The sequence below is a fragment of the Netta rufina genome (assembly GCF_964035555.1).
Source record: "Netta rufina genome assembly, chromosome: Z".
Classification (NCBI taxonomy): domain Eukaryota; kingdom Metazoa; phylum Chordata; class Aves; order Anseriformes; family Anatidae; genus Netta; species Netta rufina.
Window position 1 is genome coordinate 50,129,694 of NC_140126.1, and position 144,179 is coordinate 50,273,872.

General features: G+C 43.7%; 1 protein-coding gene across 1 annotated transcript; it reads left to right on the forward strand.

The window, feature by feature from the left end:
• Window positions 1-37,514: 37,514 nt before the first annotated feature.
• On the forward strand, window positions 37,515-116,388 carry TRABD2A (TraB domain containing 2A; the record flags this gene model as incomplete). The annotated part of the gene is made up of 7 exons (XM_084304843.1): window positions 37,515-37,742; window positions 44,915-45,472; window positions 89,990-90,136; window positions 92,281-92,455; window positions 107,859-107,949; window positions 112,475-112,732; window positions 116,208-116,388. The coding sequence occupies exons 1-7, from the start codon at window positions 37,647-37,649 to the stop codon at window positions 116,386-116,388; spliced, it is 1,506 nt and encodes a 501-aa protein (XP_084160969.1). The 5' UTR covers window positions 37,515-37,646.
• Between the last annotated feature and the right edge of the window lie 27,791 nt (window positions 116,389-144,179).

A 144,179-nucleotide genomic window follows, 5' to 3' on the forward strand; every position in this document is an offset into this window, starting at 1 on the left:
GCCTGGTGTCAGCCCACCTGATATAAAATCTTCCAGTATAAAACCCCACAGGAGGCAGGACTGAGTAGACAAAAACATGGCACTGGAGACCTTACTGACTCTCCCACTTTTTCTGTCACTTCTCTCAACAGTTTCTGCTGCAATTTTTGTCCAACAAGGGAGTAATTTCCCATCAGCCTGGAGGAGCGCCGAATTCATCGTGCAAGAGACTGGTGAAGCATCCTCCAGGAGGCTGTGTAAAACTGCCAGTGTTTGGGAAAGCTGAGTCCTTCTTGCACAAGTGTTGATGGAAGCTGTAGGAACAAGGAGCATCTCATCCAAGAGGAGTGCTTATCTTGTTTTACCTAGCAAAATGAAGGCTCAGAGAAATCATATTTAGCAGTAAATACATGAGGAAATATGCAGAGAAGAAAGAGCTGTTCAAGTCAAAGCGCAACAACACCACCTGTAAAAATGGCCTAGTCTGTCCCAGGATACAAAAAATGCAACAGTGTAAATTTTATTGGTCACAGAGGAAAGAACATAGGGGGAAAAGAAAGGACAAGAAGTTTGCATATTGTTATCTGTACCACTCAATCCATTCCTCTATAACTTCATAAAACTGCAGAGTTCTTCAGATCCAGAACACCTCCTTGGACGTTTGCTTCCCTACAGTTTGAATTCTTGACAGCAATATTGACTGGGGCTACCTACTGCTCTTTCACTTTAGATGTCAGAACTACACATGAATGGTTTTGAACAGGCCTGGCTACTCCAGCTGAAAATATCAATTTATCAAGACTAAGCAATTCTAATGAATGTCAGTGGGGGAAGCAGGGAACGTACAAATGATGAAAGAAGCTGAAAATCTGATCTGGTGGAATGTTTCAATGGAAACTCTAGGTCCTGTAAAATGTCTTTTCATGTACCAAGACAAATTAAAGATGTCGGTATAAGATTGACTGTTACAGAAACTAAAAATGATCTTATTTCTCAGAGCTCAACTGGGAAATACAGCCATAATTAAGTTGTTACTTCCACTCTTCAAGTAAATGAACAGTCTGAGCCCCCTCTTATAGAACATGGGGAAGACTTAAATGTTAGTAAAACTCCAGTGTGAATTGCTGCCCGCCTTTTTTCATTTGTTGCAAGTTTTTGCACTTGCTGAGAGTAGTTACAGGTTCTTTTGGCACAAGACTGGAAGAGCAACATGAATTTCATTGAGAAAGACTGCCTCTGGAGTTCAAGGACACTTTTCTTCTTCCTCTGGTCTACTATCTATCTATTTATTTTTTGGTGACCCTTAACAAATCTTGTTTTACTTATTATTATTATTATTATTATTATTATTATTATTATTATTATTATTATTATTATTATTATTATTATTATTATATATTTTTACAAATTTGTGCTACCTTATGCAGTTTTCACATCCCAATCCTCCCTATGCAGAAAATATTTTTTCTAGAGCATCCATCAGCTTTTGACCTTGTTGATGGGTCCAATGCTATACAGAGTGTGGTTCATTTGGGTGCAACACAAAGAAAATGAGTTGCCCCACCTGTTTGAATCCCTAATCTTTCCTGCTTCAATGTCATACTTTCATACCTGTTCTTTGTGACCAGTGTCCCTTATAGTCAACCCCCCTTTGTTCCCGGAGTCAGGTATTGCTGTCTTGCCACATGCTTCCATAATGCCTAACCTCAGAGTCATCACATATCCTCTCTTCCTTCTCCTGCATGATCCAGGTCCTCTGAGTGCATGGTACTACTTTCAGAGATACAGACACAAAACCTGTCTTCAGCACTTTCTTGTACCACACAAAAGTTTGCCATATTCTCCCTTCCAGCTCTCCTTTTTTGACTGTTTCTCCTTGAGGAGCCCTCCATTTCCAAAGCAGTTCCCCCCAATTGTTAGTGACACACTTTAACAGGTGAAAGAAGGGAGAGTGTGTCCTACATGTCCTGAGAGTGAAGTGGGGAGTGTGGGTTGCTTGTACAAGGACATGAGGGAGAGGCAACCAGCATGCTGCAGGTAGAACATTGCTCTGAGTTTGACTTGCACATTTTTGCATCAATATGCTGTTTGTGGCCTCACAGCTGCCCTGGAAAGCCATGGTTTCCATGTTCAGCACGGTGCAGTAGCAGTCCCTTAAAGAGAGAAGGACCTAGGAGCCTAAGTGTTAGTCCCTGCAGGTGAATGATCAGTAATGTTAAACAGCTCTGACCTCTTCCTAGAACATGGTATTCCCTTTTCTGCTATGTAGCCACTACTTTTCCCTTTGGCATTAAGCTAGCTCAGGGTACCATTTGTGGTCTGAGGTGCATTACATTTGCCGTCTCCTGGGAAAGACTATCATGTAGACCATGACAGCAGGGATCATAGTGGGGGTGCTAACTCTTGGGGAGAAGGTAGATGAGGAGCAAGTGGGTCTCTGAAGGGGGCTCCTTGAATGAAGTACACCTGGAGAGGGGATCTGTATCCTTACTCAAAGCTTTTGTCCGGTCTCAGGATTGAAAGTTGCTTGTGCAGAATCTAAAGCATTCCTGCCAGACTCAGAGATCTGTCAACCTTATATTCTTGTAAGCATCTACATAGAATAAGTAGCTCCAAGTCTTGCAAGAACCATTGGAAAGCAGTGTTCTTTTACCTGGAAAGGCTCCAGACAGGCTGGACAGTCAGCTGAGGTGTCTAGGTGCATGGTGCAGCTCACCAGTGGATTCAAAAGCCCTGGTGAGATGTTAACTAATATGCATGAGCATGCTGCTCTGCAGAAAGGCCATGAGCCTTTATTTCTATGTTGAGACACGATGGTTTCCATGACCTGGTGGAATTAGGAGGTCATGCCACAGCCTGGCAGCTGCTGTTATGTCTATTATGAAATACCTTCTTGGCAGCTGAGTTTGCAGTATTCCTTAAATATAGAGGTTGCTGTTGTATGTGCCTGTCTTGCTTACATGAGGAAGAGTAACCACATGCACAGTATTTGTTAGAGGGCAAGCACCTGGCAAACAGCTTTGCAGAAGAGGACCTGGGGAGGTCCTGGTGGACACCAAGCTGAACATGAGCCAGCAATGTGCCCTTGCTGCAAAGAAGGCAAATACCATCCTGGGCTGCATTAGGCAAAAAGTTGCCTGCAAGTCAAGAGAGGTGATCCTTCCCCTCTTCTCAGCACTGGCAAGGCCATGCCTGTGTCCAGGTTTGGGCTCTCCAGTACAAGAGAGACATAGGCACACTGGAGAGAGTTTAACATAGGACCATCAAGATGGTCACAGGACAGGAACACCTCTCCTCTGAGGAGAGGCTGAGAGAGCCAGGACTGTTCAGCCTGGAGAAGAAAAAGTTCAAGAGGATCTTATCAATGAATATAAATACCTAAAGGGAGGTTGTAAAGAAGATGAAGCCAGGCTCTTTTCAGTGGAACAAGAGGCAATAGACACAAGCTGAAACACAGGAGGTTCCCTTTTGAACATCAAGAAGCACTTCTGTGCTGTGCAGGTGGCTGAGCACTGGCACAGGTTGCCCAGAGAGGTTGTGCAGTTTCCCTCCTTGGAGATCTTCAAATGCCACCTGGAGACAGTCCTGGGCAGCCTGCTGCAGGTATCCCTGCTTGGGCAGGAGGGTTGGACCAGGTGACTTCCAAATGTCCCTTCCAACCTCAACATTCTGTGATTCTGTGAGGTATAGTGTGGCTGAAATCAGTGTTTTTATTTTTGAAATGTTTACTTTTTGACGACTGGTATAATTGTGTTATGGAAATGTTCTGCCTGAAAGGTTCAGGCTGCTCTGATATGAGCACATCACATGTGTAGCATGTGTGCACTGGTCTGACATTCATGCTGCATGTCATCCTATGGAAAGAACAGGACAAAAGACATTCCTGACATTTGATGCAATAAATACATTATTGAAGCTAATCTACTGTCCTTAAAATAAAAGAGGGAAAATAAAGTCATAGGCAATGTCTTTCTAAAGATATCTTCTGCAAAAAGTTAACAATTTTCTAGCATTAAATATTTATAGGCATATGGGAACACTAGTATTGCTCTTCTTCAAGATGGCTTTGAAAGAAGTTATTTGAGGTGACAAATCTGAAAGTTGGTGTGTGCGATATGACAGGACCCAGGAAAATGACATAACCAAATGAGGCGAAGCACATTTAAAATTATTGAAAGGATTTACTACAGCATGTAATAGAGCTGTCAGGCAGCCTAGATCTCTCACTTGGTTGTTACTGCTGCCTCACTGCGTTTTCATGTGATGGGGCTCTTTGCTTTCTCAGAGGTGACTGGCTGCTGTATCCTGGCTGCATTGGATTCCATGATAAACATCCATCCTGCGAGGAAAGAAACAGCGGGATGGTGGCAGAGAAAATCTGAGTCTCACTTAACTTGAAAGACTTGCCTTACAGAGATGTGACAATTTGAATGACCCTTGCAACTTAAGTAAATCTACAGCAACAAGGTGATGGAGAAAGGCCTTGGTACAAATACAAAGATGGGCCCTTACTTTCCAAAACAGCTTCTTTAATGGTTTGGTGAGGTGCTGAGCTTGTTCAGCCAATGAAGGCTGTAGGAAACTCAGGCCAGAGAGCTGCAACAGGTAAGCTATTCATAGCACAGCACATACTTCATTGGTCCTGCAGGGCCCGAGGACTGCTCTGCTCTTTCTGGAGCTCCATCCTTCAGGACTATTTAACAGGACAGAAGCAATGAGGGCTCCTATAACATTGACATTTTTCACTGGTGACAGATTTAGCCACAGTGTGGACTTACATTGTAAAGCAGTTGGATGCCATGGGGATAAGCACAGTGTTAACAACACCAAGACAGACTACAGCAAAACAGATGGTTTGGAAAGGGCTGGACCATGGCCAGGCAATACATAGCCATGCCAGGGGGCGGCTGGCTCCCTCCACACCAGCCAGTGCCCGGTTGGAATTGCTGCACTTTGCCTTTGTCCTCACCAGGGCAGAGCATCTCCACCGCACAGCACTGGGCTGAGGCTCGTCCCCGTGATCCAGCAGGCCTCAGAGCACCCGCCTTGCCTCTGCTCTCCAGAAACCACCTGACGGACGATGCTGGGAGCCGGGCAGCTGCTGAATTTTTCGTTCCATTAAGTATTCACGCTTTTTCCCCCTGTCTTGCTGTTGTTGTTTCTAAACATGACAGACAATAATCAGAAAACAAAAGCATTTAAGTTCTCTCTAAGCAGCACATTCACAACCGACATCAAAGGTGGGGTTTAGCAATCATTAGTGCAATGCCACACTTCAACATGATCAAAGCAATCAGTGCCCAGGCACAATAAAGAAGATGGAGCTCTGATTCAACAGCTCCATAAAAGGCAACAATAAAGAGATCTGGGGAGAGGGTGAGAGCACAGTAAGTGTATGAGGGCATGCGGCTGTGATATCCTTTTACCTCAAAACCAATTCTCATTTCATATCCAATTATACCTCTGAGCTGTGCAGCCCAACATTGCTGTCACCTCTAGCTTTCAATTGACATTGCAAATTGTGGAATAGAAACAGCTACCAAAAAGCATGTCTCAGTTGAAATTTTTCCTGAAGTTTGTGACTGCAGATGGATAAACAGCTACCACAGAGCATGTCTCAGCTGAAATTCCTCCTGATGTTTGTGTCTGCAGATGGGTAGCTCTTTGACAGCTGGGATACTTGCTCTGGTCTTACTGATGCTGCCTACCAGCACTGATTCACATTTGGGTGAGCGACGCAATATGGGGGACTCCCAGATTAAACAACTTTTTTGTTTATTGTCTGCTGGAGAGTAGAAAGCTCTGAATGTATGGGTGCTGCATTTTGTGTAGTTGGATATCAATTGCCAAACAAATGAATATGGTAGAAGGCAAGCATAAAGGTGTCATTTACCAGGCCACCATAAGGGACTGATCCTTTTTTTTTTCCCCCTCTAACATCTATAGCTCAGGTTTCAAAAATGCACTTGGAAAATCCTGTAGGAATCCCTCACATTCTGTCTGAAAGGAGGCAGCTCTGAAATACCAGCTGTGTCTTAAAATCCTTGAGACATATATATTCTGTGTGCCAGAGACATCACCACAGTGATAGATCACAGCAGTCACATTTGTGCTCTGTTCTCTGCATTTGGGTTCAAGCGTATTGATTTTGGGTGAGAGGAAAGCTAGGAGAGCTTGCAGTTCAGAACTTGGAGAGGTGGGAGTTTGGGGGAGTTTCTTTGGGTTAACAAGATCTCAAACTCTGACAGTCTGCTCCCCAAGTATATATAGCCCAGAAGTGCAACTGAGTAGCTCTGTCTTCTCTTGTGTAAGCTAAAGCGCCTGAGCTTCTTAAGTCTTTCTCTGGAAGACAGATTTTCCACACTGAATGACTTGTAAAGAAAATGTTATAGAAAGCACCTCAGGAGGAGAATACAAACAAAGGATCAGACCTAGTAAAAAGGAAGACATTGAGTGATACTTAGCAGGGCACAGAACATGTATAGAAGCAGCAAAGCATCAAGGAATATCGGCATGTGGTGTAGACAGGGATTTAAAAATTAGTTTGTCAACTGCTCGGGAAGCTAAGGAATTGAAGTTACTATTTAAATTGTGTGGTAGGGAGCCATGGCAAGCCACAGAAGATGAAGAGCAGTTCAGTAACAGGTTGGGCATATTGGGTAGGGGAAGAAAGCTGTTTTGCTTAAAAGGGTAGGATGGGTAATTACACTTGAGGCGGGGAGCTTCTTGTGTGCGTTGGCAGTTGCTGTTGCTTCATTCATTCCCACAAAGCTTCATCACTGTACGCAGCTGAGCAATGCAGCTCTTCATCCATATCATGAAATGGCTTCAACTGTATCGCTTTCATATTTAGTTTTATAAATACCCACTCTATCTTATGGATAACAGTAGCATAAGCTGTTCTACCTATGGGGACCTCTCCAACTTCATCTACCTCCAATTTCAGAAATAAAGTGCATTTCTTTCCCAAAAGCTCTGAAGTCACACAGTGTTGGAGTACAATTGCCTGTGCTTCTTCAACAAGGAGTCAAGAACCTCTGTAATTCCTGGAGACAGCTGGTATACAGGTGCAGGACCTGCAGGTACTGGCACATGGAGCGGAGGGTATAGTCAGCAAGAGGGAAAGGCTGGGCAGAATCACGGTCTTAACCAAAAGACACCCGGGCACTTTTTGCTGCTCTGGTTTTCAGCTGTGAGCCCCCTCGTCTGTCCCAATAGTTTTGGTACTTTCATTTCTAAATGTAAAATTTCAAACATCTGCTTGTAACCTCCCACCTAACAGGTAGGGCATCCACTTGGGTGACCCTGACTTCCACGGAACAGGAGATGACCATGCTGGGCAAGGAACTGTCATGAGTTTTGACCTCAAGTTCAGGTTTCAAATAATAGGGTGTTGAGTCTGAAAACTGATCTCCATCCCACCCCAGGGCAACTAGCAGGTGTGCACAGCAGCACCTGGCCAAGCTGTGTGATGCTGAGCAGGTTGGTTCTGATCCTGCCTGTTGCTGTTGCTGAGGACAGTGGGACTTGGCACCAAAGGCTGTAGGAAGGCGTGAATTGCCAGTCTGTGTAGCTTCATGGGGAGTCAGCTTCAAGGACTTGGGAAGCAGGCTGCAGGCCAGGTGTAGTGTCCCTCCCAGTGTCCCTCCACTCTGTCCCTTCTACTCTGCTCTCCTTTGCAGGAAATATACAGTTAATGGTTTTTTATCATCATCTCAGATGACCCTTTGACATTTGCAGCAAGGCAGGGTTGTGCCTAGGACTTGATTTCTGTGCAGAACAGTAACATGTCCCCACCTGGATCCGTCCCTCTGCCTTTTCTGCTTAGATCCTGTGTCCAGGCAAAGGGAATTAATGGAAGATTCCCGTCTCCTTGCTGCAAGATAAGGAGAAATGGGAGGAGTACTGGTGCTGATAATGACTCCTCTTCCCCTTCCTTCACAGCCATGGTAGCTGAGCCTGAGTGGACTGGACTTTTTTGGGTAACAGTGAATTAACACAACTTAAAAGAAAGGACAAGCAGTTTCCCTTTTTCCAAGAGGTGACAGTTCGGTGACTACTTGCTTAGTACTGTACCTAAAGCCACCTTCAAATTCAGAGTTTGCACGTGGTCTGGTCCATGCCCAGAGGCAACGCAGGATGTTTCCTTACCTGCTGACCATTTCTGTGAACCTCAGCACCATCTGAGAAGAGATGCAGCAGCTCTGGGACAGCTCACACTGGCAAAGAAAGTGCTTACAGACAAACCATTTCAAATGGTCCTGTAACAACATTAAAGGAGCATCTTCCTCAAGGAAGGTTCACACATGAGTACATGTGTCTTACACCACAGTGAACAGGAACTGGTTGTCACTCACCAGCAGGTGAATTTGAGTGGTGTAGGTAGATTTATCCAGCAAGGGTGTGCAGAGCTCGACTCCAGCTTGTGCACACCTAGTGCCTGAGGTGGTGTGAGTACTTCTGTCAGTGCCCTGGGACAGCAGGAAGCCTTGAGGGAAAGTATTCCAGCCTACACATATCCCCAGGCAGATTTTTGAGTTCTCTCTGAGTGCCAGAATATCTAAATAAACTCATGTTTATTTACATGGTTAGCCAGAGGTGTAAAGCACCTGTCAGTGCCTCCTCTGCCCCACAGGAGCTGAACCCCTGTCCCGAGGTTGCTTTCATGTGCAGAGCTGGCTCTGTGACCCTGCTCTAAGCGCAGGACTGTATGCAGTGTGGAGAAAGGCAAGTCCCACCACTCCTGCTCTTTCATGTGCCTTTCTTTTCTCTGGCAGATACAGGGATCCCAGTGCCCAACGGAAGGATAAGGTGTTTGCCTGGAACAGTAACATGTGCTGTTCAAGGAGCCTTTTTCCAACAACCCAAGGAGGAGCCTTGCAGTCCTGCAGGGAACAGAGGCAACATGAGAGGAGCCACTGAGAGCAGTAGTGGTGGAAGGTTTGCAGAATAAACCTCAGACTGTGGTGTTCTCCTCTCCTCTTATGAAGAAATGGAGGGACTTACCCAGTTGTTGTGCGCTGCTTACATTATGATTTTCCTCTCATCAACTGGATAACACTCCTTAGTAGTCTCACTGGTGTCCACTGTCTTTCTTGAATGGCTGAGCTCTTCCTTGAGCACTGACAGTTTCTTGCTTGATTTATGGAGTAACTCAGAAATCCACCACAAAATTTGGTGAATGCAGGTAAGGACTGCATGGGCTATCATCTCTCTCAGCCTGCTATGGGACCACCATAAGTACAGCTCCCCAGCTCTGAGGGGGCAAGGAGAACACAGCAGAGGCAGACCATTGCATGATCACTGTGCATGTCCTCAAATGCAGGCCAAAAGGCTAGGTCCTGCTGTGGCAGGAGGGAGGGTGGAGAGACCACAGGAAAGTGCATGTGAGTGTGGTGCACAGTGGGCCGGCGAGCCAATCAGTCATTCAAGGGAGAGATGTGAGCCAGCAGCAGTGGTCCTGCTGGAGGACAAGAAGGCTTTGCAGACAGAAGAAGCCAGCGCCAGCTGGGAATTCCTGGGCGGCAGATGCACCGCGATGGGAGGATGACATCACCAACCACAGCCGTGCATTATCTTTCAGAGCAGTGGTTTATTTGAAACCTGTTTCCAACTGACCTGACAAATTCACTTCCAAGGCAACAACAGATGGCAGCAGACAGATGGCTCAGTAATTTCAAAGCCTCTCCAGAGAAAGGAAGTGTCACTATAAGCCTGCACTGTCTTGGCATTAAGAAAGAATGAGATCTTAACATCTGCATTAGCTGAAAACAGTTTTTGGAAGACACGGAGTAGGCTGGACCTTTGTAGCTGTTTTCATGGTCTCCACTGGTATAGCTCCATGATTCTCAGACTTTCACTTTATCCCCAAATGGTATTTTGAGGCAACATTAAATGACTTGCGTTATGACCATGGATATTTTTTGTGCATCATTTTGCTCAAATCATGTTGTTGCTTGGTGCTTCAGTTTCTTGTCTTCAAAATGTACATAAAAATCCTTCATTGGTCCTGAAATGTAGATAAAAATCCTTCATTGGTCCTGTGCTTTTAGACAGTAGATTCCTTGACAGAGAATTTTTCTCTATATGTATTTGCATGGTGGTAAACTCTACTTTCACTGGAACCTCACACAGTTGTAAGAAACAATGGTAGGAGAGCTGGATTCCTTTGCTAGTCACTTATGAGTAGAGGGACTTTAGTTTAGACTGCCTTTTTGTTACCTTTGCTTTGCTTTGCTTCACTCTCTCATTTATTTATTTATATATTTATGCTAGTAAAGATTTAGTTCTCCCTGCTGAATTTTTACTTCTACTGTCCCCTCTAAAGGTTGAATTGGCTATTGTAATGGTTTCTTCGTTTTGACTCTCTCTTATATATTTTGTTGTTGTAGTTTTTGAAATAAAAATCATTCTCAATGCATAGTGTAAGTCCCATCAAGTGTTCAATCAATAAATCAATAAAAATCAATAAGAGTCAATAAAACAGAAAGAGAGAAAGAGAGAAAGAGAGAAAGAGAGAGAAAGAGAGAAAGAGAGAAAGAGAGAGAGAGAGAGGGAAAGAAGAAGAAAGAAAGAAAGAAAGAAAGAAAGAAAGAAAGAAAGAAAGAAAGAAAGAAAGAAAGAAAGAAAGAAAGAAAGAAAGAAAGAAAGGAAAGGAAGGAAGGAAGGAAGGAAGGAAGGAAGGAAGGAAGGAAGGAAGGAAGGAAGGAAGGAAGGAAGGAAGGAAGGAAGGAAGGAAGGAAGGAAGGAAGGAAGGAAGGAAGGAAGGAAGGAAGGAAGGAGGGAAGGAAGGAAGGAGGGAAGGAAGGAAGGAAGGAAGAAAGGAAGGAAGGAAGGAAGGAAGGAAGGAAGGAAGGAAGGGAGGAAGGAAGGAAGGAAGGAAGGAAGGAAGGAAGGAAGGAAGGAAGGAAGGAAGGAAGGAAACCAGTCATTTTGTTTACCAGAAGAAATCTCTTCTTACAGAAGCCAGGTTGCCTTCTCAGCTCTGACCTGCCCTCCAGAGCACATGTAAGTTTATTCTCTTCTGCAAAGACAATTGAACGTGACCAAAAAGAATCGAAGGACTGGATCTGAGCTTACATCTACTGCAAAGCCAAAAAGCAGACTTGGTAGATGAGGGGCTTGTCCCATGGAGTAAATTTAGTTTGGGGTGAAATGGAGAAATGGAGAAATGAAGTCATGGGCATGGATAAACATCTCAATTTCTCACCTGAGTTGAATTACACTTCAGGGGAGATATATCATCATAAATTTTGTGTAATTGCAAGGAGCATCAAGGTCCATTCTCCTTTTTCCAGGAAGGCCACTCCCCCATAGCACTGTGGTTGTAGTTCAGGAGTTAAAAGGCAGCTGGTTTTCCTGAACTTTCAGATCTCCCTTGCAAGAGCAAGCTTGGCCATTCAGAGCTGCTGGAGTTACAGAGAGGGTAGAGATTTATCTGGTGGTGATGGGGCTGGGCTGAGCTCAGGGCAGGAACTTCATCAAAGTTTCAAGGGTGGAAAGGTTGTGGAGTGGGAGCTTCTGGGTACTCTGTAGTCAGAGGGAAAGGTGTGGTATGAAAAGATAGACAAAATGGAGGTGAGAAGATACTTATGGAGATAAAGCAAGAAGAGTAGAAAATTATAAAAGACAGAAAAACAAACAAACAATCAAACAAATGAAAACTAATGAGATTTGTTGTCTTGTCTGAAGATACAGATAGGGCAAGGAAAGAACAGGATGAAGTCTGTCAGTAGTCATAAACAGTGAACAAAGGAATGGGAGTGCCCATTGAAACTAGCATGAAGAAAACGACCCACGTTGAACATTGTCAGTTATCACAGGGCTGTTCGCTGATCAGAAGATATTTGGGTAACACAGGCCTCCAGACACAAAAGGGCAGAGTACCCTGAAAGGAGGCACGACTTGTGTAAGTATGCAAAGACGTGTTTGGCATGGCTGTGACACAAAGCAGCTGTTATGCTAGGATGGAAACAACAGGCCGCTGCAGGCCTCCCATGCTGTGGAAGGGGATTATATCTGCCTTTTGAGATACAGAGTTCTGGGAAAACCTGCTCTGCTTGCCGTTTCAGAGTGTATACACAGACTTAGAAGGCAAGAGATGCTGGGAGCATCTGGCTTTTATCAAAGTACTCTTACTCGCCCCAGCAAGCACCTGCCCAGCTCAACAACTTATCCCATCAGAGCTCAACAGCAAGAGGTACCCTGCTGAGTGACATACCCAGGGAACCCAGCACAGACTGTGTCCTAAGAACATGCAGTGTGTGGGGGCTGATGGGTGTCATAATGTCCCTCTAGCATTGGGCTGGACTCAGGCCTTCCAGCATATATACTTACAGCTAAGTGATAGTTTGAGTCCTGGGATAAGGTGGGTGGATAAGGCAAGTGGGCTTTCCCTGAGAGCAATCGTGCCTCCTACACAACTCCTGCTGCCTTGCCAGGTGAAGGAAGGACCTGTAGGAAGAGTTATTAGTGTCTGTGGGACACTGTTGCCAAGGGCTACTGCAGATGGAAAATGCACCAGGATTTAAGTGGAGTCAAACCCAAATGGAGAAGGAAAAGGACTGAAGAGCACTGTGTGTGGACTGGGTGGCAGAGGAAAAAGCGGTGTGGCGTGACCTTCTGGGAAACCAGCACTGCGTAAGTTGCAGCCTCAGCTCTGGCAAATGTTCATCTGCCTTCATGCAAGCTGTGAAATCAGACAATTAACTGCTGGACAAATTGGAGTGATTTGGAGTAAAATGGAGACATCCTGCAAATATTCAATAAAGCCAAATGTGGGGTGTCAATGCAAATAGGGCTTCCATCATAAGTAACAATGCAGGGGAGCCCAGTAACTGCTCCAAGACGTTGGCAAAAATGATGCAGCTGAAGCCAGGCTATTTTTCTAAAGTAAGCTATTGACTTGTTGTCCCCTGGAAATGAGATTTTCTGCCAGCAGTCTACCTCCAGCCAGGAGCCTTCGCTCAGCACTCGGGGAGCAGGCAGCAGGCTCAGCAGGCACCTGGCTGTGAGGGTAATTGAACAGTGCAGCAGAGCAGGTTTGGGACTCACCGGTGGTCAAGGGCTTTAAAATGAGATTAGATCGTTCTTTAAAAATAAGCTGTAATCCATCCTCTAAGGAAAAAGCTATTACCGGATGATTTTTATTTATTTTATTTTTTTTTCTAGGTGTTTCACAGGCAAGGAAGGTGCAGCAAATACATTGTCTCTGCCACCTAATGTGGTATTGGCAAGTGTTGACCATGTGTTTGGGGGCCTGGTGACTGTCACGGCTGAGAAAAGGGATGATTTCACATTACATGCCGCTCATGACCTCCCATTAAAGCTTTCCTAGACGAGTCTTTAAAGTTTCCAGGTGCCAGAGTGAAAATCAGACAAGATCTGGACTTGATAAAACATTCATCTATATTTACAGAGATACCAGTGGTCCTGCGTGCTGTCATGAGATCCGAGCTCTTCCCATTTGGGAAAAGGCAATTAGCTCTCTCTCTTCCTTACTGGCTGGTGAAAGTGAGTGGCTGGTAGTATGTTTTATGCATACATCCTGAGCTTGACCTCAGCCTCGTGAGTTTGCCTTTTAATTCTGATTAGTCGGGATCAGATAGTGCACTGGAAGGAGAATTATCATGGTAGATCAAACTATCTGAGGAAGTTAGGCTTGCTAAATTCTTAGAAATAGTCCTGAGGGGCATTCTAAATGTGGGTACAGAGACTCTGAACTGGGTTTTGTGTCAAGAAAAAGCCAATGCATGCTTGTTTCAACCAGTGATCTCAAAGGGATGGGCTGCAGCCATCAGTAATTTTAGGCCCACTTTGGAAGAGGGGAGCTAAGGCCAGGCTACTGCAATTGTCTGGGGACACAGGACACAGCATGTACAAACCAGTACGTGCACAGTTGGACTGTAATGTGTCACGCAAACCCACCTCTGACCCCTGCGGTGTAAAATGTCACTGAAGTGAGACTCAGAGAGACTGTGTGCAATGCCCACAGTCACACAGAAGTTGGTTGGAAATGGTGCCCAATTCACCCCCGGGGCACCACATCTCCACAATACCATCTGCCCTGCTGCCTTTAGCCTGGCTTTTCTCTTCTTAAACACTAGCACTTCTTCCTATTTCCCCTGTAATTAATTAGCACAAAAGTATTTATTCTCTTTGAGAAAAACCATCTTTCTCATCCTGCTGTGTGTTTAGACAACTGTAGGTCTCCTGAATAAATTGTTACTATGTCTGTGCTGAATTTTTAAATCCTTATGGAAAATAACTATTACAGCTCTTATGTATGTGTGCCTCTGTGGGTCTATTTACTCAACACCTCCCCAGGAAAGCTGGGAAATGCAAGCCTGGAGCAGGCACTGGAGTGCCAGGCAGTGAGATACTGAGGCACTGGTGCCTTACTGGCATTGTGCATTTCTCTACCACCTTGCAGGTGAAGAACCTTTTACCTGGAGCATTCTGCCTTGCACTACCCAGGCCATACTCTCATCCTCATCCCACGGGTAGCAGCAACACCATCCAGGAGGGAGAGCTGGAGCCTTTGGGCAGGTGACTGAGCTGCAAGGAGTGGGTTTGGGTAGCGTGGGGCATAATCCTGCCGTGCAGCCATCCCCTTGGTGTACAGAGGAAGCCTGCCCTTACATGTTTTTATATCATCTATGGCTATGCTGCTCTAAAAGCTGGTGCATCTTTGCTCTTTTGAAGGCATGCTATTTATGTGTTGATCCTGCTCTGTGAAGCCATTGTAAGGCCAGAGCTGGTGGCCTAGACCATTAAGCTCTTGCTGTGAAAGCTCAGTTGCTTGTGAGCTGCTGTTGTCCTAACCACAAAAAATAAAATAAAAAAATAATAATAATAAAAAAAAAAAATCCGTGAAACAGGTAGTGCCATCTACTGGGAAATGGGATTTTTGCTTTTGTTTGATTCCATGCAGGGCCATGGAGCAGGAAAGCAGTCAGATTGCATTAGAGCTGTGTCAGAAATGAAGATTTATTGAGACTCCCTTCTGGCCTTTTTGGCATATTTGCAGCAAGGTGCCCACTGGTAGGAAGCAAAAGCCATTCCCAGTGGCACTGGTACAAGTTAGGAAGAGCTGCATTGAGTTTGTCTTAGAAATCTCTATGGGACTCTGGTGTGGTGTCTCCCCACCACCAGTAACTGCTGCGAGGCCACACGGAAGGGACAGAAATAATTGCTTCAGGCTTTTGAGCCTGGGGTAAATGTTTTGGACCTGAAAGTAAATATCCATCCTGCTGTGGCAAAATAGAAATTAAATGCCCTGCAGCTGTGACAGACAGATTGCAGGGTGATCTGGAGGACTGGTAGCAGGGGAAAGCACTGAGCTCACAAAGCAGCTTTTGGAGAGATTCTCTGCTGTGTTTTACTCCAGCTATTTTCCAAAAACTTGATAGAATGCTCATAAAACACGGTGTAATTTTGCCACTAAAATCTGCCTCAGACCCTAAAGCATCTGAAAAGCAGGGAGCTCTGGAGCCTGAGGAGAGACCTTTTGGAGTCCCCCACAGCCAAACACCTGGGATATTGGATGTGGCCATAGTTTTGGATATGAATCAGCTCAGTCCAGAGTGCTCAGCAGCCTCTCTGTCCTGTTGAGCAGCAATTTCTCTTCTCTGTTCAATGTCACATACATTTTCTGGTCCACAATATATGTACACGTAGCCAAACACCAAGACAGGCTTTGCTGCAGCATGCTGCCGTTTTGTCAGATCACTGAGTTTATAGAAGCTTTAACAAACCATTTGCTGCTGGACTAACTCTGCCCCCATTTAATTCAATGGGAGTTTCATCACTGAAGTCTGTGGGAGAATTATGGTAAATGCATTAGAAACATCCCTTCACCCCTTCATTACCTTCTTTGCAATGTTTGGAGCCTCTCTCTATGCCTCCATATATCACTTGCAGCTTTTGCCTAACAAGCAGGAAAGCAACCAGTTCCTAAGATTTTAAATGCTGTCTCCAGAAATGGTTTTAGATGAGCCCTCTGTTTTGCACTTTATAAAATGTCAGTACCAATCAGGCTGGCTTAGACACCTGACTTCATAAGGGCAATATAAATGCTTAAATGCCCTGAAGAAAAGACCTTGGACACGTTGAGAAACACAGAATAATATGTAAGTTGGATCCTGGCTGAATGTGCAAGGCCAATATGTCATGGAGGTGCCCTCCAAACACCAAGTGTAGTGAACTTCTGCTTAAATGAAATGTAGTCCAATTAATTGGAAGGGTTTGAAAGCAGCTCTTCCCAAGTTACTCTGTTGTGAGCTGGTATGGGTGGGCTTCTCAAGATGCTCAGTGTCACATTGCTAGATAAATCTGAAGCTGGATTTGCTCATCAGTGAGCCTTTGGATGAAGACAGACCTTTCATCCTTCTCATCCTCCTCTCTGTTTTCATCAGATTTATTTATTTATTTATTTATTTTAATCCAGAGGTCTGTCCTTGAGGCTCTTAGATGTGTCTGCAATAGGTCTTCCATGTCAAGAGGCTGCTTTGTGTTTGAAAAAAACAAAAACAAAAACTACATTGAATTCCTCTGACTCCCAGTGTTGTCATTTTTTTAATCCTCTTGGAGACAAACATCACATATTCAACAGTCATAATGAAAACTGAGTAATCTCCTGGTCTGTAAATCTTTTGGCCTTGTGACTTTTTTATGTATAGGTGGGAGAAGTACCCTTTTGAAATTTCTTACCTCAAATTCCCAGCCTGGAAAATTACTGTTCCTGGAAGGAGCCAAAAGCTTCTGATGGAAAATTGCCTTTGGATCTCCTTTGCAAGTTGTTTGATGTGAACAGCCGGTTAACAGGAAGAAGACAATATTGTCCTGATTCCTGTGCCTCCAGGTCTTTCTGAGAGCTTTAGGGATTTCAATACCTAAGACTGGTTTTCCTCAAAAATACTATGACTTGTAGCCCCCTCTTACGGAATGCCCCAGTGCACACTCCAGTATGCATAAAGCTCCTTAACGTTCTTCCTGCTCTTAATTCTTGACTTTGAGAGAGTTTAAATGCCCCCTTGAAAGGCAGAGCTGGAAAAAAAAAATAAAATCTTGATTTGGAGAAGAAATGTAGCATTCCCAATATTAGGAAGTGCAAATATACTGCTTTTCTGAAAACCATGTGTAAAGGGAGTAAGGACAAGGGTGTGGGGAAGCCAACGGGGTGAGAGGGCTGAAGAAGGCAAGTGGGGACACGATACATAAAATGAGTTCCTGCTGAACCATGATGTCAGTCTGTGTGTCATGAGGCCCCTTTGAACTGAATTTTAAGTGACAACATGTCTGAATAATTCGTGTTCTTTCTTTCAAGAGGATAAGGAGACTCAGAAAAAAACAGCTGTTTCTGCCAGAAGTGGTTTATTTTCAGATTGTGAGGCCTGATGCCATTCTTGTTTATGTTGCTTTCGCATTCATGAAAAATACTTATGCTGGCTGATGTTTTGCTGATGATTTGCACCAGTGTCAAGCATCCTACCCAAAAGAGATGGAGAAGACTTAGGGGGGAGGAGCGGGTGGGAGCCCAGCGCCAAACGTGAATGTCCCCACAGACATTCAGATTTGAAGCTTAAAGCAATGTAAAGCATATGTCATATCCCTAGTTCTGTGAGCCACTGACCTCAGAAACTGCAGTTTATACACCTTCACCCTTCGTTTGCTAAAAGGAAAAGGAAAAGATTGTCATGGTACATTAACATGAAGGCTGTGTGTGCAAGTGGCTCCAGGGAGATTTATAACCATGGAGTTTTCTTTACAAATAGCCCTTGAAATAGTGCTTTGGGAGGGGAGAAGTCAAACGTTCCTCTCGCACCAGATGGAAAACAAGCAGCTGAGATTTTTTTCCCTTCTTTTTGTGTTCCAAGAAGAGTGGGGTTGGACTCCTCTGAGCTGGCTCACAGAGGCAGTGGTAATACTTACCACTGATAGTGGTTTATTTCTGTGCATTCCTGGAGGATCTGCTGGGGGCAAAGAGGGTATCGCCTCCTCCTCCTCTGCAAGGAACAACTTTTATTAAATGTTTCTGAGGGGGTGGCAGATCAGCTCAGAAAAATGTGGTAAAGGGCATAAGTAGCAATGGAGAAACCTGTGCTGCTTTCAAGTGCCTTGCAGCAAAGGACCTCATTCAGCCCAGCAGAGGCTGAGTTTTACACGTATGCTGAAGCCCTGCCGGTGTGGCAGGCAGCACAGCTTTACAGCAGCTGCCTGGATATAAACGTGCTAACAGAGCCCTTGTGCCCTAACTCCAGGGAGTGACTAACTCTGCCTCTTTCTGGACACGTGGACCTATGTCTTTGCCAGCTGGTGCTGCCAGCTCTGGGGAGACAGGAGCACAGGTATTGATCTCCTCCATGTAGCGTCTTTTGGTGGAGCCCAGAACCACCCTCCCTTTCCCCAGTAGGCCATGCTCCAGAGCACCCATGGGGCTTTGAGATTTGGTTTCTGGTAGGACTGGGTGAGTTGGGTGTTTTGGAAATTGAAATTCAGGCTGGCAGCATCACAGGATCAATCTGTAAGTGTGACATTCACGTGGCAAATAAGCCAAGTCTCAAATTCAGTGGCTTATTGTCTCATTTGGCTGTGAAGATCCCTGAACATGGATCTCCAGCTTCATGTGAAGCCTTTCTTCCTCCAACAACTGCTTGGTCCTGTCTCCTTGGTGGTCCCTCTGTGTAGCAGGATCTCTTCTGCTTACCCCATCTTCAGGTTAGCTGCTGGACCTCCATGCCTGCCTGTGTCACTGGGGACAAAGGGGAGCTAGACACACTTGTAAGGATGCCATAACTCCCTCTTGTAAGTGCAAAATGACTTTGATGATATCCTTCTTTGGTGGTGAGGGCCGTCCTGTCTTTCACTGCGCACCTGACTCATCCACATGGGGCCATAGCTGGTCGGCTGATGGCAAAGCAAAGGGCTCAGCTTCCTGACATGTCCCACACTTCCTCCCTGCACACCTCCAGCTTCTGCGACAAATGTCCCTTGTGCACAGCCTGTACCTCAGACAGGGCTGAACTGCTGCTTGCCTTTGTTCTTTTGCCCTCCTCGTGTGGGGTGTAACAGCCTAGGTTGGTTGTACAGCTCTGGACCTACTGCAGGAGTCCTGAGGAAGTGGTCAGTGAGACTGCAGCACCATAGCATCACGTTCCTGACTGCCTCAGCACCTTTATCCAGCTTTTCAGCACGTGAAAACCCCTGTTTGCTACCCCTGTTGGCTACCCTGTGTATCTAAGGAATATGGAGAGCAAAGGCCAAAACAACGTAAAGCAAGGGGATTTTCTGTACTTTTCAGGTCTGAGAATTAAAGAGCCTGTTTCCCTTTTGGGATGACAGCTCCATGGTTGCACACTGATTCATATCATCAGTTCTGTGTGCTACCAGGTCCAACAGTTTGGAAATAGTTTTGAAATAACAATAGTTTTGGAAATGTTAACTCTTACAGTAGAGGCAAAACTTCTGCCATCAAACTCTATGAGGTGATTTTTGCAGAGGTTGGGAGGACCTTGTACCCTGGTGGGTATGCTTCTATAGGGACTGATTGTCTTGAGGTTTGTCAGTCTGAGAGTACCATGCAGCACATATATGCTCTGGGTGTTTTCATGTCCCGCTCTGAGATCATAGGGGGATATCTAATCAGGGGCCTAAGACATCGCCTCTTATTCTAAATCCCTTTCTATTACACTCTGATCTCATGTACGTGCACTCCCTTAAGTATTTTTTGTGTCTTCTTTATCAAATGAAACATTTTCATCCAAAAAGGCTATAATTGTGCAGCTCCAGAAGTAACAACAGAAGAAAGGGGAAATTTCGGTTAAACAGGTCAACCATTGCATCAGTAATACATCATTTGCCTGCTCTGAGAATGTGTGGTATTTACTTAAATAGTAGACCCCCTTAAATACGTGGTACTGGTATCTGAAGCCTGTGCCTTGGGGAGACTCTCTGTACCCCTGCTTTCCTGTACCCATGACTGGTGTTTCAGTATCCATGGCTCCTGTCCCAAGCATTGAATTACATGAGATTATTGCTTAAGTGATACAGCCACAGAACTGCTTATCATCTGCGTATGACCACAGTGAGTAAGACGAAATGTCAAAAAAACAAGAAGCACTGAGCACTTCAGGACTCCGTGTAAAAGATAAAGTGGTGTAGTTGTGGCTGCTCATTGCCCTCACTGGATATGTTCCACATTAAAGGACTATTGACACTTTAGAAGATCCTGTGGGACATCTCTGCAGTGAACTGGCCAGGTCTGATGGTGAACAAGCAATCAAATGCTATCAAGTAAGAAAAAACAATGACTTGCTCTCTCTATACACTGTCAAAAGGAAATTATCCAACAGTTCTTTGAAAATGTTTAATATCTACATGGTAATGTGAATCAAGGTGTGAGGGGCTGAAGATTAGCTTCACTTCCATGAACTAATGGTGGCCTTTGGCTGCACCTGGTCATGTCAGGAAAGGCAGGTTTGGCTTTGGGAGGTGGCTGTCTGAGATAGATACACTGCATATTTGAAAGAGAAACACGAGATGAATCACTTCTCTCAATGTCACTTTGACGGTTTCAGTGGGGTCCTGTTTTTGACACTTGCTGCCTGTTTTTGACCCTTGCAAGCAGGGAAGGGCAAGAGTTGAATTTGTTGTTTTCTGAGTTTGGTTAAGTGAGTGTGACATGTTAGGAAGGCCAACAGTCTGCCAGTCATAGGATCATAGCATGGTTTGGGTTGGAAGGGATCTTGAAGATCACCCAGTTCCAATCCCCTTCCATGGGCAGGGACACCTCCCACCAGACCAGGTTGCCCAAAGCCCCATCCAGCCTGGCCTTGAGCACCTCCAGGGATGGGGCATCCACAACTTCTCTGGGCAACCTGCTCCACGGCCTCATCACCCTCAGTGTAAAGAATTTCTTATAAATATCTAATCTAAATGTACCTTCTTTTGGGTTCAAGCCATTACCCCTTGTCCTACCACTACACCCCCTGACAAAGAGTCCCTCCCCAGCTTTCCTGTAGGCCCCCTTTAGGCAGTAGAAGGCTGCTGTAAGGTCTCCCTGGAGCCTTCTCTTCTCCAGGGTGAACAACCCCAACTCCCTCAGCCAGTTTTCATAGGAGAGCTGCTCCAGTACCTTTATTATCCTCATGGCCCTCCTCTGGACTTGCTCTAATACATCCATATCCTTCTTGTCCTGGGAGCCCCAGAGCTGAACGCAGCGCTCCAGGTGGGGTCTCAGGAGAGCAGAGCAGAGGGGGACAATCACCTCCCCAGCCCTGCTGGCCACGCTGCTTTTGGTGCAGCCAGGATACGGTTGGCTTTCGGGGCTGCAAGCACAAAGTGCTGGCTCATGGTGAGCTCCTCATCGACCACCACCCCCAGGTTCTTCTCCTCAGGGCTGCTCTCAATCCATTCTCTGCTCAACATTTGTGCTTGGGATTGCCCTGGCCCAGATGCAGGACCTTGCACTTGGCTTTGTTGAACTTCATAAAGTTCACACAGTCAGGGAGTGGAAGCAGTGTAGGAAGCACACTGCTTGAGGCTTCTGAAACCATCACTGCCCCTGCTGCTAGTGGGGATTGCTGTTCCCTCAAACAGGCAAATAGTTTTGACAGCTGTGATCATGAGTAAGAATGTGAAAACTAGACTCATCCAGCCTTCATGCCCAAAAACACATAAAATGAATTACACTTCTATTCTTCTATCTGATATTTTGGGCCCATCCTGTGATTTTCCATGAATCAGAACTAATGGTGCAGATATCAATGCTAAACTAGTGAGTTTAGTGCTTGTAGTACTACTGCCTGGCTGGTGGTGTGTGTCACCCCAGCTGCAGCCCTGAGTGCTGCTGCCTCTTGAGCTCACAGCCCCTTGGACGTGCTCTCCAGTGGGCTGGCTGATTCTCCCTGCTGCACGAAGAAGCCAGTTTAGCAGCTGTGACTTCGATTTCAAACACAGCCTTCAGTGCTGGCAATAGTCAAAGGTGCCTTTTGAAAAGCTAAAACAAAGCTTCCCATGCTTCAGAAATGGCTTCGGGGATTTTCATTTCAAAGGAGCAACTTCCACAATGCATCCAACTGCAAAACCCAGCCATCCTCACTGAGCTCCACTTTGCTTTCCACAGGAGAATGCTGCTGCGGCTGACCAAGAGTAAGAGGAATACATTTGTTTGCAGTGGATGGGGCGAGTTCTTTCTTTTTGCAACATCTGTGAATGATCAGCATCAGGATTTTGTCTGATTGCTGGATAGCTAAAAAACTCCAAGCTGAAACATCTGTGCATCAGATACGCATCGCTGCTGACCCATCTGCAAAACACATCAGATGGCAGTTGATTGACTTGCATCTGATTGGGCTGGGTGACCGACCAGCAGGAGAAGAAAAACTACATAGCAGAGTCAGAGCTGTTCCCCCTCACTCCTCCTTCTTTTTGGCTCTACATTTTTGTTCCTCCATTCACGTTTTTGCAGTTGTTTTTCTTCCACAGCGCAGTTGTGGTGCTGAATATGGATAGGAGAGTGCAAGCCCACATTTCAGAAAGGCGGGAACACAGCTGTTCCTAGCAAAAATAACTGCATCTGCATTACCATCACTAGGAGCATGAATTAAAAATGTTACAAAATCTTCCCCAAACTGATGTGGGATCTTAGTAGGAATACTGGGGAAGTTTTTGGCGCATTTCTGTGCTATAGATTTTAAAAATTTGGGGTTTCTCCTCTTACCTTTCCTTTGGCATTTAAATCACATCGAATCAAACATAGATTCAGTGCGGGAATTAGTTGTCTGAGGCTGAATTCATGTCTTCTGTCTTGATAATCCCTGTTTGTGTTTATGCAGATCGTGCCTGCTCCCTGTACTTCCTACTGCTCAATCCCTGGGTATATGTCATTTGTTGTAGTAATACTCTTGTCCTTCTGACTGCTCGCTTAGTGACCTCTGAAAGTGCAGGCACTCGTGATGATGATGATGAAGTAGATTCTTTCTATGATGTGCAAAGTGGTAAGGGCTGTCTCATGACTTTTATAAACCTGTCATAGTAACCACTGTATTCCCTAGTATTGCAAAGTCAGCCTGGACCTGGGGCATACCTCTGCCCTTCTTTGGAGAAGGATTAATCCATTTTCAATTTTGTAGGTTTCCTAACAGCACCTGAGAGCACAAAATAAAAACCCGTCTCTCTTGCTTAGCTCTGTGCTGCTTCTGCATCACCATGGGAATTGATACCTATGAGTTTCTGTGAGATCTTCAGGCCATGGTACGGACAACAGGCAGAAAGTTAGAAGGTGACACATTTATACAGGCATCTTTCTGCCTGTAGCAGCTCTTGTCTGACATATATGGAGAGCTAGTAACCAAATCCTCTGCTGAGATCATGTCATGCTCTTGCTCCTTGTGCTGCTCTGAGAGCAATGGGAATGGAGTGTTTCTGCACAGGCAGTATTGGTAAGGCCCCAGCATTTCTGAGACAAAGGGAGATGAAGGCTTTCTTTAACAGCCTGCTGGGACTCCATGGCTATTATAGGTGAGAGCGGGGATCTGCCACACAGTTTAAAGTCAGAGCCATCACCCCTTTAATGATCTTTCTGCAACTCAAGGGTAGCTTGTTAGCACAGTATTTCAAACTTCCCAGGATGACTGTGATGTCTAGGTAAGCGCTTTGCAGACTGTCTTTGATTCTTGGTAGGAGCAGAGCAGTCATTCAGCAGCTGGCTGTCCTAGCAAATGATGTCTACTCCTTTTCTGTAGGCATCCCCTGTGTGAGCTTACAAATGTCTTCAGGAGAGGAAATCTTCCCATCTAAGGCAGTGGTTCAGGTTAATGTGCATGATCTGTTTAGTACAGTCGTGTTAGTTGAAGTAAGAAGCAGCCTTTGGAGGAAAGATCTTCCTGCTTTAGAAACCATCAGCAAAGCACAAATGAGGAGAATAGCATGGCTCTCACCAAAGTGTACAAATTACATTAAAGGAAGGTGTAAAGTGGCTGCAGCCAGCCTGTTTTAAGCCATGCCCAGTGCCAGGACAAGAGGCAGCGGGCACACGTTGGAGGACAGGAGGTTCCCTCTGAACACAGAAAGCACTTCTGTGCTGTGTGCGTGACTGAGCACTGGCACAGGTTGCCCAGGGAGGTGGTGCCATCTCCCTCCTTGGAGGTATTCCAAAGGTGCCTGGACATGGTCCTGGTCAACCTGTTCTGGGTGTCCCTGCTTGGGCAAGGGGTTGGACCAGATGGCTTTCAAATGTCCCTTCCAACATCTACTTTCTGTGATTCTCTAATGGTGAGTGAGGGGATTGCTTCAGACCTGTGTGGTGTGGAGCATGATCCCCATCCAGGTCCTGGTATCAGAGTCTGTCAGCACAATGGCACGTGGCAATGAAAAGCCTTAGACAGGATACTGTGTTAGTAGTGATGCTCACTCTTCTGCAGCTCCTTGCTGTTAGAAACATGGAAGCACATTAACCACATTTAACAGACATGGAAAACTGAGGCACTGTAAAGGTGAAACTGCTGGCTTGGAGTCACCTAGATCTCAGACAGCTTCACAGGCCAATGCAGTAGGCAATGCCGCTTTGTGCATGAGGTAGTTTTACAATGCTCTCCTTGGGAATAAAGAGGAAATGTGTTCCAGCATTTTCTCCCAGAAAACAAAACAAACAAACAAAAACACTCTGAGATATCTTCCTTTTGCTTCTACCATTTATGCTTGGAGACCGTTTGTCTAGTGCCTGACAAACTGTCGATTGCTATAAGCAAGAGCAGTTCAGATCCAATATATCACCTAGAGGTAGAAGAGGAACACAACTGGAAATATTCCCAAGCAATCAGCAGTAGTAACAACCTGTTGCAATCTATTACACTCGAAACACAAGCAGAGATTTGTCTGTTTTCTTTCAGAACTAGGTAATTCTGTGGCACAGAAACAAAACAAAACAAAACAAAAATCACAAAGCCAGCAAGAACATCTTCCTTGTACAATGTGAGGGAAATGTGCTCCAAATGCTTGCACAGTCTGTTGGTAGCAAACAGTAGTGAAGTGGACTGGCTAGATTTTTAAATGATGCCTATAACTGATTGAAAGAATAAGTAATGACAAAGTGTCCAGCAACTGCCTGGCTGGAAATAAAAAATGGAAGATAACAACAAGGCCTCATAGATGGCCCTTACTGTGCTTCATTTGGGGGTAATTTTTGGAAGCTAAGCCCCAAACACAGTCCCTAATATTGAATGATTCATTCTCTAGGTGTGCTGATAGGGGCAGTTTTCCTATGTCTCCCTGGGTTAAATCCTACTCTCATTTCTGAATATGCAGCAGAGGAAATGAAGAAGAGCAGTGTAACCACCAAGACAGTTTGCTGCTGGTGGAAGCCAGCCTTGGTTCTGTTAGAGTTTTGGGGATCTTCTCCACCACTAACAAGGTACTCTTGAGGAAGAACACAGGCACTGAGAAGAATAGTGAAAAGCATCTAAAGACATGCTAAATGAAATGGGTATTAACCTGCTCCAGTGAAAGCTTTGTGAGCTCCAGTGAGCCTGCTATATCCTCCACCTGCCTAGGTTGGTTTGAAGTACTGCTTCAATTAGGGAAGAGTCTTCTCTTGTAGATGGGAGTTTCAGGCAGTCTCTGGGGGTAAAATAAATGGGCTGACTTTGATGAGGGTGTATGTCCTCTGAATTGACACAAGGGTTTTAAAAGACTCTTTGCTCAGTGGTGAACTCCAGTTTTAGTGAATGTGACCATACAAGTTGAGAGCAGCTCTGCAACATGTCTCAGCTGAATGAAGGATCATTCAAGGCATTCAGAAATGCATAACCCTTATTTTGGAGAAGTCATTGCAGAGCAGGAGGTGGTAGGCAGAGAAGATCAGTCTTCTGTCTTCAAGAAGTTTGAAAGCAGCACTTTTCTTCAGTTCCTTTGTGAAGAAAAATCTCAGTAAAACTGGGCACAAGCAAGGAGCCACCTGCACTGCACTACTTCAGTGAGCAATGTGCTACTAACAGGGGAGTAAGTGCAGTTGCCATTAGCTTTCCAATAGCACTGGCCCTTCTTCTTGTCAGGCAGAAGAGTGATGTGTCTTTAGGGGCAGGAACTAATTAGCTGACAAATGAGGCATAATGCAGAGAGAATATTGAATGTAGCGGTGGGAATTTCTGTATGAAGGAACTGAAGGGTGTTCAAGTCAGACTAAATGGATATACTTTTCTGGATTTATTCCTGTTTTATTTAAGCCACACATAAATAGCTTTCTAAGAATTGAGTTGCCCTTGTGTCTTTGTGTAATCACTTTAAAAGGATATCTTACTGTAAGCTGAAGCTAGTCTGTTTGGGGGAAAGCCTTCAATATAGAATGGGATCAGGCAGTAATTCAGCAATGTTGATTTCAGGTTCAATATTTGCAGGGAGAAGTGATCTCTTCTGTCGCAACTGGTGACAACAGCTAGGGCAAAAGACAAATGCTTGGGTGTAGTGGGATTGTGTGGCAAGGTTTGGGTAGCAGGGGGCCATTGAGATGGCTTCTGTGTGAAGAATCCAGAAGCTGCCCCATGTTAGATAAGGGGCCTACTGCTGCCAGAGCTGAGCCAATAAGCTATGTTGTTTGTGCCTCTTGGAGAGCAGATTTAAGAAAGGGAAAAAAATGCAGTGGAACAGCAGCTAGGAGAGCAAGTAGTAAGAGACATCCTTGCAGACCCCAAGGCAGGTGCAGAAGGAGGGAGGGCAGGAGGTGCTGCAGGCAGGCAGCAGCAGTTCCCCTGCGGGCTGTGCAGGGAGAGGCCCCTGGTGGAGCAGGCTGTCCCCCTGCAGCCCATGGGTCCCACATGGAGCAGATCTCCACGCTGCAGCCCCCCCATGGGTGGAGGAGCCCCTGGTGGAGCAGGTGGATGTGGCCTGGAGGAGGCTGCGGCCCATGGAGAGCCCCTGCAGGAGCAGGCCCCGGGCCGGAGCTGCAGCCCGTGGAGAGCAGCCCACGTGGAGCAGGGGCAGAGAGGGACCGAGAAGGAGTGGTGGAGATGAAGTGCTACAGACTGACCACAGCCCCCATTGCCCCGTTCTCCTGCACTGCATGGGGGGAGGAGGCAGAAGAGGGTGGAAGGCGTTTTTGGTTTCTTTTCTTTGGTTCTCACTTCTCTAGCTTGTTCCTAATAGGTAATAGGTTTTACTGTCTCCCTTCCCTGAGTCTGTTCTGCCCATCATGTTAATTGTTGAGTGATCTCTTAATTCCTATCTCAACCTTTGAGCCCGTTGCATTGTATTTTCTCCCCCTTCCCTTTTGAGGAGGCGGAATGAGAGAGTGGCTGTGGTAGAGCTTGGCTGCCCACCCAAGTAAAACAATCACATTCAGCACACAGACTTTTGAGCTAGTTATCTCAGTAAGGTGGCTTGTTTACTAGAACATAGTAAGAAATTATTACAGATAGTGTCTGTATATTCCTTACTATTGGCTGTAACTAGAACATTCTGTCCCTTGCTGATATTTCAGTGAGTTTACTGAAGAAGCAGCTACTTATGGTATAAACAGAGACAGGTCTTGGATTCAATCATAAACCTCCAAGGAAACACTCCCATTCTCTCTCTCAGGCTGCCCAATTTTGAAGGCAGGTTGTCTCCATTAGATCTGTAAGGCACCTACCATAGGCAAGTCTTAGTCCTTAAGTCCTGTTCTGCTTTCTCCACTAATTAATAATATCATTTGTGACAGTGGTGGCTGTTATAGATATATTAGCATTCTTGATCGCATTACTTTACCCTGGGGACCCTTTGTCCTCAATTGTCTTGACACCATGACCCTGACCACCAAAGCAGAGTGCAGATAACGAAAGTGGATCCAGTAGCAGCATAGGTCCTTCAGCACAATGCCATATGGTCACGGCTATGCAACCTGATCCCTGAATATGATGCAGAGTTGAGGCTTGCAGCCCTACCATCCTTTGAACTGACTTGGTTATCTCAGCATGACATTACACTTAATAGTCTATTTATCCCTCTGTGCATCAGGGACCCTGAACCCCTGTGGCTTTCAAGGAAAATTGAACATTAGTGTGTCAAGCTGCATCCCTGAACTTTCCTGGAAACCCAGACTGAAAAGATATTATCAGATTTCTTTCATAGGGTGTGATCTGATGATTAAAGCAAGGTGACAAATCCCAAACGCTGTCTAGACTGTTGTCACACATAAAACAAGGTGCTTCAGCTTTTCACTACCTGCAAACAAGACTTGCTTCCAGGATTCAGAAAAGGTGTCTGAGGAAACATGGGTGAAAACATGTCAGCCCTTCTGGAGGAGAGCTGAGCCCACTCTGGGTGTGGAGGCACTGCCTTATGATTAGAAAACAAGGTGTAAACCCACATGAACTCTCCATTCCTACATTGCAAAGCTCCTCAAAGATGGCCAGAGGGAGCAGGCCCTTCAAGTCCTCTGAAGTCCAACGAGAAACTGGCCCCTGGTTAGGGACTGAGTAGAGAGAAGGGCTTATTAAAGCCAGGAGAACTTGACCCATACATAGGGCAGGAAGTAACAAGTTATAATTGTGTCCTCTGGATCTGTGGGGAGAATCCCAGGAAGCACAGTATAAATCCTCTCGTTTCCTCCTCTGGGGTTTCGCCAAGGAATAATATCCCTGTTTGCTTAGGAAAGGTCTTGTGGTGCCATTCATACCAGCGAGGGCCCATGTGCTGCCACAAGCTCATGCAGATGGAGGAAACTTCTAAGCAAGTGTCATGAATCAGCACTGGCCCAGGCTCTGCAGGAAACACAAATAGTCAGCCCTCTATCCTCCATTGAGGGTCTCTCTGTAATTTATGGGGACCCAGGGGCATGCTTCATGTGGAAGTGCAATCTCCTCCCTGCGTTTCGGGTTACAGCCTTCAGGCCAGTTTTAGACCAGTAGGGGAACTTGCTGTGCCAGCACAGGAAGAACAAGCCGAGGTGAAACGGAGCCCTGTGGTGGCTGCCACTGCAGACCTGCTAGCTGTGCCTCGTGTGCCAGCTGGGGGAGCTTCCTTGCAGGCTGTTTTTTAGCACTGGCTGGGAACCACTACCACTGAAGTAGCCCTTGTGTTTCCAACACCCCCTCGGAGATGGAGATGGAACTTCAGAGGGTTTCAACATTCCTCGGAGAGGAAGTCATCATAGACACAGTCACCTTTTGCTGTCCTGAGACACCTAGGAGACACCATCAAAAACAGAGTGGTGGTATCTCCCTGCTCCATCCCAAGGCACTGCACTCACCCTCATTCCCCACCAGATGCCTGCCCTTTAAATGATGGTGCTTTTTGAAAGCAACTCTCTTAGACGGAGATGTTGACTAATTTGTGAAAAAATGATGGATGCAACACACACTAAGGAAAGTCCTTTCAGTACAAAGCTGATGCTCCAATATCCGCTGTGGCTTAGTCGGTTTGCAGCTAAACCCTGCCAGTAAGCAGTCACTTCAGGGGGTCCCGCATGACCAGCATGGGACCAGAAGTGATTTTGCTGGGTTTGCAAGCCCTGCCAGGCCAGAGCTGGTATGCTGGCAGAATTGCCAGGCAGGATGAAGGAGCAAGAGGCTGGAAGAAAAACATCCTTATTAGCAGAGTAACCTGGGAGCATGCTAAGTGCAAAGAGACAGAAAGCTTCTCCCTCGGCAGTTCAGTCCAGGAGAGAAGTTGTGCAGGTGTTGCAAAGGCAGAGAAGCAATGCAAAGACTAAAGGCAGAGCAGAAGCAGCAAGGCTGCCGTGTGTGCAGCAATTAGGGGAATAAAGAGGGGAAGAACAAAGCCATGTTCTGGCACCACAAGTTTTGTGACTTATAGGAAAACTTTTGTGCCCTGGTCCCAGAGTGCAATACAGGTATGTTGGTCTCATTCTCCTGTCCTTAGCAGGAACTGCAATTCTGCTACAGTGCATTCGCCTGGATTCTTATTTATATAGATGGCTTCCTACTGCAGCCTGCATATGGCTTTAAGAGAACCAACTTTGTGGAAATGGTAATGAAATTTTGATACAGACAATAGCCATGTCTTCCCAAAATCTTGCTGTCTTTGGAACACAATATCTGTTTGTTGATATTAAAACATTATCTGTCCATCTGGGTGCTTAAGTTGCATGAATGTCACGCCATCTCATTGCTGTACCTGTCCAGAGACAGCCTGACACATCTAGATACTGATCATTCTTGCTTTGCCTCTATATTGTTTTGGCAATGAAAAGAGATACAATCAGGAAGAGAACAGAGGAATTAAACATTCTCTTACAGGTTTCAAAATGCTATCTGCAACCTTTCTACATGCTCTGTACTGAAGTCTGGCATTTATTAATGGGAGTATATAGGACCAGAATAAAAACCTAGTATATTTCTTATTCCTTCTAATCAATTATGGCAAGATTGCTTCCCATGCTGCACTGGATTGGTTTCACTTGAGCATATGGCCCTCCTTCCTTTCTTTGCAGAGCTGTGAGAGCCAGCTCTCTGTGGCACTGAATGCTTGCTTCCCCTCTGCATGGTTTGTGCAGACTCTATGCCTTGCCCTGCTGTCGGCCTGTGATGTTGGCAGCTACTGAGCAGGAGGACCCAGGGGTAGGTGGTTCATAATGTCTTCAAGATACTGGGCCACTCAGTCTGCAGCCTGCTGAAATGGCCTGATTCTCACGATGATGGATAGGGGTGAAAATACCAGCCTGGGAAAAGTATGATCTGTCCTTTAGAAAGCACCCACAGAAATCACAATGCCATGTTCTGCTCAGGCTGTCCATGTGTATCAGAAGAGGAGCAGGGGCAAAGAACAACATATCCCAAATCTCCTTTTCTGCAAATGACTATTGGGCTCAGAGAAGGGAGACTGGAGTCAATGTGGAGTGCTCTTTTAAAGTCCCCCTCATTATCTTGTGCAGATCTGGCTTTCACGTGGCTGTGTACTTAGGATGCAATCCTGTGCAGTCTGAATCAGGAAAGTGACTCTGACCCTTTGTGTGCTGTTTCACGAAACCACATGAGATAAGCCTCTGGGTTGGCTCCTGTCACTGATAAAAGCCAACACTCAGTGGCACAGGGAGAACAAGGACTGTGTATGACAGGAGCAGCAGCTAGCTTAACTACTCACTGAGAAGATGAGGACGCCTGGGAAATTCAGGGAAGTCTTTCATTAAAACTTCTTGCATTATTTAACTATGGGCATGTGTTCCTGCCTGGCTGAAAGAAGAGTTATATCAGACCCACAGCTCCTCCTGCTTCTGTTTCCTATGTCAAAATTGGGCTTTTCACAGTAGGAAGTGTGTAAGCCCGTGGCTCATCCTAGCAAATGCCTCTGACGTTTAAAAGAGGTTTTCATTTGAAATAGTTGCAGATAGCCAATAGTTGAAATAGTAACAGTGAAATAGTTGAAATAAGAGTCCTGTCCAGTGCTGCAAGATGAAGAACCAGGGTGAAGTAGCTTTAGGGGAAGGGCCTGGGGGCCAGAATGGGCTTGCTTGCTTGCTAATGTTTTGGTACAGATGGCTTGGAACCATTGCCTTCACATGATGAGGAGAGATCCCTGGGGAAGAAGTGTCTACCCACAAACTTCCCTCCTAAATGGTTTTACATTTATATTCAGAGTTAGCCACATGGAGGTATGGTGGTTCCAGCTTCCTTTGATTGCTGTGTGTTTGTTTTCTGCACAACAACCTGTTTGGCTAGATCTCAGCCTTGAAGAGGAGATGTGGTGTGGATGTGGTACTGCCCATCTCCTTCAAGCTGAGCATGCATTCAATAACCCTCCTGTACATGTTCCTGCTACTTTCATGACCCTGGAAACTCATTCTCTAAAAAGACTTGACTTTAACGTAGACACAACATTTACACAGGATTTAGGAGTCACTGTAGTACTAGACAGAGCTCTAAGTGGAGAGTGCAAATCAGGTCTGGATTAGTTAGGAAAGTTACACAGCATACTCAGTAGAAAGAAATTGTTACCCTACCTCTTCTAGCTTCTCAAGATTACCTGATCTTTTTTTTTTTTTTTTTTTTTCCCTGTGGTGAGAAACTGAAGTAATTTTCCTCAATATTTAGTGGGGAGAAAGAAAATTCCCACTTGGCTGAAAGTAAAGCAAGTACTGACTTAAAATTACCAATGAAAATAAAGCTGGAATAGAAACTTAATTTCAGCTCTGCTGCACTGATGGGCTGTCATGAAAGAAGTATCTTTACAGTCGCACAGAGGATAATCACTGACAGGCTCATATCCAGCTATGTGGTCTCCTGAGAGAGCTCAAGGCTAAACCCAAATTGCTTGAAACATTTTCACCATGTTGTTTCCTTATTTTTCCTGGGACAATTTGCAGTACGTGAAGCAAGCTGACTATGTAAATCTTTGCGCCATCTGAGCTCTAAGTGTCCTGAAGCAGGGACAGTCATCTTCTGGGCAGGTGTGTATAGCAAATAAGCTGGGAGGATCATCAGTGGCTTACTGCCGTGCAAATCAATGGCCACGAGGAGGACACATTCAGGTACTTCTCAGAAGTCAGGTGTGAGTGTTTTTGCACATACAGGGGAACTCTCTGATGCTACAAATTGCCTGAGCTGACAGCTGACCACCACTGCAAGAAAAATCCCAGCCTCACTGAAGCTGGTATCCTGAAGCTTCACTTCCATCATGCCCCCTGTGAGTCTGTTTCTGCCTTAGTAACTGCAGGGAGATGTTCACCACATATTTATCTGTTTGTACAATAAATAAATAAATAAATCCACCTTACGCAATGCTAAGATTACATTTTATAACAAGTTACAGCATTGCCTACATGGTGTCTTCAACCTGACAGCTTTGCTAATGTTTTTCAGAGCCAATTAGAAAACTAGGACAAAATAAGTGTTTTCGCTCAGAAAATTCCTTCCCTCTTTGCAGAAGTCTTTAATTACAGCTGCAAAAAAATTACAGCTGAAAAAAAAAAAAATCAGCACAGCTTTTTTTTTTTTTTCCACTTCTAGCCCCCTCCCCCTCCCTTCCCAAAGATGTCCTGGAAGAAATCACACTACTGTAGTGGATAAGCTGAATTCAACACATTTCTACCCATTTCAGATTTTCTTCAGTTATACCACAGGCAAATTCTCCCAATATTCCCTGGAAGACATCAGACATCTACCTCTGTAAACAGAAGGTTTTACACATTGTGCATCCCTCCTGGGGGGATCAGACTTCCCAGCTGCTTCCTGGACCGATGCCTATGTACACAGCACCAGGATCCACCTGGTGTTTCCAAGACTGACTGTTCCTGCATCTTTCCTTCTAGCCCAGAGAAGGGCTTGAGAAAGAAGTGGGATGAGAAGAGGGACTGCTGCACCCCCCCCTTTCCATTGCCTCAGCAGCTGTTTTTCAGCCAGCAGGGCTGAGGGCTGTGCATGGGCTAGTGGTGGTGCTGTGGTTCTCAGAGGAAGAGCCAAATTACCCTTTGGAAACCTGCGTTTCCCCTCCAACACTGCAGAGCGATTTGGCACCTCACTCACTGTCCAGGGTGTGATGTAATAATACAGCCATGCTGAATGCAGAGGAGTGGGTGAGAGGCTAAGCCATGGACTGACCAGGATGGGACAGGCATGCCTTCTGTTGTAGAAAATCAGTTAAATTCACTCAGACCACTTGAGCTTTACCACGGAGCTGTACTCTGTTTCTGCTTCCTCAGCTGCAGTATTATGACTACGTGAACTGCTCACTCATTTAAGATGCTCCATATACATAATACTTTCTATCTGCATAAGATGTGGGGTCCTTATTTACTGCATTTCATAAAATAATGCATCAATATTTATTTAGACAGTCACCTGTATTTTTTCCTCCTAAAATCATGAGTTAATATCTGAATAATTCAGTCCGTGTATGCTATTTTGTTAACACCTTCTGAACAGTTCACTTTATTCCCTCATTTTATGAGAGAAATGGGTTTGTAAGCTGCCCTTTAACTCTTTCCAGACTGGCTTCAAATGATCCTCTGCTTTATTTCTGAAGTGCTGGGGCCTAGTGCAATTCAGAGCCCCCTGTTCTGGTCATGTAGTTTCTCTTTGCCTCCTTTCAGTGCCCTAGAGATTTATTTTTGTTTAGCTTTCTCTCTCCATTCAAATTGAGATTGCTATTATTAAGATGTGTTTAGAGAACAGAATTCCACTCTTTACTCTTTATTTTTGGCTTCTGGCTGACTATGCTTGATAATTACATGTAACCACTTCACTTTGTAATATATTCCCCATATTTCCCTTCCAGCTGACCTAACACTTTCATACAGTAACATACTACAAAGTTCACTAACCCTTTTTATCTTGAGGCATAATTGGGGCTCTGTGTTTCTGAATCTCTGAAGTCCACATCAATCCTTCTAAGCAAACTTCCTTTCAAATGCAGATAAAGTAGAGTACTTTTTCTCAACTCAATGAAGAAAGCTCCTTTGCCTTCTTTCTTATCTGCTTTATGATATCTGTTTCATAATTTTAAGTGGTGAGAAATCCTCGTGTTATCTCTCATGATATTTAAAATGTGTGTTGAATTGAAAAGTAGTCTAATTGTGTTTGATAGTGGGTGAATCAGCTGAACTGCCTGTTAACAGAATTGAATATATTCTGCCCCCCAAAAAATCTGTGCAAATTTCCTTTGTACTAGCTTCTTTCACTAACGAAAGAAGCTAGTACAAAGCTGTAACTGTGTTTGGCTGTACGAGGTGGCTTTGTTTCACATTGCTAGTTAATACTGGGTAGCAAAGGCACATGAACAAGCTCTAGAGGTCTCTCAGAAGTGTTCATACTGTACGCAGGCTGTGCTGCATGCACAGATGGATGTGAGAGCTCTGGGCTGTACTCTGAAGATGTGCTGGCAGGAACACCCACTCCAGAAGTCTCCTTCCTCTGACATCCTGTTGGCCATCTCCATGTAACTGTTCCTATGGCTTGCGAAACTGATTCAGATTAAACATCAGCTGTCTCCCCAAAAAGACAAAAAGTAGCTAATTTTGTGTACAGCCCAGTCCACTGCTCGGCCTCAGGTGTGCTGCAGCCAAGGGCTGCAATGACAGTATGAGCAACTGCCTGTGCACGGCGGCTGCTTGAACCAGCACACCATTGTAAGAGAGGTGGTCACAGAGCCTGTCCCCACGGTTACCTTGATGGTACTGCCAACCAGACAGCTCAGGTTGTGAGCCCTCCGTGACCTGAAGGCCCTGATCCAGGAAAGCATGAAGGATATGCTTCAGTTTGCCTTTTCTGTGCAAAGTACAGAAGCATGATCTTAACATGAATCACATGCTGAACTTCTGTTGAAATCATTTTGCAAGGGATGGGAACAAACCCAGCAACTCTACAAACAGAACTTCATTAAATAAAAATGCAGTTTTTATCTCTTAGGTCTCTGTTAATAGGTCTAGGATGTGGTTTTCTACTGAAATATTTCAGTGAAAGTATAAATTACTTCAAAAGTCTTTATGAAACATTCCCTTTGTCCTTCCTCTTTTGCTATTTTCCATCAGCAATTCACCACAAAGAATGCATTTCCCACCAATTTGAAAATACAGCCAAGCAGCATCTTAATCTGCATTGTCTGTATGCCTGCGAGCCGTGTGTTTCAGAAAGTGTTGCTACTATTTTCCACTTTAGATCTGAAAGAAACTAAAAATAGCCAGACAGAAGGTACCTAATCAGCTTGGCAGCACATCTCTGTGCCATGGAAGATTTATTCTTATTCTTTGCAACTTGATCTGGGCACTTTAAGAATAAATGCTATCTAGCTTCCATGCCCAGAAATACATACAACTAAACATGGGTCTGGTTTATTGCATTCCAGGGCAGAAACATTTTGTTGCTGTGTTTTACACCTGTCTGCTGAGAGCTGGAGTTGTTTGGAAAGGCTACCTGTCTGCTGGGCAAACTCATTGTTTGAACCCCCATTGATCAAATCTGAGAAGATGATGAAAAAAGATGTCACAAACTCAATTCTTGCTCTGATAGGTACAGATTTTTCTGCAGGGCTGGCAAATAGCACACAGTATTCTCCATCCCTGTCAAAAAATAAATAAATAAATAAAATAAAAAATAAAATAGGTATGGATTTATGGATTACAACCATCATATATTGCATAAATGCAATATTCTTTGCCAGATAATGTTTTTTGTTCTAAATGGCTAGCATGACCTAATGAAAGAAGATGCATTTAATATATTATCAGTATCATTCTCCTCATCAAAGGCAGAAATACAGTAATGCACATAAAAGGCAAAACAATGAGGGATTTTGGCTCTTGCTACCTTCTTCGGGAGGAATTTGCTTTGTACTGCAAAACCGGGCTGTCAAGCAAAAGTAAAAACGGGCATCTTCACTCTCTTTGAGCTGGTGGGAAGTTTGCCATTGATTCTGAACCAGGATTTAACCCTAGGGACACAGATTCAGATCTCTGGGATTGAAAAGGATGAGCTTGAAAGTAGGAATAGGATAAAGCTAAAGAAACAATGACTTCCTGAGTCTGCAAATAGCATGAAACAATTAGTCAGCAGTTTGCTCACTGCTTTGTGCATGGCATTTAATTAAAACAACTGGGGGTGGTGCAGGAGGGAAGCACTGTGCTCTATACAATACCTCCATACACCTTGGTGGGCAGTTTTCTAACTTTACAGGTCTACTTGCGATAAGCCCTGGAAGTGGTAACAGTTTCCCTAAATGTGAATTATAGGTGCTATATTAAAATTGCCAGGAAGATCCTACCATAAATATTTTGAGAGGTGTGAAAGCTCACTATTATCATTCACACCTGACACGTACACACACACAAAGCTGGCAGATTCCAGATTCAGTCATTATTTTTAAGGCTCTGATTAATAGCAATATGGGCTTTTCAGTGTTTTAAACACCAGTCTCAGATATTATGGGGGAACTTTACAAATAGCGATGGCGATATGCCCATCAGTGTGGGCAGACTTTGCAGGTAGTGCATTTCGGTGCATTTTTTATCGCTAATAGACCACACCGTTTGTGCAAAGCACACCGGGCACAGTTTTGCTGGGTAACCCGAATCAGACGATGGCACAGGCACCCCGAGGCGAGAAAACGAGTCGGAAGCAATGCCAGGGTCAACCTGAATCCGGGCGGACAGTGAAGGGGGGCTTTGGGGGAAGAACCCCAACACCCAGTAGTGTCTTCTCTTTGGGGGAAATGCAGGCAGGAGCAGGGCAGGGCAGAGGCCGGGGCGGGACGGGACGGGCCGGGGGGCGCAGCCACCGCAGCCCCCCGGGGCCGGTCCGGGGCCGGAGCGGGGTCTCTCCGCGATGCGGGCGGCGGGGAGCGAGGGTAAGGGAGCCCCCCCCGGCACCGCAGCCCCATCGCCCGCCCCCGGTGCGGCGGGCCCCGCGCCCTCCCCTTCCTCCCCCCCCGCCCGCCCGGAACGGGACCCTTTAAGAGGAGGGGGCAGCGGCTGGAGGGTTTGGCCAGGGGACGGGGCCGCTCCTGCGAGGGCTCCGGGATTGGGTCGCCCGGGCAAAAGGAAGAAAAAAAAAAAAAAAAGAAAGAAAAAAAAAGAAAATAAAAAGAGAAAATAAAATAAAATAACATAAAAAAAAAAAAGAAACAGAAAGGGAATTTAAAAAAAAATAAAGTGGAAGCAGGCGAAGAGGGGAAAAAAAAAAAAAAAAAAAAAAAGGAAAGGAAAGGAAAGCTGTCCCCAAAACTGTGCCAACTCCGAGCGAGCAAGGATGGTGCACCCCGGCTGGGTCTGCTTGCTGCACAGCTCCCTCCTCCTGCTGGCCAGAGCGCGGCAGAGCCGCGGCGCCTGCCCGCTCGGCGGAAAGGTAACCGGGGGGGGACCGGCCCCGAGGAGCCCCGGGTGGGCCCGGGAGGGCGCGGAGCCGCCGGGGCTGCGGGCATGGGGGCGCCGGGGGTCGGGGTGCCGCGGGGCTGCGGGGAGCGGAGTGATGGAGAGGGGCACGGCGCTGCCTTTGCACCTGAATCTGCGCCCCCCTGCTTCGCTTTCCGCCCGTGGGGAGCCTCCCCGGCTCGGTGGGAGAGAGGGAGATCCCGGGAGGAGCCCGAGAGCCCGAGCTGGCCTTTTTTTTTTTTTTTTTTTTGCGTGATTTGCTGCCAGCTTCCTTCTCAGGGTAGCCTGTTGGCTGACTGCTTTACTCTGAGCACGGTGGAGCAGGTTCAGAGCAGCGAGTGACAGTGGCCTTTAAACAGAAATGCAATTAGAAGCTGTGTTGGGTTTTGTTTGTGCTCACATTTGATGAACCTGACTGCTGTAACCAGCCCAGGTGGACAGAAAGCAGAGCCAAGGGCTCTGTGCTGCAAGTTAGCAGTGATGCTCTGGCCAGTGTGAGTCCTGTGCGTAGGGTGTCATTTCCACTGAAAGTCAGGAAGAGAGGGCAAAAAAAAAAAAACACCAAAAAACAGTTTTCATAGATTTATAACTTTTCACTGAAGTTTCTGAACTGACAGCATATGAAATTGTGTAGGAAAAGTCTTCCTGGACTCATTTTGCCTTAATGCATCTGTTAAGAGTTGACACAACATCCGTGCTCTCTGGTGGCATCTGCTTGGACCTGGAAGCAGCCTGACCAGCGGTGAGGGATGTATTATCTCATCACTTCTGTTCTCCTCCCCGGGCAGGGTGACCTGCACCGGCACAGGGAACAAGAAGTAACTCTGGTGACCCAAGAGTCAGGGCACAGTGACTCAACTGTTTATCAATCTGCGTGTGCCTCACCAGCAGCATCTGCCTGAACTTGGGTTGGGTAGAGCCTGACTCCTGCCTTGGGGAGGATGCCTTGGCACCTTGTTTGTGCCTGGAACCACTCTGTCAACTGGTTTTGTAGGTGGCCAGCTGTGACAGTCGTGGCCCAGATCAAACCTCTGGAGCAGGTGCCCCCTTCCTCTTCAGGGCATGAAGTTTAACAGCTTGGGCTAGTGTGACTCTGCCTGAGGGAACAGGAAAAGAAAGGGAGAAACTGTGCAGAAAAAGTTGTTCTTACAGACATGGCTAATTCATTAATTTGGTAGGACAATGCAGGGGGTTTTCCTTAGGAGCCAGTGGTGGAACCTGTGTTGGTTACTGGCAAAACTGGAGGTGAAATATGTTAATGGCACCTCATTACCTGCTGGTTATTCTGCCATTAAAATGCGAGGCCACCTGTAGTTCTGGTATTGGCAGGCTGTTTCCTGGGGTCATTAGGAGAGCGGTGGTAACCATGTCACCTAGGAATGACAGCATCTGCCTTATCTGCAAAGGTGTTGAACACGTCCTTAGAAGTGTTTATACCACCCCTGAAAACAAAATGTTCTTCTTTGCCTCTGCATTATGAAGGAAGGCTTTTTTTTTTTTTTTTCCTTCTTGTTTTTATCCAAATTCATGATAGGAACTTCTGTGCATTTTCTTACCTCTCTAGATTACAGGGATGCCTTCTTGTTGTCAGTCACCTAAAGCTCCTATTGTGAAAGAAATATGTGCATCAGTGTCTGAAAGAGACAAATTGCTGTTTTAAAGAGTGAGCATACAATTCTTTAGAGGCCTTTTCATCATCATTCCATATTATAATTAAAGCTGCAATCTATAATGAGCCCCATCATTCTTTCTTTCAAAGAAAAAAAAAAAAAAAGACTTTGAAAACAACCTAAAATAAAGTATGTTGGAATTGCTTGGAGTATATTCCAGTTACGAAGTAATGCAGTCTGGTGGTACTTTCGTTTAGCTTAATGTTGGAGTGTATTGGTAAGTTTAGAGCCAGAATCCAGAGATTTACAGCAGAATGCTTGTGGTTGTAGCTGGTTAATATTTTATGATGCGTTGTTTCTGATAAGGGGCCAGTTAATTTAAATGGCTGCTTCTCCCCCATATATTTACTTTAGTAGAGTAAGTGATGTCTGCTGTCAGTCCTCAACTTATTAGTTAAAAACTTGTGTTTTATTATTCGTTTCTGGCAAGTGGAGACTGAATTTGTGTTCTCTGAATAGCTGTAGTCAGCGCAGTGTTTATCCATGGGTGAGTTCTGCTTACAGTCTCAGCTGAGTTTTAGAGTGTCAGTAATGTGAATGGGCAAAAGCTCAAGAGAACAACTGTTAAAAGCGAGCCTAGCATTTCTGCATGCATTGCTGTAGCTGCATGGGGCACTTTATGTGACACGGTCTTTGCCTCAGTTAGGTATAAATGAACATGACAAGATACGACACCAGGACAGATAAGAAGAAGGGAGAGAGCCATATAGGGAGGGCTATAGGGCTCTCTGCCTGGCTGAAATACTGCACGCCACATGCTCTGGCTTCTGTAGCAAGAAAAAAAATAAAAATTAAGAGCATATTGTGGATTGAGAAACAGGGCAATCTTGGGCTGATGTGTGGAGGACTTGGCAGTGGAGCTGAGTATGAGTGTTCAGGGTCCTGAAAGACGCTGAAGCAGAAGAAGGCACCTATCTACACAGCGTGTGATGTACTTTGAGCTGAAAAAATTACAGGCAACATAAATGCGAGACAGAAGATAGAAGCCAGCAGAAGTGATGTGCCTTGCTCAGTCATGTGGGCAGACCTTGGCCAGGTTTCCTGTGCCTGCAGTTCATATCCACTTCCTAACTCTTTGGACAGCAGCTGTCCTTCCCGTCAGAGCCTTCACTCCTGGTATCCCCACACCCTTTTCCTCTTGCAACTTTTCATTAATATTATTATTAATTCTCATCACTCTGTTGCTCCTTTTCTAGATGTTCAGGGTATTGTCACTAGATGCATTTTTTGTTTCTCCTGTTTTTCATAGAATTATTTTCTGGATGTTTACCACTATTTTATGGTCAGTACATCATTTGGCCCACTTTGAGCTAGTTTCTCATAATAAAGAAGACAGATCCTGTTTGGCACTACTCTTCCAGCAGAATTACTGCTGTGTTACCTGAAATGATTTGTGCTGTCTGACAAATGCAGTAGAATTTGTGTACCTGAAGTCCACAGGTTACTTTCCCCAGTGGTCCTAGAAATGCTGCTGGAAAAGCAAGCTACTGGGAGTAATTATAGTGAACTGAATCTGAGTCTTAGTGCTTTTTTTCTGAAATCTCTAAAAAAGAAACATTCTGGAAAGATAAAGAAAATACCTCTCAGTCACAGCCTTTGCTCTGCTGAAACAGATAAAAGGAAAGCAAGGCATCACAGGAGTTTCCAAGGCCACCTATGGACAATCAGTTTCCTGATTTGGGAGAGATGTTGGGATAGGAACTACCATGCTGTGGGCTGAGCTACCACTCTACAGTATGTCACTGTACTCTCCCATCCTTGAAGCTTTCTTGTTCTTTCATTGATCCTCCTTCAGCTGCAGGGGAACAATCTTGTGATGGGCACCACATTTTTCTAGGGTTTCTGCAAAGCCTGATGCTGTTGTCCTCTCATTGTGAGAAAGCGTTATCTATCCGTACATGCCCCCATCCATTCTTGGAGGGAGTGACAGTGCAGCTCTGGGGAAGTAAGAAAGGGAGCTCGCTGCCATCTCATGGCAGGGGGTGGGTCCCATAGGTCCATATGTCCCTTTGACAGTATTATCTGAAGCAGCTTCTTTTCCTTCTCCCTTATTCCACTGCCACTTCAGAGTGCTTCATGTGCTGTCAATCTTAAGAAACTGAACTGGCTGAAGAAAAGCCTTTTTCTTCCTCATTTGTTTTTTGTTTTGTTTTGTTTTTGTTCCAAGCAATTTGTGGCTCTGCTGGTTCCCTAACCAGTTGACAGTAAACTCTTGTTTTCCTGGGGAGATGAGGTAGGAGAAGGCACTATGCGATCATACTGAGCAGCCAGAAATAACTTGATGTAGGATTCCTTAGCAGTCAGTTAAGGTTAGGTGCAGAGGAGATACACTGTGGCAGAGGATGTGTGCTGTGTGTTGTGCGGTGTGACTTCAAATCTTGTTGCAATAGCAAAATGAGAGACCTCATTCAAGACTGCCACTCTCTTCCTTAAGCTGTCCCTCCAGTTCTTCCCTTGATCCATATTGTTGCTAGAATGTGTCGTGCAATGTGTACCACCTGTAAATTGGGGAGCAGAGACAGATATATGCATGGCATATATGTGAACCTGCCTTTTTTGTTAGTACACTACTGAAAGTGAAATTCCTGGAGCCGCCCAAGCCAACTCTCCCTTCAGCCTCCAGGACACCACTTTCACAGCAGTTTATGCTGGTTTTAAAGCACCCCTTTGCTGAGGTAAGAGCTATGTAGAAGGATCCTGCTACAAAGGGAAATAGGGTTGTAGCACCTTTATCTGCTGCACGTTCCTAGGGAAATGAGGTGAGAGAGAGGGGCTGCCAGTCATGGCACATGCTGCGGTGCTGAGCAAGCCTTGGCACTGCTCCTGTGCTATCTCACAGTCACCTAGCACATTGTTTAACAGCTCCCCTTTTACGGTCTTGGGGAGAGATTATGCCCATGCCTTTCCCTCTCTGAAGCTGGACTGAAACATGTGTGAGCTCCAGGAGGTGCACTGGGACAGGGGAGGTTTCCCAGGTTGGAAACAGACCTGTCCTCTGGCCCTCGCACCAGCTCTGGGCAATGTGTGAGACCCTGGGCAGTCTGAGAAGAGAGATTTCCATTGCTTTTGGGACAGGCTGCAGCTGTTGTTGTGGAAGTTCCTGCAAAGTGCCAAGACACTGTTGTGCAAGCTCACAGTCACTACAAGATGAGTGAGAAGTTCTGCTGGGTCTCAGCCTGCTTTCTTTCACTACCTATGCTGTAGGCTCTGAAGTGTGACTGGTTTGCTCTGTGCATGGTGGTCTGTGTGGTCTGACAGTGGTACCACTAATAGCTAGCAGTATTACTCTGCTTTTGGTATCAGATTGCAAAAGGTGTGGGAATTTACAGAGCAAAAAAAGCATGAGGGTGCAGTGCCAAACACCTTTCTAGCTGGGCTGTGTACAGTGGTCTGGAGCAGTGCTGTCACTACCTGGTACCATCCACTTGGGCTTGAGTCTGCTGGGTAGCTTTATTCAGGAGCTGAACTGAGAATGTAAGAGGGCCGGTGACCACTTGTTCCTTACAATTCCTGTGGTTATGCCTGCTCCTGCATGTGCATGATCAGACCTGCGTGAAGTGAAGGAGTGTTGACCTCCTAACCTCATACTGGTCCCAGGTGCCTCTTCTGTCTTTTTGCTTGCTGTCTGCTGTCTGCATCCAGTTTGTTTCTCACAACAAAGGTGTGTCTTTACATTTTCCCTGCTGGCTAAGGGCAAGAGGGAGCCTAGTCTGGTTTTCCTTCTCGCTTTCCTGTCTATATTTGTTTTCTCATGTTCTTTCTCAGCCTATGTCAGATTCATACTAGTCTTTTGTCCTGTATCTTCCTTCCCTCTCACTGCTGCATTATATTCATTCTCTTCCTCCCATGGTCTTCAGGAATGTTTTTATGGCCTGCAATTTAGAAGAGTGTTTCAGGACCATCTGATAGGATGCAAAGATGTAGCACAGTGTTACCAAAACTTGGGTCTCTGAGATATCCTTCAGACCTTTGAAGTGCCACAGAAGTGTCTGAAGACCTCTGGTATTTACTTGGTTTGTCAGTCTGTGCTGGTGATCTACACTGCTCACTTCGCTCAATTTCTGCCTGATCTGTGGCTTGTGCTTGGTGTAGAGAGCTCTGGGAGAGGATTGTCCAGGATGAACCATTGCAGACCGATCTTTAAGATTAACCTTTCTGACCCTGGTTCTTCAGCAGAAATTTATAAGCAATGTGTTTCTAATAAATTCCTCCAAACAGCCTGTTCTGCTTTTGGCAGTCAGGCAGGTATCTTAGATCAGCACACATGCACAGTTAGCCTTGGAGCTGAGGTTAGAGTTATCTGCTGGCTAAAGACTGACCAGATGTTTGAGTGCATCTGGAAGCCTGTCCTCTTCCTTAAATGAGCTTAGGCTCTCGTCTGCGCAGAGAGATAGAAACTGTGTCCATCACTCTAGCAGGGACTCTTGCACCAGTGATGGGTGTCGTGCCTGCTGCTGGTGTAATGCGACTTGCAGGATCTGTTTTGTCCCATCTGCTCTCCTTTCCTGGGGGACTGCTTAGGGCCTAAGCCCACACCACACTGGTGTTCTTGAGGGTGGTGTGAGGCATATTTTGCAACAGAACAAACAGCATCTGATTTTGACTTCATGAGGGTTTTGAGACACTTTTTTGAAAAAAAAAAAAAAAAAAAAAAAAGACAAATATAAATAAATAAGCCTTTTTGTCCCCTGTTTTTAAAGCGTATGCCCTGGAACCACAGGCTAGATTTGGCCTGTGGAGTTCCTTCCATTATTTTCCAAGCTATTACATATGCTTCTCTCCTCCTTAACAAGAAGGAGAATTGGGCCAACGGGTCTTATCTTTGTGTTTATCTGCCATGTGCCACATGCTTGTAAAACTGTATTGCTACCTGCTCCAGCAAGACTGTCTGCCAAATTATGTCTTGTGTTACTGATTTGTTTAGAGCCTTGTTCAGAGTGGAAAGCTCTCCCGAGATGCTGCGGCACCCTCTGAGCGGGTGTCACAGCAGCTTCTTTGAGGGAAGCCTTGCTGTGCTGAAGTGAGAGGTGCCTAGGTGAAGGTGACTGAAACCTTGATGTCCTGCTCTGCTTCAGCAAAGTGATGGCAGCTTTTGACTTGATAAAAGGTGCAAGCTGGATAAGCGTCTTGCCAAGAGCATGGCCTGCTTGGGCTGTTCCCTGTTGCTAGTTTTGGCATACACTGGGGTGGTGAGTTGGGATGCTGTTTCTGTTGAGCAACCGTGACGCTGCTTTTCAGAAGGAAAAAGCTGAGGCCATGCTTTTTATGCTTTTAATTAATGAAAATTGATTTTAGGTCTCAAGGCCTGAGAAGGGTAGTCAAAAGGACTCTGTTTGTATGAGCAAAGCCTCTTCAGGGAAAGTACATGCTGACAAGCTGTAGAGCCAGGTTTGGCACTATGTCTCCCTTGAGCCTTGTACGCAAGGGGCCTGGTATGAATGTCTGTACTCAGCTGTGTCTCCCTCTACCCCGGCAGAGTGAGCTGAACTCCTTCCTGTGGACCATCAAGAGAGATCCCCCATCTTACTTCTTTGGCACCATCCACGTCCCGTACACCCGTGTCTGGGACTTCATCCCAGAGAACTCCAAGAAGGCCTTCCAGCAGAGCCACATCGTGTACTTCGAGCTAGACCTCACCGACCCCTACACCATCTCTGCCCTCACCAGCTGCCAGCTCCTGCCGCAGGGGGAGAACCTGCAGGACGTGCTGCCCCGGGACATCTACCGCCGGCTCAAGCGGCACCTGGAGTATGTCAAGCTCATGATGCCGTCCTGGATGACCCCAGACCAGCGGGGCAAAGGGCTGTACGCTGACTACCTCTTCAATGCCATCGCTGGCAACTGGGAGCGGAAGAGGCCGGTGTGGGTGATGCTGATGGTGAACTCTCTGACGGAGGTAGACATCAAGTCGCGAGGCGTTCCCGTCCTGGATCTGTACCTGGCCCAGGAAGCGGAGCGACTGAGGAAGCAAACGGGTGCTGTGGAGAAAGTGGAGGAGCAGTGCCACCCGCTGAATGGGCTGAACTTCTCCCAGGTGAGACACCTGCAGGGTGGCACGGGGCACCAGGCTGGCTGCTGTGGAGGACATCCCTGCAGCAAGGGCACAGGGCTGGGTCGAGGGGAAAGTGCTCTCCACACATGGAACCTGGAGACTTGCACTTGCTCCCTGCAGCCCACGCCTCTCCCTCTGCCCTTGGGAGAGTTTGCTAACCGTAGGAGTACAGGCCACATCCTAAATTCATTCAGAGCTGGCCTGGGGAAATCCCTCTCCTCTCCCCTGGGAAGCCTCGGGCAAGCTCCACCCGGAGTGACACTGGACCTTTGGCTGTCTGCTCTCTGACCCTGCCAGGCGCATTCACAGCAGCAGCCTGGGGCAGGCTGGGACTCGGTGTCCAAACTTGCTTTTGTAATAGCTAGTTAAGGAGAAAGGTGTAATCGCCTGGGGGGAGAGGGGGCACCCTGAGTAAATCTGGGGCGAACTGCTGGTTGCAAAAGTAGCTCAGTGGACCTCTCAGTGCCCTGAGGAATAGGGGCCCACCCTCTTTATTGGAAAAAGTGTTTTTTTTCTTCTTTCTTTTTTTTTTTCTTTCTCCTTTGAAGCCAGGTGAGGGTCAGCATTTCCCTCCTGTGGGGGGGCTCCATGGGTTAGTGCAGGCTTTTGTGAAGGTGTGTGCAGACCAGCTGCATTTTAACACAGGTGTTCATGCAGTGTCATGCCAGGCAAGCTGAACAACCCCAAGCCAGTCATGGGGTCTCCAGTCTGCACTAACTATACCAGGGAGCAGTGTGTGCTGCAGCCCCAGCCTGTTTGGTGGGATCAGAAGCATCCAGAAGGTCATTTTCTGGCCTGGGATATCTTTGCTACAGGAAGGTGCCATTTGAGGGAGAGAAGCAGCAATGTGCTTAGGGACAGATGGGGCCTGGTATTGTAGCATACTCTGTTAGCCCGGGCTGGAAGGACCTTTTGTCTGGCAGCTGGGGAGCACTGACTGATGCCTGACCCTTCTCCCGGCATCCTGAAGCCTGTCCTGTCACTGCTGCAGTCCCCCACGCTGGAATGGAAGGAGCAGAAGGGGAAGTGCAGCCCAACAAGGGCAGGGACAAGCATCAGGGGTGCTGCCACCCTGGCCAGTCTTCCCTGGGCCCAACAGTTCAGGGAGCGGTGGGTGCATCACTTTTACAGTCCTTAGTCGTGGGTGAATCACTTTCATCTCCATCATTTGGAGCTGGGCAGCCCCTCTGCAAGTCTTCAGCCTTGCTTATCTCTGCTCCAAGTCCCTGTGCTCTCACTGTCCACTCTCAGCTGCTGCTGTTGTCCCAGGAGCAGGCCGGGCATTCCCATTTACTCCACCTCCTATCAGACTGAGGCTTTATTAACACCATTCCTTGTGTTTTTCTTTGGCTGGCAGTGCCCCTGTGGTTCAGCACATTAGAAAGGGGGGGCTGTGTGCTTTCTCCACTGCCTTACAAGGCGGTGGCAGGGAGGCTGGAAAACGTAGGTTGCAAATCACGGCCTGGTTAAGCCTACGCAACTGTTGACATTTACTTCGGGCCTTCACACAGCCTTTTTCAAAGAGCGTCTGTTGGCGTGGCGTTTTCCAGGCAGGAAAAATATCAGCCGGGAAGCCACGTGGGGTGGGAACACAGACCTGCAGCACACAGAGAGTTGCCCAACCTTGTGATGTTTACTGAAAGCCTTGTGAGACGTCAGAGCCCAGCTGAGGGGGTCAGGGTAACCAGCACTGCAGAGGAAACATAGCTATTGTGAAAACCACAGCCTGTGATTACCCCGCTAAGTGGGGGTGTGCATGTGAGATGCCGCTCCTCCCATGCCTGCTGTTTGGGCAAAGCAGCTGACCCGCAGGGAGAAGGAGCATGCTATCCTGTGTGGGAGCAGGTCTGGAGCAACTAATGCACCGTAAATTCACTCCCTTCCTTCTGCCCACTACTAACTTTCCCGTGCAGGCAAGCTTGAGGAAAAAGAACCACAGGCTTTTTTTTTTTTTTAAATGTTTCTAAGCCAATTTCATGGTTGTTTCACATCCTGACTTGTGAACTGCTATGGTTGGCAATTCTGTAAATCCTTGATTTAAGAGCTTTCTTCTCAGTTTGTTCAAGCAGTTGAGTTAATTATGTGTTTAATATAAATCAAACAAAGACTTTGAAATAGGCTCTTTGAAATTGATTTCCTTTGTTTTTATGCCACTATTTGGGAACCCCCTGTATCAGACCACTTCTGTGTCTGCCTGTCAAGTGAACAACAAATACACAGGGATGACTTACAAAACTCATAGGAGAATGAGGATGCAAAACCACATAGAGTGGTCTAATCCTTTGAAAGCAATGCTTTTTGTTGCAGCAGAGTCACAGAGAGATGATTTAGTTGGCAGAGTCACAAGTTTAGTGCTCTCAATTTACATTTTTGCACAAGGCTTGCTCGTTCTTTGACTTGCGATGTGCTCTGACAGCTGGTTGTGCTACCTGGTGATGAGGACTTGCAAGCAGTATGTTGCTATTAGCTAGGTCCCTTTTTGTACCTGTATGATCTGAGAAGGCCTTGTTGGTCTGGTTTCATAAGTGCAGATGAAAGTCTGAAGCAGTTTAGCATTAATTACCTCCCTGGGGTTGCACGACTCCCAGTAACTGTAGGGTCCAGACAAACCCAAGCTAGCAACTTCCCTCTTCTCCCAGTGTGGAAGAGGGAGTTAGCACTCCCTGTCATGGAGCTCTTTCTCTTTGGCTGTACTTATTCCAATTTCCTCTTTATCTTTTGTTTTACGACTCTCTTATTTTACCTGCCAAGTCTGTCTGTTATTGCGCAATTTGGGCTGGCTGCCCACATAGCTAGGATGTAAAAGTATCATTTCTATGTGGTACATCATGTTGTGTGCACAACCCATGCAATATTTTACTGCCTCCTCAATCCCTCTCTCTTGTTCCAAGATCTAGGCACTTTTGGAAATACCGAAGGATGAGTATGTCTCCATGGTAGGGTCATGTTTTTTATTGTTCTATTCCATGCTGATGTTAGGGTGGTTTGTATCAGACTTTCTTCTCCCACCCCACCTTCCTTCTGTGGCAGTGCCTCTCTTGTTGCAATACCCTCCAAGGATGCAGGTTTCTTTCCTAGTTCCATCAGGGATCCTAGCAGTTTTTTGTGCCTAAAAGTAACCTGCTACATAGTGGCTCTCAGCCCTGGAATGAGTCCCTCAGACCTCCCAACTGCTCCTTTAAAGTTACGAATATGCTATGTGTTTGCTGGGTTGGAGGTGTTACTGCTCCAGCGTAAAGGCTCTGGAGCTTTGCTTTTGTTTTCAGCTGTAGTGTTGTGAGCATCAGTTTGTGGTACTGGCTCAGAAAATGAGCTGGCCTTGGCCTGTGCTGTGCCATGAGCTTGGAGTTGTGCTTTGGCATGCTTGGGTGGTGCCCAGGCTTTTTCTCTTCAGGTTTGAGCTGGAACACTGAAGGTTTGGACTTCTTGTGTCTGTCATCTGCATGGGACCAAGGCATAAGCATGTAGACACTGCCCAGCCACCACACCTTCTCAGCCAAGGTCTGGCCAGTCTGGCTTCTGTAGGATTGAGACACTATTCATGGAAGACCTGACCTCCTAACAGTTCTTGATTTGGTAAGTGTTTTCTCAATGTTGCTGTCTATGTCTGGACCTTGCCACAGTTTTCTGATCCTACCTGAGCATCAGGGTGCGTGGTTTCATCTTCAAAGGTGCTTGGCTTTTGCTAGTTGGCAGCAGAACTCATGGAGCCCCTAAGGACTGAATGTTCCTGAAATGCTGGCTCCAGCTCTGGGACTGAGCACTTGAAAGTCATCTTACATCTTTCAAACTCTTCCCTGTATAGTTGGTTGTAGAAAGAAAAAGAAGCAGAAACCAGAAAGGTTGATCATCTTGCATTAATTAGGACATTAATTGCTCATATCTCTACTCAAAGTAACCTCTGCAAGCAAAAACAAGCCAAAACAAACAAACAAAAAACACTGAGAGGTGCCTGTCTTTCTCTCAAGGATTTCCATGTCTTTCAAGTTCTGGATCACTGATAAAACATTTAGAGCTGTAGACTCCTTAGTCTGCTTAGTAGACTGCTTAGTAAATATAAACCTCCTGACATAAGTCATTTTTCTTGTTTAATTTATGCACCCTTGAGTGCAAGGATCCCCCTCAGTAGCCAGTGGTATAAAACTATCGTTTAGGAGCAGCCCACATCTCAGTGGAAAGTTGGCAGCCAAGACACCCCTGCCTTGTTAGGCATGGAGCAGGGAGTTGTTTTTTGGTTGTTCTTGTTGTTTGGTATGGTGGTTTGTGTTTTTGTTGTTGTTGTTGTTGTTGTTCCTCCCTTTGCCTTTATAAGGAAGGTAGAGAAACAGCAGTGATGGCTTGGAACTTGGCCTTCACTTAAAAAAAAAAAAAAAAAAAAAAGGATTGGAGAGAATTGTCCTCTGTTTACAAACCAAAGGCTTTTTTTTTTTTGCTGCGTTGAGTTGATAAATTACAATGTCTCTCTTTAACTTGAGGGGTGAGGAGGTCAAATCTTTTTGTGTTTCCATTCATAAGATCCCTCTTCAGTATCATATTTGACAACAGAAGTAACAGAGCGTCTCAGAGAAAGGAAATGCAAGGGAGGACACACAGTAGGAGCTGTGCAAGGAGCAGTTCAGATCCAAACTTGAAGCAATGAGCAGAGCAGTGGCTTGATGAAAGAGACTCTCAAGAGAGGAGCACTCACTGCTGAATGGGAGAACAAGCTGGACAGAAACTATTTGTGGTTACTTGATTGTATCTTTGGCCCCAGGGGTATAGCTTCAGGATCTATTTGTCAGGCACAGTCCTCACTCCTCAGGGCAGATCAGGGTTTTCTGCATGTAAACTGGAACTGAAACAACTGAATTGAGCCTGTTTGCATCTTGTTTTTTGCAGTCTGTGACCTAGATTTTTTTTTTTCCCAGTTTGTGTATAAACACACCTGCAGCCTGTCTTGGCATCGGGAAAGGGGAATAGGCTCTCTGGTGGGCACTGAAATAGCTAAGGCTTTGCATTTGTATTGTTGTAATTAGAGTTTGGTTAAGATCTTATTAACTACAGGAGGAGTTTGGGGTTCTTTGCTCTGCAAGAGTAAAAGGGGAAATAATCTGCTGATCAGCTGCCTGTGCATTTGGAAAGGCAGAGACTTTGTTTCGGTAATTCAGGGCTCTGCAGTGGAGCTTTGAAAATCCCAACTGCAAATTTCACTCTGGCACAGCTTTGTACTGGTCACATGTGCTATTACAAGCTCCTTGCATTTGCACTCTGCATGCATGTCAGCTACCTGGATTTTTCCATTAAAAGTGCCATTTGCACAACCGATTACTCAGTGGAAACAGAACACATGAGGCAGGAAATGTGGCTTTCTCTCTCTCAGCTCCCACAGATAATCCCTTGCCAGTGGCTGCCTCCCAGTGTTGTAAGGTGAGCGTGCCAATGCACTTTTTACTTTTCCCCAGCTAGGAAGGGCTGGGTAGATGAGTAGTGTATACAGCCCCGAGAGCACTCATGACTGAGTTGTCCTGGTCTCCTCTGACAAGTCAGCACCACGCTGAGTGGGAAGCAGGGAGGGGATGTGTGCTTGGTGCCTTGCTGCGTGGTCAGGCGGTCAGATGCCCTTGTGCTGAGCTTTGGCCTGCAAATTCTTGCGTCTTGGTGCAGATGTACAGTGATCAGCCATCTCCTTAACATTTTACCTGTTTTCCTTTTGTCACTAATATTTTTGTAGGAGCCCTTCTTGCTGTCTCTGACATCCTTGGCCAGATTCAATTCCATTTGGGTGTTGGCTTCCCTACCGTTATCCCTGGATGCTTGGACAACGTCTCTGTATTTCTCTCAGGTTACCTGTCCTTGCTTCCATGTTCTGTATGCTTCCTTTTTGTGTTTGAGCTTGACCAGGAGCTCGTTTTTCATCCATGTAGGCCTTAGGGCATTTTTGCCTGATTTTGTCATTGTTGGGGTGGATGATGGACCTCTGAGCTTGGAGCAGGTGATCTTTGAATATTAAGCAGGTTTTGTGGGCCCCTCTGCCCTCCAGGGACTTAGTCCGTGGGATTCTTCCAAGCAGGTCCTTGAAGAGGCCAAAGTCTGCTCTCCAAAAGTCCAGGGTTGTGAGCTTGCTTTTCACCCTTCTTCCTGCCTTCAGGATCCTGAATTCCATTATCTGATGGTTACTGCCACAAAGACTGCCTTTGACAAGCGTATTCCCAACACGCTTCTCACTGTTGGTGAGGAGGAAGTCTAGCATATCACCTCTCCTTGATAATTTTTCTTTCACTTGGAGGAAAAAGTTACCATTAATGCTCTGCAAGAATCTTTTGGATTGCTCATGTCCTCCTGTGTTGTCCCTCTGATAGAGACTGGCGCGGCTGAAGTGAGAACCAGGGCTTATGAATGTGAGGCTGCTCCTGTCTGTCTGAAGAGGGTCTGATCTGTTTATTCTACCTGGGCAGGTGGCCTGCAGCAAGCACCTGTTATAAAGTCACCCAGCTCTGTCCTCCCTTTACCTCTAACCCATAAACTCTGTTGGCTTCTCATCAGGAGATGAGAAATAGAGTAGCTCAGGCAGAGCTACTCTAGCTGCTCTCTTGCATAAAAGAGCAACACCCCTCTTCATCTCCCCAGCCTGTCTCTTCCAAAGAGCCTGTATCATTTCATTACAACACTTCAGCCTTTGGAGCCATCCCAACTCCTTGATCCTTTCCCAGCAGCACACGTTTTCTATGCATTAACTGTTCTCTCAGCTCTTCCCAGGCCTTCCGTGGTTGAGCAGCATCTGTCTTGCATTGTGGCAGTCGTGTGTGCCCAGTGCTAATGTCCCTGCCCTCATCTTTACTTCTGTATGCATGTCGATATTTTCAGTGGCTCACTCAGACACAGTAGTTTTATGAGAGCTTATGCTTGGATGATTCAAAATCCTTTTCACTCTGACTGCTTCCTAGGAAAGAGAGAGTGCTACCCTTATTATCATGCTGCAGTCCCCATTCTGCTCCCTTGCCAAGATGAGCTGCAAGCCAGCAGACAATCTGTTTTAACAAGAGATCTGGACTGCGCAGTACCTCTTCTCTGTTCTCCCAATTATTTTGCTCCCCGAGCTTTGCTTTATTTGCAAAATCCACTAATGATGGTTGTTTTTTCTGTGTGTTGCGTCCATTCCACACACACAGACACACACACACACTGGGATGTTGATATGTATGTTGAATACGGGAGGACAAAGGACTTCCTCTGCAAAGATCATAAGTAGATTACACAGTTGTTTCTCATCTGCCATTACATCTTCAGTTCTTTTGTCTACCATTTCTGTTTTCCCCATCTTCAGCATATGATTTGTTGGTTTTGAATTTCTCTAAATTCCTACCGCCATACGCTCTATTCAGAAGTCTGTTCGTTTATGCTATTGCCATTACTAAGTGAGCCTGCAAGCTCGTAAAAAGCTATCAAGATTTGTAGATGGAGTATGGTTTCCATCTGTCCTTGTTGACTCACAATTTTCTGTAATCCTATAATTATTTCCTACAATCTTTATGGAGGCTTTTCATGAGCCCCGCTTCATTAGGAAGGTTGATTCGCAAGTAGGATGAGGAGCCTGAAACACGATCTCCAGATATCTGATGCTTTATCTGGCCTAACAGAGAGGGAGCAACACAAATAATTCTTCACTGGTTTTGGCAGCAGGAAAGATTGGGTCCCTCAATAAAATTCAGGGCTTGTGCACTTCTGGGCAGGCACTGGGAGGTTGTTCCCAAAACATAACTGAGGCATGTTTTCCGGAGGGGTGGCAGTGGTGAGCAGCTGAAGTGAAGGACCTGACAGCTCTGGAGCAATTCATGTAGTGCTGGTGGGGACAGTGCATGTGCAGCCCCTGGGCTCTGCCAGGTGTCTTGCACTGTGCTCACCTGGTGCTATTCCTGCAGCTGGGCTCTGCTGGGAGTGCTGGCCACTGGCTGCCCACAACGCGCTGCAGGCAAGCACCCGTCTTCCTCCTGGTCCTCCTGCTCATTTCCAGACCAGAAACACCACGGAAGGCTGGGTGGGCTTTGCATTGCTATTCCCCACCCCCCTGAATGTGCTGTGCCCCAGGAAAGCAGCGGCTTGTCTTTCCAGGAGACCAGACAGTACCTGGCTGGTACAGTGCCTTTTTTCCTTCCAAAGCCTGACCACGGCATGCATGTGCATTCCCTGCTGTCCTCCTAGAGAGCCAGCAGTGTGAACTTGGCTAACGCAGCATGCAGTGCCAGTTTATGTGCTGGTTCACGAGGATGGATGCTCAGAGACTGAGCTGAGTGGGAGTGAATGAGTGGGATGCTTCAGTGCACCTTTCCAAATGTGATCTCTGCATAGTGGATTGAGTTGGTGGAAACACAAGCTGATGCTAGGCAGTGTAAAAGTTGGTACTCAGACATAACAGCTTCCAAGCTCCACAGGCTTACTGAGAGCAGGAGATGAGCTTGGAAGTTGATGACAAACAGGCCATCTGATCCAAGTTGGGCAGTGCCCTTGCTAAGGAGCAGGAGTGCTCAGAAATCCACATTTCACTCCTCTTCATTAGGTTTATTTTTTTTGAACATACAGAGGTCAAATACAAGAAGACAAGACCAAGCCTCAGGCTTGAGGGAAGACAGCATGGGTCTGCATTACTGCTGCACCCTGGCTTTACTTCCCCAATGGGCACCTTGTGGCATTTTGATGAGCTTCCCACAGATTCAGAGGAAAGGCTTGGACTTCTTGTGGAAACCAACTGTATAAATAAGTAAAGGGCTTGGCCTTCTTGTGGAAACCAACTGTATAAATAAGTAAAGGAACTCTGAATCAGCAGCAGGGCTGCAGCCCCGCAGCGATGCATGCATGCTGCTGGATGTGTCCCAGGGCTGGGTGTTGAGGACCCTGATACTGATGCTACAGCCCTCCATCCTCTGACTCAGTATAGGCAGATGTTTCAGTGATTTCACATAGAAACTCAACTCCTGCTGGGAGTGCTGGATTACCTACTTGAAGATTTTCACTGCTGCAAAAATTTGAATGTTTGTCCAGATGTTGTCTGAAGCAACTCCCTGCTTCTCTACCTGCAAACCTTTCATCACACCATTGAGATCTGGCTCCCTGGCACACCTGAGGATACAGGGTGGAAGTCAACTCTTTTCTTTTGCTTTAGGCTTCCTTTCTCCTTGCTGTGCAGGGGAGGGCTGCCTAAATCACTCAGGCACTCAAAAACCACTGGTATCTTCCTGCAGTTTTACCCTTCTGCTTTGCATCCAGAAGGACATATAAGTTATATCAAAATCAGTGGTTAAAAAAAGGCTAAAGCAGCATAGCTCTCCACAGTGGCACAGGTTCAGCACAAAACTAACTGTCCCAGGTCTTTTGCTGTATGTCCTGGGGCTGTGGAGCTTTTGGAGGTTGTATGTTGTAGCTGCTAGCATGCTTGAGCAGGGCTGTCTCAGCAGGGAAGACCAGCTCTCAGCCAGCACTGGACAAAAAGGTTTTCTGCTGATGGACTGAGCTCAGTTTTGGAGCTTTTGCCTTACTCTGGCCAAACCAACTCATTCTGCTGGGAATTTGCAGCACTATGACCACCCGTATGTGTTGGTTTACTTCAGCTTTGTGATATCCCATGCCTATAATCTTACAAGAATTCTCCCTGACTTCCGTATGTGCCTGGGGAGATTTCTGACCATGAAGAATTGGGGTATACGCTAAAGTATAAGTGTGCCAAATTCCTCTGTAGTTCTTTGAGAGAGTAGTTGAAGTCCTCTTGCTGTTGAGACATGTAGTAGAATGGTCTCTGAGGATTTTAAGGGCTGAGGCTTCCTTACCCAAGTGACTGCAGACATCCTGAGCTGAGATGTGTATGTACAGTCCTTGGGACTCTGGCATGTACCTGTTGGCCACATGGTGTCTTGCCTTGGTGAGAAGCCTGTGAGTGTGCATCCCCGTTCCTTCCAGTCTGGTGTCTTGCTCCCAGCCCCTCACCAGTTTGTGCTCTGTGACAACCTGAGTGTTTGAACAAATTGCATAGGACACATCTCCAGTCTCCCACATACCTTCACAAAGGCTTGATCCCGCAAAGTGCAGTGACGGGAGGAGTGGCTGGGAGCTGCTAATACAGCCATTATTGCTAAAAATTAATAATAATAATAAAAAATCATACAATACAGCCTAAGTCTGCACTCCTGGACAGTGTCTACTGTGCAGGCAGCGTACACTAACTTGTTAAGCTAGGGTAATTTGATCGCAAGTTTCAGCCTTGTGTGGATTTATAAGGCCTGTTTATTAAGATAAATGGGCTATTGTTGCAGATGGGGTCTGGTGGGATGAGCTGCATATTTGGGATGTTTAAAAATAAAGCATCTACAGCCATGCTTTCTAGGAAGTTCAAAATGGAGAAAGAGGAGAGGGTTACACTCTGTATCTTTATTTGCTGTGAAGCTGTTGGCAACCCAAGAGATGATGACCCGGAGAGCTCAGGGTTGTAGCTGATCAACACCACCGCAGGGGATAGATCTACTTGTTAGCAGTATTGCACACGTTTATGCGAGCAGCTCCTTAAACTTGTGGCAGAGAAAAAGAAAGAGGAAAAAATGTACTTCCTTTTGGGTTTTTCAAGCAGGTTTTTGCAGCACTGGAAGAAACTTTCTCCTGACATCCTAAAAAGCATAGGTGAATAGCGCTCTGTCCAGAAGGTATCACAACTGGCTTGGAGTAATGCAATTTTAGACCCCATCCAACTTAAAAAAAAAAAAAAAAAAAAAAAAAAAAAAAAGTGAATTAGGAACTGAACTGAAAGGATGTTTGCTTAGGTACAAGTAATTGTGACTGAACTTAATTTGCAATGTGAAAAGAGAATATATAGTCCCAACCAGTAATATGTATGATTGATGCTTTAAAGGGGCCCAATTTCCCCAAGCTGAAAATAATTATAGGCCAAATAAAGTGGGAGGAAAAACTTGAGCATAAAAATGTGAATGATAATTGGTAGTTGTTCAAGAATCCTATATTAGATCCCTGAGAAACCACAATTCTGCATTTGCAGAGATTATTTCTTTAGTTAAAAAAAGCTGTTTTGGTTAACAGAGGAGATGAAAGCAGCAATAAAAACCCCAAAATACAATGAATGGAAAAATAGAGGAAGCAAAGTAGACAAGTAATCTGCAAGGAAATGCAGACAATTGATGAGAGAACTGGAGAGAACCAATGGAGAGCCTTTGGGCAGTGGGTTTGGAACAATAAGAAGGGATTCTTTAAATGTATCAGGGACTCATGAAATCCTAGCAGTGGTAGGGGCTCCATACTGAATAGGGTTGCAGAATTGTTGCTTATGAAGTAGAAAAGTCAGAAATAACCAGTAACTGTTTCTTGGTGTTTGGAAAGAAGAGGACTGTGCATTCATGGCATGGTCATAAGGGAGTGTTTTCTGCTCCAGTAAGAAATTACTTCCAGTAATTAGGAAAAATGTTAAATGTCAGTGTTTTTAAATGTACAAAACATTAACAATGATTAACTTACAGTCCAGAATATTTAGAGGGTAAGCCAAGAAACTCTTTTAATCATTAATATAAGAGCTTGAAAAAAAATCAGGGGAATAGAAAAAAGCCACTGCGCCAGCACTATTCTGGGGCAGTGAGTGGGTAGCTCATCAGGCCAACCAAACCTGTTTGGTCAATGCATGAAAAGGCTGATAGGCACTGGAGCTGGTGAAGAGCTGAACAAAGGCAGCATGATGATATCCAGTTTGCCTTGTAAGGGAACTGGACCTTGTCTGGCTTGTGACCCCACTTTTTGATACGAGTTTTGATGACAGAAGTCATCATGCTGACATAATTATACGTTGATTTGAAGGTTTCTGACTTAGTTCACACTGGTACTCCAGCGTAGGAGTAGACACTATACAAATCAAAGCGACCTATTGCAAATGGCCCAGGAAACGTGACCATTCTCATGAAGTGGCTGCAAACTGGGAGTCATCCTCCACCAGAAAGGAGAGAAGTTGGAGGTTGTTCATACAGAAGTACCAAAGGTGCCTGTTCATTACCCAGTGGCTTTGTGAGTGCTGTGAACAACAAATAATTGTTTGCCTAGAGATGCAGGTCCTGCAGGAGATGGAGGGGAGGTAAACAAGAGCAGGTCAGATGTGTGAGCAGTGCTGAGCCACCTGGAAAGCAGGGCTTCTCTAATGCTGCCACAACACAAGGTTGTACATCTAGGAGCAAAGCATGGAGGTCAAGCTAGCATGTCTGGGGGCCGTATATGAAACGCACGGGGGCTTGGAAGACATCTATCCAACATGAGCACCAAATGCAGTGCCACAGCTAGGAGGGAGATTGCAGTCCTCGGAAGGGTGAGTGGTGGAAGCAGGGGAGAAATGTGCTAGGGAGCCCAGTCCTGGTGCCATCACTTCAGGGAGTACGGAAGGACTCAAACAGGGTCAGGGAAGAGCTACAAAATCAATTTGTGGTCTGAAGGATGCCAGTACAAAAGGACAATATAGAAACTTGACCTGTAAAGTTTGTTGTAGAGAAACTGGCAAGCCATTTCGTGAGCTTGGCTGGGTGTCTGTCTGAGGGAGGACAAAGCAGCAAGAGACCCAGGCCTAGTGGCCCATCTGCTGAGGATTCACACTATCAGGCTGGAAAATATCATTGATTTTTAGTGTAGGCAATTAGCCAGTTGAACAACTTTCCTCAGGCCCTGGTGGAATTGCCATCATTCAGGCTTTAAATCACCACCAAATAGCTCTCTGTAAAGTAATATTTTGCCCAAAGAGAAAAGATTGCTAGGTAGAGTTCAAGGGCTGCTGATTCATACATGGAATCAATGTACATTTCATTCTGTCTTATAAAATACTAATTTGGACATTTAGACATCTGCAATTAAGGCTAGACAAGCAGTTTCAAGCAGCCTCCAGATTCTTGATCTTTTGTGCTTACTTATTTATTTATTTTTGTAGTTCTTTATCTTTCGGTTTAGAGCTTTGTAAGTTTGTTTTCTGTGCTGCTGTGACTGTTTTCATGCTGACCTGAAGCCAGCCTGTATTTTCTTTTGTCAATGACAGGTAGGAGAAGAAATTATTATGGAAGAGAGGTACTGTGACTCGAGCATGGGAGCAAGTGGAGGGAGGGCAGCTGTTGCTCAAAGCTGAGTGCCTTCTGCTGCATATCTGCTGCACAGGGGCTGAGATTTCAGCAGCACTGGAACAATGGCACAAAGTGGAGGGGTCTTGTGTGTGCTTGACCTACTGGAGGCCTGTGCTATCCCACTGCAAATACCCTCGAGCATCAAGCAGATGCATGTGCATGCATGAACAGGACCAAAAGACTTGCTGAGCTTTGTTCAGTGCTGCAACACCTGCAGAGGAGGACCCTTTGTGGAGCCATGCTGCTGTCCCCATCTGTCCCCATCTGGGGCAGAGCAGGGCATGGGGAGAGGTAGGTCCTCAGGGCATGCTGCCATGGGGAAGCATGGCTGGTGGGCACTGAGCACCCTGAGAACAAGCAGCACAGCACCACTCCCCTCTTCTTCACAAACACCCCTGCCTTACCCCTGTGCTGTCAAGTCGAGGGCTGGGGTTTTGGTATGTGAACACAGAGCCCTTGCTGTGGGCTCTGTTGGCTTGCTGTTGACTGGTGGCACCAGAAACAAGCAGCTGGGTCCCCTTTTGTCCAAGGCTGTTCTGGAACACAAGAGTCTTTCCTGGATGTTCCTGTGAAAAGGGCTTGAGTCAGTCCTCAGAGCATTTTGTGGTGCTTACTGGGATAGTGACAGGGACAGGCAGATGCTGATGGGTGCAGGTGGGAAAACGTAGCATCAGTGATGCTAATAAATAGCAGGAGTCTCTCTTCTTGTTCATGCTGTCTGGAAAAGCTGCAGCCATGTCTGCACAGTAGTGTTGTAATGATTCCTCTGAGTGTAATCCTGTTTCCTTTGCCTAAAATTTGGTGGTTATTTTATGCTATTGGGTTCCCCAGGCAATGCAGTGAAGTGGTCATGGTGACTTTCTGTTATCTGCTTAGCTACGCAGTTGCAAACTCCTGTGCCTGGCACTTAAGCTATGTGCTAGAGATCTCTGGAGAGATCGTGTTTGTCCACATCTGCGTAGGATGGTCAAATGTCTGCAGAGCTGCTACATGGTGCAATATTTCCCTAAATAAGGTGGTTTGCCATGTGATGTGAAGCCAGAGTGGTGGATCCACAACGTGCCTGCCAAGCCAGAACAGTCCGGGCTTAGGAAGGACTGCACAAAAGGAGTCCTGCAGCTCCTGAGTGGTACCTGGAGGGACCTGTGTAGCCTAAAAATGTCAGCTGCTTCAGAGCTGCTTTAAATTTTGCAGGGAAGCTGCCATAACCTGTGGTGACATTTCCCTTTTCTTTCTCTGTGACCAGCCTCAGTGGAATCCAGTGAGCTTGTATCTGCTCCTCTGTGCAGGTGGTGGGCCTGACCCTTGCTTCTTGACCCTCCCTGCAGACTGCTTCCCTGCTACGTGTGTGAGAGGCGAGGCACCCATTCCCCCTATCAAGAAACTCCTGTTTGCAGGGTCCTGGTGCTATCATGTGGTAGTGCCTTGGTCACACAGATTCACATCCTGAAAACTGTTTACTAGGTCAACACTCAGTGGTTGCAAATCAGCATTGATTTTTTTTTTTGTTTGTTTTTATTAGAAATATATGAGTTTTCCACTCTCACTTTATAGTCTTTGTATCAGTACCCATGCCTGAGATTTGGATGGGCACAAATAATCTCAGCTTGTTAGAAAAGTGACCCTCCTGTTTCCAGCTCTGTCAGATCAACCAGCTTCCCCTAAAACTTCACAATTTCACTGGTTCATGTGGTCAAGAGCCTCACTCAGACCTAGGTTTAAGAAAAACGCTCTACAGTTCCTCTTTCCTTGACTCATGTTTTCTCCCTCCTCCTCTCCCCCTCTCCCCATCTCAGGATAAATGTGGTCTGGGGCAGCTTTGCTGCTGATGCAGAAGCTAAATGCTACTTCGCAGCGCCAGTCCCTGAGCCATGTGTGCTGCGTGCAGCGAGAGGGAAAGGGACCGGGATCTGTGTTATTCCTGCTCTCTTCCTTGTGCTGTTGTTCTCCTCCTCCAGGGCTCTGCTTCTCAGAAATTCTTGGTTGGCTCTGTCTCTCCTGGCACCCTGGTACCAGTGCAGTATGCATGTTCCTGCTGTGTCGCTGCTTTCCCCTCTTTCTCTGAACTCCACGGGCATTGGGAAATATATTCCTGTTCCCCTTCAGGGAGAGCACTTTCTCTTCCTTTTTTTTTTTTTTTCTTTTTTCTTTTTTTTTTTTCTCTCCCCTGAATACCGGGCTCATGCCCTTTTTTGGAGTAAGCACAAGGGGGCAGAGCTAGAACTGAGTTTTAACCGTGTTCCTCCCTGGCTCCTTTTTCCAGTTCAATATTGCAATTCACCAGAGTATTTGTTTTTCCTTTTATTTTCTTCTTTTTTTTTTTTTTAATTTTTATTTTTTTCCCTGGAAAATGCAGACACATTTATTCCCAAGGCAATTAGACAGGTATAATGCAAACCGGTGGTGTGCCTAAGGAATAACTCCGGGCAGGCACTTCAGCCTCCAGCAGGGCTCATATGTAAAAACAAGGTCAGGCATTAAGCAAACATCCCTGGACCACCACGTTAGGGGTCTGCTCCACAAAAGCACTTCTGCTGGCACTAAGATGCTTCAGCCGCATGCTGGAGCACTGCACGCCGGCTGAGAGTTGATACCTGTCAGGGTTTTCCTCTGCCAGCATTTGGCACAGGCACATCTGAGGTGCTGGAAGAGGGCTGGAGAGCTGGGGACAGCAGGTCTTCCTGCTGCATTCCTGCTCACAGTGTGTGTGCTCCATGTGTAGGTCCTGCTTGCCAGGAAATAACCAAGTTCAGGTCCCCTGCCACTGCCATCTCTGACTATGCCAAGACGTTGTCTATGGGATATGGCTCAGGTTTCCACTTGCTGACCACTCATGCATAAAGAAATGCTGTTTCCTCCAGATGTGAAACACATGAGAGCATGAGTGCTGAGACCTGGGCTCAGCAGGGCATGTGCTGTACATAGACCATGCTGTTCTGAAGAGAGTCAAAGAGCTTTCCAGGGTCTGCAGTGGTGGCAGCTGTGCAGGCACCTCTACCTTCCAGCTGGTGGGGGGAGCACAAACGTAACTTGTTCCAAGGTTGGGCAGAAAGTAGTTGCTTTGGTCCTGTGGCATTCCCTATCAAGCTGATATTTCTGTTTTTTGTGCTCACCTGCCTTTCTTAAGGACTTCCAGAATGAACCAGAGATAGCCCATTTCACTTTTTTTTTTTTTGTCCCAGAGGACAAGGCCATACTTATGTTCTTGTTATTGGTCTGGAACCTGTCTTGAGGCTTTCGGTAAAAAGTACTTTCCTCCCTTCTTGTGTCACCCATGCCAGGCAGAGGTGCAGATTTGCTGAATTAGGAGGAACATCTGCTTTGAAGCTGGGATCTCGCACCTGTTTGAACAAGATCCTCTTCAACCACAGCACCTCTGCTTGCAAATGCCTGCCTCTACATTGCCAGAGCGTGAGTGTGTGCTTCGGGCCTGCCAGACTGCTTGAATCCTGGTTTGTTTTCTCTTCCCAGTGATTCCTAGTCCAGCCAATTTATCATCCAGAGTCCAGTCATGGGTCAGGTAATGGAAACCTGGAGACTCACCAATACATGAGTCTTTACCTTAGGTATTGTATTATGCAGGGCTTTAAACATCCTGTAGATAACTCACATTGTTTCTAACTGCATTCGCCCTGGTCAAGATGCTTTCCTCCATCCACTTCGGTCCCTAGGGGAAAGTAATTGCAGATTAGTTAGGTGATAACAACATCCTTATCTTGGCTGCAGAAGGTTCCAGCAGTGGTTTTATTGATGGTCTGTCATAGCTGATAGTTTAAGCTGTTTGGGAAGGCCTCTTTCTGAAAGTTGTGGTGCATCTGCTTTTAATGGGGGCAGAAACTATTTGCTTCATGCTGATTTGGGTAAAAGCAATAGTCCTGTATCTCTGATATGATTTCTAATTTGGGGTGCAGGGAAAATTGTTGCCAAGACTCACAGGAATAAGAATCAGGTAAAGTCTTGAGCTCTTAGATAGTAGTGCCTGAAGCCAATCTGTTTGTCAACCTTAGCTGATCTTATTTAAGTTATTTTTTATTGAACAGCACAACTATTCTGATAAACAGCTCTGTCTCAACATGAGTCGAACAGCACAGGGATTGCTCGGTTAGGCTTCAAAACTGCACAGCATGAGCAATGAGAAAATGGGTTGTGAAATGGTTAGTGCTGGAGCAGAGAAGTCAAATCCTTCAAGGACAGAGGCTGCTGAGCCTTAGATATGTTGCAGAGTCATTGAGTGAGCGTGTGTGCAGGGAAAATAGCACAAGAGACCAGCTCCCAGGTTTGGTACCTCTGCTTTCCCATCTACCCCTCCAGTCTGCAGGCTATGCCAGTTGCGTGTCTGGTATGTACTTCGTAGGCCTGTTTGCTTTTAAGTGTTTATGCTTCATGCATATATGCTCATATTGTTTTATTTTGATTTTCAATAAAGTTGAAACTTAGCTGAATTTGACTCTGAGACTCTTCAATGTGGCTGGCCTTGGCCTACTCCAGCCTACTGTACTTTCTATGTAGAAATAGAGGTGAGTCACGTAGCTGCTGTGCTGTATATCATCTGGCAAATGCAGTGGCAACTAGAGAAAGCAGTGCTTAACTGCAGAACTAAAGACAGAGGGTACAACTGCTAGCATTCTCCATCATTCTGTATCCCTTGGGGTTTCAGGTGTCTGGGCCCCTGCAGAGACCCTGACAATTTCTCCTGGAGGGGCAGTAAGGATACCAAGTGGCTTAGCTGGCCAGTGGCTCCCTGTGCTAACATGTAGCTGGGCAGAGGTTTTCAGGCTGAGTGCCTTACAAGAGAAGTGTGCCGGGCAGGAGCAGTCCAGCAGTGATGAGAGGCAGAGATGGGGCATAGCGCAGAAATAGATACAAGGGCAGCCCGTTGTGGTTTGCATTTTGAGTGCAGGCTTATAATGCTGTACAGCAAGCTGTCTGGAGAAGTGTGCCAAAGATTGCCTAGTGTTGTGTCAATAATTTTTAGCAGTGTGTCGTATGACAGCAGAGTCCTCTTATTGTGTAGTTGGTGAAAGTCTTTCTCACGTTTTCACTCCCTTGTTTCGTTCTTAAAACAACCTGTCAGGCTGCCCCTGATTTGCAGCATGCTACTCTGTGGACTCTGCTGAATTTAATGTGCAGCTTTACTTTCCACCAAATCAGATATCTTAGGGAAGGCTCCAGCTCCGCTCTGCAGATCAGTTGCCTCTGCCTGGGCTGGGAGTGTTTTCAACTGCAAAATGTACAACCAGACTAATTTCATTCACTTACATTCCTTCCAGTGAGACGGAGAGAGCAGTGAAACATGAAATTCTTGGACATACAGTGAACATGGTCATGCTCACTGTCCCAACTTCTTAATGACAGCTTTGTGTTTACTGCTCAGCTATAAAAATGAGTAGCTGTGGTTCTAGCTGGATATCACCCACTGGGTACCTGGGGAATGGGCCTGAGGAACACAATGCGCATAAATTTTCTTCTCAGTGCTTGATCTCCTATTTTCTGCTTGAAAGCAACTTAGGGACTTTCTGAGCTGGAGTTTTGTTACTGATGAGACAGTGAATGCATTATAGCTGTTCTGCTGTAATACAATTAGAGGAAACTAACCAACATTCGCAAGGCATGAGCAGGTAACTTTTCTGGAGCTGCATATCAAAATCATTCCGAGTTTGGAGGCACAAAACACGTAGTGGGCTCCAGAGGAGAACTGCTGAGAGGAGGCTGTAGGCAGAGTACAGTATGTGGACCCAGCAGAAAACTGTTCACTGGGGAGTACAGCTGGGATGCAGGGAAATCTGTCACTTACAACCTTGAAGTCCTCGCTGGCTCGTCACTCCCAAATGTATGGACAGAGACAGTATGGGGGGAAATGCACTTGGGAGCAAGGAAGGACAGAGGGAATGAAGGGAGAAGCCAGATAATACCGTATCAGTGGTGTACTGTTAAAATAGATCTCCATATCTTCTACAGGAGCACTGCGTGTGTAACAGACTAAGCCTTTCATCTGTTGCTTCTGTTAATCTTTCAAACTGGAAGTGGAAAAATTCACTAGAAGCAAGAAACCAGTCCAGGAAATGGGTCTGGTTTGGTACATGTTTGAGAGAAGAGTATCTATTCAACTGTCTTCCTTTTAGTGTGATTTTTATGGGTGTTTGTCTGGACCTGCTGATAAATAGTGTTGGCTGATTAAACAAAGCATGTTCAAAACATGTGAATTGAGTCAGCTGAATTAAATAACTGTTGGCCTCTACTTAAATTTCTTCCAGGTTTAGGATCCTCTAAGGTCACTGTTTTCTAGCTTTTACTTTGTCTGCTGTGGGCAAGCACTGTAGCGTTTTACTAGGCAGCTGGAACTTGATGTGATTGCACAAGAGCAGACAGTGGGGTAGGCTTTGAACTCCCAGCAGCAGGAGAGCCGGTAGCACAGCTGGGACATCCCGCTGGGGCCTGGCTAGCATCTTGTCCTGGTTTGCATGAGAGAGAGAGTTGAATGAGATATGATCCCATACTGGAATGAAATACAGCGTAATAAATGCTATCAGATAATGAGCTTGCTGCTCAAAGGAACAGCAAGCTGAAGTGTCCAGCTTTAGTGACTCTGTATAATTTGATCTGTCCTGAGCCCGGCACTGCAGCGAAGAACATTTTGCAAGTGTCCTACCTATGCAAAATGCATCTTCCTTTGAAAAATGGAGAGCGTGGAAAAACTGTACTGCTGCAGAGCTGGGCTGTGTGAGGAGGGAGGGAAGGGATCAGATGCTCCAAATGCATACTTGGTGTGTCAGAACACCAAGTTGCATGGTCTTTTCTTCCTTACCCGTTTCTCTGTCTCCCCCAAATAACACATTCTGACACATACCAGAGAAATGCCACCAGATAACGAAAGGAGGCTGAGCCCAAAGAACATGTACTAGGATGCCAAGCAGAGCTTGCAAGACAAGAGCTAGAGGAGAGGCAGGCTTTGGTAATCAGGATAAGAAGATGGAGATCCTCACTTGCTAGTGGTGGCTGAAGGCAAGCTGCTATAAACAGGGCTCATGGGCTGGAGAGAAAGCAGACACTGTAGAGCTACTGCTGACTCCAGTATATCTTGTCTAGGATGGCAGCATGATGTGGTGTTCCCACCTCACCCACCCCTGTTTTCTGGGGCCACCTTTGTGGCAGCAGTGTAATTCCTCAGCAACAGTTCTGTAGAATCACAGAATCACAGAATTTCTAGGTTGGAAGAGACCTCAAGATCATCGAGTCCAACCTCTGACCTAACACTAGCAGTCCCCACTAAACCATATCCCTAAGCTCTACATCTAAACGTCTTTTGAAGACTTCCAGGGATGGTGACTCCACCACTTCCCTGGGCAGCCTGTTCCAGTGCCTCACAACCCTTTCAGTGAAGAAGTTCTTCCTAACATCTAACCTAAAACTCCCCTGGCTCAACTTAAGCCCATTCCCCCTCGTCCTGTCACCAGGCACGTGGGAGAACAGGCCAACCCCCACCTCGCTACAGCCTCCCTTGAGGTACCTACAGAGAGCGATAAGGTCACCCCTGAGCCTCCTCTTCTCCAGGCTGAACAAGCCCAGCTCCCTCAGCCGCTCCTCGTAGGACTTGTTCTCCAGGCCCCTCACCAGCTTCGTCGCTCTTCTCTGCACCCGCTCAAGCACCTCGATGTCCTTCTTGTAGCGAGGGGCCCAAAACTGAACACAGTACTCAAGGTGCGGCCTCACCAGAGCCGAGTACAGGGGGACGATCACCTCCCTAGCCCTGCTGGTCACACTGTTCCTGATACAAGCCAGGATGCCGTTGGCCTTCTTGGCCACCTGAGCACACTGCTGGCTCATATTCAGCCGACTATCCAGTCGGTCATAGAGGTCATATGGTTTGCTCCAAGGATTTGAGGTGAACTGTTTTCTACCAAAAATTTTGTCAAAAACTTAGGGAGTCCTCAGTTCGAAGGAAACCTGTCAAATGTAGTCTTGATGATGGTTTGAAAGAGACATTTTCTAGGACAATTTTTTTTGTTTTGTTTTGTTTTGTTTTAATTCCCAACCCTGCCATAGCTCTCCTGCCATGTCTCAGCCTGCAAAACATCAGGATTAACAATACTCAGTAGAACTGTTACGAAGGTATTGCAATAAATAGACCCATCCAGTAGCTGGAAATAGCAGTAGCAAAAACCGCTTACAGGAAGCAGATGGGTGGTAGCAGCATCCTGCTGTTGGCTAGTCAAAGTGGGTACAGTGTGTGCACATGGTTTACTCACACTCTAGGTTCATTTTTTTGAGGAATCCTGAGAAGTTGATCCTTTTCTTTCCTGAGAATCCATTTTCCCAAGCAATTACAAGCCATTCTGGTCATCTTTTAGACAGGTGGAAGTGGGGTTGTTACTGCAAGGCTCTGAGTGAAGATGGAGTTAGTCCCCCAGTAAATCTGGATTTTTCACATGCACTGGAACTATGTGAGCAAAAGAGATTTCAAATGTTTTACTTCAAGATCTAGGAATGTCTCTTTGGTCTGGAGAAAAGTAGAAAACATGAATCAAGACGTGCTTGCAGATGTGCTTTGTAGATGGATACAAAATTGGTTTTGTAAGCAACAACCAAATAATTGCTTAGGAGAAAAGGAAGTATCAGAGCAGAGCTGTTTTGCTTATGCTCTCCACTATTTGGTTAATGGGTTTATTAACCTTAGGTGATGCTGCTCTTGTTTGTGCTGTTTTCTATTTTAGAAGATGTTTCCGCCTTAAATGATTTAGTGAAGCTGAATTCTGTTGATTTATGGTGGTATATTTTTAGCAATTAATTTATTAGGATTGACAGTGGCCCTGAACATTGCAGAGATTGAGCTGTAGCATGTGTTCATTGTATTTTGCCCCTTTATAGATCTCTGTTCCTCTAATAGGGATTAAATTGTCACTTTTGAGAAGATTATCTTCTAAAACATTGTTATGTTAGAGTATAATGCTGTACCAGAATCACCAGAGTGACTGTCTGCATAATGTTTTGGGGAGGGAATTAGGTAATATCTCAGATTTTCTCTATTTTCAGGGCTCTAATCATGGTAAATTAAACACTTTTGTGGAGGCTGGAACAGCATTTCACAGTTTTGTCACCAACAGTCATGTTGAAAAGCAACATGAGGATACATGTATAACCCTTCCGAATACAAAAGAAGTTAAATGGTTTTCTGGAAGATGCTTTCATATGCATCCTGAATTTCACGTTCCTGAGTGCATTCTCTTTCATAGTCAAATGAATGATGCTAGATCATAGTAAGTTTTAATTCAAGCCTTCAGATGCTTATGCTGGGTTTGTGCTGTCTGCAGGGAATGGTGCCCAGTGACTGCAAGTGCAAAGCTAAAGAGATCATTTGGCAACATGCTGAACACTGCCTAGCAAATCAGATTGCTTAAGTAACCTGAAAAATGATTTGAAAGTGTTTCTGAAGTACCTAAATGTTTTCCTATAGGCTTCTTGTAGTGTGAAAGCAGAACACGGCCTTTGCTCTTAGTTTTGGTGCTTTCCAGGTAACAAAATGTGTTGCCTAAAGCAGATTTTGGAAAATGCTGAAGGATTTAGAAGAACGTGTCCTTTTAGTCTTAATAGGATTTAGGCTTCTAACTCCCCTGTCAGCATCTGAAAATATTTGCTCATTAGGCTGTCTGGGATAAACCAGTCTGCACAGTACCGTGTTTTGAAGGAGCTATTTAAAGTGCTCTTGTTCTTTTCAGTGACACAGTTCGTATGAGGATGTTATGTTTGAATCTCTTCACAGGTACTTTGTGTTGTGACAGCCCCATCTTTGGTGTCATTGAAGAAGCTGTGGACAAGTGATTTTTCCAGCTGTTAGAAAAGTGCACTGCATGTGCTGGGGGTGAGGAGGAGACTGTCTGTTTCCTGTTGATTTGGCTTTGCTCTCAGGTGCATTGCTGTACTACAAGGATGCAAAGGAAAGGCATCTCCGTGCTTTTTGGTTTGAGGTGGAGGTGAAGGTTTTGGCTTGCTTTCAAATGCTTTCCTGAGTGTCCTTTCCATGGAATATGGTTGCAGAAGAGAGAACAGTGTAGTCAAAGACAGGTGCAAACAATAATCTCCAAGTGATCTTGGGTGACTCTTTGACTTCTTGGAAGCATGGGATTGGTGCAGCACAGAACAAAGGCAATTTTGACCTTTTGCATATACAGTTCAAGACTTCCATTAAGGTACAGCATTATACTAAGAGGGAGTAAAAGCCAAGGGTGCCTGACTTGGGGAAGACAAGCCACATCCTTGAGTTCTACAGCTTAAATGGTCCATCAGCATGTTCCCTGCCAGCAGAGTTCCAGTAGCTGATGCTTATTCTCTCTCTCTACTGCATTGTTTATAGCCCAAAGCCAAGGAATGGTATTTTCTGAGGTATGCCTTTGAATATTACAAGTAAGAGTGGGTAGGAAAGGGTTTATTTTTTCATGGCAATTAATCTTGATGTTATGGGAACTAAAGACATAGAAGTACTTTGACTTAGCTTAAAATCCCTTTGATAGCTCCAAAATGACTTATTTTAAAAATTATTACACCATTATATTTGTTTGTAAAAGTTAAATTTTGTTTCAGATCTACTGACTCCTAGTGATTTGAACTTGGCCTAGAGGGGTGAAGTTTTTTTTTTCAAATGTAGGGTACTTACATGCAGACACTGGAGCTTAGGTTGACTTTGGAGAAGCAGATTGGAAAATACTCACTATACCTTTGAGGAAACTGGCAGCATGTGCCTTGTGCTGACTTCCTGGGATTGTTCTGTAACTGTAGTAGGTTTGATTTCCTTCTGCCTGTTGGGCATTTTCCAGATCACCTGTTTGCTTGCTGTCTTGGCTGGCATTAAAAGATCCAACTGTGAATGCACATTTCTTCTGGGCTTCCAAGTCAGTGCTTGTGTAAGGCAGCAAGGAAAGACAAGTTTCTTGCCAGAGGATTATTCTGGAAGTCAGTACTGTGGAAGGAGATAAAAGATGTATCCTCTACACTGAAAGAAGACATCTGCAGATTTTTGGAAGTTGCAAGCAATTCCTTGGAGACTTTGAGGTCTGTGTGAATGCCATGGGACAGAATCCTTTTATGTCTGCTTTCCTATTCTGTAATCCTGTGAGCTTGTACAATTCAGGGCTGATGTCATCCCAATCAAGGGAAACATGCACGCATGGTAAGACTGTGCATGTTGCAACACCTTGGCAGCAAATCCTATCTTCGGCCAAGAATTAAACTTGGCTTTTGCCTCTTCTCCACAGTCCTTCCTGCCAGTCCTCTCCAGCAGCAGCCTTTTCTCCTGCAGCCTTCTGGTTGCTGCTGACAATGTCAAGCCTCCAACCGCCAAGTTCTTTGGATGTGGGAGCTGGCTTTGTGGCAACATGGCAATATGATGACAAACTGCTGGTTCTTGTTTATCCCTCAGCCAGTCTCCACGTCACAAGAAAGCACTGATATCCAGGCATGTGTGTGGTGACATATTCTCGTCCTGCTTTCCAGCTATCTCCAGGTAGAGCAGTCAGGTAGCCTGTGGTGGTGCGTAGTAGACACCAAGGTAGTCTCTTGGCTGAATTCACACTTTTAGCAACCCTTTCTGGTTGCTAGAAACGTGTCAGAAATCTGTCTCTGCTATAAGAGCAAGTTGAGGGGCCCATGAGCTCTGTGGATATGTGTGAATGCTTTCTGTTATGTGGCTAAATTAATGGCTTATTTAACAATGCCATTTGGTATGTGAAGTAGATGTATAAATAAACCAGTTTGATCTATTTAAGTAATTTAATAAAATCAAAATGTATAATTTGAAGGGCCTGTTAACTGCCTCTAGTTGCCAGTTATTAAAACTTGTAACTGAGCTGGTTTGCAGGCAGCTTCTGTGGGTATCCAGCTCAGGTGATAGGGCTGGTTTTCTTGGTCATCAGATGTCACCATGCCGGGAAGATACTAACCACCACTGTCTAGTTAAACTCCAAGATGAAATAATTCTTCCATGTAACAAATAGAAACATTTCTGATCTTATGGGTATGTCAAGTTTAAACAGTTTTACTAGGAAAGGTATACTTTTACAGAGACTTTCTTCTCTGAAGTTATTCTCTGGGAAGATTATTGTATTAACTTCTACACTGCCTCTCCACATACAGTTATTTCCCCCACACTAGATGGCTCTAAATTGATTATTGTGCATATAATACTGTGTTCTTTAGCCAATTTCAGTTTCACATTACAGCAGCATCTGGAACTTTTTAAATAAGGAGGCACAAATGTACAAAAAAAAAAAAGACTACAGATTGGAACAGCCTACCAATCAATACGACTGTTGGCTTTGTCTCAGTGCTCAGTTTTCAAGTGCTAGAGAAATAAAATATTCTGGTATTGGTTGAGACAAGAAAGTTCTGGGTGAAGAACTTAGGCCTAGAATATGGGGAACGTTACAGACTTAGCTGGGAAGATAAAGCAATAAACATTTACAAAAGAGAAAATCTTTGAGTGTTGTGTCAATTCAAAATGAAGAATGGTTTGAGCCATTCATTTGATCCTATTATAGTAGAAAATGCAATTTGAGGCGCCTTCCTTGATCTTGCTCATGCCTTCTAATACAATTAATAAAAACAGAACTTGCTTGGATGGACACAGGTAGTACCTGTATTTTAATCAGCTCACTGTCTGAAATGCTATCCTGAAGGATGTAGCCTGAGGTAGATGATAAGTAGATGATGGTTTAGGTTAGATGTTCAGAGGCTGAAAAAAACCATCACGCATGCCTTGCCACACAGAGCTGTACAGCAGGCAGTGTTAGCAGGCCACATCAAGGTGTTCCTGATGCTCTGGCAGCTAAAGGCAGGAGACAGCCAGGAGCAGTAACCTGGTGGCTTCCTGTGGAAGTTGTTGATGCAGCTCACAGAGACCTACAAGGTGTGTCTCGGAGCTCAGAGGCAGGAGGACCAAGTGCATCCCACATCCAGTCTCTGCTGAGTACATTCAGCCTTTCCTAACAGCAATACATCTATCTTCCAGTCTGCAGTTATTTGCTTCTTTTTGAAGAAGCAGTTACTTGTAGTGCGTGGGCATTTGGGTGTGAGAGTGAAAAGATGCGCAGAAGATGTGGAGACCATCTAATTCATCTTCTTGTCCCAAGGCAGGAGAAGTACACCAAAAGGATGACTGGGAAATGAAGCTAATGGTATGTTAAATCCAGAGATGGAGACATTCAGTGACCCTGGAGAATCTGTCACTGCTTCATCCCTTCCCATCTCAGTTTCCCCCAGTACCCAAAACACTCACTGTTGCAAGCTGAACTGTCTTCTTGCCACCCGCTAGCTATGGATCACAACTCACTACATTTTCCATTGTAACCACTGTTGCAGGTAGAGTGAATTGTGGTTATGCCTCTCTCCTTCCTCAGGCTTCCCTTTTCTAAACCGATTAAACCAGTTTCTTCATCCTTTCCTGTAGCTCATGTTTGCAGACTGATGAATAGTCTTGCTTGTCTCCTCTGAACTCTAACTTTGTTTCTGCCTCAGCAGTGTCCAGAATCGGACACAGGACTCTGGCAGAGGCCTTGACAGGACTGAGTAGGACAAAATAATTACTTCTCGATATTTGCATATGACACTCTTAGAAACTGCCTTTTGCAAAAGCATCATGTTGTTTACTTGTACATTTTATGGTGCACTGCCACCCCCAGATCCTGTCTGATAGTATGGCTGCTTTCCCAATTATTTATCACTTTTTTTTGTGTACTATTTTTTTTCTCCTTCCTAGGTTATTGTTTGATCCATCTGAGAGTATTCAATTATTTTACCATAATTGTTGTGAAATATTTCTCTTTCTGGAGGACCTTTTTCACCCTGGAATTAAAAACAAGGGAAAACAAAAAAGTATTTTTCATAATAAATCTCCTTGTACTGAGGTAGAGAGACAAGAGTGCACAATTAATTTTGAGCTCCTTAGCCTATTACAGAAAGGTACGTTCAGTTTGCAGTGAGAGCCCTTGTCCTGAGAAGACCTTATGAATCACTTTGCTTAAACATGTTGACTGTTTGTGAGCGTGAAAAGTCCTTTGATAAAGTTTCCTCTTTGCTTTGAAAGCTCAAGCGTTCTGATGGACGTCAGACCCAAATTTGTCATAAACGTTGCAAACAAATTGCAATTATTCATGAGCTCTGGCTAAAGACTGTTTGATACGTGTCACTCTATGAAAAGAGGAGAAGCAAATGGTTTGGGATGGGTATTCTAAATGAGCTGTATCAGTGTGTTTGAGATCATGGTGTTTCACACGTGCAGAGAACAGATCTGTGCAGTTAGAAGTGGCAGTGCTAGCAGCCCGTGGACCAGCTTTCTGGTAGTTCCTGGTAAGATGTTTCATCTGACCTGTTGCATCAGTCCAGTCAATGTGTGTGAAAGGGAAAGCTGATAGTAGTGTTTTAATCTGTTTGTTGTGCAGTGGTTTTTGTTTTATTTTTCTGCTGTAGACTGTGTGCTTACTGCAAAGCCTTCTTTCATGCGTTGGCTGTAGTGCTTGCCAACACCTTTGAAAAACATCCAATTCTCCATCAAGGGGCTTTTAATGTGAAAAGGACTGAGGAAGAAGGCCCTCATGACAAAAGCAGAGGTGTCATCTTGTGTCAGCAGTCAGGAATTCACCAAATTGGGCCCAGTCTTCTCTTCTTCAATGAAATTACCAAAAAACATTACAGAAGTACACATAGAACTTCCCTTCTCCTTCTCCTGCTCAGCTCAGGCTCCCACGCACACTCTGAGGAGTCTGTAGGTGTCTAGCTGCCACGTGTAACCATGGAAAAGTCTCAGAGGAGTTTTCTGGGGCCAGCCAAAACAGATACTGGTGAAGTTGATGCTTCGTGTTTCCTACAACATGAAGGAAATTGACTGTATGTATTTGTGCTTATTTGTATCCAGTACTTTTTACTTGACCTGTTAAATGCAGAATTTCCTTCAAGGGTAGATAAAGCTATGCAGTCTAATGGTTGTGATAAGAAAATAGAGTGGGCAGAAGCAAAAAGTGTTTTAAAATAGATCTTCCATTGACCAGATTTTTGAGAACCTTCCACACTAGGAGGTCTGCACTGGTGTGAAGTCCTTTGTGATGCAGAAATACTCGTTGCACCATTTTTCAGCAGGGAAATAAAAAAAAAAAAAAAAAAAAAAAAAAAAAAGACATTGTGGAGGTAGGAAAAAAAGTAAAAAAAAAAAAGAGAAGCTCACAAAAAAAAAAATACAGCTTTGGAATATCTGGGGATGGTGGACAGTCTGAAGCAAACAAACATTTTAGTTAAAAAATAATGCAGTTAAGGACAATAATGAAATGAATATAGATTTAACCAGCAGAACTTATTGATGGGGGAAGGTGAGCAGGTAATGTTTAAACTAAGTATTTCAAAACCAACAGAATGTGATGATGCACAGCAAAGGCTTTTAAAGGAACTAGCACAGAATATCATGGACTGGTAGCCAGCATGTTTGAAAGTTCATGAATAGCAGGTAAGTTTCAATAAAACTGGAGTAGGTAAGTGTAGTAATAACTTTTAACAAGACAAAAAGATACCCTAGGAAATTGTTAATCAGACTATATGAATTAAAAAAATAAAATCTCAAAAATAACAAAAGGTCAACCATGTCAGCACATTTTTCAACTATTTTAAATTGGACTTGAATTAACCCTTTCTGGTGGTGCAAAACGCTGGGCGTCTTGTACCATGCTGTTGCAAGAATTCCATCAGAGCAGAGGAAAATCATTCCGGCCTTAAAGTGTTAATTATTTTTACTTTCTGATTGCTTGGATCTGTTTTTAGATGATGGTTTTTAAAATGTGTAGTCTTTTCATGGACCATTGTTGAATGTCCTTGGATGACTGGTCTGTCTGACCACAAGTTGAACAAACACCGAACTGCACCAATACATCCTTGACACAATGTCTCCTTAGGGTTGACCCAGTGGCTTTTGAGTAACATGGGTTCATTCAAGATAAAAAATTGTGCTGACAAAGCTTTGATGGCCTCCAAATAAACTGAACATGTGGGACTGGATTAACTGGACCATAAATAAAATTGTCTGTCTCTTCCTGCCTGGATCTAAAATAAATGTGCTGATAATATTTTTAAAGTCTCTACAGAGGAGTGATATAGCCCCAGCAGAGACTGGATATAGATAGACTCAGAAGGCAGTTATCATGATTTGGGTTTGTGTTTATTTGATTATCTTTCTTGCAATTAGAGAATCTGGGAGAGGTCCAGTGTCCCAGAGTGTGGATGACTTGCCAGTGTCCATAGCCAAAGACAAGGAATGAGGGAATACTTTGCCAGGGTGTGAAGCCTTCAGGTTTTGTTTTACTTGGTTTCAAATGTTTGGAAGCCTATATACAATCAGACATACTAGCTGTGGGCTTGGTGACTCAGATTTGCACCTCTGAACCAATAGTGCTGCTGTTTTTACATTTGTAAACTCACAGTTCCCTGGCATGCACATTAGACAAGCTGGACACTTGTCTGATAGTGGTGCTGTCTCTTACATCTGAAAGGTCTCCAAGAATTTACTCCTCCTGGAAGGAATTGTACAACAGGTTTCAGTAAAGACTGCAAGGGATCGGGGTTCTGAATTTGGTGCTAAGCATTGATGCCGCCCAGAGGACATACCAAGGGAGTCAGTTGTCTCTCTTGGATCTCACTCTCACCATTTAAGGCTCGGTGTGGAAGTGCTTCCTTCCTCAGTGCTTCTTGTCATCTGTCAGGGCATCAGTACTGTCATGCTAAAACAATCTGGCACGTCACCATTGCGACTCATCTGAAATCAATACTGAAACATGGACACGTATTACCACTGAGTCTGGAAGGTATGAACAACTCGATTATAAGAAGCAAATTTGACAATAGTTAGCACATGAAGTCAAGTGCTAAGCACGTGACAATCAGAAATGAACCCTACCCTTCTGCTCACCTTTGGAACAGCAAAAATGGGAAGTGTTGAGCTGAGTGAGTGCTGGCTAAGCTGGTCAGCTCTTCAGTCCATCAATGGCAGCTTAAGTAACTGGGGCTTATTTGGGCAATCATGACAGCAGGTCACACACTAACCAGCAGAGGGAGGAGACTAAGTCTGGAAAAGAAGGCTTGAAGTGGTAAGGAAGGAAGATTTATGTAGAGCTTTGTAGGATGATGGGCTTCAGACAATGTGTCAGAACCAGGTCAATGTGCTGGTATATTGTAAAATCCTACTTCTGCGTGCAGGAAGGAGAGTTTGGGTATTTTCTGAAATCTACTTCTGAGTGCAGGAAGGAGAGTACAAGCAATGAAGCAAGACACTAGCAGGAGTGTTATCCTTAATTTGCAGCACTGCTCTGTTGGAAGATTGTGGCTAGTTAGGACTGATGTTTTGGGCAGTGATTCAGTCACAGAGTACTGAGGTATTTTGCAGTTTGAAACTTTTATTTTGTCAGGAATATGCATTAAAATCCAGAGGGCTTGTTTAGTACTGATCTGTGGATCCCTTCTTTTGTGTGTGTGTGTACAGCACAATTAAAAGAGAATATATGTGGTGGTTTTACTTGGGTGGGCAGCTGAGCTCCATCACAACTGCTCTCTCACTCCCCCTCCTCAAAGTGGAACGGGGAAAAAATATGATGAAAAGGGCTCAAGGGTTGAGATAAGGACAGGGAGATCATGCAGTAATTATTGTGACATGCAAAACAGACTAGGCATAGGGAGATAGTAAGATTTATTACCTATTCCTAACAAGCTAGAGAAGTGAGAAACAAAGGAAAGAAACCTAAAGCACCTTCCACCCCATCTGCTCTCTTACACCTCCTCCCTCTCAGCGGCGCAGGGGAACGGGGGAATGGGGGTTATGGTCAGTCTACAGTGCTTCTTCTCTGCCGCTCCTTCTCGGTCACTCTCGTCCCCTGTGCTGTGGGGTCCCACCCATAGGATGCAGTCCTTGATGAACTGATCCAGCGTGGGCTTCCCACAGGCAGCAGCTCTTCCAGAACTGCTCCAGATATGGGTCCGTACCAGGGGGTCCATCCATCCATCCCCCAGGAGCAAACTGCTCCAGCACGGGTCCCCACGGGTGGGCAGCAGCTCCCCCCAGACCCCCTGCTCCTGCGTGGGCTCCTCTCCACGGGCTGCAGCTCCGGCCTGGGGCCTGCTCCTGCGGGGGCTCTCCATGGGCCGCAGCCTCCTCCAGGCCACATCCACCTGCTCCACCGGGGGCTCCTCCACCCATGGGGGGGCTGCAGCGTGGAGATCTGCTCCATGTGGGACCCATGGGCTGCAGGGGGACAGCCTGCTCCACCAGGGGCCTCTCCACAGGCTGCAGGGGAACTGCTGCTGCCTGCCTGCAGCACCTCCTGCCCTCCTGCAGCACTCACCTGGGGGCTGCAGGGCTGCTTCTCATTCCTCTCTCTCTCCCAGCTGCTGTGTGGCCCAGCATTTGTTTGTTTGTTTGTTTGTTTTCCCTGGCTTAAATCTGCTCTCACAGAGGCACAAAACAACATCACTTATCGGCTCGGCTCTGATCAGCAGTGGGGCCCTTACCAAACATGGGGCAGCATCTAGATCCTTCTCACAGAAGCCACCCCTGCATCCCCTCACTACTAAAATCTTGCCATGTAAACCCACTACACTTTCTGCAAGGTTACATCTAGAAACATAATTGATAAACAAGTCTGATATTCTGGGCATTGAGTTGCACCTGGAAAATTAGCAGTAAGAACCTAAATTTGTCTTGTTCAGATGGACAGCTTTATACATGAGCTTTGACTGTAGAATTTTATTGAGCTGCTGAGTATAGTTCAACTTTTTTTTTTGTCTTTATTTTGAGCAATTTCACTTTTAATTAAAACATGGACTCATTTTTCTGCTTTTCAAGTTTGTTTTAGCAAAGATATTTTATGAAGAAGTAGATTCTGAAACAGCCTATTTTAGAGACACTTTATACCTTTTGTTACAGAGGATGAATAAACATGTATTATATCTAAATTTGCAACAGAACCCTTCTTCCTTGTGCTCTGCAGACCTTATCAAGGTTTGAAAAATTATCCTTGTAACTAATATATCCAAACAAAACAAGTTCCTAAAAGCTGAGAGGAAGTATTAGTCACTTGAGTTTGCTGTGTAATTTTGAATTATGGAGCTAACTGTGGAACTACTTAGATTCCTTCTCATATATCGGTAATGTATCAGTAGGGAAAAGTGAAGGGCTGATGAATAATTTGTTGGCTATTTCTGGGTAGATTAAAAGGGAAACCCAGGTTCACCTACTTAGCTTTTAGCAGTATTTTGCCCATACTTCATCTGTGTAGCCACAGTAGTTCACAGATCTTCACTGGGCTCACATAGATCCCAATGTGGTCGATGTACAAAACTTCCAAGGGCTTCTGAAACTTCTTGGGAATCTTAAATTTCGTTCTTGCATTGACTCCAAATTGCTCAGTGGGTCCTGAAGGTTTGACCCCGTTGCAGGTTTTTTAGATATATACAGGCCTTGAAATGCTGTTCACAGGGATGGTGATTTCAGTCCTTCCTCTTTCTCTCTTTCTCTCTTTCTCTCTCTCTTTCCCTCTCTCTTTCTTTCTGTCTTTCTCTCTCTCTTTCTCTCTCTCTCTCCTTCTTTCTTTCTTTCTCTCTTTCTGTTTGTTTGATATGGATTTAGCATTCAACACCACAACATATTTACTAACTTAAAAAGTACAACCTGCTTTGAACAGAGTCTCTGTTGTCCTGCTAGGTTTTTACTTAGTTGTATTCAATCATGAATGATGAATTTTTGGCCCAAAATCTGGTCTCACTGAGAGTAACTCGTGCCTGCTGTTGGCTGATGTTTTTGGCTGAGTGTCATTAGAACAATGTCTATGAAGACTCTTAATGCCAACAGGGCTCTTGTGGACTTTTCTTCCAAGCTGAAATGCTACTGAATCTAGAAGAATTAGGGAAGAGGTAATACTAGTATTTCCTGGTCTTCATTGAGTTCCCTGTCCTGCTCCTGGGAAAACAGTAACTACTGGAAAAGATGAGGAGGTCTGGGATGCTTTGAAGGGTGAGTGAGCACCAATGTGGAAACAGAGTCCTAGTAGGGTGCAGCAGCAAAACACACCAACAAAACTGAGCATTGTGCATTGTATGATACTGATTTGTCTCTGAGAAATGCTAGGTTGATCTGCCAGTTAGAGGGACATGAGCTAGTCCAGTGGAGTCCCCATTAATGTCACTTTGTTATTAATGACTTTGGTAAAAGAGTGTTCCTTACCTCACTATCTGGGGATCCTATATCACAGGGTAGAAAATCTTAGATGAGTAATGAGTAGGAGACAATTTCATTTCAAGATTTGTTTCTAGTTAGAAAGGCTAAAGGTGAAACTAATCAGAAATACCAACAGGACAGCATTCTTTTCCAAGGTGATCAAGGGAGGAATTTGTAGTTCAAGAATTATAAGATTTTTTTTTTCTATTTGTTGCATTTTGACACAAGTTTCTCCTTTATTTTCCTTGTATGTTAGTTTGGAATATCATTTTAATCCTTTCATATGAATATTCAACAAACAGACAAACAAACAAAAAAACCTCAAGGAGCTTTATGGTGGGAATATGTCTTCTGAGCTTTGCACAATTCTCAGTGCACTGGAAATTTTTGCTTTGGTATTGAAAATTAGAAATCTTAAGCTAATGTATTTTTGCATTTTTCTACACATGGAGCAAACGTTGATTTGCTATTGGTTGCACTGCAGCTTTTTCACATAACTTCAGTGAAAACATTGCCCTTCCTAGTACAGGATAACTATTAAAGGGTTCTCCTCCAAAGCCAAAGTACAACATGCCCATGAGATAAATCTGGCTGCTCTTTGTTCATGTTTTACCATCATGTTTCATCACACCCTAAAGCCATCCTCCTCATAGTTCATTTTAATCTTAACAGACTTTTGTCATCTTGATGTCTGCGTGAAAATGATGGGCTCTTGGCAGATACCTCTCCTTTTCTCAGGGGTCTTTGAGCAAATGTTTATCTGGGACACTTAACCCTGACAGTGAGTGTGTTTGACCATGTGCTGGAACTGCTGAAGGGAAGGTGAACTTCCCTAGCCTTTAGCAAAATGATTTGACTGTCTAGGCCTCAAAAGGGTGAAAGAAGACTGGGCTAGCTCATTGAAGGGATTGCTGCCTACCCTTTTCACTGAGCTAATTAAGAAATCTCTGTTCAGTTACTTTGAAGGGTATGAGTTCAGAGATACTCCATGGTTTTCATGCTTGACAAAATCTCCAGATAATTTGTCTGTGATGCTTTTTGTTCCAGTCCATTCCAAGTGACAATGTTGGTACATGCCTATTAAAAAGCTATGGCAATCTAATTTGAGCTAACATTGTTCTGACTTCATAAGTTAATGGACTGCAGTAACTGTTTAGTAAAATAATACACCTGTATAAGATATTTAGTGGGGGGGAAGGGAAATAATAAAGTCATGTGATACAGCAGATAAATCATCTAACAGGGCTAACATGGGAAATAAGTATGCTTTCTTCTGGCTCTAGATATATTGAAACTGGCACAGCAGTCCACAGGTTAAAAATATACTTGAAGAGCAATAGTTTACCTAATCTCTGAGGTTTCTTGCAAATCAGTTGAAATTAAGTGTTCTCTTAGAACTGATACAGGCAACATTGTTCTTAGAATTGTAGAATCATAGAATGGATTCAGTAGGAAGGGACCTTAAAGATCATCTAATTCCAACCCCCCTGTCACGTGCAGGGACACCTCCCACCAGACCAGGTTGCTCAAAGCCCCATCCAGCCTGGCCTTGAATGCTTCCAGGGATGGGGCATCCACAGCTTCTCTGAACAACCTGTTCCAGTGCCTCACCACCCTCATAATAAAAAAAAAATTAAATCTAAATCTACCTAATCTAAATCTACCCTTGTAATTAATTCTTAAAGTTAATACTCCTTGTCCTATCACTACACTTTCTGACAAGTCCCTCCCCAACTTTCCATTAGACTTCCCTTAGGCACTGGAAGGCCGCTGTAAGGTCTCGTCTCCTGGCTGAACAACCCCAACTCCCTCAGCCTGTCCTTGCAGGAGAGGTGCTCCAGCCCTTTGATCATCCTTGGGGCCCTCCCCTATACTTGTTTTAACACATCCGTGTCCTTCTGGTGCTGGGGGCCCCAGAGCAGAACACAGTGCTCCAGGTGGGGTCTCACGAGAAGAGAGTAAAGGAGGAGAATCATATTCCTTGTCCTGTTAGGCATGCTTCTGTTGATGCTGCCAAGGATATGGTTGCCTTTCTGGGCTTCAAGCACACATTGCTGGCTCATGATGAGTTTCTCATTAGCTAATGCTGCCAAGTTCTTCTGCTCAGGGCTGCTCTCAACCCATTCTCCACCCAGCATGTGTTTGTGCTTGGGATTGCCTCAGCTCAGATGCAGGACCTTGCACTTGGCCTTGTTGAACTTCATGAGATTCTCATGGGCTCATCTCTCAAGCCTGTCAAGATCCCTCTGGATGGCATCCCTTCCCTCCAGTGTGTCAACCACACCACAGTTGCTAGCATATAGTAATCCCTTTCAAGAATAAAACTGTAAGACAAGAAAAAATACTAAACCAGATGCTTTTTACTTTTTTTTTTTTTAATTTATATTTTTATTTTAACATTAAGCAGTGTCTTTCAGAAGTACCGAGCGCCCAGCTGTTCCCTGATTGCACTGACAGCAGGTGAGTTTTCATGGGTCTGAAAATCAGAACATTTCAGATTTTTCCACAGTGTGAGCTTGGTGTTGACTGAAGTGGGACTGCTGGTCACGTACTGATGTGGACAGCCAACAATATATAAGTACTTGCTGCCTGGCAGTGGAGTCAACTGCCTCATCCCAAGAAGATCCACTCAAGGAGGAGGCACAGCACAGCTGGTGGCTTTTGAATTCCAAATCTACCTTGGAATACACTAACATTTCCATGGGACTGAGTGCACAATTACTATGAAGAGCATAATTTTAGGCCTGTATTTCACTGTGTAGAATTTTTTGTCAGCAGTTCCTCTTGGAAAGCTTCTGCACTGAGATCTCTGCCCGAGAACAGCTAGGGACCATTTCAGTGGTTCTTGTTTGTGGTTTTTCTTGGCAAGTCTACCACTAATATAAACTGTCTATTTCACCTATGTAGCTTGAAAAGGTCGTCTTGCTCTGTTGTGCTCCATTTGGAAGCCAGAAGCTTCTCTTAGAGATGCTCCGAGTTGCTTCTGCCATAAACACTGGTTCAAAGTCCTAGCTCTGTTTGGAACAGCAGCCAGAGTCCCCAAACGTAATTGTTCTGTTGAGTGGAAAAATATTTTATCAATGCTGAGTGTTTTATATGGAACATGCTTTCCCCAGCTGGCAGAACTTCAAGAATATCCAAAGTATCTTGTTGCATGGTTACTGGAAGGCATATGATAACTGTCTAGGCTTGTTCCTCACATTGTAAGGGTAGGTTATTTACTCTGTTAGCTTTATGGTCTTGATTTGCTCATGCGTACATGAATTATGCAAGGAACGTACATCTGTTTTACAGAAACAGGGAGAAGAACTCAACCTGATGTAAAGTTTATTTTCTGAATTATTCCATTTTTACCACTAGAAAAGGTATACAGAAACAGTGATAACTGTTTAAAACTTCAGTATGCTGCATTTCTGAGACATGCAACTGTCCTAGCAAGCTTTTAGATGGTTCTCAAGTTTAGTCCTAAACCTGTGCTAGGCAGAAAAAATGATAAAATAATCCACTCAGGAGGGGACCTGTAAGACCTTTTTCTTTCATCCTGCAGCACTCCAAAAAAACAACTGTGATTGAGTGGAAGAAAACTAGAGGCCAAATCTCAATCATCACGTTTATTAAATTACATTAATTGTGTTTTAGGGTGATAAAAACTACAATAAATGCTTCCCTTAAAGCTATGTGGATAAGTTAGGCTTTAGCAATGCTGCTGACTCTACTTAGAGTGGTAGCTACAGTAATGGCTGCAGTTTGGAAATCCAAATTATTTCCCTTCTAAGGGAACTTTTCTGTAAATTTGTTTAAAAGTAGGGTTGTTTCTGTGATGGCTAGTACTGTAGCATCAACAGAAGCCAGTTATGGATTAGACTCTGCAGAAATGAAAGTAAAAACAGTGCCTGACCTGTAGCTTACCTTTGTGAAGGCCTGTGTATCCTCTTCTGCAAATATCCTAGGTCTGCCAAGGTTTTGTTGAGTTTAGTTACACTATCTTAATGATTTTTTTCCCTATAAGAAGAACATGTAGTCTCAAATTCAACATCATCTTAGCATTTGCTGTTTTGTCTGTTTGCTTTGGGAGATTCGTTTCACCTAGGGTTGGAAATTCTGTCTCATGATTTAGATCAGGACAAAAAAAAAAAAAAAAAAAAAAAAGTGGAAAGATTGGCACATTGGTTACTATGAAAGAAACACTTTCTACTAGTGTACTGGTTACTAGTGTCCTGTGAATTGGAACGTGAAGGCACCCTGAGAGAAATCTGAATCACAAGCAAGTCTTCACTTTTCTAATTGTTCCCAAGATTGATGTTAACCTGAGTTTGGGAGATACATGGCAATACTAACACAAAACAGGCTAGGCATTGTTAACTGAAGAAGTGCTGGACAGGAAACAGGCAGGAGTTCTAAGTGTAAAGTATGGAAAATCAATTTTTTGCTTTGAATTGTGGCACGGAACTGTAGAAATGTGAAAATTATACAAAGGCATGGTCTCTAGTTCTAATCGATGTGCTAAAAATGTATTTGATGAAGGTTTTAAAAACAATCTTTCCTAATGTTTACAAAATCCTTTACAAAGATGGCAATAATAATAATAAGAAAAGTTTAATGCTTCTCTAGAAACATGCAAACATGCACCATCAGGTCATTTCTAGCACAGAGTGAAGATTCTCTGGGATGAACTGGATGAACTTCATGAAAGCCTGGTGCATTCCCGCAACATGAGGAGGAACCCTAATGAGTACCTGGATGCAGAGCTGTCAGGGAGGAGGAGCAGCAGCCACTCTGTGGGCTCACAGACACATTTTTAGCTCTACAGAAAGAAAGAAGCAAGTCCCAGCAAGGTCATGGAAGTGTCCATGTGAACTGCAAGCTGACCTGCAAAATGGCAATGATCTGTTCCACTGCTGGTCTCATTCCACATTCAGCACATAATGGGGCGTTTATTTCTCCTACTGTCAGTGGAAACATAAAAGCCTCTAAATCCATGTAAATTGCTCAGACAAAAGGTATATTAATGCAATCTGCTACAGTCCAGAGTTGCATTTCTTCCAGCAGCACTGTAAACAGCATTCCCCCAATTCAACATCATCTACCATTTTCCTGCATCAGGAGGGGGAGGATAAATTCATTCACTGCTTCAGCAGTGCCTGATAAATCTTTGGAAGTCCCTTGATTTCTGAGCTCCTAGTTGGAGAATGGTTGGTTTGTGTATTGGTGTAAATCTCAGATATTACAGTCCAAAATACTGTTATCAGAAATTTAGATACTCCAATTGACAATCAAAATTGTTCAGAGCCTCTTGTTGTTCAGTTCTCCAAAGAGATACAGCAAGATTCTGGCACCAGGATTTGCCAGGGTGAATTCATGGTTAGCAGACCAAAGACCAAACTCTTTGACGCCATTATCTCTACCACCATCTACATTGTCTGACTTAAGGCAAACAAAGTGTCATCTAACTGCCTTGGATGGTGATGCTAGGGAAGAAGTACTCCCAGAACTTGTACTGTCTTCTGAGAACAAACTGCATACACAAAAACAAGACCATGGGAACCTTGAAGCTTGTAGGTAACCTCTAGAGTAGTTTCTGTGTCCTTGTGTTTTCATGATTTAAACTGCTCATTTCTTGTCCTCCAGGTGAGCCCTCTGATCACTTTTCTTTTCTAGACACCTGAATCCAAGTTTTCTCACAAAAAAATGGTCCTGATTTTGGAAGATACATCTTTTTATCTGTTCTTTGCAAAAGCTCATTGCAGGGGTGACCAGGAGCATCTCGTCTGGTGCAATAGCCCTGAAAGTGACTTAGGTGTCTCTGAAGGTTGCAGGCAGTGGATTAAATCTCCCACTGTTATTCTCAGCCCCTGCCAAAATCGGACTTCTGCCTGCATGTGCAGGCTGGTGTCTGCAAGGTTCCTCACGACAGGTGGGTTCAGGGTCTCAGAGTCTGAGGCCAGTCCCATCGTTCTGCCTCAAAGGCAACTGAGGCATGGGCACCAGACATCTAAGGAGCTGTGTCTAAGGAATCCCACTTTCTTCTCAGCACTCAGCCTGCTGGACCATTACCATGACAAAGGAGGATTATTGACTTTCATAGCCATGATGCCTTTGATTTGAGGCTTGCTTTGATTTGGGGCAGTAGGGTTCACTGGCCCAGAGAAGTGATGGTCTCCTCCAGGTGAAGAGCAAGGATAGAAACACATTTTTGAGAAGGAGGAGGAAGAAGGAAAGAACTAGCCGAAGAGGCTGAATGGAAGCTATAATGGGTGCTGTTAGTCTCTGGGAAGGGCCCAAAAGCAGACTGTGATTCCTTAAGACAATTAAAAGCAAATTGTCTGGCTGAATGATTGCAGGGCAAGGAAGATGCTCCCCCAGACTATAATTCAAGGGGCTGAATGGCCCTCAAAAATTGAGAGGAGAGAGGGGAAAGTAAAAAAAAAAAAAAGAAAAAAAAAAAAAGAAAGAGAAAAAAAAACAGAGGATGAGGCAAATGATGGAACAGATGTGAGTGCTTTTGTTGGCAAGACTTGGAGGCTAGCGGGATGGCGATAGGCTAATTTGAGGCGCATAATGCCAGGTTCCTTTCATATGCAGAACAGCACTTTGATCCAGTGTGGATGAAAGTGCTGAAAAGTGGAGAGGATGGCAGGGGGTCTTTTGTCTTTGACAAAAAAGGCATCTGCCGGGCTCTAACCCCCTTTTCTCCACCCCCTTAGCCTAGCAGGCCACTCCAACAATGCTAGCAAAGGGGACAAGTGTCTCCTGACAGCTGAAGAAATCTCCAGGAGGAGAATGAGGTTTGCAGCAATATGTATACCAGAGAGCTTAATCGATTTTTTCCACAGTACAAAAAGGGAAAGGGCTGGGGGAAGACAGAGAGATCACAGTGGAAATGGGAGGTGGGAGGAAAAAAAATCCCTTTATAATAAACTTGTTACTTTTGTTCTCCAAATACATCTTTTCAGGAGATGCTTTGATGCTAGTATGAATACACTTAATGGAGCGGGGTAGGGTAGAGTTGCTGGGGCGGGGGAGGTGTGAAGTAAGGAAGAGTAGTCTTGCAGGGAGGACAAATGTAGAGTGATTTCGGTGGATTCCAAAACAGGAAAGATTTTGGAATTAATAAAGCACAGTGAAATGCAAAAGACACCCAGAAAGTAGACACAGTTTGTGTAACATTTGTTTGAGGAATTCAGATCAGTACAAGTTCTTGGGTTTGATTTCTGGGCAAAATTGAAAACTTTTCTTCAAACCTTCCTTCTTTTTCTGTTCTCTTCTTAACTTCCTGGACTGATTACAAATTAAAGCACTTCAGGTCTAAGAGGGGATCTGGGAAGGCAAGTGCTATTTGTGCCGAGCAAATACACCAGTTGCAGATCTGCTGCTGATCTGATTCCTGATTCTCCCTCTCATGCTCTGTCAACTCTCTTCCATCTTTTCACATCTGGTAAACAAGACTGGGATCAAATCCCCAAAGTTTGATGACTGCAGTCTTCCTTAAGTACCACTTTGTACCAAGTCTAATGTTTTCTTTTAGAAATAATGACAGATAAGAGTTATCGACATCTAAGTGAGACCCACCTCAGCAAATTAAATCATTTAAGAACAGAAGGTTCAGGGATCTTCTTTCTTTTGAGATCCTGACAGCATTTATCCAGTACTGTTTACCAAAGATAACCTTCACACCGGGGCACAGCTTTAACCAACACCTGGTGCTGCTAACAGCTTCTCCTTCTTTATCCCCACACGTCCCTTTTCTTTCTACCCAGGACTTACCCTTCCCCCAGGAAGGTACAAGCGATGCAGAAATAAGGAGAAGCTATCACATTCCTTGACAGGCTCTACACACACTGATGCCAAGCTGTAATCCTGTGTAGTTGTTCAGTGGGAGCGCCAGGGTCCCCCTCCAACAGATGCCACCATCCAATTCAGACCAGCTGATGTGGAGAGTATTTTGGCAACAGCATCTCCTACCTTCCAGCTTTGAAATGCCTGCTGACATGAGTTACTATAACTCATTGGGAAAGACTTGGAAGGCAATTGGTGCTACTTTGATTACTGGCCATTTGTCATTCCTTGACTTTTCCAGCTCCCAGTGCTTGAAATGTGGTTGAGAATGGTGCTGAGGGACTTTGTCTGCTGCTGCTGTCAGCAAGGGAGCTGAGACCACCCCGGTCCCTCACACACCTCCAGGGTGAAAGTCACCTCCCCAGGTGGGCTTCAGGTGGTTCTTGTGAGGTTTCACTCTCAGGTGCCACACAGTGATAGGGTGCTGGACAAGAGCCAAATGGGGAAATATATTGCTCACAGGGAAGCCTGACTTGCAGGGAACAGCCCTCTGTACTCCTCCATGCCAAGGAAAAACAACCCACACAGCACAACACAAGCCAGATGACAGAGCTGAGAAGTCCAAGATAGCCTGCTACGTACAGAGGTAATTGTGATCAGGACTGTGTACAAATCTTGGGTAGTGAGCTTGGACATTTTGTTCTTTGAGGTGAAACATGAACCACCTCATTATGAAAAGTCTATTGTGCTTCTCCAGCTGGGCAGACACATCCTTCAGCTGCCACCATCTTGAGACTTCTCTGTGTGTTCAGTACCAACTCTTCCATCTGCACACCAGAAAGAGACACCCTTACCATGGTCCAGACAGCTGCCAAAGCTGCCTCGCCACAACGTCTTTGTGTCATGCCAGCAGTATGTCTGGAAATACGAAAGGAGTGGGAGTGGGTTGTTATTATTCCTGTGTAAACATGTGCAGTAACTCTTCATAACTGCAGGTAGTTATTTCAGTTTTAGATTGTGCCGCTAAGGCAGGTTTATTTAGCTGTTTGCAGTTTATTTTGCGCTAGTTTTTTACTGCTGGTGTGTGGGCATGAGGAAGGGAAGATGCCTGTGTGGGTCAGCCTGGTTGCTACAGTCCAGGCCAGGTGTGTGAGCCTGTTTGTGGGAGAGACTGAATCCGTTTCCCCTGAAACATGCTGCAAGGCTGGAGGGAAAAGGTGTATGTGGAGCAGAAAGTAGCCTGCAGATGGAGAGCCAGCCCAGATAAAGCAACAGCAGGAGTGCAGGCTGTGAGAGCACAGGAAGGTTTGCTTTGTTTTCATGTCTCATCCAGCAGGCTGGTGTTTTCTCTACAGAAGATGGCTACCTCTGCTGGTTTGTGTTTGGATAAAAATTGAACTGTAGAGATTGCAAAGCCTTTGTGATGTGCATACTCTGCATCGAGGCAGAGCTACCTGACCAGCTCAGGAACCCCTCACAGATCTTACTGCTGCTCCGTGGGCAGGGTCAATCTGGTTGTTGTTTTAAAGGCTGCAGAGTTTAGTGAGGACCATATTGTTTTAGTGGTACATTGTCCCAGTGGGTGCTGCTATGGTAGTCCAAATAACCTACAAAAGAATCCATACCCATGGAAGTGTTTTTGGCTGCACTGGTTGTACATACGAACTTTTCCTGGCATAACTTAGCAGCCCTGGCTGTAGAAACCTCACATTTTCAGCACAGATTTGGCTTCCGTCTCAGTGAATCTCATCTGGTCATTAACATCCATTAGAGCTTCTCTGTGTGGGAAGTGAAGCCAAACAAATGGAAAACAATGGCTTCAGAATGCAATAAACCCCAGCCTCCATGCAAACTTTTGTGCAGAAATAAAGTGGTTTCAATTTGTTTTTGTTTAATTTACTTCCAAATAAAGCAAATATCCTTTGTTAAATCTCCTCAGATAGTCTGATGTAACTTTCCTGAGTGGTTAGTTTGATATAATTTTCCTGAGTGTCCACCTGCAGGTATTCTTTTTATCAGGTGCAGTTTGCGACTTTTTGCCCCTTTTAAACACATGAGATGGGAGTGAGTGTTGCTATTCATGAACACCCTTCCAGAACTAAAGATAAATGTTGTGTTCTCATATTCAGTTACATACACAGTGGTTTGGATCCAGGTGGGCATTGTAGTGGGGACAGCATGATTTCAAGCTCTGTGCACTTTTCTGGATTGTTGTCCCGGGGAAGGGCAAATTATGCCTGTTTGTTCCTATATCCATCCTGTCTTGGAAACCCAAGACTTGGTTCACACAACCTGAGTACATGAAGACTCATGTGTGAGTTTCATGTTATTGACAAATACCTCTAGTTTCAGAATGCTTTTGTTGGTGTCCAGGAGTTAACTCCACAGAGACCTTGTCAACCTGCACAGTGCCATCTTGGAAACAAGAGCTAGGAAAATAAGCCCTCATAAGAGTAATTCTGAAATGCGTTTGAAGACCTCAGCAGACATCCCTCAGGTTACTTTCTTTAGAAATAAAGAATAATCAGGCAGTAGATTATAGGAGAACTTGTTGCTTTCTTGTGCCTTTCAAACAGGTCATCTGTGGGGATGCCTGTGCCAGAAGCCAGTGGGGTGGCAGATCTTTGGCTCAGACCCTGAGGCCATTACCAAGAAACACTGACACAAGAAAACCTGTAGAGGATCTCTGCTGATCTCCCCTAGGGGTAGGATCTGCTCAGCCACCACTCTGGTGGTTGTTCTAGTGTATGCACAGTTTAAGGCAGAGAGAGTGGGAGCGTTTATTTTCCAAGGTGAATGCTGAGAAGGAGGGAGCGTGCGTCAGGGGCTGCTCTGCCCATGGGGAAGGTAGCAGCCTGGGGCCCTGCCAGCCACTTGGCCCGCAGGCAGCTCCTGGAAAGGATTTGTGCTGGAAATAAGTGGGGGAGCCAGGGAAGCACAATGCAGGAAGCCCCAGGGTGAAATCTTCTGTGTGGATGAGGAAGAAGGGGTGGACAAGCTTGTTTGAGGTGTGGGGATCAGAGCCAGTCAGGCCTAGGCTCTATGATGACTGGTAGGCTGCTGTATAGTGGAGCAAGAGTCTTTCAAAAGACTGTTTAAATAAAGAAACTCCTCTTCTGCATGAATCACATCACAGGGAAAGCCACACAGAGTTGCGTGTTGCAAGGTGATTTCCTATACTCAGGTCTGTGGGACATGGCAAGTAATTAGCTGCAGACCTGGAGGAGGCCTGGGTTGGTGAAACGTGGAGTAGGGTACTCGGAGTGGGAGCAGCTTCAGCGAGTCCTCTGAGGGTGGTTGCGTGTTTGTGACCTCCTCGAGGAGCGAGTCAAGAACTCACAAGGAACTCTGTCTTTTCCTCCTTCTCCCCTCCCCCAGGTGATCTTTGCTTTGAATCAGACTCTCTTGCAGCAGGAGAGCCTCCGAGCAGGCAGTTTCCAGATCCCCTATACGACAGAAGACCTTATCAAGCATTACAACTGTGGGGACCTCAGCTCCATCATCTTCAACCATGACACTTCTCAAGTGAGTCTTGCCACCGCAGCCCTTGTGCTACGCACACGTCCCGGTAGCTCTAACCCCTGTCTCACGCTTGTCTCTCCTCAGGCAGGGGCCAAAGACAGCTAACCTGTCTTTTTCCTGTGCCTGCTCTTCCAGGAGTCTGCGCTAGCTCACCGCCGTCTTACTGCACACAAGCAGCAAAGGCGCACCTGGCTTTCCCTTTTGGACGAATGCTGTGTTTGCTTTAGCATCAAAGCTCTATGAGTTAATCCTTTATTTTCTTAAGGATCCTGTGGAATTGCGCTAACTTGGGTAGGAGCGAATGTAGTGCCAACAGAGGGTAGAAGCAGGCTCTTTTGTGCAAACAGTGATAGAGAAATGCTGTCTTGACTTTGACACTTGTGTAAGGCTAGGCAAGTTGCAAGCTTTTTAGTTTCTCATATCAGTATGATTCTGCACTGTGGGCAAGGCACAAAGAAGAGAAATGGAGTGAAACAAAGAAAAAGATAGATTTAGACTGAATGTCAAGGAAAAGAAAACCTCAGAGGCCTCACAGACTTCGTTTATGGAGACGGTTTCCCAAGCAGCACAGTGGAATGCAATGCTCTGATCTTTAAACCACAAGAAAATGCCCAGCAGGGACCAATTTGGCCTGTTTGGGCTGTTAGATAGCTAACCTCAGACTGAGACATCAGGCCTCTCTTTATTCTTGTGTGTGAGGTACTGCCTGGCAATTTGTGCACTTCAATGAAAATGTGACTCTAGCCTCGCAGTGCTGAACAACTGTGTGTTGGTACCTGGGCTTTCCCTGCTGAGTAACAGTTTTCATATGGCCTTTTGATACATACAGCGCAGTGCTGCAGATCTGGAAATACTGTCATACTAACCCTTGCTTCTCTGGCACTGAGCTTTGTGCGCGTGTTACCTTCCTGTCCTGTACACCCTTCAGCCTGCCAGTGCTGGCAACCTGGTTGTTAATAATGCTTAGCTCTTACACAGTGTGTTTCATTCATAGATTTGAAAGGGCTTCTCAAAGGAGGCCAGCACTGTAACAGCATACAGATGCTGCACCGCTGTTCTGCTGAGGTGTTGCAGACTGCAGAGCTGATGTTGCCTTGGGGGCCTTGGAAAGAACAGCTCTTGCCAAGACATGCTCTCCAAGGGAGCAAGCGCCCTTTACTTAGACAAGCAGCTCCTCCGCAGGGCAGTCCCCATCACAGCAAAGCTGAATAGCCTGCAAGTTGAACAGCTTACATTTTTAAGGAGAACTTATCTGTGAATTGTATATGACCCTGTGCTTGACCCACTGTGAGCTAAACACCCTTTTGCAACAGGCGGTGATAGTCTGAGTCACTCCAGAGCCTCTCCAGGTGCTGTATCCTTGCAAGGGAAAGCACCTGGCTTAGTGACCCTGCTTCCCAGAAAATGTCTCTTGCAGACCCTGTTCTTAGCAGTCCCTGTAGCTGCAATGTCCAGAGCTACTTATGGAAGAAGGCATGGTGGCTGTGACTCCAAACCCATGATTCTCTCCAGTTGTAAGAGGTCGGGGTAGTATGCAGCCACAGCAGTCTTGGGGGCCCCAGGAGATGTACTCAGTATTTGAAAAAATACCTTGAAGACAGAACTACACCTGGTAAAACTTTCTTTCCTGACAAAATTTGGCTCTCCTTTTTTTCAGAAAGTTTGGGGATGTTTTTGTTAACTAGTTCAGAGTGTGCACTTACTCTTAGACAGCCCCAAGGGTTTGATACTAGTCAAACTCTCCAAGAAGAGTGTAATTATAATTATAGTCATGTCATACCCATGACAATTTAAGGAAGAAGTATGTAGTTAAAGATGGCCAGGGGCAAATATTTACTTTCTTCAGCCAAGCAATCAGGATTTGGGATCTGTGGTGTGGCAAACTGAGAATATTTGTTGACTTCGCCTTTAAAAATAATAATAATCTGGCTGGCTTATGAAATGATGTGTTGAGAGAAATGGAACACTATGCATTATTAGCAGTTTGTTAAGTCATTTTTGGCTTTCTTTGGGTTTTGTCCTACTGAATGTGTGTTGAAAGACAGGGCAATTGCCACATTCAGTGATGGAGCAAAAAGCCTGTGCATGATGTCTGCCTGAAATAAGTGGCCCTTTTTGAGGACTTTTTTTTTTTCTTTTTATCTTAGGTCCCAAATTTCATTAATGCTACACTGCCAGCCCATGAACGTATTACTGCCCAAGAGATAGACAGCTACTTCCGTCAGGAGCTCATCTACAAGCGAAATGAGCGAATGGGAAGGAGAGTGAAGGACCTGCTGGAAGAGTACCCAGACAAGAGCTTCTTCTTTGCATTTGGAGCTGGTATGTGACTGAGGTATTCTTCGACCTGAACACATTCTTTCCACATCCCTTAGAAGCTTTGGACAAGTGGTTGCCTCAGTTTAGAGAAGGGTCAGTACTTTCACCTTGGTGGACACAGAACACAGCTGTGATCTGGTAATTGCACCATACTGGAAAAACTTTCTGCAGTATGCAAAGAGCTCACAACATATGTATTGATTATAATATTTATTAGTTACAGACTTGTTTCTTCTATTTCATATGCACATAGTCACAGATACTGAACCAACGGTAGTACATACATAAAAGAAATACACACTTACACAAACATGGTTATGCTCTTGCCAGCCAGGGTAGAAGGGCAAAAGCACAGAGCTGAAATGAAAGGTAACAAGAGCTTGCATCAGCATTTGAACAAACCTTTCAAGAACACATCCAAAAGAATAACATTCCGAAGTGTGTGAATCTAAGACACCTTCTAAATGTAAGGGGAGATGCAAGGCACACTTTCACCTTTCTGCTGCAGATCACTGTCTCTTCCACTGCACTTTCACAACTACAAGGGAATTTTGTCTGTCCCTATTTTGGAGCAGAGTATTTTTCCCAGAAAGGGAAAAACTACCTCATCTGCTCCTTAGCAGCCAGCAGGAATCCACAGGCACATCTAGCGTGCATATCCAACTCAGTGGGTGGAGAGTGTAAACAAGATTGTTTGTGTAAACAAGATTGTTTTGCCTTGACTCCTGTGCTTTGTTCTAGCTCCAGGGAAGGGAAAAAGTTAGAATGAGTGCAGGTGCTAATTCCCACAGAAGCAGTTCATACTCTCCACCATGAACCATGTGGGCCTTGTGAGAGAGGAAGAACTGAAAGCACTGCCAGGACCCATGTGATGTTTTCTGCTCTCCATGGCCACTGCTTTAGTGAGGATGGAAGATCTAGACAAGGAAAGGAAAATATTTACTTAAACAGTGTAAAAGCATTAGTATTTGAAGTCTGTGACAACCTTCTCACTTGCAGCAGGGAGCTGTGGTTACAGACTTAACATAACAAGGGTCCTGTGTGTGAGGGCAGAGAGGTAATGAATGGTGGCTGATAGCGTCTGTTCAGGCATGCATGAAGATTTGCTATCTCCTTGCCATATCACTCTGCTCCATGCAGCTCCCTGTCAGGAAGGAAGGTGAAGCAGGTACAGTTTGTATAGATTTTGGTCTCTAAACTAAGACAAGAGCTTGGCTGTACTCCAGTAGCTGATGTGATTCTGACCACACTTGTCCTGGCTGGTCTGAAGTTCCTGATACATCTGCCCTGAGTGCCAGCTGCATCAGTTGCAGGTAGCCATTCTGTGTTGTCAGGGCTCCAGTAACTGGATCACAACAGAGGAACGAGCAGCCCAGGCTCAGATGCAAATGGGCAGACATGCATGCCAGTGTCGCTCTGAGTTAGTCCTGTCCCAAGAGCTGGAGAAAGGAGAGCCTCTCCATCTCCTTGCACACACACACTGCATCACAGTTGCATCCCAGTAGCTGTGCTGGATAAATGACCTAGCTTCAAGGTTCTTTTGTATCATTTGTCTCCCTTCCAGTCAATTTCCTTGTCTTCCTACTCTTATCCTCCAGACTTCCTTCACTGTAATTAGCATGCACAGTACACTTCCCACAGTCCAGAAGCACTGCAGGAGCAGGACAGATGGACAGATGTGTGGCTGTCAGCACCCACTGCTTCTTGCCCTTTTCTCTTTTCTCCCGTGTCCTTCCAAATCCTTCTCTACCATCATGACAACCCAAAACCCATCCCAGGCTTCCTGCATTCTTGCTTTACTCCTTTCTATTATTTTCCCTTTCTCAGCTGCCCCCTTCTTTGTCCCAGTTGCCTCTTTCAGTAAAGCAGAGTTAAGATTCACACAGCACTTCGCTGTTGCAGTGCTGCCTAGAGCCTTGGGCCCATGTGAACACGCTTAATGAGTGGCTTATGTGCACATGTCTTGCTTTCCAACCACCATGCAACCTTTTCCATCATGCTTTTGAATCCAGACAGGTTCATTCACTTCTCTGGGGACACTAGATCCACTCTGAAACTACCTCTTATTTTACTCTGGCTTTGCTACCAGGCTGGCCTCCATTCTCATCTGCTCTTCCAAATAGCTCTGCATAAAATACAGTGTCAGCCTCCCCCTGCCCCTTATGCAATAGGGAATTAAACAGCAGTATGCAGAGATACTTGTGAGCAAAAGATATATAGCAGGAACCCATTTTTTTAACAGCAGAATTCCTCATTATCCCCTTGTTTGTTTGCGTGGGGACTTCTTTATTTGTTTTGCATTAATTGCCTAAATTAGATAAGTAACATCACAGTGCATAATGCAGAAAACAGATCAATTTCTGTACAGTTCTGAGGTTTTCTTAGTGCACAATGCAAATTTGAGTGCAGGCTTTGATTGTTTTCCAGAGAGCTAATTGAGCCTTTTGCTTATCCAGATTCCTGTATGACAGGTGATTCTGCACAAGATTTATTTTGATGCCAGCAAGTAGTGAAGATGAACTAATAACTTGGGCACAATTCTTTGCATCGCTTGAATATTGTTCTCTTGTTCAATTACTCGAATAGGGCCCCAAGAAAGTGATAGTACAGGGCACATTATAATAAGCTGCAGCAGAAAGTAGCAGAAAAGAGGAAAGAGAAAGCCTATAGGAGTGGGACTAAATCATCATTGCATTGTAGCTTTCCCTCTCTTGGCCACCAGTGTAAAATTTTCTCGCAGCAGTGATTGGTAAATTGCAGGACAAGATTGCATTAAAATGGTAGTAGGTTATCAAAGGGTTCCAGGATAGAAGGGAGAAAGGACTTTTAGTTGTTTCTTTTCAGATTTTTCCACAGTGTGCCTTTTATTTTTAAAAGAGCTACATTTTTTAAAGGGAAGTTCAATATTCTCCATTAACCAAACATCATTGAAAAAAAAAATACTTTTATCATCAATTATATCCAAAGAAGGTCATGGTTTGTGAATGGCTGAGATATTACAAATACACTCTCTTGTTATATAAAATACTGTTTGCATTTGTATTTTAAATGGGAGAAAAGCAGAAAAGATTAGTTATTTATTTTATCTTCCCAAGTGGATTGATATAGTTTAGAGATGTGTAATGCATTTTGCACAAAAAGCTCATGTATCTTTTCAGGTCTTAATGTAGCTGCATGGCTATAGATTTTGACTTCTTACATAGAATTATATGTGGTAATTTGCTCAGAAATAGATTTGATGGTTAGATCCAGTGTATTTTATGCTTTTACAACATTTTAACAGATCGTACACATTCACCCTGTATTCTGTTGAAAACGTTTCACAGTCAGATCTCATTTCTGGAACTGTTTTTTGTTTAGAAGTAATTTAAGCTTGCACAAAAGTAGAGAGGGAAAAAAAAAAAAAAAAAAAAAAAAAACAGATTCTGCTGAAACTATCCAAAAAGCTTTGTTTTTGGCCAAAGTGCAAACATGGAAAGTCTCAACCCAAAGGAAGTCTGTTGGAGGGAATTACAAAAACTTACGGAAAGAGAGAGATGGTAATGCCAGTGACATTCCACTAGGTTCAGTAAAGATTTTGTCTTAATTATGGACAGGCCTTTTTATGTAGCAGCACTTAGAGTTACAAGTTAGATCTACTTACTGTTGTCTGTGGAAGAACTTGGGGACAAAGCCAGCTCTAATCTTCTACAAGCAGTCTTCCTTCTGTATTCATTGTTAATTTCTCAGAACTGTACGTGCAGTGTTCAAGATCTGAATGCTAAGCCAAAGTGACTGATGGAGTTTTTTAATCCAGAGACAGCCATGTCAGTAGCAGTATAGGTTTCTGGTTTATCCAGCAGATGCAAATTGAAGTAGAGAGGGCTGCACTGTGCTACTGTGCTGTGGATTTTTATCACTTGTACCGGTCCGTTACAAGGGTGCTGCCTGCTTGCTGAACCATCGCAGAGTCAGAAAATAGCTGAGGCTGGCAGATCATCTGGTCCAACTCCCATGCACAGAACAGGGTCATCCAGAGTAGGTTGCCTGTGTATGATCAGGTTCTGAGTATCCCAGAGACAGAGACTCCACAGCCTCTCTGGGCTCTCTAGTCTTTAACCACTCTCATAGTAAAGAAGCTTTTTCTTATGCCCAACTGAAATTTCTTGTGTGTCAACTTGTGTTCATTGCCTCTTGTCCTTTCATGTGCACCACTGAGAGAAGTCCTGCTCCATCTGTTTTACAACCTCCTGTCATGTTTTTATACATAGATAATACCCACATGAGACTTCTTTTCTCCAGGCTGAACAGTTCCAGCTCTTTCAGCCTCTCCTGGTATGATAAAATATGATAGAACAGAACAGAATAGTTCAGTGGGATATTAGGAAAAAGGACAAATGTCATCTAGTCCTACTGCCTGACCACTTCAGGGCTAAAAGTTAAAGCATATTATTGAGGACATTAGGCAAATGCCTTTTGAATTACTGACAGGCATGGGACACCAACGACCTCACTAGGAAGCCTTTTACAGCATTTGGCAACCCTCACAGTAAAGAAGTTTTCTCTAGTGTCCAGTCTGAACCTCCCCTGGTGCAGCGTTGTGCCTTTCCCACATTTTCTGTCATTAGTTAGTAGGGAGAAGAGTCCAGCAGCTCCCTGTCCATTTCCCCTCCTCAGGAAGCTGTAGAGAACAATGGAGTCGCCTCTTAGCAGCCTCTTTTTCTCCAAACTAAACAACCCAAGTGTCCTCAGCTTCTCCTCAAGGGATGCTTTTATCATTTATCATATTTGTTGCCCCTTTCTGGACTTGCTTTTTCCCTGTCTCTCTTGGACTTGGGAGTCTATAATTGAATGTGTCTCATTAGTGCTATGGAGCAAGGAGGGATCTCCTTCCTCAGGCTGCTTGTATTGCTACTCCTAATGCATCTCTGGAGGCCATGGGCCTTTGCCACAAAGGGCACAATGCTGGCTGAAGGTCAGTTTGATGTCCAATAGGACACCCCAGGTCCTTTTCTGCCAAGATGGCCTTCAGACAGCTGTTTCCCAGCCTATCCTGGTGCCTAGAGCTCTTCTTTCCCAGGTACAGGACTTTGTTTGCTGAACTTCAAGAACCAAGGTTGCACCATCCATGCTAACCACTCCCAATCAGCTGTTTGTGCTTAACACATTTGGACATGTTTTTCAGAATGATGTGCTCCATCACCTTCCCCAGGCAGAGATGTGAGGCTTTACCAGTCTGTAGTTCCCCAGATCCTCCTTCTTGCCCTTCTTGAAGATAGGAGTGACACTTGCATTCTTCCAGCCCTAAGGGACCTTCACCAATTATTGAAGCCTTTTAAAACCAATCAAGACTGGCCTTGCAGTAACATTGCAAAGCTTCCTCAGTTCCTGTGTATGCATCCTGTGAGGACTTGTGCATGTCCGGTTTGTATGAGTGTTCCTTAACCAGGTAATCCTTACTCAACACTCAGCCTTCCTTGCACAGAGCTTTCCCTGTGCTCACAGGACCCTAAGAGTCCTGAAGACTGGTTTTACCAGTAAAGAAGGCAGGTATGGACTGAGTACCTTGGCCTTTTCCATGTCCTTTGTTGCCAGGTCTCCTGCCCCTTTCAGCACATTTTATATAGTCTACATTTTACTGCTGCAGTACCAATAGACACATTCTTTGTTTCCCTTGATATTTCTGATCATGCTCAACTCTAGATGGACTTTCCACATGGTCACTTTTATTCCAGGATGAATGTGGCTCCTGTTGAAGAGGCTAAAGAATAAGATAAAATAATACCTTGATTTTAATATATATATACATATCCTTTTTTTATTATTATTATGCAGGTGGAAGCATACTTAGTGGCATGAGACACTGACTTTTTGATAGGTAAGGCCTCAGGTGAAGCCAGAGTCTCTAGGAGCTGAGTTGAGTCTCTAGGAGCTGCGTTTAAATTCCTCTAGTCTCTCCTACTTCTTTGAACAGCTGAGAAACTCCAGAACTGCCAGCTCATGAATAAGCAGTATAGAGGGATCTAAGCTACCTTATATCCCTGTTGATGAAATGAAAGACTTTACTGAGATATGCTGGCTGATGTATGAACTTCAGAAGTCGGCCCTCTTAATCTTTTAAACACTGTCAAAATCCCTTTTGTCTCAGAGCTCTTTTTTATTATTATTGTTATTTTGCCGCTCCTGAAAAAAATGCATCATTTTGACACTTTAAAGTGTGCTGGATATCAGCAAACCACCATTAATGCTAAGAAAAGAAAGATGACGATGAAAGCTTCTTCAGCAACCATTTCTTCTAATTACTGAAGGAAATAATGAAAGTATTTACTTGGTGTTACCCAGGTTTGTATGGATTCAAACCTCCAGGGACTAGCTGTTATTTTCCTTTTTTTTTTTTCTCTTTTATCCCAAGACCTCCCGAAAGAGTTGTTATGAGCAGGCTGATTAACCAATGCCTGAATTAGCAATTCAGCAAGTTGTTAATTCACTTAAAACACTCCAGGATCTTAGTTGTCTTACTCTCAGCAGTTGAGTCAACTGATACTCTCTAAACTAAAACTAACTCTCAGATGGTTGACAAGTAATCCAACAACATGCAAAAGAAACATAGAATCTAAAATAGAATCATAGCATATCCGGAGTTGGAAGGGACCCATGAGGATCATCAAGTCTAACTTCTGACTCTACACAGGGGAACCTACGAGTTAAACCCTGCTTCCTGAACACCAGCATGTTTGGGGCACTGATGACTTCCTTAGGGAGCCAGTTCCAGTGCCTGACCACCCATCAGTCTCCTTTAAGGATTTTTGCACCATTGTAGGAGAGTAATTGCCCCTGAGCTGAAGATGGCTACATAACCCATCTTCCTAGCCATCTGGACAAGGAAAAGAGAGAATATGTGACCCCATAGTCTATCATAGTCTACCAAATGGCTTCCTCTGATTTGTCTACGTTTTGAGGCAGTCCTTGGGTTGTGCCATCCTCAGGTGCCAAGTACATTGGACACACAGACGTATGTGTAACTTTTTCCCTTGCCCCTTACTTTGTAACAAACAAAATAATCCTGGAAAAAAAATTGCCATGGGAGGAATTGGAATTGTGCTGAGTCTCTGCCTTGAATGTTGTGTAAGGTGGTGTCATTTCCATATAAAGCTGTTTGCTGTTATTTCTTGAAATTTGTTCACTCTGGCATTTTTGCATGGGAAATTATGCAAGAGGAGCTATATTTATGATATCCGAAAAATAAAAGATCAGAGAAAGGACCTGTTAACAGTGTTTATAAAAAATAATCAACAGTGCTATTCCCAGGATGTCTCTGTCCAGCTAAACAACTGTTTATACCCATAAAACAAAGCCAAACAAAAAAGCTGCCGTGGGAATATGGAAGTTACCCAGGTAAATGAGATGGTTGGCCTGTGAAATTCATTGGGAATTCAGAGACCAACATGGAAGCTTTAAACCTGACCTCAGCCCATTTGGAACTGGAGATGAGGATGTGCACAGGGAATGTAAACATATATATGTCTTTCATAAGGGATTTGAAATGTGTAATGAGGAAGTTCAGGAACAATCTGGGCAAAGCTGTACCTTGGCAGATCCTAGAAGAGGGCAAAAATGGGGGCAGGGTCAGGTAGCTGACATAACGATAAAACAGATTGAGTCCTGTGGGGCCACCTTGCTTCTCCCTAGGCACAAAGAGCTTGCTGATTGCCTGCCTCCGTCTGTCTCTGGAATGCAGCATCATTTTAGGCTCTTTGGGTGGGAAGAAAAGCTGAGTCCCTGAAGGTGTGCCCGTACCTCTGTAATCTGAGAATGCCAGATACAAGCCAGCAGCTTTGAGACTGTTTTCCTTAGTAGCTTCTTTGAGTCTGCAGAATGCTAATGACAGGGTTTATTAGAACAACAACCCCAAAGGGAATAGATAGTGTTGTGTGAAGGCAGGGCCCACATCGAAAGCCCCAGGGTTCACATGAAGGGCACTTGTCCTGACATCTCTGACACATGAAATGAGGAAAGCTTTGCATTTCTGCATTAGAGGCAGAAACCTCTGTTCCAGCTTATTAGTGGAACTGTCAAAATCAACCAGGTGAAACAGCTGTGTGTTGTTTCTGCTTCAGTCTGGTGACTGTCAGCTTCTTGTTATGCTAGGGTTTACCCTTTGCTAGCTCTACTAGGCAGCAACGGCAGGGAGACTTTCATCTTGTAATACATTTTTAAGCTTGTGGAATTTCAAGTCCCTAATACCTTTTTTTTTTTTGGGGGGGGGGGGGGGGGAAATCACTGGTGTGGAATAGCAGCAGGTCCAGTGGCAAAGCTGACTGTGAGAGCCACAGTTCAGATGTAGCACTGGTATTTCCTTCCCTCGTTGTGTAATGTAATGCTGGCTGCTAGCATAGTCACCTACGTAAGTGTATCCTTGCCCAATGAAGCTGGGGCTTCAGCAGTGGAAAACTCTCAGTAAATGTCAGTACAGATGGAGCCTTGGTGGCTAAGCCTGCCTGAACAGAAGCCATTTCTTTTAACTCGGTTTTTCTAAAACATACCATATGAGGCTGTAAACTTTTTCCTTATGTTAACTTTGCTACAAATTTGGCCTTATAAACAGTGGAAAACTTTTTTTTTCCAGCTTCAGTTTTCGTCGTTATCAGGAGGTTTGACTTTGTCCAAAAGTGAAAATAGGAATCCAGGGAACCAAATGTAGTCAAGTCACACATTTAAGAGACAAAGATTTGACAGAAAACTTTTGTCTGGTAGATGAGAATATTTAATCATAGAATCATAGAATGGTGTCTTCTTGTCTTGCACTAAGAAAAAATGGTTTTATGTTATCTTATGAAATCGTAACTTTAAAGGTTATTTTTTATTCAATTAGGCAAATTTTCCCATGTTGTGCAAAGCCTACATCATAAAGTGTTTCTTGTTTACATGATTCTATTACAAGCAAATGTGGAAAGTAAATCCTAGTAATTGCATATATATGAACTACTTAGCAAAGGACATCACTTTTTAAAAGAAATTGAAGGTTTTATTGTTTTATTTTTTATTTCCTCCTGGATGAATGTAGGTTTGAGGTGCTTTCTTTAAGTTTATCCATTTCTAGTGAAAATATTTTCTGTAGGTGAATGTTTTCCTGCCTGCCAGAATTTCCCCTTTGGTTTCAGAGTAATGAAGTATAATCCACTAAGATTTTATACTTAAAAAGGAATGTGAAAGAAATAGCATTTTTTGAAAAAAAAAAAAAAAAAAAAAAGGCAAAACAAAACAAAACAAAACAAACAAACAAAACCTTCTTGGCCCAGCCTTAGTGGAGTTAAACCTCAAGTGAACATTTATGGAGTAATATTTCAGCTTATAGATAACCATAGGGACAAGCACTTTTGGAATTGTGCAGACTCAGCAAGATGGCATCTGGGGGGAATTTGATCTACACATATGCAGAGGTCTTGTGATGCAACATACTTGTATACCTGCACCTGACATGAACTGAGGAGTCTTTCAGTCAACTTAAACGCCCCTAGGACTGAACCCCCATTTTTAATTTTTCTCATTTCTCATTTCCTTTTCCTGGCAGCATTACACATTGAAAAGTACCATGATTTTGGTGTCTTGGTTTCTGTTCCTGTACCTGAGCTTTTCATGACTTGGAAAGTACTGCTAGAATGATCAAGAAGTGTTATTTCTAGGCTTGTCCATTAGAGAGACAACTGCATGTTTTAAAATGACTTGATGTTCTGCATCCCAGCTAGTATTTAAAAGGTATGCCCATGTGTATGTGTGAGGCAAAGTGGTGACATTTGCCCCTGAGCCCCAAAGATAGGTTTCTTTTTCTCATACTTCTTCTGGGCCAGTTTGAATTGTCCTAGGGAAAACTCTGTCCAACTAGGGAGGGTATTTTACTGGCTCAGACAAGGTTCCTATATTATGTAAGGATAAAACAAGGAAGTGTAACTCTTAGACCATGAAAGAGCTGAACATCCCCCTCAGTGTGCATTTTGCTGGTTTGGTCCTGGCAAGGCACCATGTCTTTCAGTCTGTAAATCATTCAAGGTTAATTTTCCCATCTCTGCTAAGTGGATAACAGCATTCTTTTCCACTACATCAGGGTGCTCAGCTGGGAATGTTTGCCACTGCTGGTGTTACCAGCCCATGTAGGAAGCCTCTTCCAGCTTTGCACAGGATTTTTAGGAACAAAGTTTCACAGTAATGTGGTTATACAAAACCGAGGACTCTCTCTGCTTGCTGCAATGATATGACTGCCTCAGGTATGGCATGCTAAGCTCTGTCAGTAAGACATGGCTGGGGTTTCCCTTCTTTGCTCACTTAGTCTGATGAAAGCTGAGCCAGGCCATTTGGTGATATGTTTGAAAAATGGGCTTTGCCTGTCACTCAGAGCATGAGCTGTCCTTTGTGTGCCCAAAAGGTTAGTATCAGTAAAGATCTGGGGACCAACCTTTTCTTTCTGATGATTTGTTTCTGTTTCACCCTATTCAGCTCCTGTCAGGGAATAACAGGCCATGGAGTGGGTTAAAGAAAGTTACCCTGTAAAGGTTCTAGCCTGTGGGGACACCATTCTTCTACTATTTGACTGAAAACCTACTTTCTGTGTCTTTCTACTCAGTTGTTGTCCTAAGAGCTGTGTCCTCTGGGAACTCCTGTTAACTTTGTAAGGTGCTGATGTCAATAGGGATCACAGTTTCCATCTCCTGGGCTGATGGACCTAACTGGCTGGTAAAGTGGTCTGGACCTGTAGGAGTGGGGTGTCTGTTTTGTGGTTTGGCTTCCATTCAGTGAAATGGTTCTGCATTCTTGAGGTCCTTGGCCAGGTCTGCCGTATGGTGAACTTCCAACTCTTCACAGCAGCAGCCTGTGGGACTGACTGGGGTCATACATGTCCCTCTTCTTCAGGCCATCAACATTGCTCTTTTGCTTTTGTTTGAGGGAGCTCTGGTATTTTTGGACCCTTCACCATGCATTTATTGGTTTACAAACTGCTGTTGGAGGACATGTAGGTTACTAAAGAGTAAGAGAAGAACACTTGGATGGGAGGCGCACAGATAGATGAACAAGCTGCTCTCCTTTGTGACTCACAGTCAAGTGATAATTTCTGCTGAAGTTTCTCCTTTTTTTTTTGTTCACATGTAGCTTAGTCAGCAGCCTCATGTCATGCCTTTTTTTACAGGCCAGTAACTTTAATCCAGCCACCTACAGGTGTCTAGTTCACCCTTCTGGGGCAGATTATATGCATTTATATGTATCATTTTTGGAAGCAGTCTAGTAGGAATGCTAGCAGATGATCCTACCCACAGGCATTTCTAGGAAGTTTATTCCAAAATATTATAAATTATGCCAAAATAACTGTAAGATCTGCACCTCTAAAACAGCCTTGAAAATGTTTGTTTCAGTGACCCAGAGAGACTCTGGCAGCATAAGACCATCTGAAAACTCCCAGTCCAGTCAGAGAGATAAACATCCTGCTTTAGGGTGTCCCCAGTGGCTTGAATAATTTGTACCAGTTTGTGGTTGCACTGTTATAATCATGTGCTGTAGCTGTTCCCACCACTTCTTGCAGAGCAGCAATCTAGATCAGGTTTCCTAACAAACATTTTTGTTTCTTCACACGTTTTTCAAGTGATTTACTGTCTTGGGGTATTAGTTCCCAAGTCCAGTTGTGGGGCATATGGGAAATGCTGTGTTTCTACTAAGGAAAACACATCAAAGAATTACGTGGGCTTGGGGGTTTCCTTTTTACATGACTCTAAAAGAAGGACAAGAAAGTTTGTGCATCAGCTTGAAATAATGCATTTGGTTGAAATGCAGACAAGAACAGCTTTCTTGAGTTTTAAAATCTTGCTTTATATGAAAAATAAAAACAGAAACAAAACATCTGTTGCACAGTCTTTCCTTGTTCATTTGGCTAGATTTGGAGAACTTACAGCCTTACAACCAGTGAAATTTGACTTCAGGAGTCTCTGCTGAAACCAATAAACCTTGCAGAGTTAGCTAGATGAAAACACCTCCGTGTGCACTGGCAGTAAAACCTGCAACCAGAAGACGTGGGCTTCATTAGTAACCTTCAGCAACAGTCATAGCCTGTGTTCTGCAAGATCAGGTATCGCTTCTCACGGAGGTCAGGAGCACTCCATGCACATTGGAGTGTGTGGACCCGGCTGCAAGCGCACTATAGTCAGTCAGCATAGCTGTTTGAGCACGTTGCCTGTTGCGGTCCCTGCATGCCATCTCCTTTCAGTGCAGATTAAAGGCTGGGGTCTTATTTACTCTCCAGTAGAGTGCATGGCTGAGCTGGTGCACACAACAGCTTCTTAGTTTCTCTTTGAGCTTGAACACAGAAGAATAGAGATTCATGGCTCCCCACCCCCTGCCAGACTAAATTGACCTCTCAGAGGCATCTCTTCACCTAGTGGTGTGAGGATAATGCAGGGCTGTGTACAGAAAGAAAAGAGCAGGCTCTCTGATGGGACAGGGCCTGGGGCTTTTCTTTTGGGGGGCATTCAAGTGTGCTAGGCTAAAATAGAAAACAGGTGAAAGAGGCCTACTCCCTATCACATGGCTTTGGGCTAATTCTCCCTTACAGCATAGCTGCTTGATCTTAAACCTTGGAGAGTGAATCTCTCTCATGTTTCTTCCAGTTGCTTTTGGTGATCACATCTCTCACATACCACCAAGCTCTTTTTATGCCAGGGCCCAGAAAAGGGGTGAAAGTGCTACCTCAAATCAGAGAGGATCCTGGTGTCGTCCTGTACCTGAAACCCTCAACCATCTGTTGTGTTTTCATTTTACACCAAACTCGGGTTGAGCCTGTAAGTCCCCTGGGCCCCAGGCCAGATCTGTCTAATGGAGTGTGCATGGCCTGTCTTTCGGCTGGAAAAACACTGACATCTCGTAATCCTTTTATGTGCCCAGCCTGAGCCGTTCCTGATTGATCACATCTTCTGAGCAATCTTGTGTCACATACCTGTATGTATATACATGCATACATGTTTTACAGAGTCTGTTCGTTTGGTCTGCTCTCTTTTACACACATTAGCACTCAATTTTTCTTGAACAAGCAGGCATAACCTTGCATTGCGAAGGCTTTCTGTGAAGTCCCTACATGAGTATGATATAGAAGATATTCTTATCACTCCATCAAATTAAAAAGATTAAGGCCTTGCTTCAGGAAATCGCTAGAGCATGTTGACGGATTGAAATGGGATTCACCCACGTGCTACATTCATTTCCTAAATATTGATCTAAATTATTACTCTGAGCAAGGGTAACTGAAGATCAAGAGGAGGCAGTGAATTTGATGGTGTGATGTGAGCAGCTTGATCTTGAAATGCGTGAGATCCTAAGCGCTTAAACTGGCACAAAGAAAATTATTTTAACACTAGACATTGTCATTTAGATTGCTTATTTTTGCATCTTGTCTCCTTCCTCCTCGAGGGCTTGGGTTAGGAAAATAAGAGTTCAGAGCCTTAGCACTTTATTTATTCATTTATTTATTTATTTATTTATTTATTTATTTTGTCTACTGCTACTGCATGAGATGGGTACCTATTCTGAGGTTGCTATGTACATTGCCTCTGTCCTCACCAACAGGGACACACTCCTCTAAGGGCTGTTGTGTTTTTTGTTTGTTTGTTTGTTTGTTTGTTTTGTTTTTTGTTTTGTTTTGTTTTGTTTTTTTCCCATTCTTTTACAAGAGGGTGAATCACTCTTAGGAGATGCCCATTCTTCTGCTGCCTGGAGGCAGGGGAGCCTGGAGATCAGTAAATTAATCCCCTCCCTCCCTCCTGATGCTTGTGTCTCCCCTGTGTTAAAAGTAAGAGATAGCAACTAGGTTTGGCACCCTATTTGCCTGATGTTGACTTTCCAATGGCTACTCTTACTTGATTATGACGTTTAATTACAATCATTCCTGTTCCCTAGTGCATCAGGTCTCTTCACTGACATGAAGAAACTCTCACTTTCCACATGTTAACCGGACTTGAGGCTGAAACATTAGCAAGCAACAGATAGCAGCAGTGTTAAGTCCACATCCTAGTCAAGCTTTCCTCTTTCTGAAGGTAGATTGAGGGGTTGGAGGAAAATGGAGTTATTAATGAGAAGATATGCTACCTATTGGTGGAATTTACATTGCCTCATTAAATCGTCTCATTTGAGCTAGATCTGCTTGATTTCTTAGGCTTGTTTAGAAAATATGTGCTCAAATTATACCATCCAAATACCATGTATTAAGCTGACATTTCATAAGTCCTTTACTGTTGTGGCATGAGAAACTGGAATTTTATGCTTCAGTTCATTCAACCTGTTTTGGACTGAAAATCATACATTCTTTGAGCTTAGTACCTGTTAATTTCATCACCACTGGACTTTTTTCTTAAATCCTTGCTTTTTCTGTCCACTAGAATCATTCTGGTCTTTTTTTTTCCCACTTATTTTTGAAGAATATTAGCAAAAAAACAGTTTTTCTGAAATTACCAATTTTAGTGCTGCCTGTATCTGCAAAGGCAAGGGAGCTCTTTAATAAGTCATTTGCTCAAGCCTAGCTTTAATTAATGCAGGCTGTTAAATGAACAAATGCTTTCAAAATGCTAGATTTATGAGGGCCCGTGCCAGCCCTCTGTTGCTTCTCAGCAGCCTTGTTTGATTGTGATTGTGAAAGTCAGTCAGCATGCAGAGCGCACAGTCCTTCAGAATCCCTACACCCTTTTTAGTAATCATTTATTCACGATGATGCCAAATCACAGGCTGACCAGCCACCACATCTGGCTGAAAGTGGAATGGAGCCATAAATCATGGAATTAGAGCAGAGCTAGCTAAATCCTTCACAAATTTTTGTCAACACAACTGAAGTGAAGTTTTTGTCCCCAGTGGCTTACACTGAAAAAAATGAAAAAGGGTTGACCCAAGTCATGGGCTTTCAGAGCTGTTTTCTCTTTGCTGCGGTTATACGCTTCTTAATCAATTAAAAATTGTCAGTGATGTTGACTGACATCTCAGTTAGTGCCTTCCTGATGCCTGAGGATGTTAAAATGGCGCACACATTGCGGCCAGATGCTGACCTACTTTGCACCATCCCAGTCGTAGGCTGACTGCGGCTCCTGACCAGGTCTCTCACAACTTAATCCTTTATTGTACCAAGAAATCCACAGTGGCCTGACAGTGCAACAGCCTGCTGGATGGGAGACATTTCAATCACATCTGCAATTTAAAATGGCAGAATGTGGTAACTGAAAAGACCTTGGGAAAGTGTAGTAATCACTCGTTGCAGATCCTGTGTTTCTGGTACGTGCTTGCAGGGAGTGATAAAGCACTGCCTGCCCTGGGTGCAGCACGGGTCCTGTGATCAGGAAGGACTTTGTTGCTGTCCTCTCTCTTCCCCTTTGCTCCTTGAGTTCTGATGTCATTTTTTTCTTAACTGCAGGTCACTTCATGGGCAACAACACAGTGATTGATGTTTTGAGGAGAGAAGGGTACGAGGTAGAACATACTCCAGCTGGACAAGCCATCAACAAGTAATGCATGCTTTTATTGTAGCTGAGCAGCCACGGGGAGGGTGGGTTTGTAAACAGTCACGAAGAGGTAGTGGCAGCTGAAACTATACCAAACAGTGAGCCAGGCTCTCTCTGTGCTCCCAAGCAGTTTACTTTTCTCCCCCATAAGCAGATTTGGGAACAAGATTTTATTGGGCTTGGCTTGTGTGCTTTTTGATAAAATAAATATTTTTCCTTGTAAGTTTTTAACTCTTAAACTAACAGCTGTAGAGCACGCATGCTTGATGTAGCAGACCTGGATGCTGTCTCACACCACATTGGTATGAGAGAGGCTTCTCCTCCATTGCTTTTAAGTGCTCAGTTGCCCTACCTTTCAATACTTTCTCTTACACTGCCATTTTCCATTCTTTCTGATTGCTGTCTCTCAGCTTTGAATCTGACTGCCCAGAGTCCACCTAGTCTTTTTCCAAGCTGTCCCCAAAAATGACTGCTCACAAGTCCCCTGCTCTTTTCTGCATTTTTAAGCCAAGCTACTTGCTGCTCTGGTTCATCTTGCAGCTCCTTCAGGTTACCCCCTTAGTGCCTCTCTTTCTCTCACTGGGTGCCTTCATCTATCTCCATGGTTTCAGTTACTAGAGAATGCCAGAAAATCTCCTCCTCCACACTCTGCAGAAAATTACATGTGCTCTCAACTTACCTCTTCCTGGACATCTTGCCACCAGCTTAGGAACTGCAATGATTTTCTCCCCCTTCTATGGTCTTTTTCCAAACATGTGCCCTTGGCATCTCTCAGATACCTTCATTCTTCACTGTAGTCACTGTTAAAAGACCACAGTGGAAGAAAGTTTTGATTGCAGTTATAGTGCCCTCACTTCTTGCCTCTCTGTTCCTCCTTCCCCACATTTCTGATACAGGGCTTTTAGGAAAAATGATGACCCTTAACTCCTATGTGGATTGTTCAGGGGGCACATTCAGAGTCTTGGTCTATGCCAAAGGCTCCAGAAAGATGTGGTGCAAAATAATATCAGATATTTTTCTCCTGCTCTGGTTGCTTCACCCTTCTCTTTGCAGCACTTTTGCTGCCTGTTTCAGACCATGATACTCAAACTCTGCCAGGTCAGTTTTTTGCTGTGATTCCTGACGTGGACATACATCATTAAGGCTACTTGCACTGAAACAGTGTCTAGCCAAGATCCATCCCTATAAGTACATCAGCACTTCCCCTAACCCCGTTGCCACCAATGGGTAGGCAATCTGACATAGAGAAACCCTCTGTGCTTACCCACAAGACATAACAATCCTGTAATAGTGACTGAAGTCATGCTAGGCAGCCCAGTATATCAGTGTTTACAGGGATAATCAAAAACCTGCACTCATTTTTTGATGTTCTTTTGTTTGTTTTTAAGAGTCTTAGCTTAGATAGTCCTTAAAACAGCCGTAGAAGCTTCTAAAAGCTTAATGAAAGACAGTTCAATAGGTAATTGAGAATGAACAGAATCTTCTGCTGCTCTGTAAAGGAGTAGCTGTAAGGAAATTAAGGGCAGGCAACTGTGGAGAGGAGGGCAAGCTTATTCACCCATCAGGAACACGGGTGATCAATAATTCTTAGGGTAAGTAGGCACCCAGGTCCTCTGACAGCACCCTACGAGTTCCCTGTCCAACTAGTTGCTGCTGTGCCTTTGACAGGACTCTGGCACTGATTGCATCTCAGCAATACTGGGCAGAAGCTCTTTCCTGGAGTGTTTTCTCTGAGAAAAGGTTTTAGTACTTCTGGATGACTTGGAAACAGATTTAAGAATATGCAAGGAGTTTCAAGAAAAATGTGAGTTCTGAAGGAGGACATTTGTGGTTGGGGTAGGACCTGTGCCAAGAGTATGTCAGAGTCCTTGGGGGAAAGATGTATCTGTGTCTGTATCTTCTGTATCTGTGTGCCTTTTCCTGCAGTTGCTTAAAGGGTCTCTGGAAGAATCACCTGTAGAAAGAGTTGAAGAGGAGGTTATGTACCTGAGTGTCCATTGTTCATAGTGCTCTGAGGCTGCAGGTATCAGAATAAATGTCTGGCCACGCATTTTGGAGGTCATTCTTGCTCTGCTTATAGCAGTGCTGAGCTCCAGCATCTCATGGCCACAAATTTTGTTAGGGATGATGCAGACAGTAAGGCAGTCTTATCAACGGGGGAGTTTTAGGTTAGATGTTAGGAAGAACTTCTTTACCGAAAGGGTTGTGAGGCACTGGAACAGGCTGCCCAGGGAAGTGGTGGAGTCACCATCCCTGGAAGTCTTTAAAAGACATCTAGATGTAGAGCTTAGGGATATGGTTTAGTGGGGACTGTTAGCTGTGAGGTTGGATTCGATGATCTTGAGGTCTCTTCCAACCTAGAAATTCTGTGATTCTGTGATTCTGTGAACAGAGGAGGTGCAGTGGAGCCCACTTAGAGATTTTCACCAGCAAAGGACAGAGATACAGGGAAGAGAAATCAGATAAAAGGGAACCATATGCAGAGGACCTTTAAAGCGATCAAAGTACATACCTAGAACTGTATGGGCGTCACTCAGTAGGGGGAGCTGGGGGATATGAGGATGTTGTGGAGGAGAGCTGAAGTGTTGTGACACCTCAGAGGTGGTAAAGTGAAACTGTGACAATCACAAAGATTCTGAGAGATCAGTAGCCCACAACCCATTCTGCAGTGATCTTTGTCACATAAAGCTCACCATATGATCTGTCTGTGATTCTCCTCGCAGGAAATAAGATCAGATTCTCTTCATTTTCCATCTGCTCACTCCCTCGTGGTCTAGTCCACAACCTCATTTATCCTCTTTCAGGATGAACCCTCTTTACTGTCCATAAAAGAGATGTGTCCACAGTGATGGGCTAGCTTTAAAACTCAGCCATGCTGAAATGTGTGCAGGATTTCCTCCTGTCCATTACATTGCAGGGCAGAAAAGAAACACAGCTTATAATTTTGGAAAGGCTTCAGTGATTGAAGCCATGCTTCTGCACAGCGGCCTCTGCTCTTTTGTTACTTTTCCAGATTTCAGTTCAAGCCAGTCTCCAGCCTTGACCTCTTACAGAAAACTGCTGCATTTTTTCTCCTTATGAAATAGCCTACAGATCAGTCAGATATTAGTGTTGTGAACTGTGTATCTGTGGAGTGGATAGAGCATGTGAGTTTGATCGGGAAGCTTGCAAATTAGAAAAGAGGTGGAATCACTTTGCTCCAAGTGACAATGAGACGTGTGGGCCAGCAAAGCCAGGACCGGAGAGGAGACTGCATGCAGACTGCATGTCTCAGAGTATGGATGGGGAGATGTTGCCTGCTTAAAGTATAATGAGACAGAGCTGGAGTAATCATGGTGGAGCTGATTGTTTCTTTGACATATCACCTTCACACTAAGCTGGGTTAGAACAGCCCCGACAGCCTTTCCTGGAGGCTTGACTGAGTGCTCCCTTGGGCTTTACAGACTTCCTGTGTGAGAGAGCTTGTGTATGCATATAGTCTTACTGTAGCATGCTGTAGCTGCTGTGAATTTCCAGATAAAACTGCCAGCTCGAACCAGACACTTTTAAGTCTAGGACCTATGCTGCTAGAAAGCTGAAGCCCTGACTTCTACTCCCTCACTACTTAATATAAACGCATGCAAAGCTTCCTTCTGCGTTGTGGTAGAGCTGTGATTGCTCTACCTCCTTCCTCTCCACCCCCCATTTGGACCTCCATACTTTTCTGAAACAGCCCTTTAAAAGACACGTGTTCATGCTCCTCAGTAAGCTTATCCGAATAGCATTATTTCTTTCTGCAGATCAGCATGGCGACAATATTTACACTAGAAGTAAATGCTGCAATAGTGAGTTGAAGTCTGATCCCTTATGCCTCAGACATGCCCCCTGACCTGATGCTTTATAAATGCTTTGTATTCACTACTCTATGCTACGTGGCTTCATAGGAGAGAAAATGCAATTTTGGCACTGCTGTAGCTAGTCTACAGCCAGTTACTTGCAGACTAGATGGTCCAGAGGATTGTTTAATGGTATATTGAGATATTTCCTTCTAAGATAATCATTTGCAGGGTGCATTTCTGTACCATGACCGCCACAGTCTCTGCTAGCTCATTGCTTGCCTTCTCATCCTGCCCCTCCCTCTCCCCACCAAGTTAGTTGGGTCTGTGCAGGAACTGCTGAAAGGAATAGTCTGGGATGTATTCTGCAGGAGGTCAAACTAGAGGAGAAAGATTTGATCTTCTCTGACTTAAAAGGTGATTGCTCTCTTGTCTTTCTAGATATGCAATGTTATTCCCAACCGTTATTCTACTTTGAGCCAGACTGCATCCTTTACTCAGGTCCAGCTTAACTATTTCCAAAGACTTTTATTTTAGAGAATCATTTTGATCAGAATATTTACTTTAGGAAGAGGGGGGTAGGAATACAACGCAAAGAAATAATCACCCAGTCTGTATGGCAGGGAGAAACACTTGTTTCATATATGGTATCTTTACAAGTATTCTGCCTCAAAGCCCTTTCAAACATTATCTGTGTTTCCTTCTTCTTCCAGCGTAAAACCACCCAAAAGCTTGTTAGCCTTCTCATCGTCCTCACCAGCACACAGCCCCTATGTAGAGTCGCAGGAGCTACCTCCACCGTTGCACCCCCAGAAAGAGGAGGAGGAAGAGCTTTTGCCTCACCTGCTGCTCCCTGATGGCATCGATGTGCTGGAGAAGGTGGACAGGAAGTACAAAAAGAAGAAGAAGAAGCAGCAGAAGAAGCAAAGGCTGCGGCAGTTTAATGACCTCTGGGTTCGCATTGAAGAAAGGTAGCTAACGGGGCAGGGGAGGCGGGCTTGTCAAACCAATTTGATTTTAACTTGGACTGAGTAGGCCAAGCTTCTGCAAAGGCTAGGTACACGATGAGGACAGGATCTGATCCTTTCCCTCACCATGATTCCTGCTGAGACATTTACTTAAGGTTGCTTGTGGTTTTAGTGATTAAATAGCTTTTTCACGCATGGTTAGGTTTGTGGAAAATTATCCATAATACAGGTGGAAGCCTTGCCTGAACCATTTTCTCTTTGAGCTTGAGAGATTGTGAGCATATGGCAGTATGCTTCATCACACATGGCCGGGCGCACTGGTAGATGGTACAGCCTGCAGTCTTGGACCTCTATCCAAGAGCTGCTGCATATGTGGAAACTCTTACAGCTGGTGTATGTGATCCTTGCATTTGTGCAATATTTATGCCCCTTAAATATTGCCCCATCCCTGGACGTGTTCAAGACCAGGTTGGAGAAGGCCCTGGACAACCTGATCTAGTGGGTGGCATCCATGCCCATGGCAGGGGGATTGGAACTAGGTTAACTTTAAGGTCCCTTCCAATCCATGCTGTGCTATGTGATCTATTTGATTATTATTCAACATTTACAGTCTCTGTATTCTTCCAGTGCTAAAGAATGTGCAATCCCCATGGCATTACTGGAGATCTGGAAAGGGGGATGACAACCCAATGCATGATTGAGTTAAGATGAAAAATGGAGTATGCTGTGGGGAGAAGGTTCACACCTTCCCCCTACTTTTCACTCCGAAGAGCTTACTCACCTACAGGAACTATAGCAGCCTGGGGAAAAAAAAAAAAAAAAAAAAAAGTCTACTTCTCCTTCACAAGCTATACTTAGGCCTGTGGCTAAATGTATACCTTAATGTTTCCCTCCTGTTGGATAACACACAGGCCCGATTTCGGCTCTTTTTATATCTCTGCCACATTCAGGTTGAAAACATTTTATTTTTGTGGTGCTGTAAATAACCAAGGAGGTCAGGATGATGGAGAAGAGCCTACATACAGTTCTGGGACTGAAGTTTTTATATTCATTTTATTCTCCCTCAAAAGTGTATTCCTGTTCCCCAAGGTGCTGAGTATATCTCCTATGCTGTGTTATATCTTATCCCTTGGTCCCAGCTCTACCACTGCCTTGAGTAATAAAATTTCTCAGACTGGCTGCAAACAAGTGCAGCAGCTGTTTTTTTTTCTGATCCAAGCATTCAAACACTGTCAAACTTTTTAGACCAGACTCCATTCCCTCTTTTCTAGAGTAATTTTGTGCACTTTCTCTCTGTTCCTCCTTGCAACCTAAGTGTGAGTAGTTTGGAGAGAAAGGGAGACAAGTGCACACGGAGGTTTGCATGCTCACTGGCAGACCTATACACAGTCCAAAATTCACCGATACAATGAATCATTATATTGACCACATCTGATTTAGTGTTTAACATTTAATTTCTGTTAATGTAGCTGATACCAGGTATTAATGAATAGGTTTTTGGAGCTTCTGTTGACAATTTGTTTAGCTGAAACAGTAAATGATGGTTTAGTCTTTCTGAATTCAATCTCTCATCCTACCTGCACACCAGCATGTTCAGTTTTTCACATGCAGGTATTCCTATGATGTTCAGCAGCATCTATGGGTGCCCTGATGTGAGCATTGGTGCCTTCAGGTGACAGAATATGGGAGGATGAGTTACTGTGACTAAATCAGAGGTGTTTTAAGGGAATATAGTGGACTGCAAGTACTGCAAGACAATAGCGACATAAAAGCAGAGCTAATGATGACAGTTTAGGAAACTATGGCATAAATACAGGAGCAGCAAACACCTCCCTTCCTGTTTGCTTGTGATGTTTCCTATCTTCCCCTACTAGCTGTCATCCTTTGAGCTAGAAATATACCCAGGTGCTAGATGGCAGCGAGGCAGCTGTCACTTAGACACAGCTCTTTGTAAAGCAGGGAGCATCGGCAGGCTCTCTGCCCCCAGACCCCAGGGGTGCAGGCAGCCCTTGCTGCATCGTCTGCCTGTGCAGCCCTGGGCTGGGCTGAGAGCCCCATCTGCTGGCACTGCCGCCCCGTGTCCCCACGGAAATCCAGACACGGGTCTCAGCCCTACTCGCACTGCCCTGGCTGCCCTGACACAGCTAGGTAGTGCGCTCAGGCTTCTGATGCATGGGCCTGGGTCGCTTGTAACTTCAGGCCTCTCCTCATGGAAACGTGAAAGGCGTAGCTGGAGTGATTTAATGCAATCTTGTAGTGGGCTCGGCTGAATGGCTTTGGTCCGTGCTCCTGTATGCATGTATCAGCTGACAGCTGTATTTCTTTGTTGTGCCGCCAGCTGGCTTCTCTGCTGGTGCTGTTCAAACCTCCTGTGGGGACGTTTGCATATGGAAGGGTAAGAGTTTTTGAAGAGGGTACTAGTTGCCTTCAATTTCCCAAAGCATTTTTTTGCTTTAAACAGTCAGCCAAAATAAGGCAGGAATGGAGCACAGCAGCTAGGGACTGTGTGCAGGAGAGATGACTCCTTTGTGTTTGGCAGGCAGGTTTGCTTTTAACTTTGTCAGACGTTGTCTTCAGCTTCCAAATAGCACCACAAGGCCACGGGATGTACGCCAGCCTTATAGATGTGGGGTAACACAAGGCTTTAATCCATTGATCAAAGAGAAAAACACCTGTTTAGTACCCAGCCCTTCTGAGTCGTGACCTGCAGCACAACACTGTCGGAGCTCACCTGGCTCAAGGCAGTTGGTATCAGCAGCATGAAGTGTAAAATTCTCCTCCTCCCCCATGTGCTGTCATGGTGGGAATGTAGCAGTACATGGGGTTTGAACAAGAATGTAGTTTCTTGTTTATTACTGCCTCAGAGCCCTCAGTACTACCAGAGATGCTCAGGGATGCAGTGATCTTTTTTCTCTGTGACTTTTCTGTCTTGGGCAGTAGGGAGTGCTTCTGGCAGCAACTCTTCCTCTCCTGAAAGCATTTTATTTAAACGCTTTGTAATTCCTGACCTGTGGAAGGGAATACACAGCATAAGAGCAAGTCTGGTCCAGGCTAAGCTGCGTGTACAGAAGTATGTCTGTGAGATATGGATTCAGCTGAAAGCAGGTGCCTCCTCCTGTAGAGAAAGTGCTGCTGCAGTGACTCTGCTCTGCTGTACAGGTGGTTTTGTCCTTCTTCCTTCCTGCTCAGCTGAGAGGCATGCTGCAGGGTGCTGGGAGTGCTTACCCACCTGATGACTGTGTGGGGGTGGTGGGCAGGCTGACGGGGGAGTCCTTCTTGGGGCAGGGGAGAGGCAGCGCTGACACGGAGTGACACAGTCCTTTGGTGAGCACCAAGACAGCACAAGAGACCATGCCCAGTGTCTCAGGAGCCTGGTAGGTGGGCATTGAGGAGCAGAGGGTGGAGATATCCTGCTCTGTGTGCACCAGCCATTTCTGTGCTCAACCTGGGCTGATGTCCTTCTCTGCTTGCCTTGCAGCACTACCGACCCTCCTCCGCGGATCCGTATCATCAACGGGTACATCACCGTCGAACCCCAGCCCCGGGGCCACGGGCGGTTCAGCCATGCTCGCACGGACACCAGCGGCGCTCACCGGCTTTTCTGCCCTCTCTTGGCCTCGCTACTGACTTCAGCAGTGCATGTGATAAGGCTGCATTGAGATGCAGGGGGAGCCGAGCGGCAGGGCTCTCGCCTTAGGAAGCAGAAAAGGAACTTTTGTGACAAAATAAACAGAGAAGACTTTCTGAGAGGGACACCTGTTCTTCGGGGTGTTCTTATACTGCCTCCTTTTCCTGAGTCTGGATCATTAACACTGTTAACTGGTTTGACCTGCCCAATACAGGAGAAGATATTTTAATGAAAGTGTTATTTATCCTTCTCTTGCAGAAGAATGATTTCATGTTATCCCATAATGCTTTGGGGAAGTTTATAATGTCGCTATAACATAGCTGTTGTTTAGCTGTATGAGCCCGACTGAATTACAGTTTTTTCACCTTTGTTGCCTTGTGTGAAGATTTACACACCACTAACTTGTTTATTAGAATGGTGTATATTGGTCATATGAGCACAGCTGGGAGAAAGTTTGGTACTTTATGTCTCTACTGGTAACGCTTTTAATTCTTGCTTATTAGGGCTCCAGATTATATATAAAGGTTTACAACAACACCTTCTACAGTAGAATAAAACAGTAAAGACTTGTGAACAGAATGCTTCTGCTGTGTCTGTTTAGTGCTGTTATAAGATGGGTACGCCTGAATGTCCAATGGCCAGACCAGTCTCTTAAACACTAACACATATACAAGGAAAAATAATTGCCAGGGGATCTTCACATTCTGCAAACCACTGTTTGCTTCCAAAATAATAAATTCTCGAGAGGTGATTTGAGAACACCAGATTCAGGTTTCCCCTATCTTTCTAAATCAAGATTATATTGTTATTTTACGGTTGGATTCCCTTTCTTCAGGAAAAAAAAAAAAATCCTTTGTACCACTTTTCTGCACAGTTAGACTCCACTCCAGGAAATTCATGCAAATTTTCTACTGATTACAATGGAAATCTCTGTTGTCAGACTTTTGAAATTGCTTTAAGTCTTCTGCTGTCTGTTTGCAAAGGGCATGCCGTTGACTCGTGGTTCTAGGAGCATTGGAAGTAGTGATGTATGCTTTTCTGTCTCTGTCCGGGACATTTTCTTGTGACCACAATGACTCATTTTATGAGCAACATATCTCTCCCTCTTTTTAGGAGGGTTTCATAGCCTGGGAAGGTCTCATGAGAGTTTTTGCATCACTCATGATGTAAAAAGGGCTTAGAACAAATTTGGGACTGGTGTCTTGCATGCACAAGAATCACCTGCCCCAGTGAGACAACAAAGGATATGATTTTTTCAAGTTTCTCTTCCAATGTATGTACAAGTGCTTCACTACTTTTTATTGCCCCTAAAAAGCACCTCTTTTCCTCATCCTTCTACTGCATACACTGGAGGAGTAAAGAAAGTTCTGCCTTTCCTAAAAGACTTTTCATCCCCCAGATCCCAAATTCGAGTCCAGCTCCAGGAGGACTGGACCTAAACAAAGCCTCAGTTTGCTGAGGCAATGGAGAAAATCAGAAGCTGAACATTGAAGTTTGCAGCAGAACAGTGGGAAAATAAGTTTATGTGGGCTTGAGTAGCAGACAGCACCAACTCATTGCATACTCCTTCTTATAGAAATACCACAAGGCCTCAGAATGCTAGAGACATTCTGCTTTCCTTGGCATTACAAAGCAGTCAGGCTGGTGATGTGCTCCTCTCTTTCTCTCTTTGGCTGAGTGGTACAAACTTGCATAGAGTTAGTCGGTCTGCATCTGTTTTCCTTGGGCTGAGCAGATCAGATGAGAGTTTGGATAGTTTAGTTACAATGATGCACTGCAAGGCCAACAAACTGAGCAAATACTTGTGTGTTTACCAGCGTATCTGAGGGGCCACCAAAAACATGATGTCAGAGTGCGTTCTGCCACGTGCTAGCCCATGCATTGGCATTGCTTCTCCTCCCTATGTCCTTTGTCCTTCAGAAGTGCATGATATTGTGTGACGTATTCAGAGTGCTCTGGAAGCACTGGAAGAAGGGACTGAGGGAGCGATTCTGTCTTTTCTTCACTACTAGAGATATCCTTAAACTGTGGCAGACAACTTACTTACAAAGGCTGCATCCTAACAGTCTTTCTGTAAAGCAACCAAATTCATTCAAAGTATTTTTGAGGGCCTTATGGGCTTGATTTGACATCCATGGTCTAGACTAGTGGTTCATACCCCTCACCTTTTCTTCCAGAGCAATTGTTGCTGACTAAAGTCTTGAAACTGTGAGAGGTGTGGAAAGCAGACGGACGACTGCACATGCTGCTAACAATGCTAACAGAGGCCACTGTGGAGTGCTAGGTTTGGCTCCAGCTGTTTCTCTCCAGTTCCAAAATGAGAAAAGTTTGCTAGAAGCTGGGACAGCCTGAGCTACCATCCTAATGGCCAAGGCCTGCTAAGTGGCCAACTTTCTCTGTGGAGCATTAGGAAAGCAAGCATTCCCATCGTGTCCCCAGACAACTTCACTATCTGTGCCTCCAAACCATCTGAGGTAGCTTTGGTTGCCTTTCAGTTTCTCCTGAGGTTCTTTCAGGATTATGGTGAGTAGCAGACTTGATTCAGAAATCACTGTGAAACTACAGGTGCATCCTTCTTCAGTACAGGAAATGAAATCTGCTGTCTCCTGAACCACGTGCCTCCACATCTTCTAGGCATACTTTCTAATGTCTGAACATCCAACTCTCCCTTCCCCATTTGCTTTCCGTTGTACTTAGTAATTAACCTGTGCACTCTGATCTCTCCTTCCTTCCTGAAGCTGTTTTTAGGTGACGGAGACTGTTGCCATGGGTTCCTCGTGGTCAAGATCTCTTTGTCAGCTGGGAGGTTGGTATCTGTGAAGTTATTAACAGAATTTGAAAACCCACTCGGTTCAAAATGTACTGGTTTGATAATATATTTCCCTTTGGATTAAATTGTAGCCTTGGCAAATATAGGGCTTCTCTTTATTTTGGCAGTTGCTGTGCTCCTAAGTAGTTATAATCATCACTGATGTTCAACAGCATACTATGATTTCTTGTGAATATTTGTTGCTTGACTAAGCTTTGCTAATGGACTACTGTGTTATGACAGGTATGCTATTTAATCATTATAAAACTTCACATTTACGTACATAGCTAGGAGGAAAAGGCAGACAAACATCCTTTCTGGGAAAAGGCCTTGCCCATAAATTCTTGTGTTTCCTTAGATAGTCGGCGTTTGCACTTTATCTCTACTTTTTGGTGAAATGGACCATGCGTTAAACACCATTTGTTCTGAACTTGGTTCACCTTCCAACAACCACCTCCTGCAATTTCACAGCTTTTCTTTTCTGCTCCTTGTAGCTTTTAACACATAGAGGCTTTATTTTCTGGTATGATATTTGATTAGCAACTTGGACTTCTTGTGAAGCATTGTGGGAGGCAGGACTTCATTCCGTGCGCTTTCTTAAAAGTTAATGTGCTCCTTTATGACACAGCTTTTCTCTGAGCTGTGAATGCCCCTTAGCGAGCTGGGGATCCGGTGCTAGTTTATTTTCATACCCTTTCAGGGTAGGATTTGAAAAACAAAATTACTGAAATAAAAGAAATGAAATTATTGTTCGTCAGATAAGGTCTAAAAATACTGTACACATCACTCCTAGGTGCTAGTGTTAACAATGTGAGAGGAGATGTGTGAGCTGTGCGGATTACCTCACTCTAACCTCTGACACTTCTTAAGAATCTTGCATGGTTTGGTTATTTTAAAGGTGCGGGTGGCATAAAAGATCACAAATTAATGGGGGGGGGGGGGGGGAAAGAAAAGAGAAAGAACGAAGAAAAAAACACCTTGCTCAGTGATTCACATTTCTTTTTTTCACTGAAACTTTACAAAGTTTTTTGGTGGTGGTGGTGGTTGGGCTTTTGTTTGTTTGCTTGTTTTGTTTGTTTGTTTCCTTGTGTTTTTTTGTTTGCTTGCTTGTGTTTTTTTTTTTTTGTTTGTTTGTTTTTTTCCTGTTTGAAGTCATTAATATAGCAAAATCATACTTCCAATTTTTTTTTTTCTTTTCTTTTTTTTTTTTTTTTTTCTGTGCTTGTTTTGTACCCTCTGCAACAGAGCTTAAGGGGAAGATACAGTGCTCCTCAGTCGGGACATAAGAGCAGGGCAATGCAAGAGAAGAAACTTGTCTTCAGACACTAGGGTAGTATTACGACTGTCCTGTTCTCTTCTCTGTAGAGTTTAAACTGACATTATTCCACGTGTAACTGGCATAGTTCAGTGGGTTGTTGTAGCCCTTTTTAATCAGCTATTTAAAACACTGCAACACAGTCAGTGTGTAGAAATCATGCTGACATCTCTTACATGAATAACCAAGGGATGTGCTTTAGAAGATGTTATTTCTCTAGTGGCTTGTTCTCTAGAAAATTCGGACAAATCATGTCACTTACCCTTACCTGGCTTTATCGCAATAAAATACCTAATCCATGTAAATTGATAAAAGAAAAGGAATTTGCTTTTTATTATTACCTTTAATCATACAACTTGTATCTGAAGTCACTTAATCCTACAGGTAAAAAAACAAACAAACAAACAAAATGAAGAGTTAATTCCCTCCTTCTACACTGAAAAGCAAAACAAAATGAAACAAAAGCAGAGCTTTGAATTTTAAAACGTTGTTTGTGTGTGTCTTCATATCATTTGTCAGTAGGTGCATAAGTAATTGAATAGCCGGGATGACAAATACAGTGTGCTCACAGCTTCCTGTCTGATGCTTGTGACAAATGACTACAGGTGGTTTGTGCATTATCTCTTTTCATTTTTTTTTGTTTTAGCACCGCTCCCTTCAAGTCACTATATGTTTATGCAGCTGACAACAACAACAACAACAACAACAAAACCAACAACACAAAAACACAAATGTATTTTGCCTTTGTTTCCTGACAAATGTCGCTGTATGTGCAACATCATGTTTCTCTTTAATCCTCTTCTTCCCTCTGCCAGTCCCTTCCTCCCCCACCTCTCCCCCCCCCCCCCCCCCCCCAGCTCTGAATTAGTTTGTGGAATTTTAGGCAGTTTGAGCACAAGGTCAGGGCAACTGCCTTCGAGATGTAGGCACCCACTGTGGGAGCTACTTCTGGGGTCCCCCGCAAACAAGAAGCAGAGCTGGCACCCTTTTGTTGCCAGGTAGCTCTGGAGCTAAGAGTATTCATTTTCAGCATTCTCCTGGAAGTGATTTGAATCCACAGCTCCACCAGGCCCTAGCACGCAGTGGAAGTTAAATGAGGGGAGATACTCCTTACCTGTTTAGGGTACATGGAATACTAAAACACTTTGTAAGCAAAGGGCAAACAGGACTTAAGAGGACTATGGTTACCAGCATCTGCCTGGGACAGCTCACCCAACTGTGGAACCGATGCCTTCCTGCAGACATTTCTGTACTGTGCATTTGATAGCCATTGTAAACATCCAACATGTAAACACTCCTGAGGCATGTTTGAAGCTATCAAGTAGTGGCAGAGTATCTCAAAAGATGCATGCAATACAGACAATCATCCCTCTGAATGACTGAAACCTTGCATGCTCACAGTGACTAGTGTTCAGGACTAGCACACACGATGCAGCGTACACTGTGGAGTATCTTCTCTATCTGAGGTAGTTCTGCTGACTGTACATCGTCTCAGGACAGCACTGTGGGATGCACAGATACAGGCTGAAGGCTGCTGGTGCAGCCAGATTCCTGGAGGAGGAAGTGCTAGTGCTTCCTTTGTGGAATTGCACCAGGTGGTATAGACACAGACAGACAGAAAAAGCAGCTCTGGCCCAGTGATTAATGGGGAAATTATGCTGTTAACCAGGCTGTACTGGACATGTCAACATAAATAAATAAATAATTAAAATAAAAGTGCTTATCTCCTTCTTCCACCTTCTAGAAACCAAAGCTTTGAATGCATATTTAAAGCCCCTGATTAATTTAGTGAATATTGACTATAGTCTTATCAACATTTGTGTAGAGTTCAGTGAGAGGAGGCAGTCTCTACTAAAAAAATGGAAGAAATCGGATATTTTGATTATGTTCAGGTGAGCAACAGAAGAAAACATGCCACTGTCTTTTCAGGCTACATTGCAATAGATGTGCTGCTGCTTGCAGGCACACATTATGTTATTGTGGTGACCTGCCAAGTCCATCTGGAACATGGTATTTGAAAACATAGCAGGAGTACATCTGATTTGAACATAGTGTAATATTATAAATTATTATGAACTAGTGACACACCCCAGAGCTTGCTAGCAGGCAAGGCAACTTTCTCAGACCTTCTGATGGTGGGTACCTGGCCTCAGCTCCATATGGAAGATTAAGTGGTATGTTCAGCTTTGTGCTGAACATTGATAACATACTGGGTAATTATCTGCAACCAAGCAGATAAGCTTTTATGCTAAGTGGATCAAACTGACAATGCCTTGTAAAGAACTGGAGCAGAAATGCTGTAAGAAACAAGAATCTTGAATATCAGGCTCCAACCCTGTCATGAAAGGTGGAAAGATGTTACACATCTGTGATTTAGCAGGGCATGTAAAACAGCCATCTGTCATGGGTCTGTAAAGTTCTTAAACACTTTGCTACTGTGCAAACCGCCCACACACTCTGAGGTACTCAGGAATTTCCATTGAAGACAACCCACATACAGGCTACATTGAGACATGCATGTCCACAGGCTGTTTTCCCTACATGTTAGACTGAATGCTGAAATGTTACTCTCTTAAATATCATCCAGCACTTCCTGTTACTTTTCTGCAGCAGTGTGTACTCCCTCTTTAGATTACATGTCTCACTGTCACTGCTGTGCTGCTTGGGACATCGGAATATGATCATTTTTATACAGCTTTGCAGGGATACTGTTCCCCAGAAGATGACACAGGACCAGTGAGAAGTTTTTTCATATTCATAATGATGCAAGAAAATACGAAGTCTTTGCCACTCGAAATTGCCAAACACAATTTAGGATCCATTCACTTTTTTTTTTTGACAGTCTGACAGAAAATGCACAGCAGGAGAGCCTCTTCAAGTTTGATTGGGTTTCTTCAAGCCTGAAGCTTGAATTACTTAGATGTGTGGGGCTTAAACAGAATAAAAGTACTCCATTTGACTGCACTCACAACATTTCTCATGTATTGATTATTGTGAATGCAGTTGTCCATTATCTGCCTGGGGGATAAAGCCATAATCTTGGAGTTGTTTTACATAGTAAAACTCAGATTTGAGGGAAATCAGTTGTATTAGGAATACTAAAAATGTTGCGTGTGATCAAAGAACTCAATGTGTATTGGGAAAATTAGGCAAATGAAGCTGTCCATGGAAGAACAGACAACTCTGTCTCAACAGTTCAGCACCTGGGACACAGGAGCAGGAGCAGGTAATCCAGGAAAATGTTAGGTGTGTACAGTGAAGAAATATACAGTAATCTTCTCAGGAACCTGTGTCATGATGAACTACATACAGAGATTGGTTTACAGCTTTAAAAAAGACTCTAATATCCTTTCCAACATTCCAGTGGTGATTAGTTACAACATGCTAAATATTCTCCAAATATCCAGTTCTTTAATGAAATTTTTACTTGTTTAGTCTTGACCATTTCTTTTGGTAATTTTTTCAAGATCTGACTCAGTTTCCTACACCTGAACTTCATTAAAACTCAAATTTGTATTGAAATTTCTTCATTCTTGCAATTTGGGGATTTGCATTTCTTGATACATTGGTTCTGCTTTCTAATTCAGAATAAGTGTACTGTAGAATCCAAGATGTTTAAAGACAGTCTGCTCTTTATGTGGTAAAACATAATGCATTATTATTAAGTAAAATATAATGCATACAACACCTGCATCTTGCTGCAAATATCCTGCCAGATCTCCCTGGGGAAACTATTACTCCATGACCCCTCCTATATGCAAGAATGAAGGTTCAATCCAGACTAGCAAATTAAAGATCAAGGAAGTTTCAGTGAGTTTTATTTCCTCTGATATGTTGAGATCAGCCTTCAAATAGCCAAATAAACAGGTGGGTTAAGAGTTTAGGCTTAAAATCTACTGACATGCATTAAAGGGTGTTATGAGTGGCCACTACCTCTAGAAAGATCCAGAGCTTGGAGAATCAGAACCAGGGCCTCCCACTCACCAGCTGGTCCAGCCTGAAATTTGCCAACTAATTGCACACACAGACCCCACACACCCACACACCAATTTTGGTGAAGATGGTACAGGCACTCTACTTGTTTCACAGCAGCTGGTACCACGCACGTGTACCTGAGATGCACAGTCCCATGCCAGCCTCTGGAGGTGAGTCCCTCACTTGCTTCCTTCTCCCCAGTCCCTCCTGGTAGCTGGTTTTCAGGACAAACATGCTGTTTTCATCCCAGTGGCTGGTGGACAAACCCCTACCCACTCCAGTAGCTTTCACTCCCACTTGCTCCAGTTACTGGCACCACAGGCTGGCCTGTCCTCAGCAGATGGCCTTGCCTCCTCTCACCGTGGTCTCTCCAGCAGCTTACATTTAGTCCTTGCAACACATGAACACACACATGAGGTAAGAGTAAGATCATGTAGAAAGATTGTCATGAAAGGATTTAATGAGGAGATAGGACAGAATGCAGTGACTGGGCCCAGGGCTCAGTCAGACAGGCATAATGGTTGGCAATGCTTTTCAAGTGACCATCCCCTTTTATGCCCTTTTATGCATATCTCATCTTTTGTTCTTCCCCAGTCCCTTTCTGCTAAATGTTCCTTTGTAAATTTTGCATAGTCCTACAGAATCCCCCAAATCCTCTTGTTTCTCTTGTTTTCCCTCTCTTATCAGTTACAAAGTCCAGGTGGCTCTCTACAAAACTGTCCCCGGAGTTTCTTTTAATTGTCCATCAATTAGTAACTGGATAGTTTTGATCATTGGTATCACCTCTTTTATGTGTTGCCTGACACGTTTGTGTCTTTGTGTGTTCTTACTTACCACTTCCCCTTTTAATCACTACCTCCTTTGCAGTGAAAAAGTCCTTAACCAAGTTACATTCATGAAGCACACAGACAAAAATACCCATACAACTCCTACTACACAGGACATTCTCTAAACAGAATGGCAGATGACAGTCTGACAAGTGACTTTTATGCTGGCAGTTCGTATTTGTGTCACAGCAAGAACAAAGTCCAGGGCAAAAGATACTCAGCCTTTAAAGCTTCCATCGCTGAAAGCAAGTCCATGGTGCTAAAAACAAGAAATAAAACTGTATCTTTGTCTTTAGAAATGCAGCAAACCACAGGTGATGCTGTAGAGATGACTTGCGTGACACTTGACAGTGTTAGGTTATCTGACCTCCTTCAGTGGCTGCAGCTACCAGCATCTTCCAGTGTTCCAAAGGGGCTGCATTAAGGTGGTATGAAGCAGGAGGCTGATGGTATCTCAGGAACTCAAATTTAGTTTATTTTCAGCTTGCAAAGCATCTCTGGCTTGCTATAAGTGTGGCTGCTGGCTGGATCCCAGAACAGACATAGGGATAAATCTCCCTAGGGACATGGAGCAAGTGCAGGTGCCCCACAGGCAGCATATGGGATGTGCGAGCTGGGAGCAGGCATCTCCATAGACTGTAGACATCAGGACCTGTTAGTCTCCGGCCATACAAACACATTTTGTTGCTGGGGAAAATTATACCAATTGATCGCATCCTGCCTCCTCCATCCCCAGTAATTTTCTCCTGGAAACAAACAGCAAAGATCATGTTTTTCTGTATTTGTGTAGAGAGCTGCAATATAAAACTAGCAAACAAGGTGTTTGGCCTGACTGCATTGTTGGGTCAGCACTGACAGTATAATGTGCTGCTGACAGAACAGATGGCCTCAGTATTGAGGCCTGGGTAAAAGTTCTGGGGTCGCAAATATTACCCCTAGTGTTAGTTCTTTGCCCCCAGCTGGAGCAAGGAAAAGTTTCTCACAATCTTAGACAACTGATTGTTCTGGAACACGAGGAAAAGGCTGGACCCACACTGGATAGCAGACTGGGATATGGCCAATAATAACCCTCTCCAGAAAGGCAGGAGGCATTCCTCTACCTAGACTTTCTAGAATTTGCAGACTGAAAGACAGTATCTTTGCCATTCATTCTAGCTTATCCAACATGGTATTACTTGTGTGGATAAGAAATTTCTTCATCTAAAAGAGATCCATTTTGAGTTGATCCCCGCCCTTTGACCTGTTTTCCCAAGGCTTCTGATTGTTTATTTATTACTAGGTCTAAACAGGATACCGATAGAGCTGACCATTACCAGAATTCAGGCTTTGAGAAAAAGCAAGTAAATATACAGCATGCCTTTTGTAGTAACGTCTGACTGATCTCTGGGATACCATCTTGACATGGGGTAAGAGGGCCTGATTTTCATAGAAACTCTTTCATAGTCGTTGGTTTTGCAAGATTCAAATATTTAACCATTCATGGACTCCAGAATATGCAGTATCCATCAGCTAACACTAGATGTTGCCCATGTGCTTTAGAAACTGGGAATCATCACGACAAAGGAAGCAGTTTGCTTTAGGGCTTTAGAACACAGGGAACACCTAACCAATACACAAGCTACTGCTATCTTATTCCAGAATTATTTCAGTCAGCAGTAAAAATATCTCTCTGCCTCATTTTATTTGGCAACTATTTCTTCTTTTTCTTCTGTTATTCTTCAGGCTAGTCCCATCTGAATGGTGATTTGGAAGGAAATTCTTAATAATCTTTTTAAAATATTTACTTTGTCATTTGTTACCAAGCAGTGCTATGCAGGGTGGAAATATGTACACCTTAGGTGTACACTTTAGGACAATATGTTTAAATTTGTACTAAGCCTCCAAAATATACTCATTATTTTGTAAACCACAGAGAACAATTTTGTGCTGTGTCTGTTGTTCTGTTTGTCACATTTTTCTCTCTGGGACAGGAAAGTGGATGTGGTTGAATTTTTTCAGATCTTTGCTTGGCGCACCTTCTAACTGTTTCTGCTCAGCCAGCATGTGCAGGCTCTACTCTGCTCATTTTGGTGGTGGCCAGCAATTATTTCTTCACTAGCCTTTGCCCGCAGCCGCCCACCATCTGTGGTGAAGGCCTTCACCTTGCTCTGCAGGGCTGCCACCATTCTGGGTACTGACAAGTGCTGCCCACCATTTCATTCCTGTTGCTGTAGGATAGCAGATCCTCTGAAAAGGCTGTAGGGACATGCCAGACACTGTTGCCACACATCCTTGCCACGTGTGATCGAGGTAATGTAGAGTCAGCCGCCGTGGGGCAGACAGGTGGCCCAGGCCCCTCACGAAGCAGGTGGTGTTGCTCCTGCCATGAGAGACCCGACTGGAGTCCCCAGAGAGTTGCCTCAGGAGCTGCCACATATCTTTTCCTTTGTGCTTTGGCAGGGAGGCTCTCCCACACCAATGGCCCTGCCATACGCAACTTGCACTCTTGCAGCCCACTTATGGACATTACCCAGGTGCTGTTATTTCCTGTGCCTTGATGGGCAAAACAGACACAACATTGGAAGATTAATGTAATTTATTGCCTATCACTAGCAGACTACAGCAGTGAGAAACTAAAGCTAACTAAAAACACCTAACCCCCACCCACCCTCTTCTACCTCCTCCTCCAGAGTGGTACAGGGGTATGGGGAATGGGGGCTGTGGTCAGTCCCTGATGCTTCGTCTCTGAAGCTTCAAGCACTGCTCCCACATGCCTCTGTCCCATGGGGTCCATCCATCCTGCAGGAGCAAACTGCTCCAGCACGGGTCCCCCACAGTTGGGCGGCAGCTCCCCCCAGACCCCCTGCTCCTGCGGGGACTCTCCATGGGCCGCAGCCTCCTCCAGGCCACATCCACCTGCTCCACCGGGGGCTCCTCCACCCATGGGGGGGCTGCAGCGTGGAGATCTGCTCCATGTGGGACCCATGGGCTGCAGGGGGACAGCCTGCTCCACCAGGGGCCTCTCCCTGCACAGGCTGCAGGGGAACTGTTGCTGCCTGCCTGCAGCACCTCCTGCCCTCCTGCGGCACTCACCTGGCGGCTGCAGGGCTGCTTCTCTTGCGCTTTCTGAATCCTTGCTCTCCCAGCAGCTGTTGCCTGGCATATTTTTTCCCTTTCTTAAATTTGCTCTCATAGAGGTACAAACAACCTCACTTATTGGCCTGACTCTGGCCAGCAGCACGTACCTTTGGAGCCATCTGAAACTGGCCATGGGGCAGCTGCTAGATTCTTCTCACAGCCCCCCACTACCAAATCCTTGCCATGTAAACCCACTACGTAATGGAATTTTCAACTGGACCTGTCATGTTTGTATGCAAAAGACATTTTTATTTCATTTGAAATAGTTTCTGATTTAATATGCCACTAAAGAATATATTTTACAGGATACTAAGAGCTCATTTTCCATAATATACTACTAGTAACAAAGTAACACGACACAGCTCTCACCAGATTCTAAGGTATTACATGTCATCTGGGAACAGACTTCTAGTAAACATCCTGTTTTACCTGTTTTCAAGTGTTATTCCTACAGGTCTTTTCCCTCCATCTCCCATTACACCCTCCATCCTTTTCACCCCTTACTATAAATTTTCACAGGTCTCAGTTCCTTCCAAATGAGCATTGTATCCATCTATTCCCAGTTACCTTCCACAATTTCCTTTAAAATTATCAAAATGAGCATAAATCTTCCCATTAAAGTCTCCTACCCTATTCTCTGTTCCCTACTTGCAGCAAAGCTATGCTGATATAATATATAGACCAGGAATCCATCATAGTTAATGACTCAATTGTAATGTGATAACTACTTTTCTCTCATCTGGAAGCTCAGCTAAAGGAGCATAATAGGCCAATCAATGGTTTGAAAGGAGCATACCATGTTTTATCTGATGATGGCTGTACTAGCCCACAGGCTAATAGCTGCTCTGTCTGCCTCTGATATATGGATCCAGGCTGCTCATGATGCCAACACTCTTTTAGTGCAGGCTAGAAGGAGGAAAAAATACACAGGAAGATGAAGAATAAGTTGAACTGAAGAAATTTTGCAAAACTGTCAGACTATACAAAGGAGAAAAAAAAAAAAAAAAAAAGGAAAACAGGTAATAAAATAATGTATCCATATTTAATTTCTGGGAGCTAGTAATTTTAAATTCTTGATATAAATGCCTATCTCCTGGTACCATCTCCACCCTCTGTGCTTGTAGACCCTTTTATTTGGTAGAACTTGCAGCCTGTGTTACTTGTTTGAATACATACAAGACCTACAGTGACAACTTGAAATTTTGACCCACTGAAGACACTGCTTTCTTAGGTAAGCAAGGAACAAGCGAAAATATTTCAGGTACAGCATGAAGAAAACAGGTTGTTTTTGTAAAACATTAATAAATAAATATTAATAATAATAATAAAATTTAAAAAATAGTAAGCATTACAAATGGTAGAAACATAAGGAAGTAGAATTGATAATGAAAGCTTCAGTTAATACTGTATAAGACTTCCCTAGTAAATTTTTGGTTTTATACCTTTGCCATTACCTTGGAGATATTTAAGCTTGAGTAACACTGTATGAATAATTCTATGAGACTGAGTTAAAAGGTCAGATACTGGCAGCAGCACAGATCCAAGTTTCAAATGAAAAATAAGAGTTAGGGCAAATATTTGACAATTAACCATTGCTAACTTCTGACTTATTATAGTCAAATTTCTAATGTCACTCCATTAGAATCTAACAACAAATGCTGTAATATTTCCAAAGTTAACATGGTACACTGCTTTCAGAGCATATCCTACATTTTTTCTTTGCCCTAGCTGAAATTACTTGTGAAAATTTTAATTTGAAAACAGTTCAACTATTTCTAAGGCATATGATGAAGACATCAAGAGCCTGGTTAAAAATAAATGAGAGACTATGTTTTTTTCACACAGGAGGAAGTAGATTTGTGGAAAAATTGGCCAAAACATATTGCAGGTGCTAAGCTGACAAGGGTTCAGAGAAAGGTTGAACAAATTTATGGAAGCTAGATCTATCAGAGGTTCAGAAAAGTATACAAAAACAACATCGTGTACAGAAAAAAAAGGTTGAAGACCTAACCTTGTTGGCAGCTGGGATGATATAAAAAGCTGGATCTATCCTATGCTTCTGGGTATTTAATGTCCTTTAGTAGTTTCTGCACTACAAGGGCCACCAAAGCCAGAACAGACTGTTCACTCTCTTTTCTACCTCCTGCACAGCCCTCGAACAATATTTGCACTTCATTATACACAGCCAGGTGCTGCAAAATGCTTCTTTAGACACGCCATGACCCATCAACAGACAAAACATCTTTAAGCCTAAGTAACAAGAAAAAAACCTGGTAGAGGTCTGTAATGTTGCAGATTGGAGAAATTCAATTAGTGATAAGCACTTCCAGAATAAAAGAACAGGCTTAATTCAAAACAAAACAAAACAAAACAAACAAACAAACAAACAAAACAAACAAAACAAACAAACAAACAAACAATTCTAGGTCTGAACACTGAACTCATGGACACCTGTATAACATAGCAAAGTGTCACATCCTCCTCTACTGCCTAGTGCATACAGAGGACCATGTTTGCAACTCTCCCTTGATATAAACAGTAAAAGTTTGTGCTGTGATTTAAAGGTTTTTCATTCCCCACTGTCTCTTTATCAAACTCAAAAATAACGTTATTTTCTAAACAAAACAGAAGTTTACAGTTTCCCATTTATGTACGCTGTAATAGATCTTGAGATTAAGCAACAACATTTTAGTCATTAAATGTTAATAATATACTGCAATTAATTGTATTTTAATTAAACCTCACCCCAAATTGATCAAAGTGTTGGTCTTCACATCCCAAGATGTATGTTGCTGTGTAAGTTACAGTCCCGCTGAAAACCTTGACACATTGGAGTATTGTATTGCAAACCCAGAGAAACTAAAGGAAAATAAATTAATTCCTTCAGTTCAGTTAGCTTCTCCCTAAGGAACTGAGTGATTTGACGTGAGGAGAAATGTTAATTGGTAAGATTAAAGTCAGAAAGATTAAAGGAAGCCTGAGAACAAAGGAGGTAGGTAGATAAAAACAGAGAGGATAAAGTCAGGCCAATCTATATTATCTTCAACAGATACATTCTAAGTCTTTTTTCTTCACTGCATTAAGCTGCAGTGCTACAGATTTCAAACAGTGCACCTTTTTATGATACAGAGGCTTTCCTTCTCTGGAAAATTCTAGTGGTGTACTAATGATTTTAAAAAGATAATTAGCGAGCTTCCTCAAAGCTGTTGGTGGGGTCTTTGTGACTTTGTGCTTTCAGAGCTTTTTGTGTGTGTGTGTGTTTCAAGGAAAAAAATGTCAAATACTAAACGCTTCTTATCCCTCCTTTCCACCCCTCCTCCTCTCCCCCCCCCCAAAGGACATGGGAAATTTGCTTCTTCTTTTCTACTCTAGCTTACTTAACCACTTAAACAAAATTAGGCAAGCAATCTATCTTTGGGTTTGTGAGCTGCAGTCATTAGTGCTGCAGTCAGTAAGTGTCCGTTGGGGTAAACCTGGGATTTCTTCACAAACCAAGAGTCATCATCATCTGTGCTAATAAATTGACACTGTAGAGTGTTTACAAACTTCTGAGAATATCAGTGCTGTTCTCTCACCTGAATTGCCACATCTGGCTGATCAAGACTTATTCCAAACAGTGATATCCACAGCGATTATACCCTAAGCTCCTAAACTCCTCTCTCATATTGTCAATCAGAGATTTACAGATTTTGTGGTGGTCTAATGGATTGAAAAGCCTAATTACAATCCTGAAGTTCATTATATAGACTTATTTGATACTTCTCCTTTTTCATATGATTTCTATGTATATAATTGTGCTTCCTCCTCAACTATTTCATTATCAGTGAATTGTAAACATAGTGTTCTTGATAAATACTGGAATTGTATCTGCTGAGATAATTACTTATAAATTAAATATGTATAGTACATCAAACTACACATCAAATTAATCTCTGGAAAGACTGAGTATTGAATACCTGGGAATGTTCATGTTTTTTTGATTTATCAAAGAGCATAAAGATTCTCCCATCATATGTTTAACCTATTATTCAAATCTGGTGTAAATGAGAGAAAACTACATCCTGATCTCCTCAGTTAAGAAACAAGATTCTAAAACACATTGACATTGCTGTTAACTGAGCTCATAGTTGCAGAGGAATTTTTACTTTATTTCTTCATTTTACCACAGAATTCTGTGAGCGAATTATATATTATTATTTACATTACATTTTAAGTGTTCAAATGTTTGCCATCTCAATAATACGTATATTAATATCTACTATCTTAAATCTACTTTTATCAAGTAAGGTTAAACTTCTCAAGAATTGCCAACTGCATAGAAAATGCTGTTTCCATTCTTTATGCTATTTTGCACAAACAGCCAAAATCTCAGTCTACCAAGTGCAGTTCAAATTCAATGCTATCAGTGTATGCTCAGTACTGAGAATTTTCAAGCTCATAAAAAAAAAAAAAAAGTGAAATAGCTTCAGATTTGCCTTTATGACTTTTGCTTTTTGTTTGTTTGTTTGTTTGTTTCATTTAGTGAAATAAATATCATAATAATGAACTCTATCATTATTCATTACTCTTTTGATCCACCTTAGTCATAAGTTCAAAAAGACACTGACTATATTGATTAATGTTTCTGCAGAGAAATTTTTTGCTGGTGTGTTTGCTAAGTTACAGTATATCTTTCACTTGTATGTGTATTTGCTCTAGTGCTTGATATTGAATCAAATGGACAGGATTATTTAGCCCGTGTGAAAGCTTTGAGACTTAATTCACATTTGAAATTTTACTTTCCCTCCCCATTCTGCTGTTGTATTTGAAGATCACATGTGCCATATGAAAATTTTCTAAAAAAAATATGTGCTTGAGCTCAAAGAATGGAAGAATTCTTGCATTCTGGATTGAAATGTTTTTGGTTTTGTTTTCTTTCTTTTGTTTCTAGATATTTTGTTTTTGTGCTACATCTGTCACAATATTTTCTGGAAAACCAAAGGAGACTCTTGTACTGACTTTTGTGAAACAAGTCTCTGGATGGCAGCAAAGCATAGCAAAATTGCTGCTGTCTCAGGCAGAATCTTCTGAATATGATTTAGATCCAATTTAACACACTGGAAGAAAAAATCATAATTTTTTTGGCTGCAGTAGAGTTGTCATTTATCTTTCCCTCTTTAACTGAAGTCTGATAGAAATCTCCTAAAGTTTCTCCTAGAGTTTTCTCCTAAATCCACATTCCCATTCAGAAATACATGGAAGTTTTGGCTTCCATGGGGTTATACCTTCAGTGTTTAATCCTCTCGTCTACACCTTAAAAGTATGTTCAAATCTTATACAGAAGGTCAGTTTTCACAGAGGGTTAACTAAATATTTATCTTTTTTGGATCCTACAGCTGTTTTCTATGTTTGACTTCCACATCTCACTTTTGGGCCTGAAGACAACTGCTTACTAGTCGGTAGCAGAGGAATCCATTTAAACCCTCCCAAAGAGCAGTTATTTATGACATGGTGAAAGTTATTCCTTGAGATGTGTCATCTTAATGGATGCCAAAATCCGCTCTTCCCTGTAGCCAGAATCCTGAGATTCTGAGAGAAGGATGTGGAAGCCTGCTAAGGCAACTGTCCTCTTTACCCTCTTGAAGGGTATCCTGAAGGAGGAATGCTGTTCAGAGCTGTGCTCAGAGGTTCTTCTAGTGAGGGTGCCTGCCTGGGAGGCAGTGGCATAGCACTGTAATAACACACGATTGCTAAGAAATCAGTGAGAGTTTCCACTTCTGTTAACAAGCCCTTGGAGGTAAGGGTTTATACTTCCAGTGGCAATTCTTTTGGATAACTTGTTGTTTTATGGTGTTTTTTTGTTATTATTTTTCTCCTGTTAAAAATGTAGGTATACAGGTTAGAAATGTTTTATCTTTGATATCTTAGGGAAATAATAATATTGGCATAGTCTAAATCTAAAGATTACTTGCCCATCTAAATGCATCTGGTCAGTAGATGATTATTGGTGGTTATTCACAAATATGATACCTCAGTCCCCAATGTTTTAATGCGGCTTTATTGCCCAATATATACATATAATAAATGCATAATAATACTGCGTATGTGTATATGCATACATATAAATATACATATACATAATTCTCTCTATATAAAAGTTTTAAGAGATCTGCTATCATACTTCAAGAAATCAACCTACAAGTAATTTCCTCAGCTAATGTTGAAGCTTGCTTTAGGAGCAGGGTAATCTACAGCATATTTTTAATAATTTGCTTTATTCTTCTTTTCAAATATGGGATAAAGATCAGTGCTGTAGAAAGAATGGAATTAGAAATGACTTCCCAATCCAAAAAGGTATAATAGGCTCATATGTGCTAATGCTGATATGGTGAAACTAATATGAAACCAAACTGCATCTGGAATTGCTCTCTTCAGAATGGCTTAGAGAATTGTGTACATTGTACAATGCTTTTTACTTGACTCATTCTATATTGCATGATAGCAGTTCACTAGCTAGCTACTACTCTTGAGCCACCCAGAGGGAAATCAGCTTCCATCCAGTCTCTTGCATATGGAAGGCCCATATCAGACCAGTTCGTAGTAGGATATATGTATTTTTTTCATGAATCCATAACATGGCGTAATATAGCCATAAACTAATGGAATGTCTCCTACCTCCACCTTTTTGTATTGTATTACTCTTCAGTATACAATTTTACCTGTCTCTGAACTCTGAAACTGATGACCTTTCAGTTTGCTTGTTTGTTTGCATGTTTGCAGCAAGGGACTGCCAGGCTCAGTGAATCATTACTACTGCAAGATGCATAAAATCACTTTTTCCAGACTGAATACCAGTACTGTATAACCACAAAATAAAAGCGCTCCCTGACATTTCACCAGCATTTCTTGCATAACTTCTAACTTTAAGAAAGACCTAGAAAATTGTAGCTGAGCTCAGCTCTCCTCCTTCTCCTTTTACAACTATTCTTGTCTTTTTAGCTCTCCTGTTCCCATCATCCTAATACACTATCATGAAAAATGTGCTTGATGCCAATTCATGCAGTGCTCCAGTGTCCTGCCATGCCTCTCTCTGCAGGAGAATAAAGACCCACAGCAGTAATTTCATAGTCAAGGGAAAAATGAGAGAATAAACTTTTCTTCTTCTTTTTCTGTAAATATCAATGTAATCTTTTATAAAGCCACAAAAGCTGGCAGATGTCTTCCGTCAGCCTTCTTGTGTTGAGGGGATGGTGAAAGATGATTCTCTGCATTGCTAGGGAAAAGATAAGAAGAAATCAGCTTAATTAAAAAAGTGAAACTGTTGATTTACCAGGAAAAAATCTTCCTTGTGGAGATGGTGATGAAATTCCACACAGGAAAGTATGGAATGTTTGTTCCCAAAGTTGTTGATGTCATTATTAATGTTGTTGTTGTTATTGACATACTAGACAAATGTTCAGATGGTTTGGCTTTTCTCAGGCTGCTTCAGAGTATGTTTGATTGGATGATTTCTGGAGCCCTGTGTTTCTGTTTCTAACTGCACAGAAAATGCATGTCAGTTCTGCTAGGGCTCAGGGTCTCCAGCTAAATGAATTTTCTCCAGCTGCATAGGAGTTTTAACATGGATCCTCTGCCAGTGCTGGGTGGCTGTGACGGGTCCCTTCTGTATAAGGAAATGACCATGAGCAGCTGGGCTTTGCTGGGTTGCAACCACCTGGCTGTGTGTATTTTCCTATGGGGGCTCAGAGTCTTCTCAGGTTTCATTCAGTCGCACCACTGGTCTCCTTGAAATGCTATGTTATATGAGTCCTCTTGACCATGGTGTGCAGCTCACAGGAACAGTAAGGTTGGACATCTCTGGTGTACAATATTGCCACTGAGCAGAGTTTAGCTCATATGATAGATTCATAGAACCACGGAATCACAGAATCACAGAGTCATAGAATGGCTTGGGTATGTTCCAAAATAAAGGGTGCAATAAGTGTGGGTTTCTATCCTTTAATATATGTGATTTCCTTTCACACTTTTCCACAGCTTAAAGCTTCTGAAGTTTTTCAAACTTGTGTTTTGATGTGTTCATTTATTACTAGGTCACAATGCCCAGTTGGTTTATTGTGAACTACATGTGTCTGTTTTCTGCTTTAATTCCAGTTTGATGTGATTCTTCACTTAAATAAACATAATAGTTGATATTATAGTTAAGAAACTGAAATAAATAGTTCTATTTTCTGCATTTCAGTGACATGTTCATTAGCGCACAATCTTACGTTATTAAATGTAAGATTATTAAATTAATATTATTATATTAAACCTTCCTATCTTAAAGAAGTTTACTTGCCCAATTGGTGATGCTTCCCATTGTATGTCCGGATTCAAGAGATGCTGGAATGCTTTAGAGAAAGTATGTGCAGAGCTGAAACTGAAACTTATGCCTTGGAATTCTCTTACTGAGTAGGGAGCACTCCATGGAATGGACAGAGCTTGATTAATTTCAATGATTCCTAAGTGAAATATTATGTAAAATGTATAATGAAGTTAGTAATATAAAATTATGCTCTACTTTAAAAGTGAAAAACGGATGTCTTCTTTTTCCAAAGATCATAAAATCACAGAATCATAGAATGGTTTGGACTAAAGAAACCTTAAAGATCCCCTAGCACCAACCGCCCTGCCATGGGCAGGGACACCTCCCACCAGACCAGGTTGCCCAAAGCCCCATCCAGCCTGGCCTTGAACACCTCCAGGAATGGGGCATTCACAGGTTCTCTGGGCAGCCGGTGCCAGTGCTTCAGCACCCTCCAAGTAAAGCACTTCTTCCTAAAATCTAATCTAAATCGACCCTTTTTTAGTTTAAAACCATTCCTCTTGTCCTATCACTATCTGCCCAAGTAAAAAGTTGCTCTCCATGTTTTTTGTAAGTCCTCTTTAAGTATTTAGAGGATGCAATAAGGTCTCCCCAGAGCTTTCTCTTCTCCAGGCTGAAAGTCCCCAGTTCTCTCAACTTGTCTTCCTAGGAGAGGTGCTTCAGCCCTCTGATCATCTTTGTGGCCCTCCTCTGGGCTTGTTCTAACAGCCCCACATCCTTCTTGTGCTGGGGCCCCACACCTGGATGCAGTGCTGCAGGTGGGGCCTCATGAGGGCAGAGCAGAGGGGCACAACCACCTCCCTCCCCTGCTGGCCACCGCTCTGTTGATGCAGCCCAGGATGCAGTTGGTCTTCTGGGCTGCAAGCACACACTACTGGCTCATGTAGAGGACTCATGTCAAAGGACTGCGTAAGTCCTTCACTCCATTATAGAAAGCCACCAGACTGGTCCGGCATGATTTGCCCTTGGTGAAGCCACAGTGGTCATCTCGGATCACCTCTTTGTCTTGCATATCCCACAACACATCTTCCAGGAGGATCTGTTCCATTAATTTCCCAGGCACAGACATGAGGCTCACCAGTCTGTGTTAGTACGATGTCATTAAAGGTTTTGCGTTACCAAGCAAAATAAATGCTACCTTTCCAGAAATGTTCCTTGGGTTCTCTCCGTGAACTAATCAATATAGCTAAAGCCTGGTTGGTATCATAGAATAATTTAGGCCATTGTATTGGAGGTTATCTGTTCCCACTCCCTTCTTCACAGAGGGTCAACTTTGAAGGTTACCTAGGAACTTGTACAAGTTTTGAATACTTTGAGGGATGGTGGTCCACAGGCTCTCTGGTGTACCAATGCAAAGTTTGGCTATCTTTTCCATGAAATATTTTGTTCCCCTAACTACATATTGCTTTTTCTGCAGTTTTGCCCTTTATCTGTTACCTATTACTCTGCACCTCTACTTCCCCAATTAGGGAGCTGAAGAGCCCCAAACCCTCCCCTTTGCCAGGCTGAGCAAACACAGCTGTCTTAACCTTTCCTTACACGTTGTGTGTTCTGCAGACCCATCACACTGTTGGCCTCCGCTGGATTTTCTCCGGTATATCAAATTTGTCTTATATTGAGGAGGCCCTGACTGCAAGCAGCAGCCCAGATGTGGTCTTACAAGCATGAACGGAGCAGAACAATCATATCCCTTGCATCTTTCTGCACTCTGCACAGCCCGGTTGGAGTTCATTTTTACTGCTGAAAGGGCACACAGCTGACTCATGCACAAGTTGTTGTGCACCAAGGCCCCCAGATCCTTTTCTGCTGATATTTTCTAGTACCCATCCTGTCTTTTCACACGAGGTGTTCTGTCCCATGTGCAGAGTTTATCATTTGCAGTTTTTGAACTTCATGGGATTGCTGTCATTCCATCTTTCCATCCCTCTAAAATTCCATCTTTCCAGGATCCCTCTAAAATACAGCTTTGTCTTTGAGTCTATCAGATACACATCTGACAGTTAGCAGCCATCCACAGACTGGCTAAAAATGCTTCTCTCATCATCCCAGTCATTAAGAAAAACACAAAACCATATTCATACCCATATACAACTTTGAGAGGCACCTATATATTGCTGTAAATTAAGTGTCGAGGAGAAGCGGTATTTATTCCAGCTGTTTACATTGTAAGTTCAGTGTGTCAGTCCAGTGTTTCTTGATAACTCGGTACTTCATACCTCTAGGGGAGAAATGTATAAAACCTGTAGCATGCGTTTTACTTTTGTAAGGGTGGCTTTCCCTCAATTGTACTCTAAAGTAATAAGTTGTTCCACTGTAATATCTTCTGGCTCCCTTTTGTCCCATTGTGCATTTTGAAAGACCAAGCTTCTGCAGCAGTGAGTTTTGAAAACATCTATCCTCCTAAGCAAAGGCTGTGCATATTGAGGTCTTGCCTCAGGGACATGGTCAAACATCGCTTGTTGATGGGAAGTAGAGAGGAATTTATTTCTTCTCTCTTTGTGCTTCCACATTGCATTTGCTTGTTGCTGTGGTTTAACCCGGCCAGCAGCTAAACACCACACAGCCATTCGCTCACCCTCCCCCAATCCCTCTCTTGGGATGGGAGAGAGAAACGGGAAAGTGAAGCCTGTGGGTTGAGATACAGACAGTTTATTAAGATGGGAAAATAATAATAACAGTAATGATGATAATAGTACTACTAACAATAATGGGTACGAAACAAGTGATGCACAATGCAATTGCTCACCACGCACTGACCGATGCCCAGCCTAACCCTGAGCAGCCTGGCCCCCCCACCCAGTCTAGCCATCCCTATATATTGCTCAGCATGACCCCATACGGTACGGAATGCCCCTTTGGCCAGTTTGGGTCAGCTGTCTCAGGTCTGTCCCCTCCCAGCTCCTGCTGCACCCCCAGCCTGCCTGCTGGCAAGACAGTGAAACGTCCTCAGCTTGGTGTGAGCACTGCACTGCAACAATTAAAACATCGGCATCAAAAAAAAATTAAAACATCTCATCAAAAGCCAAAACATAGCACCCTACCAGCTAAAAGGAGGAAAATCAACTCTGTCCTAACTGAAACCAGGACACTTGTTTTCATTTTTGTTTCCTTTTTTCTCCCTTTCCTTCTCCCTTTAGTTAAATTACTTAATTTTCTCTTAATAATAATTTTACCTTAATAATATTTTTCCTTTAACTAAATTATCATTATTGCAACACATTAATAGTTGTGTTTTTCTTCTTCTTCTTCTTCTTCTTCTTCTTCTTCTTCTTCTTCTTCTTCTTCTTCTTCTTCTTCTTCTTCTTCTTTTCTTTTCTTTTTTTTTTTTTCTTTTCTTCTCCTCCTCCTCTTCTGAGGAGGGGGAATGAGAGAATGGTTGTGATGGAGTTCAGCTGCCTAACAAGGTAAAACCACCACACCATGGCAGGGGGGTTGGATCTAGATGGTCTTTAAGATCCCTTCCAACCCAAATCATTCTGTGATTCTATGAATTTCAGGTCCTGGCTCAGAATCACAAATATTGTATTCATCTAATTTCAACTTCTGGTACTCTTAGCCTGCTCATACCACATTTTGTGAGTAATTGCATTGATATCTATTGTTTTCTGGTGAGTAAAGTTTCCATTTGAAGTTGTGATTAATTTTTATTTATTGGCCATTAATGAATATGCTCATGTATGTGTTTGATTTTCACAGTGTAAGTCTGAAAGCATGGATCCAGAACAACTAAATTCCTTATTTTCCAAATACACCAAATTTGTGAATCAGCTGCTTTCACACTACCTACAACGGTGCTACCTAGGGTTGTCACATAGTGCTGCAGCTCAAAGCAAGGGTAGAAAAGGTTCAAGAAAAATAAATGGAAAATAGAAATTTAAATCATTAAGAGAACAATGTATTTTTAAATGTACTAACATAAATGTAATTTAAAGAATTTTGGATTTTTCTTTTTGCATGTAACTTTTCCAAGGACTTATAAAATCGGGCCTGTCAACTTGTCAGATTTCGAAAGCCATTTTTTTGTAATTTAGATCCAAAATTAAAAACAACAACAACAAAAACCACCACCACCACTCCTCCCTCTCTCTCTCTCAAAAATAAAATAAAATAAAATAAAATAAAATAAAATAAAATAAAATAAAATAAAATAAAATAAAATAAAATAAAATAAAATAAAATAAAATAAAATAAAAATTAGGACAACACTTTGCTCTCAAAAAATGTCATATCTTTAACTCAGCTTGTTGAACTCAAGGTTTACAAACTTGCTCAGTTTTTGTAATTGAGGACATTTCTGTGGAAGTGTCTGGAAAACACCTTCTAGAGACAGTTCTCAAAAAAAAAAGTAGTTTTAGCAGAGAGACCTTTGGTTTTGATCTTTAGAATTTTCACTTTTTTGGATTATAAAATGTTAATACTGCATTGATATTATGATTTTCTAGCTAAATAGATAGAAAACAAAAGACACATTGTGTTACTGTACTCAAAGCTGTTAGGAGAGAAATTTTGAGACTTACTAGAGCCCAAATTGAATTTGTAGTTGTGCAGTGTAATTAGCAGTGCACACTAATTAACAGAGTTTCCTGCAGTTAGAGCAGCAAAACCACCATAGTACATCTAAGCCTAAGTCAAAGTTGCATTTTGGGCTAGGAACTTCCAATATTAATTGACTTTATTGCAATTAGACAAAAACAAAGCACATGCAATTTCTTTCATTTGCAAATGAGAAAACAATGAGGTACTTACCCAGTCAAAGAGAACAAAGGTAGCAGTAATTTTCCACTGTGTGTTCTGACAAGAGAAAGCATAGCAATCTTTTTAGTGCCAGTTTAGATAAAAAGGGAGTACTTCAGTCATCAAAATGATATTTTGTTATTTATATATAATACTTTATAATAAAAAACTATATAATAATTTATATATAATTTGTAAAATTAAACATTTAAAGACTCTAAATAGATTTAGAGATCCTATAAGGGATGTCTGCTAGGTGGAACATTCTTAGAAAAAAACTGATTTTTTCTTCCTTGCCATTTTTCTGAAGATGTCTTAATCATTGGTGGCACAATGATATTGAAGTAAATAAATGGTTTTACTTAAAACTTGCATTCAGAGTAGGTCAGATGAAAGTAGCAGTGGTAATTATTACATTGCTGTATAATCCAGTAACAACATTAGCAAAAATTTTCTGAGATGAAAAATGTCACATGCAATGTTTAAATGCATGTGTTTTCTGATAACTATATGATGACAAATTATTTTCTTATGGCAAAACTTATTTCTGCACATGTCCTGCTGCTTTATTAATGGTTGTACTGCTTATCACAATATGACATTTTTTGTAGTCAAAGAGAAATGTAATGACTATTGTGTAACATTTGCACTAAGGAAAACAAGAAGCAGTTTGATGGCTTAGAGCCCCCTATGAGACAGCTAAAATTTGGTCCTGCTCAGTCTGACCCTGACACAGACCCACTGTTGGTGCTTCTTTCCAACTGGTCAGAGTCATTCCAAGGCCAGGAAATTGATCTGCTCTTTCTCCCTCTTCTTGATTCCTGTGCTCTTGTGTTCATCTTTGTTCATAAAACCAGCTTCATTGAGATGGCTGAAAAAGACAGCACTTTCTTTTTTGCTGATAGAGTATTACATCTAAGCTCCAGGTCGTAAGAAACCGCTTCATCTGGAGAAAGCAAATCATCATTTAAAATATGCTTTTAATAGCATGTGTTCATATGAAATAATGTAAAGATTATTTACTGTTAAATTTTATCTTACAAAATTTTCCTACTTGGCAAGCAAGTGGGAACCAATGGCAGTGGGAACCTGGTGCATGCTCTGGTTGTGGAGGCAGAAATGCTGTGCATTTCTCTTTTTGAGTGCAGAAATTGATTGCTGGGCTTGTCTGCTGAATTGAAAATACAGTATGTAAGTATTTTAAGAATGGTGTCTTACTGAACAATGGTTGAGATATGGACCATGAAAAACTCGATAGTATGAAGAACTAAGTGCTTCATGGTACAGAAGTTTTTCAAGTGTGGGATTCTTGGAAGTTAAGTGGTTTGAACACATAACATTTATATAGGAAAGTAGTGAGTTAGTAAAGTAGAAAGTAGAAAAACATTCTGCTTTGCAAGAGATATCTCAGATAGAAGAGTATTCAGGGACTTTGTGTTCTGAACAATAAAACAGTTCCGTGAATCTGAATTTTGCAGTTGGAAGGATCTGTGATGGGAAAAAAAATGTTGGTGAGGAAAATAAACATTTTTAATGTAGGAAAATACAAAACTTTTGTTTTTATTATTATTTTATTATGTGTGTGTGTGTGTGTGTGTGTGTGTGTGTTTGGGGGGCTTTAGCAGGCCTCCCATAACTATCAGTTGTCAGAAACACTACAAAGAATTTATGCTTAATACTAGAAATACAGAAATCAAGTTCTATTTTCAGGTTTTTCTTCATAAGACAGAAAAAAAAAAAAAAAAAAGAAAAAGAAAAAAAAAAAAGGAAATAATTGCCCATTCTTTTTCTTCTTTCAACCTTCCTCAGGAAAAGTGGTAGAGCTGTCAGAGAAAATGGCTCTGCTTAGAAGATATTTTTAATCCTCCTAATATTCAAAGCAAGCTTCCTGAAGAGACAAAAATATTCTTACACATGGGTACAACTTGGAAGGAGATAATGTGGACAGTTTTTCATCTACCAAGCTTTCATCATGCTGTTCAGCCTGGTGTAAAACAGTAGCATGACATACCAGTGGGTGCTTTATATAAGCAGGTTGTGTTCACCTTTAGTCAAAATCTATAACCCTTCAGACTGAACTAATCAGGGATGAAAAACCCATAATGCATTTTGTTTATGACAGTATTTTTTTTTTCATAGCTGAGAGCAGGGAATACATGTTGTTCATTGTTACTTGTCTTTGGCTACCATGTGTTTTCAATCATCTTTTTCATTATTTCACTTTTACATTTGATTTGCTATACTTCACTCATCTCACAACACCATTCCTTTTCCAAGTGGTATTTTAATTTATTTTATTTTTTCATAATCATTGCTGCATGACTGCATGTATATTCAGATTCCTTCCTTTTCTTGCCTTACAGCCATTCCTCTTTTTTTTTTTTTTTTTTTTTCTACACTATGTATTTTTGACTTCTTTCCTGCATTTCTAGTGCTCCCTCAGGTTAGTGGGAGTTGGTGTAGACCAGTAATGTGAAAATTATTTTCCCTTGTTTTTTCCTTGATTTTTCTTTCAGTGTCATCAGGACTATGTGGGGATCCCCAAACTTTGTAAGTATATTACATGATACAATTGTATTTTGAAATTCATTCTAAGTGCAATATTCTAAGACAGTATGAGAATGTTCTATCTTACTATATTTTTTATCCGAAATTTATCTTTTACCAAACAGATTTTATTTTTAATCAAATAATGAACTGG